General features: G+C 42.4%; 2 protein-coding genes and 1 long non-coding RNA gene across 3 annotated transcripts; all 3 read left to right on the forward strand.

The window, feature by feature from the left end:
- The first annotated feature begins 5,940 nt into the window (after positions 1-5,940).
- On the forward strand, positions 5,941-75,936 carry SNX31 (sorting nexin 31). The gene is made up of 14 exons (XM_047088847.1): positions 5,941-6,006; positions 6,119-6,193; positions 16,370-16,484; positions 19,827-19,891; positions 38,558-38,668; positions 42,770-42,860; positions 43,818-43,905; positions 47,606-47,675; positions 53,010-53,102; positions 57,377-57,580; positions 63,600-63,713; positions 66,578-66,655; positions 73,191-73,247; positions 75,844-75,936. Exons 1-14 carry the CDS (start codon positions 5,941-5,943, stop codon positions 75,934-75,936), a joined length of 1,320 nt encoding a protein of 439 aa, XP_046944803.1.
- Positions 75,937-86,861: 10,925 nt separating this feature from the next.
- ANKRD46 (ankyrin repeat domain 46) lies at positions 86,862-128,394 on the forward strand. The gene is made up of 5 exons (XM_047088864.1): positions 86,862-86,923; positions 117,148-117,249; positions 119,879-120,216; positions 121,048-121,206; positions 126,368-128,394. The coding sequence occupies exons 3-5, from the start codon at positions 119,906-119,908 to the stop codon at positions 126,582-126,584; spliced, it is 687 nt and encodes a 228-aa protein (XP_046944820.1). The 5' UTR covers positions 86,862-86,923; positions 117,148-117,249; positions 119,879-119,905; the 3' UTR covers positions 126,585-128,394.
- Positions 128,395-129,492: 1,098 nt separating this feature from the next.
- On the forward strand, positions 129,493-138,240 carry LOC124518985 (uncharacterized). Its single transcript, XR_006963960.1, has 2 exons — positions 129,493-129,579; positions 136,905-138,240. It is a non-coding gene; the product is annotated as an uncharacterized LOC124518985 (long non-coding RNA).
- Positions 138,241-144,179: the final 5,939 nt, after the last annotated feature.

Raw genomic sequence — 144,179 nt, forward strand, 5'->3', positions numbered from 1 at the left:
CCCTCATGCACTATTTGTGGAAATGCAAATTGGTCTAGTTACTGTGGAAAAAAGTATGGAAGTTCCTTAAAGAATTGAAAACAGAATTACCATATGATCCACTAATTCCACTACCGGGTATTTACCCAAAGAAAACAAAACATTAACTTGAAAAGATACACAGATTCTCAGGTTTATTGCAGCCATTTACAATAGCCAAGATGTGTTAGCAATCCAAGTGTCTGTATCCATAGATGGTTAAAGAAAAATGTGGCAGGTACACACACACACACACACACACACACACACACACAATGGAGTAATATATAGCCATAAACAATGAGATCTTGACATTTCCAGCAACATGGATGGGCCTAGAGGATATAAAACTAAGTAAAATAAATCAGAGAAAGACAAATACCAGGATTTCATTCATATGTGGAACTTAAGAAATTAAACACAGGCACAAAATAAAAAGAGATAAACCAAAACTTTACAGAACAAATCTTTTCAGGGGGAAAGTGGATGGGGGGCGGGGTGCGGATAGGTGAAACACATGAAAGGGAGTCACAGTACACTTATCATGAGGAGCACTGGGTAATGTACGGAAATGCTGAATCGTAATATTATACACCTGAAACTACTATAACACTGCAGGTTGATTATATTTCAATATTAAAAAGGTTAAATGGCCAAAAAAAAGGCAGCCTTCTGAATGGACAAAAAATATTTGCAAATTATGTATCTGATACAGGGTTAATATACAAGATATATAAAGAACTACCACTCAATAGCTAAAAGACAATTCAAAACTGTGCAGAGGATCTGAATAGACATTTTTCTAAAGACAACATAGAGATGGTCAACAAGTACATGAAAAGATTGTCAACATCACTGTCAAAAATGCAAATCAAAACCACAATGAGCTATCACCTTACACATGTCAGAATAACGACTATTATCAAAAAGACAGTAACGAATATTGTCAAGGATGTAGAGAAAAGGGACAGGACCTCTCATGCACTGTTTGTGAGAGTGTAAATTGGCACAGCAACTATAAAAAACAGTGTGAAGTTTCCTCAAAATGTTAAAAATAGAACTCCCTTAGGATCTAACAATTCCACTTCTGTGTATTTATCTGGAGGAAATGAAAATATTCACTCAGAAAGGTATATACTCCCCCCATGGTCGTTACAGCATTATTTACAACAGCCAAGATAATGGAAGCAACCTAAGTGTCCTTCAATGGGGGAATGAATAAAGAAAATGTGGTGTGTGTATATGTATTATAGAATGGAACATTTAGCCATAAAAAAGGAACCTTGTCACGTGAGACGACATGGATGGGCCTTGAGGCCATGAGGTTAAGTGACATAAGTCAGACAGAGAAAGACAAATACCATAGCATCTCACTTACTGTGTGGAATCTAAAAAACACAACACAACAAGAAAAACAAAACCAGAAGAACTCTGAACTCATACACACAGAACAGAACTGTGGTTACCAGAGCCGGGGTGGAGGAAAGTTAGAGGGGGCATGTAATGTGAGAAGGTAGTCAAAAAGTACAAACTTCCAGTTATAAAACAAATTCTGGGTATACAATGCACGGCATGGGGGCTATAGTTAATAATAGTGTATTGCATAATTATTAGGGGTGCCTGGGTGGCTCAGTAGGTTAAGCAGCCGACTTTGGCTCAGGTCATGGTCTCAAGGTTCATGGGTTCGAGCCCCGCATCGGGCTCTGTGCTGACAGCTCAGAGCCTGGAGCCTGCTTCGGATTCTGCGTCTCCCACTCTCTCTGCCCCTCCTCTGTTCATGCACAGTCTCTTTCTCTCCAAGATAAATAAACATTAAAACATTTTTAAAAATTCAAGAATACTGTATTGCGTATTTGAAATTTATTAAGAAGGTCTTAAAATTTCTCATCACAAGGAAAAAAATTTTAAGTGTATGTGGTAATGGATGTTAACTGGCCTTACTGTGATGATCATTTCACAATATTTACTAATATTGAATCATTATATACCTGAAACAAACATGTTTTATTTAGGTCATTTATCTTAATTTTTAAAAAATGGGCAAAGGGCCTGAACAGGTATTTTTCTCAAGGTTTACTAATTTTCTAAAGGCCAACAGGTACATAAAAAGGTGCTCAACATCACTAACCATCAGGGAAGTACAAATCAAAACCACAAGGAGAGATCACCTCACACTGTGAGAATGGCTGTTATCAAAAACAGAAGAGAGAAGTGTTGGCCCAAGTGTGGAGAAAAGGGAGCCCTTATTTACTGTTGGTGGGAATGGAAGTTGGTGCAGTCTCTGTGGAGAACAGTATGGAGGTTCCTGAAAATATGAAAAATAGGACTACCATATGATCCAGCAATCTCACTTCTAGGTATCAGGAAAAGAAATCATACCTCAAAGAGGTATTTGCACCTTCCTGTTCATTGCAGCATTGTTTACAATAGTTAAGACATGGAGACCACGTAAGTGTCCATGAATGCATGAATTGATAAAGAAAATATGACACAGAGACACAGGATTATTATTCACACACACAGCAATATTGTTTGGCCATAAAAAAGAAGGAAATCCAGATATTTGCAATAATATAGGTAGACCCTGAGGGCATTATGCTAAATAAAATCAGATAGAGAAAGACAAATATACTATCTCACTTATATGTGGAATCTAAAATAACTGAATTCATACAAAATAGATTGGTGGTTGCTAGGGGCAGAGGAATAGAGGTCAAAGGATATCAACTTCCAGTTATGAGATGAATAAAGTCCAGGGATCTAATGTACAGCATGGTGACTATAGTTAATACTATAGCATATATTTGAAAGTTGCTAAGAGTTTATTTTAAATGTTCTCACTACAAAAAAAAAAAAAAATCCCAAAACAAATGGTAACTATGTGAGGCGATAAATGTATTACCATAAGTATTTCTCTGTATACACGTGTGTCAAATCATCACACCGTATGTACCTCTCAAACTTAAACAAGGTTATATGTCAATTATATCTCGGGGCACTCGGGTGGCTCAGTCGATTTAAGCATCTGATTTCGGCTCAGGTCATGATCTCACAGTTTGGGGTTTCTAGCCCCAGTCGGGCTCTGTGCTGACAGCTCAGAGACTAGATCCTGCTTCCCCGATTCTGGGTCTCCCTCTCTCTCCACCCCTCCCCTGCTTGAGCGCCCCTCCCCTGCTTGAGCGCCCCTCCCCTGCTTGAGCGCCCCTCCCCTGCTTGAGCGCCCCTCCCCTGCTTGAGCGCCGTCTCTCTCTTGCTCTCAAAAATACACAAACAAGGGGCGCCTGGGTGGCGCAGTCGGTTAAGCGTCCGACTTCAACCAGGTCACGATCTCGCGGTCCGTGAGTTCGAGTCCCGCGTCAGGCTCTGGGCTGTTGGCTCGGAGCCTGGAGCCTGTTTCCGATTCTGTGTCTCCCTCTCTCTCTGGCCCTCCCCCGTTCATGCTCTCTCTCTCCCAAAAGTAAATAAACGTTGGGAAAAAAAATTAAAAAAATAAACAAACAAAAAAATGCAATTATATCTCAATAAAGTTGGAAAAAATATAATATTCTAGCAAAAAAATAATGTTAACTGAATGAGCAAATGAGAGCTGATGGTCAGGAGCAGAGGTTGGAGGTAGAAGACAGGGACTTGCACAGAGGTTAGTCCTGCCCAGTTCAGCTTCAGGAGTAGCCTTGGTGGGAGGAAGGAAATGGCCCTTCGGCCTATGCTGGAGGTGGAGCCAGGCCCCAAACAGGTTGAAGAAAAGTCCCAGGAGGATAGGCTCCACTTTGCTGTCCTGAAGACTGGGCCAGATCCCAGAGCCAACCTCATGAGCCTGTACCCCAGGGGACACTCAGGGACACCTGTAGTCTTGGTATAGTGTGGCCCTCCCGTTCAGAGATGGCCCACCGGCAGGGGAAAAACCCTAAGGCCCATCTACCCTGGACTGAAAGTCCTTGAATACGGTTATTAACACAATTTCCTAAAGGGAAGAAAATGCGATGTAAGGGTCCATTAACTTGTCCAAGGCCCTTAAGTAGAAGCCACGGAGCTGGGATAGGAATTCCATTTGCAGTCTCTTCGTCTCTACATTATATTGCCTCCCTAACTTAATGGCCGCAAGTTTCCTTTTCCATAAGGCCTCCCACCAATGGTTCCTAGCTCACTGTGCCTGGGGAAGTTAAACGGTGCCATGTACGTGAGAGCCTGGCACACGTCAAGCATGCAGGAAAGAACGGGTGTTGGGCAAGTGTGGGGTCTCCCTCCCCGGTTTCAGATTCCCCCTTTGGGCACTCAGCTCTCCCCCAGTGAGGACTTGCCTCTTAAAGGGCTTTCAGTGGTATTCACGGAGTCCTAGAAAAAAACCAATCAGACCTATGGGGAAAACAAGTGGAAAAGTTACTGCACTCTCTGGGCCTTTTCTGTCACTGGAAAGGATGTTGCTCTTGATGTTTTCCCAGAGCTACGAACAGGAGGAACCATGGAGGCAGCCCAGCACCTACCTAGTGACAGGCACACAGGTGCCTGGAGCATCCCTCCGCCCCAGTGACCGTGGCAGGAAGGGGGAGGGGAGAAATTCTATCCTCATTTCATTAAAATAAGGGAATTAGGAGGATTGCTTTACACAGCAACTAAAGATGAAAGATTGTTGAAAGAACTTGGGATGGTTAGTCCAGAGAACACAGCGTTTATAGAAACCCAGCTAACTGGGTGCTGGCACCTATTTAAAGCCGGGGCTTCCCGGGGACCAGGAGAGGTGCAAGCCACGCCCATTTGATAAGGTTTCCTATAGATTAAGGAAAAACAATGGTTGAGGTTTCTGGTACTTTAGTGGGAAAAGTCTTTCTTTCTTTCTAAAGTTCTATGGTTTTTGTTTTTGTTGTTGTTTTTTTTTTGTTTTGTTTTTTTTTTTTGTTTTTTTTGAGGGAGAGAAAGTCAGGAGGGGCAGCGACAGAGGAGACAGAATCTCAAGCAGGCTCCTGTGGTCAGTACAGAGCTGGATGCCTGGCTGGAACCCAAGAAACGTGAGATCAGGACCTGAGCCAAAGCCAAGACTCCCACGGACGCTTAACCCAGAGCCACCGAGGCACCCCGATTTAACAAATTGTTAACAAACGGAGGCTAATGTAACTACGCTAGTCCTAGATCAACTGCTAGATTTAAGGATTTCTTGAGAATCTTAATTCGCAGTGCACTGCATTCGGTCATTGTCGACAGGTAGTGAGACACGAGCTTTTTTTTTTTTTTTTTTTAATCCTGGTGGGGGGGCACCTACTTGGAGAAAATATCAACATTTTGAGTTTGAGGGCGCGTCTGCACGGGATCGGTCGGTCGCTCCATCACTCCCCCTCACAGGACAGGCCCAGGGAAGGGGGATGGGACCTCCGACCAGCCAGGGAAGTCAGAATGGGGTCCTGGAGTGGACACTTGGAGAGAGCGACTCCTCCTCGCTGTACATTCCCCTACCGCCCCCTCCCCCCCAGGCCTCCAGCTCTCCCTCCCCAGGTGTTGGGGGCGGGGCGGGGGAGTCGTTATTTGCTTGGCACTGGACAAGACATCTATGTGGCTGGAGCAACGATTTTAAGCTTTTGTGGGTTCTGATGAAAATCTGAAAACCACCGAGGACCTTCTCCCCAGAAGGCTTCTAGCGATCCACCCGCCCACGCACGATTTTCCCGCCAAGGAGCCGGGAGAGGTCCACACACCCGGGTCGAGCCGCTGGCAGGTCCGGCTTCTGCGAGCGCGGCTCCCCACCTTCCCGGGACCGACCGCTGGGCCGGAGCTGGGCGGGGACCAGGGGGCGGTGCCAGCCCCGCCCCGGCCGCCGCCGCGGGTCCAGACTCGCCCTTGCCGCTGCAGACCTGCCGCCCTCTGCTCCCCGGAGCCCGGACTCGCCGCCGCGGCTCGGCCTGCCGAGGGCCCTTCCCCGCCCCCGCCAGAGCCATGAAGATGCACTTCTGCATCCCGGTGTCCCAGCAGCGGCCGGACGCGCTGGGGGGCCGCTACGTGGTGCGCGGGGGACTAGGGGTCTGATCGGGCGGGGAGACGGTCGGCGACGTGACGGGGCGAGGGCTCACCTGCTCGCTCAGCTAATCCGAACCGCTCTGTCTCCGTGTTGCAGCTGTACTCCGTGTACCTGGACGGGTACCTCTTCTGCAGGGTGCGCTACAGCCAGCTGCACCGTTGGAACGAACAGGTGAGCAGGTTCGAGGCAGGTGAGGAAAAGCGCGCCCCAAGACACCGGACCTTTTGAGCGCTCCAAGCCCCTAACCTGGGAAGCGGGGTCGGAGTAAGGATCGATTTGATAACGCTCGGCCTACAGCTCCGTTTATATAGGTTACCGCTCCTAACCCTCTGCAGCTGGGAGGTGAGGGAATTGGCTCAGGTGATTCTCCCAACCGCTTTCCAGCCCAGTGATCGACCCCCAGCAGCCCCCGCTGGCAGGGTGCATTTCAGCTCTTCCCCAGCATTATGTCCCCGTTCAGAATGAGCACACTAAATCTAGACGGAGCTATAGTCTTAGGAATCTTGTACATAGATCGGTATTTCATTTTCTCTCTCCCAGAGTGTCTTAGGCTTCTTTGAAAAGGTGTGTGTATTTTTTGTTTTCAAATGAGTGTATTTATAGGCTTCGAGTACCGGCAGGTTGGAAACCCAGGAAGCAAATGACTGATCAAGACCGGAGGCCGTTTCCCACTATAGTTTCTCCCTCTGATGTGGGGCATTTTCTTTGCGAGGCAGCCTGATTTATTAGCATGCTCTAAAGGGTTTTATTGTCCTAATAAGGAAGAGTTCCAAGTCTCCAAAATGGGTTAGAGGAGTAAATGAAAGTTTGGAAATAAAATTCACCCTCCCTCTGCCTCCATGCATGTTTTCTTTTTCTTTTTCTTTTTTTTTTAATCTTTATTTATTTTGAGAGAGAGACAGAGTGTGAGCAGGGGAGGAGCAGAGAGAGAGGGAGACACAGAATCCGAAGAAGCCTCCAGGCTCGGAGCTGGGAGCCTGATGCAGGGCTCAAACTCACCCACCGACAGTGAGATGGTGAACTGAGCCAAAGTCGGACGCCCAGCCAACTGAGCCACCCAGGTGCCCCGTGCATGTTTTCTTTTTAATTAAAAACATTTGGGGGCGGGGGTTGTATCCTGATTTTAAAGAGCATATATAGGAAGGAAGGAAGGAAGGAAGGAAGGAAGGAAGGAAGGAAAAGAGGCCCCAGGGGAAGGGAGGAAGGAAGGAAGGAAGGAAGGAAGGAAGGAAGGAAGGAAGGAAGGGAGAAAGGAAGGAAAAGAGGCCCCAGGGGAAGGAAGGGAGGAAGGGAGGAAGGAAGGAAAAGAGGCCCCTGGGGAAGGAAGGAAGGGAGGAAGGGAGGAAGGGAGGAAGGAAGGAAAAGAGGCCCCTGGGGAAGGAAGGGAGGAAGGAAGGAAGGAAGGAAGGAAGGGAGAAAGGAAGGAAAAGAGGCCCCAGGGGAAGGAAGGGAGGAAGGAAGGAAGGAAGGGAGAAAGGAAGGAAAAGAGGCCCCAGGGGAAGGAAGGGAGGAAGGGAGGAAGGAAGGAAAAGAGGCCCCTGGGGAAGGAAGGGAGGAAGGAAGGAAGGGAGGAAGGGAGGAAGGAAGGAAAAGAGGCCCCTGGGGAAGAAAGGGAGGAAGGAAGGAAGGAAGGAAGGAAGGAAGGAAGGAAGGAAGGAAGGAAGGAAGGAAAAGAGGCCCCTGGCTGGCTCAGTCAGAAGAGTATGTGACTCTTGATCTCAGGGTCATGAGTTTGAGCCCCAGGTTCGTTGTAGAGATTACTTAAACAAAACTTACAACAACAACAGCCAAGAAACAAACTTGCCCAAGCAACAGCTATTTGGGGGAGAATCCTTCCAGGCAATCTGGGTTTCTAGCGAGCATAGAACACATTTCCTTTAACTGCCTTCTGTTGAAGGACAGGTCTCAACTCCATGTTTTACTGTTGCAGACAGCACAGGGATGCTTCTTGCTCCCATCAGCGGGCGCTGGAAAAAAGTCCATTTTGCGAGGTAGGATGAAGTTTCTTTGGACTCCACATGAAACAGCTTTAATGTGCTCGTTACCTAATTCGTGTGGTCATCTCTGAGTTGCTACTTCCTGCTGCGGTGCCTGTGCCCCTGCAGGTGCTCAGGAATGACGGTTGGCTGACTCCATGAGGAAGGACATGGATTCAGACTTCTGCAAGATGAGCGGCTACTTGTGACCAAAATGTTTCTGGGGACTTGGGAGGACTGCTGAGGTAGGCAGATGGAGATCTGAAGGGAAGAGAAAGTACAGGTGTGTTTGGCACTTGGCGGAGGAAGTTGATGTGTCCTCTCGCCCAATAATCCGCCTTCTGTAACGAGGGGTGGCCTTGGGCAGGCTGCCGTCACAGTGTGAAAAGCAGGAGATGGCCGTGAGGAGCAGGAGGGTGTGGAATTGACTGACTGCTTCCTGACTGGTCACCTCACCTCTTCTCTGACCTTCCATTTTTTCATCAAATAATAAGCAAATAGGTGGTTACGGGTGTCAACTTCCCAGAGTACTTGTGAAGAGTAGGGGCCATTTTCTCCCGGAGCCTGGCACATAGCATGTGTTCAGTTAAACACTTACTGATGGAGAGGCTTGAGGAATTCCTGAACCTGGCCCTCCTTAACCAACAGACTCGGGAAAATGCTCGTTTTCAGAAAAACTAAGACCTGTCAAGTCTTCGTAGGTTCACAAGTGGAGCCATAAAGTGAGTAGACTTTTATTCTGTTTTGGAAGCCAGGGAAAACAAACTGTTAGTACAGTGGACTCTTAAATATTGAATAGCCACCGCCTGGTGCCCAATTTGGGGTACAGGGTAGATTTAATTAATACTTCATATTTGTCCCAGATTTTTCAAAATCTGAAAGTGGAGATTTCTTTATCCAGTTTCCAACTATCTTATACCTTGCAACTTATCCTTTTCCTTGTTTCTACAGGAACGACTTCATTAAAAAGAAAACTACTTAGAACTTAGGTGAATATTGGTATTATTAATTTAAAACAGCAAGCAGTTACTGTGCGTTAAGGTTGGCGCCAAGAACTTTGTATGTAAAAGCACGTTTCATTTTAATAGGAGCGCTATGAGCCAGGATTATAATTAGCCCCATTTAACAGATGAGAAAACTGAGGCACAGCTTGCCCAAAGCCAAACTGCTAGTAAGTATTGGAGCCAAGATCTGATCTCCAGTACCTGCTCCGACCCATTAAATTTTGTGGTTTTCTTACTACAGTTAACAAAATAACTTGTATCAGTAAAACAATGGAGTCTTAAAGTAACAAGCTTTTACTCTATTTGGGTATGACATAATAAAATCTCCCAATTTTCGGTGTTCAGTGTGGTGAATTTTGGTAAATGTATATGTTACTACCACCACAATCAAGACAAAGAACAGTTTTTTCACTCTGCATGTAAGTTCCCTTGCCCCTTTGCCCTTGATAACCTCTCCCTCCACCCCTGGCCCCAGGCAACCGAGATCTGCTTTCTGCCAGAGTTCCAGGCACGGGATTTTATTCAGGCTGCCTAGCAAGCCTCTGTGGGGTCAGCAGGGCACTCGTCATCATTAATCAATCCTGTTGTGTAGATCGTCGAGTAAGGTTGCCAGATTTAGCAAATAAAAGCACAGGCTCCCCAGCTAAATGTGAATTTCAGGTAAGCAACAAAGAAGTTTTGGGTCGAAGTAGTTCCGTGCGGTATTTGGGACATACTTACGTGGGCGTCCTGTGTTTTGTCTGGCAACCCGAAGTCGGAGATAGAACGTTTGGGGGACGTCTCTCAAGCACCACTCAGCTAGATTTTGTTCTTCTTATTCCGCGGAAGATGTGAAATGGCTCGGAATTCTTAATCTGATTTAATACAAAAATACTATAAGTAGGAAACAAAACAAGGCCCCATCTGTGTGTGGGTTTGGTATTTTTCCCAGGAAGTTCTGCATCCTGGTAGAACAGAAATTTCACCTTATAGAATTAACTGATTCATTCGTTCATTTATTCTAAGTTCCCATTAGATGCCATGTACTCACTGTGGTATATTCAGGGCAGACGGTGCTTCAGCACGTGGGATTTTTGGCTTTAAGTATTGGATTTCTGTTTTGTATATCGGATGACTTTGGGATTGAGGAGAGGCACCCGCCCAGGTGAGGTGGCCCCTGCTCTTTCTCCGCCAAGTTGCGTGCAGGCTAACGCATAGAAGACTGAACTTGGCTGTGCTTTCAAGATGTCGGTTGTGAATGGTGCCCTCTGAAGTCATCGCCTGCAGGCTCGTCTCTCAGTGAGCTTCCTTCAAGGTCGGCAGCTCGCCCCTCCGCTGTTGAGTGCTACTCATCTCTCTGCCATGTGCACTGCTTGACTGACTTCTTTCTGTGCCTTTGAATACATAAAACCGGTTGGATTTATGCCCCGCTCTTGCCTACACCCCCTTCCTTAAAGGGATTTAAAGAGACCTGTGAAGGAAACGTTCAACTGGCTCATTTTGACCTAGTGTTAAGGATGAGGCCATCCTGTGTAAGTGACACTGGACTCTACGAAAAGGATGCTTGCCTCTTTGCAAATGTTCTGTTAGTATCAGATACGGCAATAGGCACGAGCCACAGAATCTTGCAAAGGATCCTTCAGTGGAAGGCTTGGTGAGCCCGTATCTGCTGATTTAGTTTTCCTCCCTGCCAGCTGCTGACCCAGCCCAGCTCCTTTCTTCTCTCCCTACTCACATTCTCTGTCTCAGGTTGGCCCACTCATAACCTCTACCTACCTCACTTCCCCCTCCTGGGCAGACCCCTGCTTTCTGGCCCACTGGTTAGCGACCAGCCCTTTCTCAAGACCCATCTCAAGCCTCACCTCCTCTGGAAAGTCCTCCTCGATTTCACAAGATGCCTTTCTCTGATTCCTGTTTTACTTTGTGTTCAGATCTTGTCATATTCCTCTTTTCGTGCAGATATTTTGTTTCCCCTGATTATTTAGTTACAAAACCCAAATATTTAAATGAAGGAATGAATGAGGACCGTTGGCATAGTATACCCAGCACAGAATCCTTCTTTAGTAGATGCTCAAAAGAGATCTGGTGGAGGAGAAGGCAGGGGAGAAAGGAGGGAGAAGGGAGAAAAATGAGGGGGAGAAGGAAAAAGTAACTAAAATCCACCACTCAGTAGCTTGTAGGACTTTGGTTAAAGTCACTTCGTCTCCCTGAGCTTCAGGTTACTGTGATTGTCACATAACTTTGATATAAAGGTGGCAGGATGGCAATGTTAATGGTGACGATGATCATCTACCTCACAGGGCTATTTTGATGAACAAATGGGATAATATACAAGCTCCAGGCTCATGGTCTTTGGTACCAGATGCCACTGACCAGATTGCTTTGAACTGTGGCCCTAGATCTGGTAAATCTGGGGTTTTGTTTCCAAGGGGCCTTGGAGAGGCGGGATGGATGAGTCAACATTAGAAACTGACAGTAGAAAGGATGCCATTTGTATCTGTAATTCCGCTTGTCCCGGGTGACCACTTCGGAATAAGTATGGGGGGGGGGCTGGAAGTGCATAAGCGGGGAAGGGGGTGATATTTTCCACTGACCGGTAAAGTCCTGTTCATGTTGAAAGACAGAGCTGTGTGATGGAGAAATGGTGCCGGAGTTTGTGCTGGGATTGAAAATGTATATTATCTGAAACATAGTCTTTCGAAAACAAAAACCCCAAGCAAACAAACACATCTCGTGATAAAAGAATAAAAGAGGTGTGTTTTCCTTTCAGTATCTGAACAGTTTTTGGAAAGAGTGTTTGGGCTAAACTCTGATGCCAGGTAATCCTTAATATGCTACTGGTTTTAATAGCTAAACTGTGTGCTCTCTGAGACCAATAGAAAAGGTTATATTTTGACGGAGTTGAACTTGGGGAGTCAATGATTGACTTTTGGCAGACTTTACTCAGTCTGTTATATGTTTATCTTCCCTCTTAGACCAGTATCAGAAAGGGGAGGAGAAAGATTCCTTGAGAAGTCAGCTCAGGTTGTGAAACCTGCTGGGAGAGTTTTTGTGCTGTGATGGGTACTAGAACCTTAAGTCTCGGTGGCTTTTCCCCCAGTTCTTGACCTTGGCATAGGGGCTTCCCCAAGATGCTCTGCTGCTGGTGGAAAACCCAGGCGGCTCTGGTGGCTCAAGGCTGCTGTGATTCAAACCAATTTGGGAGCATCTTCGACATTTATGAACACATGCCTAGGGAGAAAATTGCCTTTTAAAGATCGCTTAATCTGTTAGCTAGGAAATAATTGCATGCAAAGAAGACGATTTTCTGCTCTTATTTAATGGAATTAGCAGAGATAGGGTACATAAATCCCAGGTTGTTTGAACAGCCTTGCTTGGGAAGATGCTCCAACCGGGGTGTCTTTGGACAGTGTTTGGCATAACAGGAAAACTGCCTTGAATTAAAAAAAAAAAAAAAGAATTGTTGCTATGATATTTTATACTAACAGATTTAAAGGAGGAATGGTTGCAAAAGTCGATGGCTACAGGGGTCAGGCAGGTAGTTTAAATGGGAGGTGTGAGTCAGGTGAGAGGCAATGGGAAATGGTGGGAACTGCTTAGGCTTCCTCGGGAGATGATTACCTGAGGAATGTGAACCCAGTGATTCCAGAACCTCTGGTTTTTCAGGAAGCCAGAATATCAGGTGGTTTTTTTTTTTTCTTATTTTTTTTAACGTTTTATTTTATTTTTTTTCAAGAGAGAGAGAGCGAAAGAGAGCATGCGTGCGACCAAGCAGGAGTGGGGCAGAGAGAGAGGGAGACACAGAATCCGAAGCAGGCTCCAGGCTCTGAGCTGTCAGCACAGAGTCCAACGAGGTGCTTGAACACACAAATGTGAGATCATGACCTGAGCCAAAATCGGACGCCGAACTGACTGAGCCACCCAGGCGCCCTTGTTTGTTTGTTTTTTAAATAAACTTTCTTCTTGTGGACCAGTTTTAGATTTACATAATAATTGCAAAGATAGTACAGAACATCCCCATATATCTTTGCACCCAGTTTCCCTTCTTATTTTCCATTAGCATGGAACGTTTATTACAGTTAAGGAACCAATATTGATACATTATTATTAACTATAGCCCACAATTCAGTTATGCTTCTTTATTGTTAACCTAATGCCCCATTTCTGCCCTGGAATCCCATCTAGGACACCATATTACATTTATTGTCATGTCTGCTTACACTCCTCTTGACTGTGTCAGTTTCTCAGACTTTCCTTATTTGTTTTTTTTTTTTTTTAATGTTTTTATTTATTTTTGAAGGAGAGAGAGACAGAGCATGAACGGGGGAGGGTCAGAGAGAGAGAGGGAGACACAGAATTCGAAGCAGGCTTCAGGCTCCGAGCTGCCAGCACAGAGCCCGACACGGGGCTCGAACTCACGAACCGCAAGATCATGACCTGAGCCGAAGTCGGACGCTCAACTGACTCAGCCACCCAGGCGCCCCAGACTTTCCTTGTTTTTAATGACCCTTCCGAGGAGCACTGGTCAGTGATTCTGTGGGATGTTCCTCTGTTAGGCTCTGATGTTTCTCATGCGACCAGGCTGGGGTTATGGGTTTTTGGGAGAAAGATCACAGAGGTCAGTGCTGTTCTCATCACATCACAGGAAGATTACCTGCCATCAACATGACCTATCACTCTTGATGACTACCTTGATCACTGGGGTAATTCCAGTGGGGTTATACTTCAATACTGCCTTAGTTTTTGCTATTTTAGTTGTCCCATCTCTGGCCCATGGAGCTCTCTGAGTTTGCTTCTGTGCCTCTTTGACATGCACCCACTGTTGATTTGTGGTGGTGGTGTTGTTTTGAGCACTTTCTTGTTTTCTGGTGCTACAAGATGCTCCAGATCCCTCTTATATATCCCCCACTTCAGTCCTAAAAATCAACTATTTTCTTCATGGAGTCCTGGTTGCTTTAGTTGGAGCGAGAGAAACCAAGGAAAATGTATGTGTGTGTACATATCTATAAATATTTCTATATGTAACCTTCTGTATCTATGTGAAGCTAAACATGAGTTCCTACCAATAAACCTCCAACTCTAATCCATCGCCACATCGATCGTTCTGGCCTACTTCCCTTATCTGAAAATCTTCACGCCGAGAGTAAAAACCCTGACCCCCACCACCTGCCATCCATTCACTTAATGTATCTTACCTATAGGCAGTTACTAACCTTTCTAGATACTAAACCAATACCCTCTGGTAGGACTTTCTGTGCTGATGGAAATGCTCTTTGTCCATTTCAGTAGCTACTGAAATGCAACTTGCTACTTTCAAATACTATTGCATGTTTGAAAGGTGGCTGGTACAACCGAGGAACTGAATTTTAAATTTTATTTCCTTTTTGGGGTACCTGGGTGATCCAGTGGGTTAAGCGTCCACTGTTGGCTCATGTCATGATCTCGCGTTGTGAGTTTGAGCCCCGCATCCGGCTCTGTGCTAACACCTTGAAGCCTGGAGCCTGCTTCCGATTCTGGGTCTCCCTCTTTCTCTGCCCCTCCCCCACTCGTGCTCTGTCTCTGTCTCTCTCTCTCTCTCAAAAATAAATCAACATTAAAAAAATTTTTTTCTAAGGTTTATTTCATTTTAATGAATTTAAGTTTAAAAGTAAGTAGTCCCAGGTGGCTGGCGGTCATCCTGTTGATTGGCACAGCTCCAAGGCCATTTGAAAGATCCTGGCTTTTCCTTGAGTGAGATAGGAACCCATGGAGGATTTTGAGGGGGGCAACGGAGTGACCTAGCTTGCATTTGCAGAATATCATCTTAGATGCTGTATTAAGAATAAACTGAAGGGGATCAAGGGCAGAAGCAGAGAACTATACTCTTGTATAGTTTCTGCAATAATCAGGCAAAGAGGGGACAGTGGTTGGGACCAGGGTGATGGCAATGGGGGTGGCGACACGTGGTTGTATTGTATTTTGAAGTTAGGGCCTGTGCAAGGTGCGTATTCACCAGATACACACTGTGTTTGTGACAAAGGCCATGGAGTTAAAATTCCTACCCATTTGTTTCTCTTCGATCTGCTTTCATTTTCTTTAAGCTACTGGCTATGGTAAGAGAGCTTTAGCCCGTCTTCTCCAGAGGCACGATGTTAAAACCTGATTTCTGACTAGTTTCCTTTCTCATAAAGAGAATGCTGGCCTCATCTTCAAGCTGCCTCTGTAAGTGCAGGGCTGGAATGAAGGAAAATTCACTTTGGTTATCTTAATTTAAAACATATTTTTGATGCATCTACTATTAGCTTGCATAAAAATAACTGCCACCGTGATCTTGGATCCATAATTGGGTAGGTAGATGGGTAGGAGGATGGGAAGGACCTCACTCACTGGGTTCCTACTGGGGTCATATGTTAACTTTATGGGAATTTTATAAACAGTCTTTTTTTTTTTAATTTTTATTTATTTTTGAGAGAGAGAGAGAGAGATACGGTGAGAGTAGGGGAGGGGCAGAGAGAGAGGGAGATACAAAATCCGAAGCAGACTCCAGGCTCTGAGTTGTCAGCACAGAGCCTGACATGGGGCTTGAACTCACAAACCTGTGAGATCATGACCTGAGCCGAAGTCAGACACTTAACTGACTGAGCCACCCAGGCGCCCCGACTTATAGGAATTTTATAAACCAGTACTGCACAATAGAAATATAATGTGAGCCACATGTGTAATTTAAAATTTTCTGGTAGGCCGATTAAAAGACTTTTAATAATAGTTATTCATAAATTAATTTTATTTAATCTGGTATATCTAAAATATTACCATTTCAACATATAATTTGTATAAAAAGTTATTAGCGAAATATTTCCCTTTTCTTTTTCTTTGTACTAAGTTTTGAAGTCTGGAATGTATTTTATACGGACAGCGAATCTCAGTTCGGACTAGCCACATTCTGGGGGCTCATTAGCACTGGCTAGTGTATACTTCATCAGCTAGCGTGCTGTAAACCTCTGCTGTTACGTTCAGATTTGGTGGACGTGGGGTAGGGGAATTAAATTCCTAACTATCATCATTGGTATCACAGATTCTACTGGGGACTGAATCTGAGAAATACTATATGGTGGAAGGGGTAGGCAGTCTCGCAAAAACAAATGAAAAATTGCAACGTATCCCAATCTACCAAACTCAGACTGGAGATGTCAGTCTGTAGTATGCTTAACAGCATCGTCGGAAACATGTACTGAAATAAACTCCTTGAGAAAATCAAAGCATCCCCTTTTCTTCCTCTTGGCCACCAGGCAGGGGTGATTTTAGACGAAGTACTCGAGTGAGACTTGCCGTAAGAGGAGGCTTTGGTGTCTCACCAACTTTGCATTGGAGGCTGTGGGCCTGAAGTGTGTGTTTTCTGGATCTTTCAGCTGAGGCGGGTCTTTGGAAATTCCCTGCCACCCTTTCCACCAAAGTACTATCTCGCAATGACCGCATCCATGGCTGACGAGAGAAGGGACCAGTTGGAACAGTATTTGCAGAAGGGTATGTATTTGGATTTTATTTTTACAGATTTGTTGAGATAAATTCACCCATTGAAAGTGTACAATTCAGTGGTTTTTAGTGTATTTGCAAAATTGTACAACCAGCCACCATGGTCGAATTTGAGAACATTTTTGTCACCCCAAAAAGAAACCTCACACCTATTATCAGTCACTCTGTATTCCTCTCCCCCACCTGCCTCTATCACCCCCTATACTAATTTCTGTCTTATATATTTGCCTTTTCTGAACATTGTATATAAATGGAGTCATACAAAATACAGCTTTTGTATTTCGTTTTAAAAATAACTTTCAGATTTGCCCTCGGGTGTTATGTGTTGGCTTTGATTGTAAAAGTCACAGACATATTACCTGGATTCGACTGAAATAGAGGAGGAGTGCCTAGGTGGCTCAGTCTGTTAAGCTCAGGTCATGATCCCACAATTTCGTGAGTTCCAGCCTTGTGTCAGGCTCTGTGCTGACAGTGCGGAGCCTGTTTGGGATTCTCCCCCTCTCCCTCTCTGCCCTTGCCCCCCACCCTGAGCTCTCTCTGTCTCTCTCAACATAAATAAACTTAAAAAAAAAAAAAGACTTTTAAAAGGGGAAATAGTATATACGCAAAATATTTTAAAAATAGAATCTGTCCAAAGAGTATACAATGAAAAGTGCGTTCCCTTCCAGCCTAGACCCCAAGGCTTCTAGAAGTAAGCGTCATTACAAGCGCTTTATGTATTCCTCAGAAACAATTTTTGTATCTACTGGTGCGTATGCATGTCTCTGTTAAACACAAATTGAAATTTATTCTATACACTTTTCGGTGATTGATTCTTCAAAACTTTATTCTGAGAGAATTTCTGACTTATAAAAAGGTTGCAGAAATAATGCAAAGAATTTCTGTATATTCTTCACCCAGATTTCCCAAATGTTAACGTTTCATATTTGCTTTATCATCCTCTCAATTTCCTCTGTGTGTGTGTGTGTGTGTGTGTGTGTGTGTGTGTGTGTATATATATATATATTTTTTTTTTTTAATGCTTGTGTTACATACCCAAGCCACTTCACACTTAAATACTTCTGTGTGTATTTCTTAAGGTCAAGGACATTCTCTTCTACAATCACGGTATAGTTACCAAAATCAGGCAATTAATGTTATCTAATCTAGAGACCTTTTTCAAACTACACCAATTATCCCACTGATATCCTTCACAGCACAAGGAAAAATGTTTTTTTCTTCTGTAAGTTGTTTTTTCTCTCTTAAAATCTATATTTTACAGGTCATTCTAAGTCAGAAATGATAGATTTACTTCATTATTTCTCATGGCTGCACACAGCTTTTTAAAGGTAGTAAATAAAAATTCTAGAGGTCATCTATTTCCCATATGTCTTTTGTAATGGAGAATATACCTCTTTTAGACCCAGTAAATAAGCTTTTTCAAACTCAAAATGTAATATCTACTGAATTTTTATTCTCTCTTGGCTTGATTTCTAATGTCTTAGTGAAATATCCTTTTTGAACCACTGGTCTTTTCACAAATGATCACAGTGCCTAAGGGGTTGCTTTTTTAGGCCTGGCCTTTGTCCATTTGTCATCAGGATATCTCCTGCATCCTCTAGCAAGGTAAAGCAAGGAGACAACACAGCTTCATGATGTGACTAAGATTTGGGCTCTGGAGTCAGAACTACAGTCAAATCCTAGGTTTGTACTTCATTAGCTGTATGACCTGAGCTACTGTCTGATAAATGGAGATAATATTTACCCCAGGGTTTGTTGTAAAGATTAAATGAACTAAAATACACAAAGTGCTTAGCATTGTACCTGGTTCTTAATAAATACCAATTAGATGAACACTTTTTTCAACAGCTTTCCCCATCTCCAAGAGTCTATGCTAACAATTGTGTTAATTTGCATTTACACCACATACATTCCAGAAAATAAGACAAGGGCTTTTTTTTTTTTCCCACTCTAAAATTGCCTCCCATAAAAAAGAGGGAATATCTTTTGTAAAAAGTCTCTCATGATTTTTTTTTAGTTTCTTTATTCTGAAAAACAGAACATTGTTTGGGAAAGGTACAACTCGAAATGACTTCAGTCAGTGCCAGTTGTAAATGCCGGTAGAAGTTATGTGATGAAATCATTTGAAACGTCAATAAAAGAAGAAAAGAAAGAAAAGGAAAGAAAAGAGAAAGACATCTGACACAGAGTAAATAGATAAGTGTAGCTAAAGCACAGGGCCCACGAGAAGCATTACAGCAAGGAGGGTTAAGAAATGAGGAAGCAGTCAGGGAACGACCTCATGCAGGAATTTGAACTTCTCAGGGGGAAGTGTCTGCTCTGGCCACAGCACCTGAATATTGGTATCCGAGCTTTAAAACTAAGAGCGTAAATACTCTTATAGGTATAAAAGAATAGAAAACTTTATTACTTGTTTTCACCCTTAATTTATTACTTTTTTTAAATCCAAGTTAGTTGGATTAATGATTGTAATAATGGTTTCAGGACTAGATTGATCACTAGTATGTAGTGATTGATCACTTACATAGAACACCCAGTGCTCATCCCAACTGGTGCCCTCTTTAATGCCCCATCACCCATTTAGCCCATCCCCCCACCCAACACCCCATCAGCAACCCTCAGTCTGTTCTCTGTATTTAAGAGTCTCTTATGGTTTGCCTCGCTTTCTGTTTTTATCTTTTTTCTTCCCTTCCCCTCTGTTCATCTGTTGTGTTTCTTAAATTCCACATATGAGTGAAATCATAGGGTATTTGTCTTTCTCTGACTGACGTATTTTGCTTACCATAATACCCTCTAGTTCCATCCACGTTGTTGCAAGTGGTAAGATTTCATTCTTGAATAGAAAACTTTAAATCTCTCCGACAGCCTTATAATCACTTTTGGGGCGGCGGCGGGGGTAACCTCTTGAGAGCTCCTGTCATTATGAGACGTGCTCTCTCAACCAGGTTGAGATTCTTGGTTGACTTCAGATTTTCAGATTAAGAAATGTCTTGCCAAAGCAGGAGTCCCAGTCCAGGTTTAAAGATCTTTTTGCTTTTTCATATGAACTTCACCATCATCCTGCTAGGGCAGCAAAATGGATATTGAACGATACGGGCATGTGTGAATCAAGTGAGGTGCCTGGGACTGATAGGAGGGTTTATGTTGCTATCAAGGCTGCTGGGAGAAGGCAAGTTTTGTGGATTTTCATGTATTTGAGAGGTCTTAGCTCCACTGCCCAAGGAGGCGGTGGTGTACTGGTAAGGCCTGTAGGACTCCCTAGAGGACAGAGCAATTTAATAGAGAGGTCAACCGAGCCCCAGGCTAACCTGGCTCACCATCCGTATTTTTCAGTAACCATGGACCCAAACATGTTGAGAAGTGACGTCTTCATTGACTTTTTAAAACTCATACAGCTGGTAAGCATGGTCTTCTTTACTAAGGTCATTATTTTGCTACAGAACATGTCTCTTGGTTACCATGTGTGTATTTCCAGCCTGCAAGCTCCACATTGGGTAAAATACACTCATCTGGAGGACATTGGGGAATGGTTCTTGTTTTGTTCTTTTGGCGGTTTAGATTCTAGATGGAAAATGAGTGGGTCGCTTGACTTTTGAACTCATTTTAATTCAGCAGATACCTTTTTATCCTGTAGCCTAAGCATTGTACCTCTCAAAACGGGCCATGGAGAAGAGAACCTTTTATCATGAAGGGCCCCTGTGACAATTCTGGGACCCTGCCTCTGTGGCTGGGATCAGGTGTGCCACAGTGAAGACATCAACGCAGCATATCCTCTGCTCTTAACTTTGTTGTGAATGGATCACAGAGAAAATTCAGTCTGAACAGAATGACATATAGTAACTCCATTTCCTTTGTTGGCCTAAAGAACCACTGGCACTTGCCCTGTAGAGGCTGGAAGTTTGCCAAGTAGGTTTGGTTAGCACACCCCTCGTTCTAGTCGTACATGTGGGAACATTTTTGTGCCTGCAAGTATGTTCTTGACTGAATGGAAATCTTTGAGAAGAATGAAGTCATAACGATAATATGATATTACCGAACTAGATCCCTAGCTAGGGGAGGAGTGATACTTTGATTGGAATTGGGAAAAAAAAAAAACCAAAAGGGAGCAAATTTCATTTACTCGGTAGGTCAACCATGTTGGTATAGTAACTGGTCCGTTCAACCCAAGAAATGATCTGGGCGTCTCCCATTGTGTCACCATGTAGATTTTCACATATTTTTGATGGCTTAAAACACATGCACTTTCTTTTTCTTTGAAAAGTTTGTTGTTGAGGTGGTGATGGTGGTAAAATTCGAACGGCACAAAAGAGTTCATGATCCCACCACAGACCCCCCAGTACCCCTCTTCAGAGACAACTGTTTACAGGTTGTTTTTTTTTTAAATTTTTTTAATGTTTATTTATTTTTGAAGGAAAGAGAGACAGAGCATGAGCAGGGGAGAGGCAGAGAGAGAGAGAGGGAGACCCAGAATCTGAAGCAGGCTCCAGGCTCCGAGCTGTCAGCACAGAGCCCGATGTGGAGCTTGAACTCATGAACTGTGAGATATGACCTGAGCCCAAGTCAGTCTCTTAACCAACTGAGCCACCCAGGCGCCCCTGTTTACAGTTTAATATACGTTCTTTCTACGCATTTTTGTGCACATACAAGCAGTCATATGTATGCGTAACCTTTTTGTTTTATAAATAAGCATGTATTCTACACACTTACTGAATTTTTTTTTTTTATTCTACATCTTGCAAATCATTCCTTGTCAGTACACAGAGGTACATTTGGCCTCACTTCTGCCCTCTTTTTTGTGTACGTTATGGTCTTTGCTTCCAGTGCCTTTTAAAAACTGTCATGGACTGTCAGTGTTGTGGAGCTTTGTTTTGAGTGTCTTTTTTTCTGATGATGTGCAAGATTTTTACCCCATTTTAGTTCTGTTAGTATTTTACCATGCTTTGCTTCTTCTGATGAGATTTGCACTTGTCTAATGGCTTTATTTTTCTCTTCTGTTTCTTCCACCAACTTTGCAGGTTGCTTTTATATCCTTTTGTTGTCTTATCTCTTTTTCTGAGGCTTTCATCCGTTCTCTGAGTTAGAGAAGGTGTATTTTTATTAATGCATCTATCCTTGTCATCTTCTCCGTGGCATTGTTTTGGGGATATATTTTTTACTCTTAGTTGGTTCCGATCCCTCCCTCCTTTGCCGCGGGAGTTTTGCCCAGGTCCCTCGCTATTTCTTCTCAGGCAATCAGTCAGCTTTAGAAGGGGCTGTGCTTTGTGAGTCAGCTGACACAGTGTTCAGGGAGGAGCTCCGGCTGAGTCTTTTGACTCTGTCTGTTGTACTTCTGGATCTTACCTCTTGTTTCTGAGCACTTTCTCTAATGTTCCGCCTGAGGGCTCGAGCAGTGTGTCTAGCCGTGAAGCCATAACCACACTTCCACATATTGTGATCTAGCACTTTAAACCCTCTTGTTGACCAAGTAGCCTCAGGACTGGCTTAGTGGTTAAGAGCACAGGCTCAGGAGTGAGATGGCTCAGGGTTGTTGTTGTTGTTGTTGTTGTTTTTTATGTTTTTATTTATTTTTGAGAGAGAGCAGGGAAGGGGCAGACAGAGAGGGAAACACAGAATCCAAAGCAGGCTCCAGATTCTGAGCTGTCAGCACAGAACCCAACACGGGGTTCAAACTCATGAACTGTGAGATCATGACCTGAGCTGAAGTCGGACGCTCAACTGACTGAGCCACCCAGGCGCCCCTTAAATATCTCTTAAAGCACTTAAATATCATGTGGCAACCTTAACGCTTATGAAGTATTTGCTGCCATTAACAATGTCTTTTTTTCTCTTCCCAACCATGCTGAGAGATTGCTTTCTGCAAAGATGATGTGTCTGCACATTTTTTTTTTTTTTGGTGTCCCTTTCCACTAGGTAGGGTCAAACGGGGCCCGGAGTTGTATTCCCAGATGCGCTAGTCTCTGGTGATTAACTGCTTTAAGATAGCTTCTGTGTGATTCGAGTCCTCTGGCCCCTTCCTACCTCTGCTTGTCTCCTCCCAGACCAGGTCTGACTTTCACTGCACTTGGCGGCCCCTTTGAAAACCCAGTAAGCAGTTCAGGCTCGGGACAATTTTCAACGTCTTCGAGGATGATTTTCCTTCTGGTTGTTTTCTGTTTGTCTCCAAAAGGAGGGTAAAACAGAGGTCACTCTGCTGCTAAAGATGTTTATAAAGGAGGTTAAAGATTTTGACAAAGAAATTAAGGTTTTTTTTAAAAAAAAAATTTGATATTTATGCATTTATTTTTGAGAGGTGGGGAGGGAGGGGCAGAGACAGAGGGAGAGAGAGAGAATCCCAAGCAGGCTCCGTGCTGTCAGTGCAGAGCCCTGTGTGGGGCTCGATCTCACCAACCGTGAGACCATGACCCGAGCTGAAATCAAGGGTCAGACACAGACACTTAGCCGACTGAGCCACCCAGGTGCCCCAAGAAACTAAATTTAAATCAGGCAGGTGGTTCTATGCTCCTTGTGCCCCTGTCCTGCTTTATGCTGTCCCTTTTATTGTTCAGACGTTGAACAAATATGAAGTGCATGCCCGCTACGAGCCAACACCGCTCGAGAGGTGGGGGAGACACCAGCGAATGGCACCCAGTCCAGCTCACGGAGTTTACCGTCTTGTTGGGGAGACAGAAAGGCCACTGGGCATGTCGCTAAATGTAATGAGTACTGTGATATAGGACCACACACTGTGCTACAGGACCCCGCGGCATGATACAGGGCCATGCTCCAGAAGAGAGTGGGGGCTGTGTTGAGATTTCTACCTTCTTAGCCCTGGTGCAGCATCTGCGGGCCCTGCCGGTGGCTTTGTGCCCGCTTACCCCAGTGTGAAGGACAAATAGCATTCTCTATACGTGACCGTGTGAGAAAAGGGCCGGAAGGCCCTGCCATAGGACGCGTGCGTGTCCGGGAGATCTTCCAAAGAAAGTGATATGTAAGCTGGCATTGGAAGATTTCTGGGGTGGGCAGGGAGATGAGATTATACTTTAGCTTTTTCTTCCCATTAGCGACCAAAACAACACATAGTATCTGTCGGCCTGCAAGACTCAGGACGGATATTAGCAAAAGGGAAGCGGTAGCCAGTTAGTATTGGGGGTGAGTCTACTCCAACGTCCAGTAGACCCTTCCCTGACCGCCTTTCAGGGCCAGAGCGATTTATTGGTGGCAAACAGATGCCATCAGAGCGGGAGAGAATCAGCCCACTAAGCTTGCAGCAAGATCGCTACTGGAGGGCGGGTGGGAGCTGGGAGAACTGGAATGAGCAGCGGTGATATGTGGATGTGCCAAACTGAAAGAGCCCAAGGAGCAGGGATTAGGCAGTTTGCCCGCCTCAATATTACACAGACCCCACCTGCATATTTTCACTGCTCCTGAAAGTGCTTGGCCTGCAGTTGCCAAGTGGTTATTTCTGGGCAATCGCATGCGCCTGGGCCTGGCTCTCCGGGATGCGGCAGGTACAAGAGCATCTTCCTGTCTCTGGGCAAGGACACACGACATTCGAACCATGAATGCATGCAACCCTTCCTGGCGCCCTTCTCAGGAGAGCCTTTATCAAGGATGATCAGATGCAGGCTGGAAAAACAAGAGGGATTTCCCTCTACAGGATGATTTAATCTGGGCAAGACCTGGTGCTTAATGCACACTGTCTCATTTATCCTCTACAACTTGCTGAAGGAGGTGCTGTTAGTATCTCTTTTTCAGGTTAGCTAACTTGGCCAAGGACACATATCTCAGAAGTGAAGGAGCTGGGATCTGAACCCAGGGAAGCTGGATCCAGAGCCCCTGCTCTATTGGTGTTATGAGAAATTTCTAGAGTGGTGGTAGCCTACCCAGCCCTGCCCCTAACCATGTCCCTCTTGTTTTGTGTGTCTGGACTCCCCTGACTTACTCCGTTTTCTGTTTTTGCCCTGTGGTCGCCTTGGAGATCAAGGCAATTTTGAAAAGGCAAAATTGAAGTCTTTAGACTAAAGACACTTTTATGTTCCTGATTCTTAAACTGCAGTGTTCTATGGCCTTGTGTGAACAACATGTGTGAGAAAAAGAAGACAGAGAAGGTATCTGGAGTAGCGTTGTGTGCCTTGGAAGTTAGGGGCAACTTAGCAAGTTTAGATCACTCTGGCTTTGTTCGGGGGGACCGGGGAAGTGACTCTTCCCCCATTTCCTCTTAAGAATGTTTCCCTTACAGTGCAACGATTATAGCCCATTATTAAGTGTGATGGAAAGTAAGAGCTTGGCAATCCCAATGTGGATTTTCTTGGGTAAGAAACCTCAGGAATAAGGACCATGGCTACCATTCTTCTGCCTCAGAGCAGAATACCAATAAACACACGGATGGATCTTCTTGGAAAAATTCAAAACATTCGCAAGTTGTTAAATTCAATTTGAAAAGAATTAGAAAGGGTTTTGAAGGGTGTTGAGGGAGCCCATGGTATTAGAGGATTGCGATGTTTCTTTTTTTTTTAATTAAAAAAAATTTTTTTTTCAACGTTTTTTATTTATTTTGGGGACAGAGAGAGACAGAGCATGAACGGGGGAGGGGCAGAGAGAGAGGGAGACACAGAATCGGAAACAGGCTCCAGGCTCTGAGCCATCAGCCCAGAGCCTGACGCGGGGCTCGAACTCCCGGATCGCGAGATCGTGACCTGGCTGAAGTCGGACGCTTAACCGACTGCGCCACCCAGGCGCCCCATCGACGTTTCTTAAAGACAAGTGCATTTGATTTTGCAGCATGAACTGTGTATTTTGATTCCTGATCCACCCTAGATCAAGATGACAGCCTAGGTAAGGTTTTATTTTTTACATCCCAAATCCACGAAGTTGGCCTTTCCCCCTCTGATTGTGTTTTTGTATTGCTCTTACATTTTATTAATGATATATGTTCTGGCAAAATTCAAATACCACAAAGAGAGCCAAATTCCTCTTGGTCACCACTCCGGATCTAAAACGTGTCACCTGTTGTGCACTTGCTTGTATCTCATAATATGAAGGTTTCTTACTGCCATTATTTCTCCTCTTTGCCATATTGTCATAACATGTCCATTTTTCTTTAATCAAAGCAAAATGTGCTTGTGGTTTCCAAAGTAAAATGGCACTAAAACAGAATAGAAGAACATAAGCTTCTCCTGCTCTTCAGAAGCGATGACTTTCAAATCTTTTAGTTTTTTCTTCAAGTATTTAAAAACCTGGGGGTTAATGAGATACATCTCTAATTTTCTCTTGTTCTTCAACTTGTAGACATAATCTGCTGACTGTGATGGAGGGTGAGGATTGCCGCTTTCTTATATCACCTTCTTCCATTTCCTTCACCCCAATTTTGTTATTATTTTATTTTATTCTTGACTTTACTCTTATTTTTCCTGGAGTTAAAATGGCATCATGTCGGGGCGCCTGGGTGGCGCAGTCGGTTAAGCGTCCGACTTCAGCCAGGTCACGATCTCGCGGTCCGGGAGTTCGAACCCCGCGTCAAGCTCTGGGCTGATGGCTCGGAGCCTGGAGCCTGTTTCCGATTCTGTGTCTCCCTCTCTCTCTGCCCCTCCCCCGTTCATGCTCTGTCTCTCTCTGTCCCAAAAATAAATTAAAAACGTTGAAAAAAAAATTTTAAAATGGCATCATGTAAAAGAAAAAAAAATACTTAGTTTTCTTTAAACATATGACTCTTTCAAAGCCCATGGAAGTGCTGAAAAGAGATATTTCTCCCATGGGAAACCCTCCCCCCCCCCCTTTTTTTTCTTGATGGTGATCCACCCAGAGTCTCTGTGTTTCTGTTTAAGATGACAGGGACATGGGGTGCCTGGGCGGTGGCCCAGTCAGTTGAATGTCCAACTCTTGATTTCGGTTCAGGTCATGATCCCACAGTTGTGGGGTAGAGGCCAAGTTGGGCTCTGTGCTGAGTGTGGAGCCTGCTTAAGATTCTTTCTCTCTTTCCCTCTGCTCCTCTCCCCCACTCACATGCTCTCTCTGTCTAAAATAAATAGATGAGAAAAAAAAAAAAGATCAAAGAGACTTGAGTAGGTTTGCCTGCTAGTGGGGAGTGACCACTAGAGAAGGAGTTTGAAAATGGGAGTGGGTGGGGTTGGCCTCAATAATGAATGGCACCAAGTACTAAAGGGAGGAGAACCCGACACAGACTGGGCTTGAGCGGAGGAAGGACACCTCTCACACTGAATGTGAGGCAAGGAGAGACACTGGGCATGACTACAGGCACAGTCCAAGGTGTGTGATTAGAAGTAGAGTGAGTCCCCTCTTGATGTTTCTTCTATGACTTGTAGAAGGTGAGGTCAACCGGTGGGAATGAGGAAGGAGGTAAATGTGGTTAGAGTCTTGGGGAAAGTGGCGAAGTTGAAGGAGAGTGTGAATCAGAACCCTGTTGGCTGAGGCAACTGGTAGAACATATTGGAGAAAAGGAGGGAGATTGTGGGCCAGTGGCCACCAGTGTGTCTGATTCTAACCAATGGCAAAGTGTTGGGTGGTTCTTGAACCAAAACGTAATAAAATACCTAGGAATAAACTTAACTAAGGAGGTGAAAGACCTGTGCTCTGAAAACTATAAAACACTGGTTGGTGAAAGATACTAAAGACGTCATAAACAAATACAAGGATATTCCGTGCTCATGTACTGGAAGAAAATAAATTGTTAAAATATCCATACTATCTGAAGCAATCTATAGATTTAATGTAATCCCTATCAAAATACCAATGACATTTTTGTGTATTTTGTGTATATGTATATTTTTATGGTTTCAGGTCTCGTATTTAGGTCCTTAATCCATTTTGAGTTTATTTTTGTGTGTGGTCCAACTTCATTCTTTTACATGTAGCTTTCCAGTTTTCCCAAAACCATTTGTTAAAGAGACTTTTTTCCATTGCATATTCTTGCCTCTTTTGTTAAAGATTATTGACCGTATAATTGTGGTTTTATTTTCTGGGCTCTTTAGTGCATTCCTTTGATCTATGTGTCTGTTTTGGGGCCAATATTGTACTGTTTTGATTACTACAACTTTATAGTATATCTTGAAATCTGGAATAGTGATATCTCCAGCTTTGTTCTTCTTTCTCCGGATAGCTTTGGCTATTTGGGGTCTTTTGTGGTTCCCTAGAAATTTTAGGATTTTGGAGGCACCTTGGTGGCTCAGTCTGTTAAGCGTCCAACTTCGGCTCAGGTCATGATCTCACAGCTCATGAGTTTGAGCCCCGTGTTGGACTCAGTGCTGACAGCTCAGAGCCTGGATGGAGCCCTGCTTTGGATTCTGGGTCTCCCTCTCCCTCTGCCCCTCCCCTGCTCGTGCTCTGTCTCTCAAAAATAAATAAACATTTAAAAATTTTTGAAAAAAAAAGAAATTTTAGGATTTTTGTTCTAGTTCTGTGAAAAATGCTGTCGGTATTTTGATAGGGGTTACATTAAATCAGTATATTGCTTTAGGTAGTATGGACATTTTAACAGTATTTGTTCTTTCAATACATGAGCATGTAATATCTTTCCATTTGTGTCATCTTCAACTTCTTTCATCAGTGTTTTATAGTTTTCAGAATATAGGTCTTTCACCTCCTTGGTTAAATTTATTCCTTGGTATTTTGTTATTTTTTTGGTGCAATTGTAAATGGAACTGCTTTCTTCATTTCTCTTTCAGCTACTTCATTATTAGCGTATAGAAATAGAGTGGATTTCTGTATATTGATCTCGTATCCTGTGACCTTGATGAAAATTTGTCAGTTTTGGTAGTTTTTTCATGGAGTCTTTTAGGTTTCCTCTGTTTAGCAATGTGCCATCTACAAATAGTCAAAGTTTTACTTCTTCCTTACCAATTTGGATGCCTTTTATTCCTTCCGCTTGTGTGATTGCTGTAACTAGGACTTCCAGTACTATGTTAAACAATAGTGTACATCCTTGTTTTGTTTCTGATCTTAGAGGAAAAGCTCTCAGTTTTTCACCATTGAGTATGATGTTTGCTATGGGTTTTTCTTATGTGGTCTTTATTATGTTGAGGTGTGTTTCCTCTAAACCTACTTTGTTGAGAGTTTTTATCATGCATGGGTGTTGTACTTTGTCAAATGCCTTTTATGCACCTGTTGAAACGATCATTTTTTTTATCCTCTTATTGATGTAATGTGTCACATTGGATGATTTGCTAATATTGAACCACCCTTGCGTCCCAGGAATAAATTCCACTTGACTGTGATGAATGATTTTTTTTTAATGTATTGTTGAATTTGGTTTGCTAATATTTTGTTGAGGATTTTTTGCCTATGTGTTCGTCAGGGATATTGTTTTCTTTTTTAGTGGAGTCTTTATCTGGTTTTAGTATCAGGGTAATGCTGGCCTCATTGAATGAAGTTGGAAGCTTTCCTTCCTCTTCTATTTTTTGGATTAGTTTGAGAAGAATAGGTATTAACTCTTCTTTACCTATTTGGCAAAATTTGTCTATGAAGTCATCTGGCCCTGGATTTTTGGTTTGGGGGAGGCCCTTTTTTTGTTTGTTGGTTTGTTTACTGATTCAGTTTCATTAATGGTAATCAGTCTGTTCAAATTTTCTTTCTTCCTGATTCAGTTTTGGGAAGTTATATGTTTCTAGCAATTTATCTATTTCTTCTAGGTTGTCAAATTTGTTGGCATATGATTTTTCCTACTATTCTCTTATAATTCTTTGTATTTCTGTGATGTTGGTTATTTTTCCTATTTCATTTCTGATTTTGAGTCTGTCTTCTCTCTCTGAGTCTGGCTAAAGATTTATCAATTTTATTGATCTTTGAAAGAACCAGCTTCTGGTTTCATTGATCTTTTCTATCTTTTTTTTTTTTTTTAAGTTTCCATTTCATTTATTTCTGCTGTAAACTTTATTACTTCCTTTCTTCCACTGCTTTTGGGTTTTGGGTTTTGTTCTTCTTTTTCTAGATCCTTTAGGTGTAATGGTTAGGTTGTTTATTGAGATTTTTCTTGTTTCTTGAGGGAGACCTGTATGGCTATAAACTTTCCTCTTAGAACAGCTTTTTCTGTATCCCAAAGATTTTGGACTATTGAATTTTCATTTTCATTTGTCTCCATGTATTTTTTTGTTTTCATCTTTGATTTCCTGGTTGAACCACTCATTGTTTAGTAGCATGTTATTTAGTCTCCATGTATTTGTATTCTTTTCAGATTTTTTCTTGTGGTTGGTTTCTAGTTTGACAGGATTATGGTTGGAAAAGATGCATGGTATGACTTTGATCATCTTGAATTTGTTGGGACCTCTTTTGTGGCCTAACATGTCACCTATTCTAGAGAATGTTCCATGTGCACTTGAAAACAATGTGTATTCTGCTGTTTTAGGATGGAATATTCTGAATATATCTACTAGATCCATTGGATCCAATGTGTCATTCAAAGGCACTGTTTCCTTATTGATTTTCTGTTTACGTAATCCTATCGATTCATGTAAATAGGGTATGAAAGTCCTCTACTATTATTGTATTACTATCAATTACTTCCTTTATGTTTGTTATTAGCTACTTTATGTATTTGGGTGTTTTCATGTTGGGGGCATAAGTATTTACACTTGTTATATCTTCTTGTTGTTCTCTTTATGATTACGTAGTGTCCTTCTTTGTCTCTTGTTACAGTCTTTGTTCTAATTTTTTTTGTCTCGTATAAGTATTGTTACCCCAGCTTTCTTTTCACTTCCATTTGCATGATAATGTATCTCTGTCCCTTCATTTTCTTTTTTTTTTTTAATTTTTTTTTAACGTTTATTTATTTTTGAGACAGAGAGAGACAGAGCATGAACGGGGGAGGGTCAGAGGGAGGGAGACACAGAATCCGAAACAGGCTCCAGGCTCTGAGCCGTCAGCACAGAGCCCGACGTGGGGCTTGAACTCACGGACCGCGAGATCATGACCCGAGCCGAAGTCGGCTGCCCAACCGACTGAGCCACCCAGGCACCCCTGTCCCTTCATTTTCAATCTGTATGTGTCTTTAGGTCTGAAATGAGTCTCTTATAGGTAGCATAGATGGGTCTTGTTTTTTTTATCCATTCTATCATTCTGAGTCTTTTGATTGGAGCATTTAATCCATTTACATTCAAAGTCATTATTGATAGCTATATACTGACTGCTATTTTGTTACTTGTGTTATGGTTGTTTTTGTAGTTCTTCTCTGTTCTTTCTTTTCTTAGTTTCTCCTAGTTTACTGACCTTCTTTATTGATATACGTGGCCTCCTTTTCCTTTATTTTTTGCCTATTACTAGCTTTTAAATTGTGGTTACCATTATGTTCCTATATAACATCTTACACATGTAGCAGTCTATGTTAAATTAATGGTTGTTTAAGTTTGAACCCATTCTAAAAGCACTAAATTGTTACTCCTCTGTCTCCCACATTTTAGGTATATGGTGTCATATTTCACATGCTTTTAGTTTGTGAATCCATTGACTTATTTTTATAAATATAGTTAATTTTACTGCTTTTGTGCTTCCTAGTTTTATCATTGCTGCTTGTGGTCTTCTGTTTCCACTCAAAGAGTCCCCTTTAACATTTCTTTTCAGGCTGGTTTAATGGTCATGAATTCCTTTAACTTTTGCTTGTCTGAAAAACTCTCTCTTCTTCTATTCTAAATGATAGCCTTGCTAGATAGAGTATTCTTGGTTGCAGATTTTTCCATTTCAGCACTAATAATACATTATGCCACTCCCTTCTGGCCTGTAAAGTTTCTGCTGAAAAATCAGCTGATAGCCTTATGGGGTTTCCCTTTTATGTAACTATCTTCTCTTCTCTGGCTGCCTTTAAAATTCTCTCTTTATCACTACTTTTTAATTTTAATTACTACGTGTCTTGGTGTGGACCTCCTTGGGTTGATTTTTGTTGGGGGCTCTCTGTGCCTCCGCATCTGGATGTCTGTTTCCTTCCCCATATTCGGGAAGTTTTCAGCTATTATTTCTTCAAATAATTTTTGTGCCCCTTTTTACTCTCTCCTCCTTCTGGGATCCCTATAATGCGAATGTTATTATGCTTGATGATATGCTGAGTTCCCTTAATCTATTTTCATTTTTTATTATATTTTCTCTCTTTCCTGTTCAGCTTGATTGCTTTCCATTACTCTGTCCTCCAGGTCACTGATCCATTCTTTTGCTTCCTCTAGTCTACTGTTTATTTCCTCTAGAGTATTTTTAATTTCAGTTATTGAGTTGGTTCTTTTGTACATTTTCTCGCTCTTTGTCAAGGGTCTTACTGTGGTCCTCCATGCTTTTCTCAAGTCCATTGAGTATTGTTAGGACCATTACTTTAAATGGTCCTACCATTTTACTTGTAATACATTTTACTTGTAATGCTTGTAATACTTTACCTGTCCTACCAGGCATTTTACTTACCTCTATTTCTTTTAGCTCTCTGGATGTGATTTTGTCCTTGTCTGTTTCATTCGGGACATTTCCCTCTGTCTCTTCATTGTGTGAACTCTCGGGGCCTGTTTCCGTGTGTTCAGAAAGTCAACTATGTCTGCTCTCGAAAGTAGTGGCATTACGAAGAAGAGGGCCTGTAGTGCTCTGCAGTGCAATGTTCCCTGTTCAGCTGAACCTCGTGCGTCAGGGATATCTCTTGTGTGTTATGTGCACCCTACTGTTGTGGCTGAGCCACGTTAGCCTTCAGTACGGTTGTCTGTAATGGCTCTCTTTGCCTGTTGTGGGCAGGGTTTGATCTCTGTGTTGTTACAGGGCCAGTCTGGGGTCGCCTTGGGCTTCAGTTGGCGCAGGCCAAGCACTTGCCAGAGCTGTGGTGGCACGAGACTGCAGAGCATTCTCCCTGCGATTGTCCCCTGAGAGCTTTCATTGGTGGGCAGGATCTGCAGTCAGGGCCCGTTGTCTGCCACCATAGTGCTGCTGGGACTGCAGTGCAACTTGGTGGGGGGGGCTCAAATTGAGATGGTGCTGACCCTTGTCAGGGGTGGTTGCACACTGCCATGCTTGGTGTGCCGCTTGGAATGGACTACTGAGAGTGTGCTGGAAAGTGTGAGTCTACAGGAGAACACGGGGACGGGGTGCACAGTGCTAGAAAGGTTTGTGCTGGCCTGTTTCAGGAGGAGGTCAGGGTGGAGGGGGCAGGTCTGCAGGAGCATGTGGAGAGGCACGCTGCTAGTAAGCTAGGTGGAGAGTATTTGTGCTGCGCTTATTCCTGCAGGTGTCCGTGTATCTTGGCTGGGGGAGAGGGAAGGGAAATGGTTCCTGCCAGCCTCTTTGTTTCTTGGACAAGTCTCCCAAAGACCCCTGCCCCTCCAGCACAAGCATGAAGATTAACAAACACATCTCTGTCCCGTACACCCAGGTGTTTTTCAAACGCTGCTTCTGTGCTGTATCTCAGCAGGGCAGTATATTATGCTGTTTCTTTAAGGGCCAGGATTTAGTTTCCATCATCCTCTGGCTCCCCCAGAGCCAAGCCCGCTGATTTGTAAAGTTTCAAGTGTTAAAAGCCCCACGAGTGATAAGAACTCATGAAGTTAGGCCCCTATGGTTTTCAAAGTCAAATATTATGGGGATTCATCTTCCCAGTGTGCTGACAGCACAGAGCCCGACGTGGGGCTTGATCTCACAAACCGTGAGATCATGACCTGAGCCAAAATCAAGAGTCAGACGCTTAATCGACTGAGCCACCTAGGCATCCCAAAACCTTTGTAATTTCTTGAGTGTTGGGGGTAATCGGAGTGCCTTACACAAAGCTTCCGATATTATAAGCCTCTCGAATCTCTGGAAAGATCACTGTGTCTTGTTGCGTGCTAATGAGAAGACTGGTGGCTAGGGGCTCCTAGGTCGCTTCAAGATGGGGATTGGTGGAAAGCATAGTTACAGGGTTGGGATTTCCAGCCCCACCCCCTGGTCTACAGGGGAGAAGCGCAGGGAAATTGAGTTAATAATCACACGTGATAAAGCCTGTGTGATAAAGTCTCCATAAAAGTCCCTAAACTGTGGGGTTTAGAGAGCTTTGGAGCTGGTGAACATGCTCGGTGCGCCTGGAAAGGGCATGGAAGCTCTGTGCTCCTTTCCACATACCTTGCCCTAGGCACCTCCTCCATTTGGCTGGTTGTGGGTCGTTTCCTTTCTAATAAGTGGGCAACAGTAGGTAAAAGGAGCTTTCCTGTGTTCTGTGAGCCGTTCTAGAAAACTACAAATCCTGAGGAGGGTGTTGTGGGCACTCCTGATTTCTAGCCAGTTGGCCAGAAGTGTGGGAGGCCTGGATTTGCGACTGCCACCTGAAACTGGGGAGAGGAAGTCTTGCGGCACAGAGCCCTTAACCTGTGGGGTCTGTCCTAACTCCAGATAGTGTCAGAAGCGGTGTGAGTAGAGAGAAATTGTGTTTTTCCCTGGAGTGTCCTGCGGGCAGTGTAAGGCCAGCATGGGTCGTATAGTGGTGAGCATAGCCGCCCTCTGTGAACAACGTAAGGACGTTGGAGCGTTTTACGCGAGGGAAGGACATTTTTAGATTTGCATTTTAAAATATCTCTCTGGCTCCATTTGGCAAGTGCTTTGTAGTAGGGTAAGAATGGAAGCAAGGAGGCCATCACAGGAGCCGAGGGAGAAGAGGTGTGAGTTGGGTCTAAGGGGCTGGCAGCGGAGAAGAAAAGTAGATAGAGTCAAGAGATTGTGTAAGATGTAAAATTGACACAACTCAGACGTTCCTTGCTTCGATGTGAATGTTAAAATATCTTCCTGAGTATTTTCTTGAATCCTTTATATCTTATCTATTGGCACTGCTTTTAATCAAAGGTACGTAACTTCCTCCTCATTTCTTCTGACAATAACAGAACAACACAGCTGCCATTTGAGTGTTTGCAGCGAGTGCCATTCCAACTTCCACATGTTGCTTCCTTGAATCTTGACTGCAGCCCTGCGAGGTGGGCACTATTACCGTCCTTATTTTAGAGCAGAAGGAGTGAGGAATACCGGGGGCAAATAGCCTCTCCAGGTTTACATAAGGTCACATGGGGCAGGTGTAGCAGCTGGGCTTGGAACCCATTTCTTCACATGCTCCAGCCAAGTCCCTTGGTACCTGTGAGCAGATTACTGCGGCCAACTCTGAGTGTCCCCTACCCTCCAGTCTCTCTTCCTGCCCATTTTCACCACACTACCAGACAAAATCTTTCCATCACTCCGTTTCCATCCTTCTGCTTTCTTCTGCCTTTTTTTTTTTTTAAAGGTTTATTTATTTTTGAGAGAGAGAGAACACAAGCAGGGGATGGGTGGGGGGGGGTGGGGGTGGGGGTACAGAGGATCTGAAGTAGGCTCTGTGCTGACAGCAGCGAGCCCGATGTGGGGCTCAAACTCATGAACTGCGGGATCACGACCTGAGCCGAAGTTGGACGCTCAACCGACTTAGCCACCCAGGTGCCCCCTTCCTTTTGCCTTTAAAAAAAAATTTTTTTTAACGTTTATTTATTTTTGAGACAGAGAGAGACAGAGCATGAACGGGGGAGGGGCAGAGAGAGAGGGAGACACAGAATCGGAAACAGGCTCCAGGCTCCGAGCCATCAGCCAAGAGCCTGACGCGGGGCTCGAACTCACAGACCGCGAGATCGTGACCTGGCTGAAGTCGGACGCTTAACCGACTGCGCCACCCAGGCGCCCCGCCCCTGCCTTTTTAATAAAATCCTCAAGTGTCTGACTTCAGGGCCATCTATAATCTGACCTGCTCTCCCAATCCAATCTTTCTCACTTTTGTGGAGGAATTTAATAAAGGTATGCATTTATTTCATTTTAGCTGTCTATGTAATTTAGCTGTCTTACCAGTCTGCAGTTTGGTCTGAGTTGGGAGTTGCACTGTGGTAATAAAAATTAATGCTAGGCTTTCCTTTAGAATCTTACCAAAAAGCAATAAAATTCTTTTCATTCATTTTGTGAGTGTTTTTCCCTTGAGGTAAGGGATGTTTGTGATTATAGGCCCCAGAACACAAGAACCAACATCTAAGCAAAGGTATTCCTAGAAAGGGACTATTTGCAGCAATTATTCTGGGGGAGCCCATTACCCCTGACTACCTGTATCTCAGCTAAATATGGAGTCTTGGGGACCCTGCTGTGTTTCATCATCAATCAGTTATCATGACTACAGGGGAACTAGGGAAATCTTCCAAAGGTCCCCTGGAAAGCAGAGGTGACAGAAGTGTGGCCTGAGGTTGTGTGGGAGCTCAAGGCCTGTGCTATGGTGCAGGGAAACCAGGGGTTCTGACATTTTGTAGAAGAACTTGGAGTGATTCTCAAAGGATGCCGGGAAGCGGACGGTCCTGGCACCAGACTCTTGGAGGAAAAACCTGGTAAGAGGATCCGCGTTTGCTGATTCAGAGCCCAGTTCTGACAGGGAGGAGCCACAGGACTGTTTGAAAAGTGACAAATTCCTGTCACACAGACAGAAACCTATTGCATGCGGAGGGAGGCAGCATACCATGGTACCTCATGCTGGTGTAGAGGGTGGCGACATGGTAGTCATGTAACTTATCCAAATGTGGACACTTTGAGAGTCAAAAAAGTGCTAGAGTTATTCCATTTATATCGGACATTATAAAATGCAGGGCGGCTTCATAGAAATTCCTGGAACTATGAGAAATCTGCGTCCTCTTTGTGTACACATGGAAAGAGAACAGGCCCTCTGCTGTCCCTTCTCAAAAGGGCAGTAGTTCCATCACGAGGGACACAACCTCGTCCAGCTCTAATCAGTGCCCCTTCTGCGCATCCCATCACACTGGAGGTGAGGGTCTCAGCACAGGCATTCAGGGGACGCCATAGCAGTGCTGGATGGGAGGCCTATTGTTGGGAATTCTTGGGTCCCTTATTTAGATCCCAGGCCTAGAGTCACGTGGAGCTGGTCTGGAATCCTGCCTCTGCCATTCCCTAGTAATGTGTCCTCCGGCAAGTTATTTAACCTTTGTGAACTTTTACTCATCTGACGAAGGGGGATTAATACACGTATCTGTTTCAAGGCATTGCTACGAGAGTTAGATGAGTTACCCTATGTGAAGCCGTTGGCACAGAGCACAATTATGAGTATCACGCATTATCAATATATTTGTACATAATAAATATATGCATATTCATTCATAAATGATATACTATATATACATGCTGCCTAAATGTGTAGATATTCATAAACATGGGGGGGGCAACCCTTTGAATTTGGAAAATAGCAGATTTCCTCTTCTAAAGTGTTTAGATTCAGAATCATAGAAACTTAGTAATTATAACACATGGCGGGCGGCGGCGGGCGGGGGAGGCAGGTGGGTCGTTAAAATTTAAAGACAAAGCTTGCCCTTTGATAACACAATTAAGAAAAATAAGCCTGTCGCTAATGTAACTGGCCGGCTGAGGTACCTGGGCAATGCAGTTGTGCTGAGTCTCCCAGGAGCTTGTAAAACCTGAAATGTTACCTGTGGATGTAGGGAGGGTGAGGAAAAGGGAGGTGTTGCCTGTTGAGGGGAAAGGTCCCACTTGGTCAGCTTGCCTGAGCCCAATTCTGTGATCTGCAAACAATCTTTTTTTTTTTTTTAAACAATTTTTTTAACATTTATTTATTTTTGAGACAGAGACAGAGCATGAACAGGGGAGGGTCAGAGAAAGAGGGAGACACAGAATCTGAAACAGGCTCCAGGCTCTGAGCTGTCAGCACAGAGCCCGACGCGGGGCTCGAACCCACGGACCGTGAGATCGTGACCTGAGCCAAAGTCAGACGCTTAACCGACTGAGCCACCCAGGCGCCCTGATCTGCAAACAATCTTACAATTGGTCATTTGGTTCTTCTCTCCCCGCCTGGTACCAGGGAGGCGGTAACCTAGGCTGGGTGCACATTGTCTTGGCACTAAGAAGAGATTACCCTCCACCCCTCTGTATTACTAATATTCTGACTTGTATAGTAGGCTTAGGACACATAAAATGATTTGAGTGACTCTCGTCTCCGTTCTCCCCAGGAGAATACGTAACCACTGCCATTCTCAATGCCTAGGAGAGAAGTGAGCTCCTTGCCTACAGTGAATGTGTTGGTGCATTCGGGTTTAATCCTGTTGAGAGTTGGGATGAGAGAGGCTCTGACCTGAATCAGCCTCCCAGAGACGAGGCAGTCCTGCGGACCCACAGCATCCATTTGGGAGGTGCTGAAAACAGCCTTCTGCCAGATGCAACTGCCCCGCGAGGCTCAGCTGAGCGGCCACTGGCCGTGCCTCCCCCTGGGGTCCCCCGCTCTGTGGTCACTGAACATCAACTCCAGCTTCACACTTTCCTCCACTCTGAAGGCTTTCCAGTGTCTCTGGCCTGTCCTTGACATTCCAGAACATTTCATCCAAGAACTTCACAGGTCCCCAGATTTGCAGTAGTCTCTAGCACATAGGTATCCCCTTGCAGAATGCATAAATGTTAGCAAAGTAGGGCTGAGCTGGGAGTGCTGGCCCTCGGGTGGATGTTTACTCACCTGATAGTGACATCCTTCTTCATTCAGAAGACTTTTTTTTTTAATTTTTTTTTAAAGTTTATTTGTTTATTTTGAGACGGAGTGAGTGAGCAAGGGAGGGGCAGAGAGAGAGGGAGAGAGAGAGAATTCCAAGCAGGTTCCACACTGTCAGTGAAGAGCCCAATGCGAGGCTCGAACCCACAAACCATGAGATCGTGACCTGAGCCGAAATCAAGAGTCAGATGCTTAACCAACTGAGCCCCCCAGGCGCCTCCATTCAGAAGATTTTTATGGGACTTTTAGGGATACCTGGAAATATTCAAAGTGAAAATTAAAATCTGAGATTCCCCAGGGTCAGGTGGATGATTTTATCAAAAGCTTTTTTTTTTCCCTAAAATGGATGCCTTATTGTTTATTTGAAAATTATTCAAGCGGCATGTCATTTTGCTTTGTCTCGGCCCCTCCACACCCCTCCTCACCCCAACACATCCATCAAAACACCATCCCCCAAATCTCTGCAGTCAACTCTGTGTGTTTCTGGGTAATGTATGCCCTGAGGGTCCAAGTAGAGGAAGCTACTGACTTTTCCTGCTCCGTGTACCCCATTGAAGGGACTGGGGGGCTCACTGTGCTTTCCCTTTGCTTGCAGGACACATTTAGCATCACGACCAAGACAGCGGCTCTGGATATATTTCTGCCTGATGGAAGGAATATTCAAATCGAAATTCTAACATCAGATACTGCTGAAAGAGTTCTAGAGGTAAACTTTGTCTCAACTCCAGCTCCAGAACTGAATTCAGGAATCATTCTGTTTGAGGGCAGGGACTAGGATAAGGTTACCTTCCAGAAGCTTCCTGCCTATCATTTTACTCTGGATGATGTATCTGTAGAGAGGCTGGATTTTCTGGGAGACTGACCAAGGAATCTGAGCTACAACTTACCCTCCCGGGCATCTTTGGTTTTACTCTCCCCGTGGGCATCAACTTCCCAGACATCTTTTAGGCCCTTCCTAATACGGCTGTCAGTTTCCTGGGACTCAGCCAAAGATGTGCCCTGGAGATATGCCAAGTGCTTTATTACGGGATGCCCTCATGGTTGGGAGCAGGAAGGGGAGTGGAGTCCAGATGAGTCTGAAACAGGCTGTATCCAGGTAGGCTGGTGACAGGTTCTGGCAGAGTGACAGCAGATTTCTCGAAGGCTGGAGTAATTGTCCCTCCTGTCCCACAGGAAACCAAAACTCAAGCAGGTCTAATTCTGCATCCAGAGGGCCAGACCTGAGTTGAAGTTGGTTCTGTGAGGACTCTGAAGACAAGACACAGAGACTGTCCGCCCCGTCTTTAGATGTGGCTAATACCAGCTCTGTCCCTGGGGCCTTTCCTCCCTACCCTGGGTTTCAAGGGAACACCAGCTTCTCACACCCGCATACTGCTCCCAGGTCCTTTTTCTTTGGAGGGTGTTAGTTCTAATCCTCTAGAGAAGTATGTGCGGGAAAATATAAACTTATAAACAGGTGGAAGTGAGAAAGTTTCTAGGGGCCTTCCAAAGGACAGAATGTTCTTGCACTGGGGACATGGTACCTGACACCTTCTAGGTAGGAAACGAGCCATCCCTGTTGGGCTCCCAGCCCTCAAGCCCACCTTTACCTGAGACCATGGGGTGGGGGAGCCTCCTCCCTGAAACACGGCTCCTCCTGTAGAGAGGCTGGATTTTGCTTTGTCTCGGCCCCTCCACACCCCTGGAGGTTCAAGAAGGCCCATGCCCTCCTGGCCTCCAAAGAGCAGTTTTGTCCCCAGGCTAGGAAACATCCCTTCTCTGGGGTCTTTGCTCTGCCCAAAAGTGATCATTTTTGACCTTCCTTCCTAGGAAAGTCACTGCACACAACCTTTTTTGGCTCCTGTATTGCTGGCCTCATTGAATGAGATCTGCAGCCACCTCATTGCTGAGGCCATCCATTGAGAAGTTACCCTAGGGTCCCCCTCCGTCACCCCTTGACCCCCAAATCCTACTAATCTTGTGCCCCAAGTCTTTCTCCTGATAATTCCTGTCTCCCCATTGCCTCCTCTCCATCCTTATCCTCGTTCGAGCCCTCATTTCTCAGCTAGATTTCGATAGCAGCCTCCAAACTAGTCCCTGCTTCCAGTCTTGCCAACCTTCTATCCTGGCTTCCAGAGTGATATCTCTAAAAAAGCATCAAAGGCCCTTGCTGCTTAATGCCTCAGGGGATTTATCCCCCAAAGCCCCCCAAACACAAACACATGGTTCCGTAAATTGCCTTCCCAGGACCTGCACAGTGGGAGGCTGACATAGCGAAGGAGGAGGGCAGTAAGTCTATGGTTCCACAATACCAACTCTTTTCCCCAGTTTCTCTCGTAACAAGGAGCAGAAGTTTAACAATGTACGTTCGTGATCTCAGACAATTACACCTTCCCTGTTCTAATCACACTGACTTGTGAGACATTCAAACCCCAGACACTGACATCATTAGCATCAAATAAGTTTACCTGGAGGTGAGCAGGTACCAAAGTGAGCAGTTGGCCAGGCAGACATGTGACTTCTCTTCCAGGGGCTGGGAGATTCTCCAGCTTGCATAAAAATATAATTTAAATTTTGTAATTGAGAATCATTTTTGCTGGGGGGGGGGGCCTGGGTGACTCGGTGAAGTGTCCGACTTCGGCCCTGGTCATGATCTCATGGTTCGTGGGTTCAAGCCCTGCGTCAGGCCCTCTGCTGTCAGCCCAGAGACTGCTTTGGATCCTCTGCCCAACCACCCCCACTCCTCCACTTGTTCTCTCTTTCCCCGCCCCCCAAAAAAACCTTAAAAAAACCATTGTTTACATCTCCTCAAGCATACTTTCCTCCACCCTCCACCTCCCTGCCATCCTGCTGGGTTTCTTAAGGACCAGCAACAAGATAAAATCTCTTTTGGGGGTTTTACACATTTGTGCTAACGTGGTTTTACTGATGGTGCTTCTGTTTTGAAATCTCCTTAACGTTTGCTAAGAAGACAATATCATTGTGTCTCTTTTTTGTCCATGCTTACTCCTCTCGAAAGAAGGTATGTGTGTTTATGTCCTTATAAATGAAAAAGCCTTCTCCATTCTTTTCCCTACTCCTTTATCTGCCCTAGCATGTAAGCTTCCTGTTTTCCCTGAACGGATCCGAGAAGAGAGTAATCAGTCTGAAGGGACGTGGCTCATCCTCTAGGAAAAGATGTCTTTGCAATCTGTTACTTACCAACACACACTCACCCTTGCACACACAGGGGCGCTGTGTTCGGTGTGGGGTGTCTGCAAGGGCATGGGGAAGGGTGAGATAGGAAGCAGGCGAACGGGGATGCGCCTTGAGTGAATGTAAAACGTTCCCAGGCCCTTCCTTATTTTCAGAGCCATGCCGAGCACACCCACTCATATCATGCACCTAGTAAGACTGCCTCATGAGGCAATTTACAGATCTCTGACAAGAAAAGTGCCCCTTGGAGCCTGGTGTTTGTACGACTGCCACCTTGAGAACCCGGAGCCATGGTTAAAGCATCAGCTCACACCCCTGGCTGTGGAGGTGAAATCCTCGAGTGTTGCAGAGGTGATCTAGTGAATTCAGAGTGTGCAAGCAAAGAATTCACGCTGCAGCCCAGGCTTAAGTGGGGGGCGGGGGTGGGTGAGGAAGGGGAGAATCTGTGGTAGCATGGACATTCCTGCTAAGGAAAGGTGAGTGAATATAAAACATTATGACGTTACAGCCTCATGACCCACTGGTAGAAATGAAACCGTGGGTGTTGAAATGAAAGCCGTTTGATGTAAAGGTCAGGAAGGAATAGGAAAGGAGAGCAGCCTGTGCCTGGGATCCGAGGTTGCGCTGAGCAAATGGCGTGTAAATTAGACTTGACCGTCACAGGAGGCGCCAGACAGAAGGGGGCCGGGGCGGGGGGCGGGCAAAGGTGGCCAGTAGCATGTACACTTTTCTATGGCAGCCAGTTGGCGGGAAACGTCCCTTCTCTGAGAATCCAGCCCGCAGGAAGGTAAATTGGGGTGAGGGCTCCAGGGGCAGGTATCACAGAAGGACAGATGTTCGTGGAGAATGGCTGCTGCCCTCCGGTGGATTATAACGACCAAACTATCTGGGAGATACATCCCTGTCCCAGGTGGGACAACCAGCCTCAGCGGAGGCCAGGTTCATGTCCATAGTGTTGGAGCTGATTTTTATTTTCTTCACTCTAATTTTTTTGATTTCTAAATTTTCTAAAATCAATGTGATCATTTTTAGATTCAGAAAAGATTCCCTTTTTTTAAAAGTTTTTATTTATTTATTTTTGAGAGCGAGCATACGTGGGGGAGGGGCAGAGAGAGAGAGGGAGACAGAATCCTAAGCAGGTTCTGAGCTGCCAGCACAGAGCCCGATGCGGGTCTTGAACCTGCAAAACCATGAGATCTTGATCTGAGCCGAAACCAAGAGTCAGCCGCTTAACCGACTGAGCCGCCCAGGCGCCCCTGGAGAAGATTCCTTTTAATGTCTGCAGCCCATTGAAGCACTTTCTATTGATGTTTACAGGCAATTTCTTTCTTTTTTTTTTTTTTTTTTAACATTTATTTATTTTTGAGACAGAGGGAGACAGAGCATGAGCAGGGGAGGGTCAGAGAGGGAGACACAGAATCTGAAACAGGCTCCAGGCTCTGAGCTGTCAGCACAGAGCCCAATGCGGGGCTCGAACTCACGGACCACGAGATCATAACCTGAGCCGAAGTCGGACACCCAACCGACTGAGCCACTCAGGCAATTTCAAATTCTGCATATCATGGTAAGCATGGCGGACACTCTCCCAACTCCCCCCCCCCCACCCTTTTCTTGTCTTTGTTTATTTCTCAAGGTGGTGTCACACAAAATTGGACTGTGTCAGGAGCTCTTGGGCTACTTTGGCCTCTTTCTCATTCGGTTTCGCAAAGAGGGCAAGCTCTCTGGTAAGGAAAGAAGGAATGCAGGGCAGCCGGGAGATGGGGTTGGGCAGGTGTGGGCACGTGCTCAGCCCAGGGGATGCAGGAGATACCGCTGAGTAGGGGCGATGCGTGGTCCCTACTACTATTCTCAGTAGTCCCTGGATCAAAAGTTGGGGGATGGGCGGTTGTGTCTGTGTTCAGGGTGAGCTGGGGTTGAGCCACTCCAGAAAGCTAGCATGGACCATAGCAAGATGTCAGGCCCTTACCAGTAACTGCACTTGCTCTTGTGGCTGCCCTGGTCCCAGTCCTAATGTCTGTCTCACCTTTACCCTTATGGCCTGGCTGCTGGCCACCAGCCATGCCCCGGCCTCCCTCTGGAGTGCTGGACTTCGGATGTCAGGACATCCCATCACGCTTCGCTTCTCCTCGTTAAGGAATGTTTGCTATAAAATGTGATGCCATAAATAAGTTCTCAGATTCTTAAAAAACGTAAGGAGTTAGTGAAAGACGGCAGTGTGGTCCACATGGCTTTTGCTTTCCTCTACAGTGCATTTCTAGGTATTACAAGCTATTTAGTTGTGAAATGGTATCAATTATCTGAATGCCACTTACACATGTTCTCAAGAAGCTGCAGGGGAGTGGTTTTGAGTGGGAAGTTAAGGGGTTTGTGTGTTGGCTTCACCACTAAGATCTGTGGTGTGCTGGCGAAGGCACTAGACCTCTCTGGACCTCGGTTTCTTCATCTGTATTGCAGTGGAAAGTACCCCCTACGAACGGTGCTGCTGTTTTATGAGGGTGAAATGCTATTTATCATTTGGATGAATTTCGGGAAGTTAAAAATTACATACAAATGCGAGAGAATGTGATCAGGGTGATTTTATTCTTTCCAATGGCAACGCTTTATTTTCTCATTTCGAAGCCTCTGTATGTAAACTGTTTGTGCCGTTTCAACCAGGAAGACTCCCTTTCCCCTTTCTCTAGTCATGAAAAAACTGGCGGACTTTGAACTCCCTTATGTGAGTCTCAGAAGTGCTGGAATGGAAAACTGCAAGGTTGGACTCCGGAAGTGGTAAGCGTTGGCGGTGATGGTAGGTATTTGAGGATGTTTTCGGTTCCCGTTGAGATTTTGTCGGTCTTACCGGATCAGCTCACAACCTAACAGCTAGAGAGGGACCAGGAGCTTGCAGAAGGTTGAGAGGAAAGCAATAAAGAAGGGAGAGTGGGGAATGAACCAGAATATTTGTCCTAAAGAATGGGATGTTGAAGATAACTCCCACTGGTCTTCAGTAAGTACTTGAGGGATGTTGTCACGAGGATGGTGGCCCTGAAGGCAAGTCTTGAAAACCAAGTGCTATTGGGGTGGGAATCAAAGCAGGAATGATGAGAAATGGCAGGTCATGGGCTTGCTTTGGAATGGATTATCAACTGTACTAATTGAAGGAATTTATTGATGATTACAAATAGGTGCAATTCATCTGTTGCACTGTGGTGTTCCCCAAAGGCAAAGGGTGGACCCAGACAACTTGCAGTGAATTTGAACTCTTAAGTATTTGGCTTACATTCTTAAAGGATTCCAATAACAAATGCGTATAAACCAGGGCCAGCCATGTTCGTAGACTGACTGAACACCTTGCAGAAAATACTATCCTTTCCCCCAGAAACAAGAAGCCCTATGGAAAGCGAACGAACAGAAAATAACAAGAAGCGGGACACTTCTCCCTCCCCACCCAGCCCCACATATATCCTACAATCTGTAGTCTCCAGTGTTTATTACCATGGCTGTATTGGGTTGCTTCTTTGGTTTGCTCTCTCCCAGCCCAGCTATTCTGTAATCTGAGCACAGAGAGTATTAAAGAAAGGCATTTTGTAATCTAGGAATAGTAGTTATCTTGACCTCATGATGCCTTGTTTACAGCGCCAGTCTGTGGTTTTGAATTTTGGAAGGACATTCCTGGCAGGGCTAGAAGTTCATCTACTGCTATTCAAAAGTATTCTGAGAAACTGTCAAAATCTGTGGGGTGGAACCCTAAAAAGGCGAAAAGGAAAAACCCTTAGCAGTTCCATCTAGGTGTTTCTAGAGTAGCTGTTCTTCTAGAAGCTGATTAGTGTAACAAGTGGCTGAGCATGGTCGTTCCTAGGGTCAGAGTATGTGAGTCTAAATCCCAACCAACTCACTGGGTAGCTGAATAACCTTAGCCAAGTTACTCAAGCTCACTAAGCCTCAGTAAAACGGGAATAATAACAGGAGTCTAGCTCATATTAGCGTGAGGGTTAAATAAAGTAATCCCACATGCTCAACAAATTTTGGTCTTGTTTCTTACTGTTATATTGAAGATAATAATAATTATAATAACAATAACAGCAGGAATCCCTGAGGCTTAGACTGCTTTGCTCATGGACTCTCCAGAGAACTTGAGATCAAAGGAGACCTGAGGACTCTGTCCCTTACCTTGAAGTCTTAATTGGTAATTGGGTTTTGCCCAGGTCTTCGTTAAATAGGTATATTCTATGGGCACCTGGGTGGCTCAGTCAGTTAAACTTCTGACTCTTGGTTTCAGCTCAGGTCATGATCTGGTGGTTCTTGAGATCGAACCCGATGTTGGGCTCTGCACGGACAGTACAGAGCCTGCTTGGGATTCTCTCCCTCCCTCTCTCTCTGCCTCTCCTGTGCTCACGCTTTCTCCTGCTCTCTCAAAATAAATAAATACAACTTAAAAAAAAATAGGTATATAGTAGATCATCAGCGTAAGATAAAGTGTCACTCACACACCAGCATCTCGGATCCAGGCAGATGCCCTTTGCTAATGGGAACTGGGAAGGAAGGAGGCCCCCACTCCAGCTGTTAGAGCTGAGGGTCAGGTCACCCGAGGGGAAGAGCCTGGAGTAGGATCCTAAAGGGACCTGGTCATCTGTCCGGAAAAGTCTGAGTGGGAGCAGGGAGGCCAGCTTGGCTGCCGGGAGCTGTGGGATTCCCGGCAGGTAAGGCATTCCAGCAAACATTAGCCAGAGTTTTAGGGATTTTTCTGTCTGTGAATTCTCTGGTGCACCTCTCCAATTATGGTACAGTTCCTTCCAGATCAGAGGGAGGCTGCCCTGGCCTCTCAGAGCCCCAAGTGTGGGCTGGGTCCAGGGGCTCTCTAGCTTGGATTCAACAGTTGCCTACGCCCCGTGGGCAAATGAGCTAAATCAGACATAACTGCGCATGCTTCTCCCCGCCCCCCAGGAGGAAGGTGACCTTCAAGTACCATTTTCATCCTTTCCTAGTCCATGCCAATCCCATTGGTCTCTTAACCACACTCTCGTAAGTGCAGTGATTCGGCTTACCTCTGCCCTCAGATTGGTTTAGACCAGCTGTGGTGCACCCTTTCCGGACCGTTTCTATCAATTCTTAGCAGCTCCTGTGCTCATACAGGAAGTATGATTTCAGTTTAGCCTGGCGATTCTGGGCCCATTAGACAGACACGGAGCCCTGCTCTTTGCAAGTCACTTTGCAGAGTGGCAACTCCGAATAGGACACAGCCCCTATGTACCTGGTGCTAAGATCAACTTGATGAGAGCAGTGGTCAGGATGACTTTGGAGTGCTAAGGAAGCATAGAGGATGAAGTGGAAACCGTGGGGAGTGGGGACTGGAGGGGGGACACGAGGAGCCCAGGAGAGGCAGATGAGGCAGGGACGGAAGCTGGTAAGGGCACTGGTCTTCCAGGCAGAGGAGAGGAGAGAAAACACCGTTGGATGTCGAGTGCGACAGAGGAAGGTGGGTAAGAGACGGAGCTGGAAATGAAAGCTAGGTGTCCCCTGACGGGCCGGGCTGTGGAAGGGAGCAAGATGAATGATCTAACTCCTGGGACCACGACAGTCCACAGGCTACTCAGGAAAGAGCCCTCAGGTTAGAACGCAGAGACTGGGATTGAGGGGGCGGGGCTGACGCAGAGGGCCTGACAAAGGGAGCAGTTCGGGCCACAGATGAGAGCAGCCTGGGTACAGGGTGGTGATGCAGGTGTGGGTTTGGGGCAACGGCGACACCAGGTACTATGGGGTGGGGAAAGGGCATGCGCACTTGGGGCCCGACAGTGGGGCGAGTGTGAACAGGGCCGTGGGCCATTCTCCCACAGCTTTATTGTTTGGCACCTTACTCTCAGAGCCCGCCAGACAAGAGCTTACAGTGTAAAGAAAGTAGGAGACAGAAAAAGCTAGGTGAGTAGAGGGCTGTTAGAAAGGGGGGCTCGTTTAAATATTTTTTTAATGTTTATTATTTTTTTCCAAACTTTTTTTTAATGTTTATTTATTTTTGAGACAGAGAGAGACAGAGCATGAACAGGGGAGGGGCAGAGAGAGAGGGAGACACAGAATCTGAAGCAGGATCCAGGCTCTGAGCCGTCAGCACAGAGCCTGATGCGGGGCTCGAACTCACGGACCGTGAGATCGTGACCTGAGCCGAAGTCGGCCGCTTAACCGACTGAGCCACCCAGGCGCCCCAATGTTTATTTATTTTTGAGAGAGGAGGGGGGAGGGGCAGAGAGAGAGGGGGACAGAGGATCCCAAGGCAGGCTCAGTGCTGACAGCAGAGAGCCCAACGCGGGGCTCAAACTCATGAACCGTGAGATCATGACCTGAGCTGAAGTCAGATGCTCACCCAACCGAGCCACCCAGGTGCCCCAGTGGGGGCTCGTTTAAAGCATAGGGGGCCACCACCTCAGAGAGCATGTGCTCCCAGGTGTGCCCGTCGGCTGTGTCATATGAATGAACTTAATGCTCCTGAATTACGCAGGTACATGGACCCATCCCTCGACTCCATGCTGATGGACTGCACAGCAGCCGTAGATTTGATCCATATGCAGGTAAGGGTGACCAAGGACTCTCAAAACACCATGTGTTATTGACCATTTGGGATGGAAACCATTAAAAAAAATTGTGATAGTTAAGAATTCTACCTCCATAACTAGAATAGGCAAATTCACAGAGACAGAAAGTACAATAGAAGTTTTTAGGGGCTCGGTGGCAGGGAGTTACTGTTTAATGGGTACAGAATTTTTGCGAGGGATGCCAGGGATGCTGAAAAGGTAAGTATAAGAGTGTTCATGGTTACACAACTTTATGAATGTTTTTAGTGCCACTGAATTGTACACTTAAAAATGGTTAAAATGAGGGGCGCCTGGGTGGTTCAGTTAAGCGTCTGACTTTGGCTCAGGTCATGATCTCACAGCTTGTGAGTTCGAGCCCCGCCTCGGGCTCTGTGCTGACAGCTCGGAGCCTGGAGCCTGCTTTGGATTCTGTGTCTCCCTCTCGTTCTCTGCCCCTCCCCCACTCACACTGTCTGTCTGTCTGTCTGTCTGTCTCTCTCTCTCTCTCAAAAAATAAATAAACATTTAAAAATTTTTTTAAATAAAAAAGTGGTGAAAACGACAAATGTTATATACAGTTTACTACAGTAAAAAAAATTTTTTTAAGAAATAGAATTTAGAAAAAAAATTCTACCTCCATTTTAACCACCTCTCTGAGTTTTCTAGGTTGTCCCTGCTAATCTAGAAAGGTTGAGTCTAAAAAGGTTGAGTCTAGAAAGGTTGTCCCTGCTAATCTAAAGCCACATGTGTTCCCATCGCATTTTAGCATAATCTTCTTTTTACCTGAGCCTCCAGGGCCTGCTTCATGGGCACATAGCCTGCTCAGAAGAACCCCACAATTGTTTAATATTTTTCTGTTGCCATCCTGATCCTTAATTTTGGAACAAGAGACCTCACATTTTCATTTTGCATTAGGCCCTGCAGATTGCGTTGGTGGTCCTGCCTACCCCTATCCCCTAACCCTCTAACCCCCAGAAAGTACATTGAGAGTTTGGCCTCCTTTTTTTAATTTTTTTTTAAGGTTTATTTATTTTTGAGAGAGAAACAGAGTATGAGCCGGGGAGGGGCAGACAGAGGGAGACACAGAATCCGAAGCAGGCTCCAGGCTCTGAGCTGTCAGCACAGAGTCCGACCTGGGGCTCGAACCCACGAACCTCAAGATCATGGTCTGAGCCAAAGTCGGACACTTAACTGACTGAGCTACCCAGGCACCCCTGGCCTCCTTTCCCTTCCCTGATTCAGTGGTGAAGGTTCTGCTACGTGGTGGGGCGGTCACAGATGCTGCCTCTGTGATACCTCTTCATTTACCCCCCACCTCAGTTCTCCTGCCTCACCAGCCCCCTGCCACTACATACACTATGATTCTTCATGGAATGGGAGTTATCACTTACACAGAGAGGCAAAGACAGAGTGGCAGTTTTCCCCTTTATATTCATAAAGCCAGAAATGACCACACTTCTAAATTTTCTTATAAAGCAACAACCAGGTGCTTTACGTGCCCAGGGAGAGGAAACTGCTCAGTTTTTCACTAAGCTCTATGCAAAAGGACTGCCTGGCACAGGCCAAGAAGAACAGCTAAAGGCCAGAGGAATCACCAAATGCCTCAGAAGAAATAAAAGCAATGACCAGCCGGGGAAGGTCGGCATGGCCGGTTCACCCACCGTGCACAACTATCACAAGGCCCTGTGTCATAACTTAACTGGCAGTGTTTTTCCTTAGTGTCTCACAAAATCATGATATCAGAATCAAGGAGGTCTTCAATTGGACAAGCTAGAGCATCACTTGTGTCTATATCTCCTCCACTAGACCACCAGCCCCATGCAGGGACCTTGGCTTTTTCAGCACAGGGCAAAGCACCTGGGTGGGTGACCGAGCAGTCACAGGGAGCCCAGCAGCCAGCATGTCAGATAAGGAGTCACAGCCTAACTGCCCATTTCTCCTTATGTGACTTTTTAACAGGCCAAGGCAATCCAATAAATCATCTTCTCAAAGCTCTCCGAAATTCTAAGGAGTCAAATCAAAACATCACATATTGGATGTGCAATGGTCACCATTGTAGTTTCATGGCTAGTTTTGAGTCCATTTCTCGTCATACTTGGACCCATGTATAATCATGCTGAGTGTAATTAAAATCATGTTGTGTGAATGGGACCATACTTTACCATTTTACACGTTTACCGAGGCTCATCGCCGTCGCACCCTTGCTATTATAGTGCATTATTGGTTGCATCTGGTCTGTTTGATATCCCGTCCTTGGTGGAGGATGCATCACCTAATTCTGATATTGTTCTGGTGGGAAATAGTCTTTCTGGCCTGGTGATGAGAAGTAGGAACCTCCAGCATCACCGTAGGCATCGTATCTGTCTTCAACGAGGAGTTGTAAACCAGAGAGAAATGGACGGTGTTTCCTCTGCTGATAGCTGGGAAAAAGGATGGCTTCATGAAAAGCTCACGAATAGCAGTTTTGAAAATGCATTCTGTCCCTTGCTCTGTCACTGGCTGTCTCTCTGTGTGACCTCGGGCTTGCCGCTTCACCCTTCCAAAATTTGAACTACAATGTCCCCCTGTTAAGTGATTAGATGGAAGGAATGGTTTCTAAGTTTTCTCTCAGCTTTACTAGACTGTTCTTCAAACCACAGTTCTTCGCTTACAGAGTCTTCAAAAAATTATAGTTGATGTTATGACTATCTGTTCCATTATCATCACCATTGTTATTACTGAATCCAAGTGGGGGTACCGAGAAGTCAGCTCCGGGGAGTCAGGACCGTAACTGCTGCCTCTTTGGGGGAAACTTTTCTCAGGTCCCCTCGAAAGAAAATGCCTTCCTCCCTCTCTGCTCCTGAGTACTTGTTTGTACCCTCCATTAAGGGTGCTACTCACCCAGCCATGTAAATATCATTTACATATGTATTTGCCTAACTAGACTCTGAATGGCCCAGGGCAGACACTGTCCTGGGAGCTTAGGATATGTGAATATGTGAGAAGCAATCATCCTTTAAAAAAATTAATGCAGAAAGTTCTTATGAATTCTTCTGATAAACAACAGTGCCATCATAATTATTAAGGGAAACGCTTTTGATTGTTCTAAAGCAGCTGTGCCCCATGGATGGATGTCCCAGGAGCCAATTGGACTCCCACACTGTTTCCCTTCTTTTATTTTAAATTTGAGTAGTATTAACAAAATGGAAGGTGGTATATAAAAGTATAAATGTCTGGGTTTTCTAAAAAATACCGAGGCTTGGTCAGTTCTGGGCCTGCATGTCAGCACCACTGGCCTATGTGGTAACTTTGTGCAAATTAGAACAAGGTGTCCCTTGCTCTAGGCAGGCTAACCCCGTAATGGGGCTCATGGCTTGGTGAAGGGAACATGGGCTGACCGTTAGCTTCCCCAGACCGTCACAGCCTGGTGCCCTTGCACATGGCCCAGTCTACTCACACAGCCTCGGCCTAGCTGTGCCATGCCTCAGCCAGCTAGAGCCCGGTACATGCCTTGCTCCCCACTTCTCACTGCTATACCCTCTGCAGGGGGTGCTGGGGCATGTGTGATTGAAGCTCATGAAACCCATGGCTTAGGTGATTTCACTCGATTTTTAAAAATAGGTTCTACATAAGTTTCCAGCAGCCAGTCTTTGGGGAGCCACAGAACTGAGTAGAGCCATTCGTCTGAATTGGACTCTCTCATGGTTAGAGTGAGGTACTGTATGTGATGTATTCGATGACTCGCGAGCCCATAATCAGGGTCAAATCTTTTCAAAGGTAGTGAAACAAAAGCAGTTCTGTTCCTGCTGATGCAGGACATTTAAATCTCTGTATCTGAGAGTCCCAGGTCCCCTAATGGCAAATGACATATCTTCAGCTAGTACTTACTGTCGTGATTGCTGTTTACCTTCTTTATTTAGCTATACTTTCTCTTTGATATCACTGCCGAGTGATAACACTGCCAAGTCCTTACAGGACTCTAACATCAAGCAGAATTCAGGAAAGGAAAGGTTCTAGATGTCTAGGTCCAGTTTTGAGACTAGTTGGTGACCAGGGGTAAGTCTTGGTGTGTGTAGCCACCTACATACTCAGAATTCAGTAGCTTGGGCATAGAGACGAGGGTACAGTCGCCAAATCAGGGTTTTAACCCAACTCGTGCCACTTATTGCTGGGTTGTCTCGAAAGCCATAACCTCTCTGGACCTCAATTTACCCATCTATAGGATGAGGGGAATGTTCCTATCCCACAGATAATTTGGAAAGCTGAGAGAACCTATCTAAAACAGGTTCTCAACGAATATTTGTTATTTTTCTTCTCTTCTCTAAACCCATTTCCTTGTCCCCCAACCTAAACAGCAAAATCAAAACTTTACTCATCTTTTCATTCTCCTGATGGAGATCAGGCATAACCAGTGGAGCACAGAGACTTACATTCAGACCAAGGTATAAATGAGTGCCTGACTATTGGCAAAGAATTATTAAATGTTTGCTGTATGTAAGACCTTGGACAAGATACACTGAGGGGAAGGACTCAAGGTTTTCTCTTGAGGGCTTAACAGGCTAACTGAAGACCAATGGAAAACTTTCTGAAAGCCTGATAAATAAAAGCAACACAGGCTAATCGTACCAATTTAAATCCCATCGGCTCTACGTGGAATTTCCGGTTTCCCCAAATCTTTGCCAGCCCTGAATATTACATATATATATATATTTAGTCCTTGCCAAGTTGAGAGGCAAAAAAAAAAAAATTACCGATTACCAGTGAGGTTGAATATAGATTTGGAATTTGGAATTCCTTTTTGTCAATTGCCGATTCATATTCTTTGTCCATTTTCTTGTTGGGGATATTTACATTTTCCCTATTGCTTTATATAAATATCAACTCTTTTCCACATATGATGTGGTCATATTCTCTGGTTTGCCATTTGCTTCTTAGTTTTGTTCTTGATGGTTTCTATGCATAGAAGTTTTATATTTTCATGTAATTATATTTTCCTTTGTTATGACACTTTGATTCTGTATCTTAAAAATATAATCCTTACCTCAGCATCAGATTTCTTTTCCTGAATCTTTTTTTTTTAAACATTTAAATCTTTATCTGGATTTGTTTGATTGGGTGGTGTGGGGAAAGAGGCTAACTTCATTTTCTCTCCCAAGTGTGGCCAGCTGTCCCCAAACCATTGAACAATCTCTTCCTCCACCCACTAATTTAACAGTCAGCTCTATAACATGCTAAATCCTTATATATGTCCACTTGGCTCTGTTTTTATAGCCTTTCATACATGAGTGTGTTTTTGTCAGATTAGCTCACTTCTGCTAAGGTTGCTAATCTTACAACTTCTGTCGCTTTAAGGCACTACAGGACATTGAACAAGAATGGGCCAAACCCACACAGGCGCAGAGGCAGAAATTAGAGGCTCTCCAGAAAGAAGACAACCAAACAAAGGTGATCAAATATTGCACCCAGAGAAATCCCTTGCAGGGGAGTTAAAGAAACATATTGGAATTGAGCTGTTTCTTAATTTGTAAACCCATCAACCGCTAAACATGGGGGTCTTTTAAAAAAACGAGAACACCATCATTAATTTTTCTGATTCTATTCTTTAAAGATTCTGAAAAGCACAGATGATATATTATGGTGAACCCTCTGCCAAGTTAATATAGACCCTCAGCATTCTTTTTAATGACCACAGCGTATTGAGTTTTATAGTTGTCATTTAGCTAACCAATTTCTTATTATTGGAAATCAGGTTATTTCCAGTGTTTGCTGCTATAAATCACTTTGGCAGTGAGCGCCATGAGGCCCAGGACTGTGTCTAATTTAAACAGACCCTGTGTGTTACCAACACCTGGTACAGTTCCTGGCTGAAGGTCCCTGAGCACTGCGGCCGGCATCCTCTTTTTTTTTTTTTTTTTTTAATTTTTTTTTTTTAACGTTTATTTATTTTTGAGACAGAGAGAGACAGAGCATGAACGGGGGAGGGTCAGAGAGAGAGGGAGACACAGAATCTGAAACAGGCTCCAGGCTCTGAGCGGTCAGCACAGAGCCCGACGCGGGGCTCGAACTCACAGAGTGTGAGATCGTGACCTGAGCCGAAGTCGGCCGCCCAACTGACTGAGCCACCCAGGCGCCCCATCCTCTGTCTTTGAGTACATGCTCCATTATTTCTTAGAATATATTTCTAACAGTCTGTTTTTAAAGCTTCCATAAAGATGGTACCAACTCACACTCCCCCCTGTCCCCAAGCAGTGAGACGAGTCTGACAAATGGCATATTTTAACAGAAGAAATGGACCCTGCTTCATTGTGTTGTCTTCTTTATTCTCTAGGCTTTGCCAACATTCACTCACTGAGTGCAAACAAAGTGCAACTAAAATTTAGAGGACCCATTTATACCCACATTGCTATAGAAAGTAATTCTTCAAAAGCTCAGATATTTTGAGAATTTTACTGACAGGCAGGAAAAGAAGAAAAAAAAAAGGAAAAAGCATATACTTCCACGATATAATATTTTCCTTCCTTGGTATTCCACCTCAGCTTTATTACAAAAAGTTTGGAGTTCAATTTCTCTGTGTATTTGTAAATTTTGACAATTACAGTGTTTCTTTTGAAGGATAGATTATTTGGATATAATTGGATATATCAGCTACTTTGGATACAGTTAGAGATTCTAACTGAGATTCATTCCTGTTCCGTCAACTTTTTGATTTAATGATTTAGTAGGAATATCGTGCTTGCCGTGTGCTATACTCTACCAAAATCTGTATTCATATTTTTGACACAAAACACATTTCACGTCCATGATGAGTGTTTTACCTGATTTTACTCTATTATCTGTCATAGTCATCTTGAAAAAACTTTACTTTGAGCAGGGCACCTGGGTGGCTCAGTAGGTTGAGCATCTGACTTTGGCTCAGGCCATGATCTCACAATTCATGGGTTTGAGCCCTACATCAGGCTCTGTGCTGACAGCTCAGAGCCTGGAGCCTGCTTCGGGTTCTGTGTCTCCCTCTCTCTCTGCCCCTCCCCTGCTTGTGCTCTGTCTCTCTCTCTCAAAAATAAATAAAAACATTAACAAGTTTTTTAATAAAAAAATAAAAAGTTTACTTTGAGTGTATGAATTAGATGAAAAAATCTGAACCATGATTCAAATGAATTTAACTGATACTCTCTTGAAGCATCTAAGGATACTGACGTCAAACTGGCATTATTTAAGTGTTTGTGATGTTCTTCTCCTGCTAATAGAGCCATCATGGTGACAACTATTGCTTTATTTTATGTACATGTGCAAGAAAACCTGGAGTTGCAAATGAGTGGAATTAATTTAAAGGAGGAATTCGTTGATCTAAATCATAGGCTAACTACAGCTCATGGACCACTGTTTTTGTAAATGAAGTTCTATTGGCACACGGCCATGCTCATTCATTTTTGTACTGTCGAAACCTGTTGTTTGTGCTAGAATTGTAGAGGCAAGTAGTTACAATGGACACTATATACCCACAAAACTGAAAATGTTTACTACATGGCTGTTTACAGAAAAGTTTGCCAACCCTCGATCTAAATGAAAATATGTGGACATACCTTCTGCAGTTACGTATGTTAAATTATGTTTTTCAGGTGTAAGTTTCTTAAAGAAACTAATTTTCTTTAAAAAAACTAATCCTTGGGGCGCCTGGGTGGCGCAGTCGGTTGAGCGTCCGACTTCAGCCAGGTCACGATCTCGCGGTCCGTGAGTTCGAGCCCCGCGTTGGGCTCTGGGCTGATGGCTCAGAGCCTGGAGCCTGTTTCAGATTCTGTGTCTCCCTCTCTCTCTGCCCCTCCCCCACTCGCGCTCTGTCTCACTCTCTCTCAAAAATGAATAAACATTAAAACATTTTAAAAAAACCAAAAACTAATCCTTGCAGATTTCTCTTCGTTTTCGTAAAGTCAGTAACATTACCTGCTTCTCGAATGACAAATCCCAACAAGCATTTGAATGGCTTACGAATTCATCACTGACTTTCTACAGAAATGGAGCTTAACTGTTATTATTTTTTTGAATGTTTATTTATTTTGAAAGAGGGAGGGAGGGAGAGAAGGAGAGAGAGGGAGAGAGAGAGAATCCTAAGCAGGCTCCACGCTGTCAGCGTAGAGCCTGACACGAGGCTCAGACTCAGTAGCCAGGAGATCATGACCTGAGCCGAAATCGGATGCTTGACCAACTGAGCCACCCAGGCGCCCTGTGGAGCTTAACTTTTAAATAACTTTCGCTCTTTTAGAAGATCGCAACCAAGAGCTGATTATAAAAAAAAGTTTTTAAAGGTGTTACCAAGCAATAAGGGCTTGTATCATATAATAAAGAAGAAACTATTGTAGCAAGAGCTTGAAACTACTCTTTCTGCTCTGTGGCAAGATAACTCCGCCCCCACCCCCACTCCCGCATGCAGTGCATCTACTCAGGACCTGTCATTTCTGATGTTTCCCACTGACCCAAGGGGAGGAGGCCCGGCAACTTCATGCAGCTTCTAAGTCAAATAAATGCAGCACAATGAGCTGGTATGAGGACGTGTGGCTGGAAGGGACAGGAGCCTCAAGTATGTCTCCTACCTCGTATGAACAGTCAGCTATCCCTCACTGCTCATGTCTCAGCACATTTCACCTTATCAGAGAGTGCTTCATGTGGTCCTTGAAGGGACTTGGCCCCCCTTCAAAAAAGGATCTGGAAAGTGCCAGGTTGTCACTGGGTGATCTTCTTTCTTCTTTGACCACGTGTTAAAGTGAGAACTGCTTTTTCTGAGCGCGCCTCTCGCACAACATCAGGCAGGACCCTGGCGAAAGCTGGAAGAACAAGATCGAGAGAGGTCCCCAAGCTAATATCAGCTTACTTAAAAGCAGTGGTTAATAATAACACTTTGTTACAAAAATGAAAAGTCCTAGGAATAGATGTTGTCAGGACAGGGTGCCTGGACCACACTTGTGAACTGCAACTATCCTCTGTCCTTAAGCCAAGTCAGAAGCAGAGGGAAAGCTAAACCTTAAAAGTCACATAAAGGTGTTCCCTTGACACTTTCGGGCTGTCTGTAACCCTACTTAGAAAGCAGACTCACTCTCTCATTGCCACTCGCAAAATCTCTTCCTCTGACAATTCATATATTCATCATATAGAGCAGACTGTAAAAACTAACTACGTTCTTCCTACATAGACCTCAGCTTAGTTAAAAACAAAAAAAAATTTTTTAAGGAGGCTCCACACCCAACATGGGGCTTGAACTCAAGACCCTGAGATCAGGAATCACATGCTGTATGCACTGAGCCAGCCAGGTGCCCCAACAGCATATTAAATATACGCTTTTTGCGTATTTTGCTGTTGTAACCTGCTGAGATAGAATCATATCTACTCCTTCATTTGGTTCACTCTATTCGTCTCCATTCATCGTTCACTCCCTGAATATTTTCACTCCCACTATGTACCGAGCACTGCAACAGAAGAGACACAATGGTGAATGAGGCAGAAATGGTCCCAGCCCTGGCGGGACACACCGTGAACTTCCCCAGGCCTTATTATGACAGGGAGCACAAGGGACACCGTCTTCATTTGTATCATCCAGAAAAAAAAGGCGCTTTCACGGCGACTCCGTCCCATGTGTGCTCCTAGAATGGCAGTAGCTTCCGGCATGAGGCTGTTCCCTTTTTCAAGTCCTCTTTTGCTTCTTCCGACCTGCCCCCGCCCACCCCATGCAGTTTTTGGAGCTGTCCCAAGAGGTACGGCACTATGGATACCTGCAGCTGGATCCCTGTACCTGTGACTACCCGGAACCAGGCTGTGGGGCCGTCCTTTCTGTCGGCAATGATGAGATCAGCTGCTGCATAACCCTGCCTGATAACCAGACCCAGGAAATCATCTTCCAGATGAGCAGAGTGAAGTGCTGGAAGGTCACTTTCCTCGTAAGTATCTTGGCACTTTGCCTTCCCCAGGATTTAAAGTCTCAACCCGTGGTTTCAAGATCCTAGTGTTCTGGGGTGACACAGTTGGGACTAGGGACATAGGCCTGCCATTTGTATCACTCTCTTGAGTGGGCTGGCATCTAAGCCATATTAAGCATCACCTAAGGTAAAACCTGTCAACGGGCTGGTACGAGGGTCCCAACCATAGCGGTAGAGACGCCCGTCTCTCCACTTTGCAGCAGCAGGCTTCTCTACTGCCGGAAGGGTGGCTCTTGTGATACAGCCCATAGAAACAACGGCTACTGCTTATTGAGTACTCACTACATCCTCAGTACGGACGAGATCTTTACCCTCGGAAACTGGACGCCGACCAGTAGAGCTCTTCTCAAGGATCCCTGGCATCATCCTGCCATTGCCGTCTCCTCCCAGAAGAAACCCTGCGATCAGATTTATTGAGTGCCTGCTTTGTCCCGGGTGCTCTCCCGGATGCTGCCACATCTGGTATTCAATTCAATTCTCGCAATAACTCAGTGAGCTGAGTGGGATTATCCCCTTTACGCGGGAAGCCAGATTAACTGGTAGAGGTGAAACACTATTAGAGCAACCGTGACCCCCAGTTGCTAAATCCATGGAATCCACGGGGAGTTTTTAGCTGGCACGATACTAGACCTCTCTGTGGCATTTGACTCTGTCAACCATTTCTTCCTTCTCAAAATTCCCTCTCCTCCCCACCCCCCCGCCCCCCCCCACCAGTTTTGGGTCTGCTTCTTCCTCTGAGCACTTCTGAAGTGCTGGCTTCTCCTGGGGTTCCATTTCCATCTTTCCTCTATGTCTTCCCTGAAAGCAGTTATCCACGTCCCTGTCGAAACGTCCATTATTTCCTAACGCCTTCTGGACATCTTCACCAGATGTCTCACAGGCATCTCAAACTCGGCCTTTCCCCAAACCAGACTCGCCCTTCCCCTCTCATGCCCATCCTAGAGACCTTCCTCCTATGTTCCCCATCTTGGTAAACAGGACTTCAACCACCACCTGCTAAATGTCAAACCAGCAATCTTGACATTATCAGCATATGATTTCAGTCTTTTACATTGATGGGAACTTGTGTTGTGGCTCCGAATCGGGTCTGTCTTGGTAAATGTTCCATGTGCTGTTGAAAAGTGTGCGTATGTGTATTCTGCCACTATTGGGTGGAATATTCTAGAAGTGTCAATTAGATCAACCAGTTGATAGTGTTTAAGTCGCCTGCATCTTTATGTATTTTCTACTTGTTCGGTCAGTTATTGAGAGAAGAAGAAGGTTAACACCTTCAAACGCAATTGTGGATTTATCTATTGCTTTGAGTTTTATCCGTTTTTTCCCTGTTTTCCTACCTTTTGATGAAACTAAGTATTTTATGATTCCATTTATATATACCATTTTTAAGCTATGTCCTTTCATTTATTTATGGTTACTTTAGAGTTTATAAAGTACTTTTTTAACTTATTACATTCTACTTTTAATCATTATACCACTTTGCAAAGTATAAAAAACCTTACAATAGTCTACTTCTATTACCCCTTTTGTAATATTGTCATACTTTATTTTGACATGTATACATAACCTCATGCTACATTATAATTATCTTTGCTTTTATTTTTCAAAAATTTTTAATGTTTATTTTTGAGAGAGAAGGAGAGAGAGAGACAGAGCTTGAGCAGGGGAGGGGCAGACAGAGAGGGAGACACAGAATCTGAAGCAGGCTCCAGGCTCTGAGCTGTCAGCACAGAGCCCTACACGGGGCTCGAACCCACGAACCGTGAGATCATGACCTGAGCTGAAGTCGGACGCTTAACCGATTGAGCCACTCAGGCTCCCCATAATTATTTTTGCTTTTAAACAGTTGAATCTTTTCAGTTAAACTTTTAATTTTGACGTAATTGTAGGTTTGCATGCAGTTGTGAGAAATGGTACAGAGATCCTGTGTAGTTTCCCCCCACTTTTCTCCAGTTGTTACGTCTTGCAAAACTACAGTACAAACAATATCAACACCACAATATTGGCATTGATACAGTCAAGAGTTGGAACATTTTCATCATCACAAGAACCCCTCACGTCAGCCTTTTATAGCTCTACCTACTTTCTCTCACCACACCTCTCCTTAGCCCCAACAAACCGCTGATCTGTTTGCCATTTCTATAATTGTGTGATTTCGGGAGTGTTAGGTAAAACTTTGGAGGTGACGGATATATTCATTACCTTGATTGTGGTGATGGTTTCATGACTGTACCCATATGTCCAAACTCATTAAATTGTGTATATTAAACATGTTCAGTGTTTTTTTTTTTTTTACATCAGGTATACCTCAATCAAGCTCTTTATTAAAAAACAGAAACACTCATAAAACAGTTATGTATTGATCAGTAGATGAAAATGTTGTAGCCACACGTTTGCAGGAACCTGGCCCCGTATTTCCCCTGGAACAATGATTCAGTGTTCAGTATTTCACTATGTACAGTGGCTTCATAGAACACGACTACTGTGAATAATAAGAATTGACTATATTTAGGATGTAAAAATATAAACAAAAACAAAGAATTGATTCCCTTAAAAATGTTCTGTAATGGAATCATATGGCATGTAGCCTTTAGGACTGGCTTTTCTTTACTTGGCGTAATTCTTTGGTAATCCATTCAGATTGTTGTTTATATCAGTAGTTTGTTTCTTTTTATTGCTGAGCAGTATTCCATGGTATGGAATGGATGAGATTTATTTAACCATTCACCCAATAAAACGTATCTGGTTGTTTCCAGTTTTTAGCTGTTATGAATAAAGCTCGTGTAAATGTTCATATATATGTTTTGGAGCACAAATCTCCATTCCTCTGGCGTAAACTCAGGAGTGCAACTGCTAGGTTATATGGGAGTTGCATGTTTAGTTTTTTTTAAGACTGAACAGTTTTCAAGGTGTCTGTGCTAATTTACATTCCCGCCAGTGATATACGAGCCATCTTGTTTCTCTGCGTCCTCATCAGCATTTGATGTCACTGGTTTTATTTTAGTGTGTAATGATATTTCATTGTGATTTTCATTTGTATTTCCCTCGTGGCTGATAATGTTGACCGCCTTTTCATGTGCTTATTTGCCATCTGTATATCTTCTTTGGTGAAATTTGTTTTTCATATCTTTTGCCTATTTTCTAATTGAGTTGTGGTTTTTTTTACTGCTATTTTAAGAGTATTTCATACATTGTAGATACTAGTCTTTTGTTGGATATGTGGCCTGCAAATACTTTCTCTCACTCTGTAGTTTTTCATCCTCTTAACAGGGACTTTTGCAGAGCAAAAGTTTTTAATTTGATGAAGTCTAATTCATCAGTTTTTCCTTTTATGGACCGTGCTTTTCAGTGTCAAGTCTAGGAACTCTTTGCCAAACTCTAGATCCTGAAGATTTTTTCTTAGAGTTTTTTTCCTAAAGGTTTTATAGTTATAGGTCATACATTTAAGCCCATGACTCACTCTGAGTTAGTTTTCATAGAGGGTGTGAAACTCAGAACCACGTTCCCTTTCCTGCCTGCGGAAGAGCACTTGCTCTGACGCCTTTTGCTGCAAAGGCTGTCCTTTAACTGAATTGCTTTTGCACCTTTGTCGGATATCAGTTGGGCACATGTGTGTGGACTTATTTCAGGGTTCTCTATTGTATTCTATGATGTATGTGTCTGTCCCTCCACCGGTACCACACAGTCATTGTGTTCCTTTGTAACCGCTTTATCAAGATATAACCTACATACCATGCAATTCACTTGTGTGAAGTGTACAATTCGGGGGAATTTCATACGTTCACAGAGTTTCACATCCATCACCATAATAAATTTTAGAGTATTTTCATCACCTCAAAAAGAAGCCCCCATGCCCCTTAGCTCACATCTGTGTCCCCATTCTACCAGCCCTAAGAAGGTACTAATCTGCTTGTCTTGATAGATGGACCCATTCTGAATATTTCATTATTAAGTTTATTTATTTATTTTGAGAGAAAGAACGTACGCACGCATGCACCTGAGTAGGGCAGGGGCAGAGAGAGAGGGAGAGAGAGAATCCCAAGCAGGCTCCACGCTGTCAGCACAGAGCCTGACGCGAGGCTTGATCTCACAAACCACAAGATCGTAACCTGAGTCAAAATGAAGAGTTGGCCACTTACCCGACTGAGGTGCCTAGGCGCCCCTGAATATTTCATTATTCATGGAATCATATATGATCTTTATGACTGGCTTCCTTTACTTAGCATAATATTTCCACAGTTTACCCTATCATAGCATGTATCAACACTTTATCCTTTTCGTGGTCAAATAATATCTTGCTGTATGGCTATACCGAATTTTGTTTATTCATTCATTCATTAACGGACATTTGGGTTGTTTCTATCTTTTGGTTGTTATGAGTTATGTTGCTATGAACATTTGTGTACAAGTTTTTATGTGGACATAGGCTCTCATTTCTCTTGGGTATATGATTAGGAGTGGAATTGCCAGTACCATAGTGGTATTTTTATGTTTAACTTTGTGAGGAACTTCTAGGCTGTTTTCCAAATAGTCTGCTCCATTTTAAATATCCACCTGCTGTGTACGAGGGTCCTGTCCACACAGGCACAGATCATTGTTCAACCAAAGATCTGAAAAGAGCTCTCGGAAGCTCTTTGTCTGTATCAGTCCTTGTCTTTGGTCCTTTTCTCCACAAATTCTAAACTCAGCTTCAAACTCTTATCTCCTTCTCCTCAACTCAGCAAGACCTCTGGGCTCGGTTTGAGTCTCTTTCCCTGCACTGCATTCTGGAAACTCCTCCAGGCAGTGAGCTCGGTAACGATAGGGCTCACCTCATGTGTTTTCCTTCTCCTTGGGTTGACAGAACTGGATTATCTGTTGTTCGGTGTCTGAAAACGGCTATTTTTCAGTTCATATTTTACCCTGCTGCTCTCAGATCAATATTTCTAAAATATAAATCTGTGTGATTATCCAGCTTTTCAAATCTGTTCATGCATGTCTGCTGCCTTCAAGATGAAGTTTAGACTCCTTAACTTAGCTTATAAAACCTGTAACAGCTAGGGCTTTTTTTAGTGGCCAGCAATAGAAACCAACACTTCTGGCCCCAGTGGAAAAAAAAAAAAAGAGAGAGAGAGAATTTATTGGAGGGATATGTGAAAACCCACTGATTTAAAGGAAAGGCTGAAGCAGAGGCTTAGGAAAGTCAAGAACCAAAGGAGCTCAAGGTTTCTAGGAAACCAGAATTCTTTATCAGGACCTGCTCTTTGGATCTCTCCACTCTGGAATCAAATAAGGGGCATAGAGAGTATTTGTCCAATTGCCCTGAACTTGGGTAATGTGTGTCCCCCCTCCAGGAGGGCAATATTCCCTGACAGTCCTACCTAGATGGCCACAGCAGAGGAGAGGTTCTCCCATGGGCATGAGACTCCATTACGAGGAGAAAGGAGGATAGAAGCTGTATAGCAAAACTCCAAGCTGCTTCCTACAGAGCTTTCAGGATCTGGCCCCAGGCTGCCTCTTTTCTCACGGCCCTACACGTCTTGCATTCTGGGCTTTGGCACCACACTTGATCTCTTGCCACATTTCCAGTGTGCCAGGTCCCCCCCTGCCTCGGTGCATTTGCACTTGTTATTTCTTCTTCTAGGAACCACTTGTGCCCCCAGAACCCCGCCCCCACCCCCACCCCCACCCCACCACCCCAAAAAACCCACAACAAACTTGGGAATTTTCTACTGCTGCTGCTCAGATACCAGCCCCCTTCAGGAAGCCTGCCTTTACACTCCTAGTCTGGATTACATGCCCATCCTACTTCCTTCCATAGACCTGTGTTTGCTTCCCTTGTAATACTTAACATAGCAAACTGTGGTGACTTACTTTCATAGCCCCTTCTAGACTGTTGGCTTCTTGGGAATAGCCACAGTATCACTTGTTTTGATATTTTGCCCGGCACATAATAGCCACCTAGTTTTCTATTGAATATTAAATAATCTCTCTTCCTCTGTAGGGAACTCTGCTGGATGTGGATGGACCTCAGCGAACTCTCAACCAGAACTTAGAGCTCAGATTTCAGTATAGTGAAGACAGTCATTGGCAATGGTTTGTTATTTACACCAAACAGGTGAGTTCTCAGGACAGAGCATGAGCCCCTGTGCTGAAATGCTCTCTTGCCTGCTGGGGTGAACAAAGCACATTATCCTAACCCATCCAGAGCAGAGTTCTAGAATACACTGTACACTCCATTTTTGGCCTATAAGACTGCTTAATTTGTTTATTTTTTGTTTTATTCTACTAGTCACTGCAGCCTTCATGTCAATTTGGGAAATGCATTAAGTTACTAAATAACAGAAGACTCAACTAATCGTGGCTCAGACCAAGGGCTGGTGAACTTTTTCTCAAAGGGCCAGATGATAAATATTTTAGTTTTGGGATCCATATGGCCTCTGTTGCAACTACTCAACTCTGTTGTTGGAGTGCAAAAGTAGCCCCAGACAATATGTGAACAAATGGGTACAGCTGTTTTCCAACAAAAATGTGTTTGTAAAAACAAGTGAGGGGCTGGATTTATTGATCTCTGACTCAGACAATATAGATTTTTATCATCTACACTTAATAAGAATACTAGAGGTAGATGATTGACATCCCTATCATAAAAGCTATCCCTTTTATCTAGAAGGCAAAAACTTTGCCTCAGAAGCCCCCACAGACTTTCCATTAGGTCTCATTGGTCAGAGCTGGGTCACATGACCACTCCTAGCTGCAAGGGAGTCTGGGAATCAAGTATTTACCAAAAAGAACAGAATTTGTGATCAGCTTAGAGTAAGCATGAGCTGGGCACTTTGTCATCAGACAAAATCAAGGTTCTGCTGGGAGGGGAGAGAGCTGTTGGGGAGCAAACTCTCCAGGTCTTCCATTAAAGTTGGAGCAAACATTTTAAGATTTCATTTTCTAAACAACAAATTCAATTGAAAAATTCTATGAACTAACTTAAGCTATTTCAAATTGGAATCAAAATTACAGATATTCTAAAACGAAACCAAAATATCAAAGCAATCTTTGTGGCAGCATTACATTCAACTTAAGTCACTGGTGATCTCACTAAGTTCCAGGGAGCATTCTGGTTTCAGGTAACCAAAGGTCCCTGAGAATCTCTACCTCCCGTATAGTTGCAAATCATGATATACCACACACCAAGGTCCTCTGAAAAACATGAAGTGCTAACCAAAGTCTAGATTAAAGAGATGGGCCCTCAGTTTCACCTTGAATATGAAACATCCTTAGGGAAATGGTAGCATGGTTTGCAGTCACTTGGAGAGATGCAAGGTAGATCTTGGCAGTGAAATCATTTCCCCTTGCCTAGAATGCTAACCACAGTAGTTAAATTTTATTATCATCTTTTAATCTAGTCTGTACCAAATGAGTTGAAGCCACTATACAGAGTGTAATAAACATTCTTTTAAAGGATTCCTAGTAGGGTCTTATTTCCTTTGGAGTGTGGATTTATTGATATGTACCCAAGAGCTATGTATGCAAAAGGCAGAAATACAGCTCGTTTGCCTTGCAAACACAAATGAGGGCTTGGACCCCAATATCTTCTAGATTCTTTAAACAAAAGCTCAGTGCCTTCATATTTAATAAATCCTACCTGATTTATAGCTAAGTCTTAACGTACATATCTGTGCACATTTTATAGGAATATGGAATCGGTTCACACCTTACGGGGCATTATTAAACACCTCTCCTACCTGTATCAACTCAGATTATATTGTTTAACTATTTCATACCCTGGTTTTGTGTAGGTTATATATGTACACAGATAAACAGGGTTAGTTCTTAACTGAATCAGGAAATCAAAATTTGTTTTTGTGTATAAATCCCACATCTGTTACTCTTTTCCTTATTGGTAGCAGTACCTTTCTTTTCTACTTCCTTTCTCTCCCCTTAAATAAAATAAATTCCTGTCATGCTCTACAGTCCTGCAAGACTTTGAGATGCTGTCTGTATGTAGCCATTCTCCCTCTAATTCTACTTTCTATGTCCTATCCTCCAAGGGTCTCTGCTTTGGCTACCATCCCGACTTGGGTTTTCTCTCTTCCCTTTCTTCTCCTCTCCATCATCCCCCCCACCCTCCCCAGTGCAGTGACCATCCTTGAGCACAAACTTATGCTAAGGTCCTATGACCACAAGCTTTGAGCTTTGTTGTCTCAAACTTTCGTAGGGCCAAAGGAGAAAGGTACAAGCCAAGAATTGAGAGCAGAACAAAAGAGAAAGAGGATTCGTGGGAAAGAAGCAAGTGGGGAAATCGTAGGGAACCTTAAGTTGGCACATGGGGTGAAGATCTTGGAAAGAGGAAACCCTAGCGTTTGTATGACAAGATGTCTAACGTCTGTGTCTTGGCACTAACAACGACGAGCCAACAAAAAGCCACAAGTGATATTGGGGGCAACCATCAGTCTTAAAAGTGAGTGATTAAAGATACCAGAAAAATAGGAAAGTGATAAAAAAACAAAATTTTTTTTAGTTCATAAAAGCCATAAGGTGTTAATATACCCTTTCAAATATACAGGTTACTATTTATACCTGGTAATAGGTCTCTCAATAATCATGCATACGATTAAATATAAGATTGACCATCATCGGTTGATTTGATTACAACAATAAGCAGTTTTTATTATTTGTTGCTTGTAAGACATGAGCAGCTTACAAAGTAAAAAATAGGGGGGAGTTTTAAGAGGGAAAAAGATTAGTAAATGTAATGAGTTTTCTGTCTTTTTAAAAATTTACTGTAAGTATATCTATGTAATTGAGAAAATGTATGGCTACTAGCTAATTGCATCGTATGCAAATTTATGGAAATTAAAAAAGAAATTTAAATTCTTAAAAGTGTACTCTTGGAGAGCAGAGCTCAAAATCTGCCTTGTGGTGTGAGGAGAGAAGAAAGACGATCTCTTCAGCTGAGACACTTCTTTATTTCTGGATTTTCAGGCTTTTTTGCTGAGTAGCTGCTTGAAAAAGATGATCTCAGAAAAGACGGTAAAGCTAGCTGCAGAGAATCCAGAAATGGTAAGTGCTCTTATCCGTGTATATTTTTCAGTTAAGTTCCCACCATCAGCCTATACTAACTTACACTGATGAATGCTGGTCCTCAAGGGAGGAACGTGACCTCCCAGAAGTGAGCTCCTCTGCCTTCTGGGAGCTCAGTCTTTAGAATTCAAGCCATTTTTCCAAGACAGGTGTCCTTACGTTGCTGAGAACTCTCCAACCCTCTACTCTGTATTCTTGTATTTCTGCTTTCCCCCAAATGAAAGATTCCAGATTTACCATAAAAACTACCTCATAAGGTCAGGATCCTGAGAGGTCTGCAACATAGCAGCGATGAACTTCAATAAGCTCTCCAGTTTTGTCTCTAGAAAGAACTCACAGCTTCTTGAAATTTCCACCGTGCCAAATTAAGATGCCGTTAGCAGTTGGAAGAAGCCATAGAGTGAAAGAAGCTCTCAAGGCTATAAATTTTTCTCAGTGTAAGATTAAACTTTGCTTTTCTAGTCTGCATCTCTTCAATAAAGGCCTAGTAACTCCTTGCAAAGGTTGGTGTCAAGCTCTAAAAAGAGACACTGAGATATTAAACTTGTCTATTTGCCTTGTCGCCATCATGATATGAGCATATCCCAATAAGACAGTACAGTTTATGTTTTAAAAATGATTACAGGGGCTCCTGGGTGGCTCAGTCGGTTGAGCGTCTGACTTCGGCTCAGGTCATGATCTCACGGTCTGTGAGTTCGAGCCCGCGTCGTGCTCTGTGTCGACAGCTCGGAGCCTGGAGCCTGTTTCGGATTCTGTGTCTCCCTCTTTCTCTGACCCTCCCCTGTTCATGCTTTGTCTCTCTCTGTCTCAAAAAAATAAATAAACGTTAAAAAAATTTTTTTTAAATGATTACAGGGGTGCGTGCGTGGCTCAGTCGGTTAAGTTTCCGGCTTTGGGTCAGGTCACGCACGCACTGTTTGTGAGTTTGAGCCCTGCATCAGGCTGTCTGCTGTCAGCGCAGAGCCTGCTTTGAATCCTCTGCCTCCCTCTCGCTGGTTCTCTCCTGCTCATGCTCACTTGCGCTCTCTCTCTCTCTCTCTCAAAAAATAATAATAATAATAATTAATTAAAAATATTTTTAAAAAATGATTACAAATACTAAAGCCTGGTTGACGTTTATAAACGTATTTTTTTTTTCAAAATGTTATATGATCTTTAAAAATGCAACAGAAAACATTTGGAAATGTTCCCTAATATTTTCATTTAAATTGAGTCCTCTCTAAGAAGATGGGTGATGTCTTCAGTTTAACATTGCTCTTTCCTAGATTTTGCAGCTTTTTTCTAAGAAAATAGTTGCACTTTACCCTTACTTCTCATTCTTCTAGAACTGAAAATATTTTCCCAGGGAAAATAAAATTCACTCCCCCCTTGGTATTTGAAGAATTCAAAATGTATTATAGCATAGCAAATCAAAGCAATAAAAGAATTGTGGATGCTCTTTTTAATTTTTTTTTTTTTACATTTACTTATTTTTGATAGAGACAGAGCACAAGTGGGGAAGGGGCAGAGAGAGAAGGAGACACAGAATCTGAAGCAGGCTCCAGTCTCTGAGCTGTCAGCACAGAGCCCAACGCCGCGGGGCTCGAACTCCCAAACTGCGAGATCATGACCTGAGCTGAAGTCGGATGCTTAATGGACTGAGCCACCCAGGTGCCCCTGGATGCTCTTTTTAAAAGAGTAATAAAATCTAACCTCTTAGGATGGACCCCCTTAGGCTCCACTTATTATATATATATATATATATATATATATATATATATATATATATATATATAAAGAAGAAGAAAGAGAAAAGTAATTAACTGAAGTAGCCCCGTTAAAAGGGAGAAGTGCTCTCAAATGTGGCTGAATAAAATGCAAGCCACTTGATGCAGGAAATACTTGTACAATGAATAGCTAAAGAGTTTGCTAAATAATAAGAGAAGGTAGTGACCTATTTAAAGTTTTCAAGAAAAACAACCACACTAACTACATTCTTCAGATTTGCACACAAATTGAAATCTACACTTTCTCTGTGGCTGATGGTGAAATCAGCATGTCAGTCAGTACTTGCTTTATCCTAATACTTCACAAGTTTTATTTCCACAAACGCTTTCTCTTCCCTTTCTTTCTTATTCTGGTTCTTGAAAAGTTAAACCCTTCTTCTGGAAAACTGGGCTTTCAAGGGGATGTTGTTGGGATAGTCCACCCTTAAACTTGAAATCTCATCTACAAATGCCTGGGTAGAATGAGACCCCGGAAGGTGAAAAGAGCAGACAGATTGGCTCTCGGAACGTATGCTGGGTTCTGGGCTTCCTCACAAAGTATAGAACAAGTCATTTTGTGGAACTTAAAGTAGCCATATAAATTCATGACTGTGACATCCACTCATTTTCTAGGTAAACACGTAAAGTCTGAATTGACCCATATCACTTATAAAAGGCTTGTATGGACTATGCAAGGCAGAATAGATTCCAAGATTTTGATCATCATGAAGAATCAGGAGGGGGGAGAGAAATTAAGGAAGCTGTAACTTAATGAGCCCCACAAAAAAAGCAGATCGTCCCTAGAAGCAGATTAAATAGTACTACTTTATCCTAGTAAGAAGGAAGATGTGGAAAGAAGAAATTTGTGCTAACTTAACTAACTTAGTTAGCTCTAGGCGATGCTTTCAAAGGTAAGACCTGAACCATTTCCGAAGAGATTGTTAAAATTTGAAGTCAAACAGGGGCACCTGGGTAGCTCAGTCAGTTAAGCGTACGACTTTGGCTCAGGTCATGATCTCACGGTTTGTTGGTTCAGAGCCTGGAGCCTGCTTTGGATTCTGTGTCTCCCTCTCTCTCTCTCTGCCCCTCCCCCTCTCACATTCTGTCTCCCTCTCTCTCTCTCTCTCAAAAATAAACATTAAAAAAATTAAAAAATTTTTGAAGTCAAACAAATGTACTAAAAAAAATGTAAACACAACAACAAAATCATGTTACATTCTTAAAGGCAGTATTAACTACAAATCAGAAAGGGAAAAAATAGGGGCGCCTGGGTGGCGCAGTCGGTTAAGCGTCCGACTTCAGCCAGGTCACGATCTCGCGGTCCGTGAGTTTGAGCCCCGCGTCGGGCTCTGGGCTGATGCTCAGAGCCTGGAGCCTGTTTCTGATTCTGTGTCTCCTTCTCTCTCTGCCCCTGCCCTGTTCATGCTCTGTCTCTCTCTGTCCCAAAAATAAATAAACGTTGAAAAAAAAAAATTTTAAAAAAAGAAAGGGAAAAAATGTAACATTCTTTTTAGAGCTACACTCCTACACAAAAACCTTTAATAAATGAATTTTGTTAGTATTTGCTACTCGTAACTAGAACAGAATTTTAAGAATTATTTTATTGGAAAATAAAATGTATTTGTCAGGAGTAGGTTAGGCTACATATAACAAAGAACAAAACAAGACAGAAGAAGGGTCCCACGCAAAATAAAAGTTTGTGTCTCTCTCAACTAAAAGAAGTCCAGAGGTAGGCGGTCTCCGGCTGGGATAGCTGCTCCATAATGTCACCAGAGACCTTTCTGCTCTTCCATTTTTAGTGTGTGGCTTTTACTTCATGTTGAAAATGGCTGCTGGAGCTCCAGTCATTACATCCACATTCTAGGTGACAAGTATAAATGGAAAGTATGAATGGTTCATATCTTTTCTTTAAGGAGGAGTCTCTGAAGTCCCACCGAGTTTCTGCTTGGCTCATTGGCTAAGAGTTAGTCACACCACAGGCCAACACCTAGCTGCAGGGAATCTGGTAAATGTAGTCTTTTGACAGAGTATGCTGTCTCTCCAAATAAGTTTGGGTGGTATCACTAAGAAGGAAAGGCAGAATGGATAATACAGTAGGCTACAGCAATCTCTGCCATTGAAAGAAATCTAAAAGACATTAAGAAAAGAAGGCAGATGTATTTTATGCAATCCATGTGTTCCTAATGAATTTCTGAAAATGTATCATTATTATTATCTTGTATATTGAACCATAATCTGAATATATGAGAGGTATCAGGCATAAGATGGTGAATAATTTTCTGAGTTGAAAAACAATTTATATTTTTAATAATCCATACCTAATTTGTCTTATTAGCTTGTATATTTTCTTCCTTAGATTTACTAAAAAGTGGGTCTGAATCTCTAAGTTGGTTTTCTGGAAAATGGCAAAGCACCAAACGGCTTTATGATTCTGGCTTGCCTCATACCTCACACCCCCAGCGCCAACTACCATCACCATATGTATTTTTCTCTCCACTTCTCTTTCATTTGGAGCAAGATCAGACTATGTAAAAGGTCACTGGGCTCAGAGATCATGATGTAAAGTGTGTTTCTGTTACGTGGCAAAGAGGGGAAACACCAAGGGCAGTGTTATCTGAGGTCCCAAGAATGTCAGCCTTTGAATAGTTGGTGTTGTCTAGAAAACAGAAGAAGTACAGACATACTACGGCTCTCTTGAGAATGGCCTGAGCATGGCAGGTGGACAAAATTTTGGAGAGCCAGGGGGAAATTACCGTGTGGGAATAAGTAGTTAGATTATCAACAGAAACTACCTGGGCATGTAGGAATACCACATTATGACAAAAGGATTTGCTCTCTTTTCCCCTCCCCCAACTTTATTCCCCCTCGTAGATAAAATGTTTAAAGCCTTTCTTGAAGTAAGTAGGAAATAGATTGTATCAGAAATTGCTCGATAGTTTGTAGTGGGTTCTATTTTATTTATTTCGACATAAGGCAGGGGGGAAGGTGAAAGAGAACAGGGGAGAGAAACATTCTGAGCTGTTTTCGCCCATATTCTGTGTATTTCATTGCACGAGACTACTTCCAAGCTATAATGTAATATTGTAACCAATAACAATACCATAGCAAAACATGTAAGACAACAGGGCATTAATTTCTCATTTACCTTAATAACTGATTTCTTAAAGTTATTAAGGTAGGCTTCAAATATATGAACTTGTCTATTAAGAATACCAACCTAGAGGAAGTCCTCCGCATCCCACAAGGCAATCTATTTTATAACGGTACTAAGTTAACTGTAGTTAAAAGACAGTGACCCTCGGGGCGCCTGGGTGGCGCGGGGGCAGTCGGTTAAGCGTCCGACTTCAGCCAGGTCACGATCTCGCGGTCCGTGAGTTCGAGCCCCGCGTCAGGCTCTGGGCTGATGGCTCAGAGCCTGGAGCCTGTTTCCGATTCTGTGTCTCCCTCTCTCTCTGCTCCTCCCCCGTTCATGCTCTGTCTCTCTCTGTCCCCAAAAAAATAAACGTTGAAAAAAAAAAATTAAAAAAAAAAAAGACAGTGACCCTCTTTTGCAGGGTCACGTTCTTTATCTCACCTACTTTGAAATGTTCCACCCTGTACTCTCATGAATAGTAATCAATAATAAGCAATTAATTCACACCTCAATCGTTCACTTACAAATGCCTATATTTATGATTATGCTTATATTCATAACATAGGTTGGGAACTGAGGATCCAGAGTCAAGGAGTTTGTGGGAGGAGAAAGGCAATTAGTAAGGAGGCCTTATGGCTAGAGAGTGATACATTGAGACGGGCACATAATGCTAGTTGCTTAGAATCGTGTTCTTTTCCTCTAAGAAGAGTCAAAGAACTCTTTCTCCCCCACCCTGCTCTGTGCCCTGGAGACTGATCTCTGTGTGCTACAACCTTGCTCCCTGGCCTCCCACTGGGCTCACCCGCTGGGAAAACCCAGCGAGACTGGAGTGTGGAAGAAAAGTGAGATGGGCGGAGGGGGGTGGGTATTTCTCCAGTTCTGTCCCTGCTGGGTCTCTGTGGCTGGCACAGCCTTCTGCTGAGGGCCACGCTCCTGCAGGTGGCCTCTCCTCTCTGCAGTGATAGCTGCTCTCCGTCCAGTAGCAGCTGCTACCCTTGCCCCTTCAGGCCTAGACGTGGTAAAAATGACCCTCCAGCCCCTCACTGCTAGCCCCTGGGGGCTCCCACATCCCTTCATTGATTCACTTTAATCCTGCCCACACCTCCATTAAATAGTTCCTTTTTAAAACGCCCCTCAGGAGTGCACCATCTGTTTTCCGCCGGGACCCTGACTGTTATATTAAGTTTACCTTATGTACACGAGGTATATTCAAGTGTCTTGAACTTCAGTTTGATCTTCACTTGATTAATGGTGCCTTTTGATTAATCAAAGCCCCATTTGGCTTTGATTCAGCGTATGGATTGGAGCTCTGTGGATTATTTCAGGATTTAGGAGTTCATTTCGTGTGAAGTCCTTTTAGAAGCTGTGTTAAATCACAAAATCTATAGGCAGCCACCAGTGTTAAACATTAATCTGTGCTTCATGTTTGGGGGGCTCAATTTCTGCAACATTTGTACATTTGCAAATAAAGAGGGAATGTGCCGATGGGAAGCAGGTGTGCCTGCTGACTGGCGGCCTTCGAGACCATTAAGAGGATTATTGTGGAAGGGGAAATGTGCTAGTTAAATAGATTATTTGTGTGCTTGCTTCTTGCTTCTCCAGGCTGTGCTGACTGACATTTTACTAATCTATTTAGCAGATTGAAGTTCCAGAACAAGGCAAAAGTAAAAAATGCCACATTCAACAAAGCCAGGTCTGTGAGTAAAATTATGTAACTGATACATTATAATTTTTGATAAATCTGCCCTTTTCCCCCTTTAAGTAACCAAAGTCATTCTACTTTTAAGAAGCAGCCAGAATTTTCTTTCTCAGAAGCTCCTCCATGTAGGATTGGGCCAATTGGAGGACCATCACAGAAGTATGGTATTTTTACTGTGGTGCCCGGTAGAGCCAGGAGAAATGCTTTCCTGGATTTTTACATAGAAAATTTCCAAGAAGAACACAAAATTCTCTAGCAATTTTCTTCTATACTCAATACATTTTTTTTTTTTTTAAATCCTCTTTCTGGCTTACATTTTAGTTTCGTGAGTTCTCTGCAGTGGACTCTTCATACAACAACCTTTAAGTTTATTAAATATTGTTTGGAGCATTTAGGTCTGTTGGGCAGTTAACAATAACAGTAAATATCATAAAGAAAGCATTAGTAGGCACTTATAGCCAGGCACTGTTCTAAGCACTTTTATGTGGATTAACAATTCTCACCAAAGTCTTATAAATAAATCACTGGAGGTGATGTTCAAGTAGCATTTGAATGAACTCATTTGACTGGGAAGGTCCACTCTTTGTACATGCTCTGCTGTGTATATAAAGGTACTAAGTATATAAGTACAGTACTTATAAATATATAAGGCCCTTTCGTGAGTGAATAAGCTCAGGAAAAACATTGAAAAACAGACTAAATGTGGGGCGCCTGGGTGGCTCAGTCGGTTGAGCGTCCAAATTCGGCTCAGGTCATGATTTCACAGCTCCTGAGTTCGAGCCCCGCGGCAGGCTCTGTGCTGACAGCTCAGAGCCTGGAGCCTGTTTCCGATTCTGTCCGTCCCTCTCTCTCTGACCCTCCCCCGTTCATGCTCTGTCTCTGTCTCAAAAATAAATAAACGTTAAAAAAAAAACTTTTTTTAAAACCAGACTACATGCAAATCTTACTCTCTTTCGTAACAACAGCATTTCTGCCTGCTTAGGTCAGAAACAAGAGATAAGAACTCCACCATGCACTGGTGATGTGTCCTCAGGCAAATCAAAAAACTAAATGTTTAAGGGGCTCCTGAGGTGCTTATTAAAATGCAAATTCCTGGGCGCCACTCCAAAAGATTGATTTAGTAGATCGGCATGGGTAGTAAGCACACCAAGGGGGAACACTGCACCAAGCTTCAGTTTCTTTACCCGTAAAGTGTAGGTGGTAGGTGTTCACTCCATCGCTCAAATTCATCAGCAGCAGAGTGATAGCGCAGAGTTGTGGTTCTCGGTGAGCTGCACATTGGAGTTACCTGGGGAGCTCTAAAAACAAATGATGGCTGGGCCCCACCCTCAAAGACTCTGGTTTAGTAGGTCTACGGGCCTGGCAACACAATTTTTAAAAGCTCCTCATCTGGTCTAATGTACAGCCAGGACTGAAGCTATTATCCTAGAGCAGCGGTTCTCAAAGTGTGGTCTCTAGAGCAACAGCATCAGCATACCTTGGAAACTTAGACCTTTAAATTCTCAGGTCCCAAACCTACCTACTTCATCAGAAACCCTAGGGATGGGGGCCAGGAATCTGTGGTTTTAGCCCGCCCTCCAGATGCATCTGATGCATGTTCAGTTTTGAGAGCCACTCTTCCAAAACAACAGGCAGCACAATACACAGCACAACTATGATCGACATTGAAACTAATTCACGTGTCCTCTCTAATGAGCAGCAATGGTAAACGAAGCCAACCTCCCTCATGCTCCGAGCAGGGCCAGCATATCAGAAGGTGTCCAAGTATATTGAATCCCAACTTATTTAGCATACATGCATTCCATGTATGACTTATTCAGTCCCCATAACAACCCAGCTATTATTATTATCCTCGGTTTATAGCCAAGAGAACGGAACACAGAAAGGTTGAGGAGCTTGCTCAAGGTAACACAGGCAGTGAATGACAGAACCAGTAACAGAACTGAAGCACTCTTTGTTGTTTAACCCATCAGGTTTGTTTGTTCCTTTAGCCACTTTGCCATGGGTTCTATCAAGACAAATCCCTCATAGAAAAAAAATTAGCTTAGCTGCCCATTGAGGCACACGTATTTTACCAGGGACAAAACCATAGGCTTTGAGATTTCATAACTACTGAAAGCCAACTATTCACTCACTGAAGGTTTATAGCAACCATAACCTCTTAAAAAGTTTTAGAGTAACTATAAACCTTGTTAAAAATTTGTGTTTGTGTGGCGTATGCCCTAAAGATTTGGAGTGAAGTTAAAAATTGAAAGTTGCTTAGCTTTAAGAGAGGGGGGAGAAGGACAAGAGGCAGAGTTGAAATGTTACCTGGAGACATTCTGGTGCCTGGCAAGGCCTTCTGGACACGTCTACCTTGGCATACCAGCAGGAGGCACTCTCAGCCCGAAAACATATACACCTACCCCAAAGTAAAGCTTCTGCTGGAAAAAACCACTTGGAATAACCATTGTTTAAATAAGTGTAACCTTTCCTGTTGCCTTTTTAACAGTATTTTAACATTCTTGACTTTTTTATTGTTGTCATTATTGTTGTTATGGAAATTATTTCCTTTCTCATACATTCCTGACCTCTTTTTATTTCCTAACAGAAAGACTCTTCTCGTTTTCCACCAAGGAAAAGCAAGATTGAGATAGCCAAAGCTGACTGTGTTTTTGGGACCATAAAGGAAGAAGATCTTTGATGAGAAACTCTCACTTTTAAAAATGTCCTTTAGGGGCTGTCTCGACAGTGAAAGAGCTCAGGAATTGAAAGTGGGCTTCCTAGCATGAGTGGAAGAAGTTAAACTCCTTCCCATTTTCTTCTGACGTTAAGATGGCAGTGTTGACCAAGAGTACTTCAGAACTCTGTTAATCTCAAGATTAAAGAGAACTATGAACCACAGTTATATAGTTTGATTTAAGGACTCATAAACGACAAACAACAAATCCAAAGCAATTAGTATGTCGTTTGCTCTTTTCTCCCCGCCCCAGAAGAGATGTGTGCCTGGCTTGACGAAGTCTTCAATCTGTTCTGATATTACATGAATGAAAGGCTCGGCATAAAACACTCTAAATGTATTGGGGGTTAGGTTCTGAAGGCATGACTCAACACCTAAGGAAAACGTGGCTCTAAGAAATGGAATCATTGAAAAAGAAATCTGGATGGACTTCACTGATCTGTCCACAGCACCAGGGCAAGGAAGTGATGAAATACTTACTTGTTTCCTTACATAAGTCTGAGTCCACCAATAGCGATGTACTCAAAGGGATAGGCTGCCCAGTTCTCTGTTTCTCCACTGATGTAACTGTATTCTGTCTTTAGAATATGGAATTCAGTTCAATAAGCATCACACTACTTTGAATCTTTTTTATTTTGGAAAGCAATGGGGCCCTGCACTCACTATCGGATACTGTGTATGTCTCTTAGCTTTAAGACTATGGATACTTTTTAGTTTTTTCCTTATCTGGTTTCAGTTTATCATGATAATAAATGTGATTACATATGGAATTAAGACTGCAATCAGGGAGAGAGACAGAAGAATTTATGTAATGTAATTAGATAAAGTGCAATATTCTAAGGTTCTTTTCTAACTGGATTGTGTAACTAATTATGTAATAAATATGAAATATATTCTAGTGAATATAAAATTTACTGATGAAAATTCCGAGACTGATCTTTTTGAAGTGTAGAGTCGATTAAAGCCCTGTACTGTTTATACAGCAATGCCTCCAGCCATCGCTTCTCGTACCATAAAGTTTTATATTTTAGGCGATAGTAGGATGTTTTTGCAGGGGGGAACCGTTAGCATCCCAAGTCACCCACACTGACTGTATTAATTAATTAGAATACATTGTCAGATTAAAATAGAAGCTTATCTACTGTTTTGCCAATTTCAGAATAGTCCATCTATTTCTTTTTAGTAGCAGACACCTACACTGTGTCAGGGCCTATTGGAGACACCGAGAATGCAAAGAGAACTTGTACTTGGGGTGAGAAGATGCAGACACTAGATTGAACCGTACCCAGTTGGTGTTCTGCAGGTCAAACATCGTTGAATGTTGTCAGTTTCACGTTTCCACTTGATACTTAAGAGTGAATAATCCCAGACAGCATGTGGTAGGTGTCCAATGTGTAGTGTGGACCTGTGCGTCGGAGGAAGGTGGGGTGGTCAGGAAGAGGGACTTAGAAGAAGGTATAGAGCCAAGTGGAGGAGAGATGGGGCACACATATGCAAGGGAAGGGCAGCTGATGGGAGAATGAGTACAGTGTTCGTGAAACCAGGAGCAAACCCCCCCTGTGCTGGCAAAGTTTTAGGTTGGAGAGTAGTCAGGAGATAAAGCTAAGAGAGAACAGGGATCAGAATCTATGCATACACAAATGCAGCACTCCTAAAAAATAAGCAGAGCAGTTTATCCCTTATTTGAATATGGCAAAACCAGAAAGATTACAATTAAGTTTTTTTTTTCAAGACACTGAGATCATCATCAATGTCAGGAGATGAGAAGAAACAAGGGATGGCGTGCATCCCAAGCATATACTGGGATAGTAGAAGGCAAAATTCAAAACTTTGTGAAATGGTACATCCCCAAGCAGTTATGTGGGAGAAGAAAGATTAGCCCCTTTGGGGATTATTGGGCCTGTCTTCATCTAGAAAGAGTTGGGGGCTTTGTTTACTTCTGGATCAAAACACTTCATCATTGGGTGAAAAGCCTAAACTCCCACTGCCAGAGTGGTCTTTCCTGCTTGAAGCTCTGAGAGAAGCCAGAAATGGGGCCCCATCACTCCTGGGGGTGACAACGTCACTCTTCTGTGGTGCTGCTGGGCCGGACCTTCCCAGCAGCACGGTCCCGCCACACGGGAGGAGACATCAGCCAGCACATGAACTTTGTAAAGGTAGGTAGCTACTGAAATCCTTCCAGTAACTCCTAAGTGGTATAACATGGCTTGGGAAATTACCAGCATATGCTTTAGTCTACAGATTCACTCCGTTTATACCCGCAAAACTGGATCCCAGTCAACCAAATTTTCTTCTGATTCATCTGCTTTCACCAATATCCCTTCTCTCCACTTCTAGACATAGGTGTTTGTTCCTACTGCTGTTCATTCTTCTAAAGCTATTGGCGTAAGCACTCTGCTCACATGCAAACACTAGTTTGAAAAGTTCACAAAATGTAAGATAAAAGGGCAGAGCTGACTCCATTGTGATTGGAGCCCCTGTACCCCTGTGGGGTCCTCTGGAGGGAAGCACGCCTGGGCTTTGTCAGAAGGGCTGACGTGCTCCCCAAAGTCAGGTCTCAGTCTACATCAGTATGTGGTGAGCTCATGGCTTGCACACATCTCCTCGTGGACACTTGGGAAGCGAACCTTATGCTAAATGTATGCGTTAGAAATCACTTTAAGTTCGACCTCAAAGTGAATTTGGGAAGGGCTAAGTGATCTTAATTTGTGGAAAACCAAACAGGTTCTAAGCCTCAGTGGGAAAATAGTGGCCAAAGTGATCCTACAATACAAAACAAAATAAAACTCAGCAACGGAGCCATCTACCTCTCTGGATGCTTTCTAGTCTTCCGTCTGCAGTGTATTGACCGAGGCCCATGAGGCAAACCGAGGCAGGAGCCCATGTGGACTCTGGACTGCCACAGATGGAGCACAAGGTACTTCTCTCCTTCACTACGGTGGCCTCAATCCTGTCCTCAGGGACCCGAGAAAAATAGTCAAGAAAAACTTTGATATGTTTTTCTGGCTCTTACCACCCCAAAATAAGGCATGCTGGGTCAACTTAGAAAATGTATGGCTGGGGCACTTGGGTGGCTCAGTCAGTTAAGCGTCTGACTTTTGGTTTTGGCTCAGGTCATGATCTCGTGGCTTCATGGGTTCGAGCCCCGCATCAGGCTCTGTGCTGGCAGTGTGGAGCCCGCTTGGGATTCTCTCTCTCTCTCCCCCTCCCTCTCTGCCCCTCCCCTACTCACGCAGTCTCTGTCTCTCTCAAAATAAACTTTTAAAAAAAAAGGTATGGCTAACACAAATAATCCTTTAGAAGATGGCTTTTCAGCCTTGTAATTGTTCTTTCCCCCCACTTTATTGATGTACAATTGTTCTTTGCTTAAAAGTTACTTTATAATAGCTATTTGTTGCATTCTTAAGTAATCAGTTGTTTGTAGAACAGGTTTCCAGATAAGAAAACTTAGAGCTATGGAAAAAGTACATGGTGGGCGTGGCTCCTTGGTCTAGCCCTCTAGCCCACGTACTTTTCTGGAGGGCAAAGTCTTTTTAGCTAACCAAATGGGCTTTGGTTGTGTAACATCTTGGAAGAGGTTAGACATTCATTTGATTTAAAGGCACTGACCCTGGCGATTTTGCACTCCTCCTGCACTGAATGTGGTTTCTGTCCCGGAATTGTGGGAACACAAAGTTGGCTGTACTTCCTAATGGCTTTTCCATCTGTCCACATGAACGCTTATGTGATGGGTTCTGCGGTGCAACAGTTGTCTGGGGTGGAGACGCCTGGAGCAGCAGGCTGAGACTGCAAGTGTGAGTTGGCTTTTCTGTGCACACGCGTGCTCTTATTCTTACTGAAAACTAGTCCCCACAGAATTTCCGGGGAGATCCCCCTCTTTGTAACTGGGTCTAGTGTGCAGAGGAAGAGGTGATGGAAATCTACTGCATCTGGGTCCCGATCAAGGGAAGTTGGAATAATGCTATTTTCTGCAGGACAAAAATGATGAGTGAAACAAATGAAATGGCAGTTATGAATCATATATGTTGTGAAGTCAGCCACTTGGAGACAGGTTCTGTCCAACAATCAGCTGTAGAGATCTTGCTTCACAATAGCTGGTGGAGCATCGGGCTTTCCAGAGGCACTACACCAACAAGTATACCCACTTAGGCGCAAAGGGAAGGCGGTTCCACTCCCCATAACTTGTACAGCACGAGATTGAGGAAGAAAATAGGAAGGCTGCACATCAGAGTTTATCTTCATCTATCAACTGAATTCATATTATAGTGGTTAAATCTATGGTTTCTTACAGGTAACTGGGTTTCTATCAATTATATATGTCAGCATTACTTTCTCTTTTGCAACTAATGATGGGTTGTTTGTGTCAAGATGTCCTTTTTCCCTTTTTTCTTCTCATAGCCTCTTTTCCCTTTTCCTTCGTCAAGATTAAAACAAGTGACATGTGATCTCGGGGTGATGATGAAGATAGGCTGAGATCTTAGTGAGTTCGCTGTAGAAAAAAAATCCTAAAGCCTTACTGCTCCAGTGCAAGCGCTCTTACCTGGGATTTTCTTTTTAATCCTGCTGGATGATAAAACAAAAACACAAAAGGCAACTGCATTTATTTTTTAATGTACCTCGTGAGCTTGGAAGATAGACACATAAAATGCATTTTTCAGGGCACCTGGGTGGCTCAATTGGTTGAGCATCTGACTTTGGCTCAGGTCATGATCTCGTGGTCTATGGGTTCGAGCCTTGCATCGGGTTCTCTGCTGTGCTCAGAGAGCCCTTTTCAGATCCCCTGTCCTCCTCACTCTCTTCCCCTCCCCGGCTTGCGCTCTCTTCTCAAAAACAAACATTAAAAAAAATACATTTTTCAGGTTTATAAGAAGTAAAAATCATTTGTAAGTCTTTCCCATTCTCTTTGCCTTAAAATAAATATATAGGATAAGAGTAATTCGTATTACTTATCTACCCTTTTCTTTCCCCTATAAAAATGTCACAAGTTTCCTTTCTTGTTGGTTAGGAGTTTAAGTTAAAAAGATGTATTAGTCCAGTTGTATTGGCAGAAAATAGTTGTCAGAGGAGAAGAGCCTCAGGCTTTATCCTGACTTGGGCGCCAGAGTTTTGTAAAGGTGGAAATGAAACCACAGGATCAGTGTTTTTTGAGAGCTGAACCGCGGCAAGTTCTGAGAATGCTCATTCCCTGGAGTATGTTTCAGGACTGAGAACGAGATGAGCTTTGCTTCTGTTTGAATGCTCGCCCGGAGTTTGTTTTGAGACTAATATGAGAGTTACGATTCCCTCGAAGCCTAAAATGTGGGTTCAGCGTGAGCCCCTGGAGTGAGCTAAGCACCGTGCTGGGGCTAAAGCGAACCCTCTAACAGCACAGATTGCTGGAACCGGCGGCTCATTATCTGGACCAGCAGGAACCCTTCCTCAGCTTCTCCTTTGCCCACACTTAACAAACCCTGAACCAGCATGTCTCTCAGGAGTGGGAATATTAAAAGGTTAGGAAGGAAATTTGGGACCAGAAAAGGAAGGAGAAAAAGCCAGGCTAGCCTGGGTTGTGAGCTTTTCGATATCTTCCATTGCCTTTCTTTGCCCGCTTCTGAAAAAAAATGCATAAACCTATTGACTTCTGAGTTTCTAGTGCTTGGTTTGAAGTGTAAAATAAGTGATCATAGATGTGGCTGGACGTCGTCATTTCTTGTGCACTCTGCAGAGTTTTTATTGACTTTTCCAATGACACCCAGCGGTGCTCTCTGGGAGATCATTTCTTAGGTTTGCACATAATCCCTACATCCCAAGTAAGATACGACTTCCCCATGCCTAAGAGCTCATAACTCATTACTCAATGACTGAGATCTGGCGGTCACAGGCCTGACTCCTCACCATAAGGCCCTTGTAACCCAGGTGCCCAGAGATTAATGGAATCGAGACAGTCTGATTTATGTGTAGTGATGACGTGCAGGCTACTTACTCACAGACTCTTGACCTAGGAAGGGAACTCAGAAGTGATGCTTGAAATTTTTCTAAGATTTTCTTGAAATACTTAAGAGCATTTAAGCACCACAAAGGAAGAGAGGCATGACAGTGGAGTGGAAGACGACTCCTGACTTGAATTCTGAGCTTGCTTCTGCTTTTAGTTGGCAATGTGAGCGTAGCCAAATTATCTAACTCAACAGCCCTTGGTTTTCTTATCTGCAAAATTAGTTATAAGAGCCTATGTGTGTACTGATTTTTTTTTTATCAACTTGGTTAAATTGGAACTATGTTTCCCAGAGTTCCCTCTCCTGTATGGTTACAGTTTAGAATTAACCCAAAGGGGGCTTTTTATGAGGACTGGGAGACAAAGCAAGGGAGCAGCCATTACCTTCTGAGGGTCTCTTCACCATCAGGTACAATGACATGCAGATGGGAAGTTACCCACAGTTTCTAATTCGTCCTTGCCCCCCTCCACTCCGTATCTAGCTCCTCTTCTCGCCTACTGGCCCTGCCTAGCCCTGGGCCCACCACCAGATGCTTGGTAGGGGACTCACAGAAGCAGTAGTTATTTAGGCATCAACCTGCATAGACCTCTCCATGAGCTTTCCCTTGGGGAGCCCACCTCAGAGAGACCCAAGCCATGCTTGGCATCCAGAATCCTCAGGCAGACAAGTTTGTGACATTTTATCTGATGCTTCAATACCCTCTTCTACACCTTCACTTCCTGGACTCCTCCCCCAGGGAGGGAGGGAGAGAGAGAATCTCAAGCCGACTTCACGCCCGGTGTGGAGCCTGATGCAGGGCTCAATCCGACAACCCTGGGATCGGGACCTGAGCCCAAATCAAGAGTCGGATGCTCAACTGAGTCACCCAGGTGCTCCACATCATTTTTAAAGGCTTTGCAAAGCAATTCACTTGCTTAAACCCTTGCAAAAGGTATTCCCTTACTAATGATCAGCTCCTTAACTTTTGGAAGGGAAGCTTAATCAGGACTAAGCACTATATACGTTCCCATCACATACATTATTTCGTCTAATATATGTGTGAAAATCCGTGTGGTTCCGGCATGTGTGGATAAGTGCAAAGAAAAACAGCAAATGGCTGTTGTAGCAAGAAGCCAAGTTCTTTTCTTCTTTCCAGGGGTGCAACTCTTAGTAACTCCAGAAATTCAAGATCTAAGATGTTTCCTTTGCAAATGAATAAAGGGAGAGAGATCCCTTTCAGAAAGTTTTGCTTACATACTTAATTTCTAGTTGTGCTGGTTGCTGGAGGAACAGATTATTCTACTAGGCTTCAAATTTTTTCCTCAGTGTTGCAAACACAATGCCTGGCATACGTGCACGCTTCATTTTTTTTTTTTTTTTCTGGTGGTTTCAATGTTTAAACTGTTGGGAAACCGAAATGAATCTTACTCTGGTGTAGACAAATATATGCTACATGCCTCATACCCTGTGTGTGACTTAGTCATTCAATGGTTAATCCTTGAGAATCAGCAGTGTTGTTAAAAATACCCGATTCTCTCCCCAGCCTGGTGTCTGGGATGGGCGACCCGGAGAAGCAACACTTACAGGAGCACGTCTCCCTCTGATGGCCATTCATTAGTACTACAAAAAACCAACCTGGAACGTTAAAGTTCAACAAGTAGAAGTTCCTCTTCCTTTGTAGGTAGGGTGTGTTTTTGAAACACCTTCCCATTCCAACACATCTCTTTTCTACGGAGACAATTGGTTACATGCGGATGGTTGCCAGATCACTTTGAGTCTCTTCTGATAGGTGTTCAATTATGTTTTTGAAAGCCCTTTCTGCATTTTCTAAGACTGGATCGTAATATACCACCAATATAGCCCAAACTCCTTTTTTCCCTAACCAGAAGCAAACCACCTAAAAGAAAATCCTATGCCAAGCAAATGTTCTCTGTCATTCATTCATTCATTCATTCACTCAGTTGTACGTGACAGAGTGGTTCTCAACTCTGCACGCTGGCTGCACAGAATTCCCTGAGCAGCTTTTAAAAATACAGATGCCAGGTCTATGCTTCAAAACGCTTCTTATTTGGTCTCGGCTAGGACCTGGGTGTAGGTGTTTTTAAGCTCCTGCAATGACCGTAATGTGCTGCCAGGGCTGGGGACTACTAAGCTAATGTTATTGAGCCCCTACTATGTGCCACTGTGTTAGTGCTAAGGATTCAATGGTAGGTATACAATTTGGCCACACTGAACTTTTTTTTTTTTTTAAAGTAGGTTCCATGTCCAACGTGGGGCTTGAACTCACAACCCTGAGATCAAGAGTTGCATGCTCTACTGACTGAGCCAGCCAGGCACCCCCATGCTGACCTTCTGACATCACCACTCCTGGGCCACACGTACTACTCCCTTGTCTGGAACACTCTCTTTGTTAATTGCATAATTAACTCCTCCTCATTCTTTGTGTCTCAGATGAAACATTACTTCTTCAGAGGTATCACTGCCCTTCCACCTAAATTAGGTCCCATGTTATTTGTCTTTTTTACAGCATTTCTTCTCTCTGCCCCCGTAACGCTTATCCCAGTTGTAATTACAGGTATTTCTCCCCAACGAAGTCTCACAATCAGAACTCAGGACCAAACAGATTTTGGTAATGAGGAAGAAGAGGCAGATTCACCTGAAGGGAATGGAGTTTGAGCTTCAGAGCCCTTGTAGTAGGATGAATAACATCCCCTCAAAGATGGCCATGTCCTAATCCCCAGAACCTGTGATGTTGTTACCTAGTGTGGTACAAAGGAGTTTGCAGATGCGATTAAGTTAAAGACCTTGAGATGGAGAGATTCTGGATTATCAAGGTGGGCCCAATGTAAGCCAAGGGCCCTTATAATAAGGCAAGAGGGTCAAAGTTAGAGAAGACGCAAGAATGGAAGCAGAGGACAGAAGGAGAAACAATGCTACATTGCTAGTTTTGACGATGGAGGTAGGGGCCACGAGCCACCGAATGTGGGCAGCCTCTAGAAGCTGGAGAGGATAAGGAAACAGATTCTCCCTAGAGCCTCCAGAAGGAATGCAGCCCTGCCTACACTTTGATTGTAGCCCAATAAAACTGATTTTGGATTTCTGGCCTCCTGAACTGTAACATGAGGAATTAGTGTTGTTTTAGGTCATTGAGTTTGTGATGATTTGTTACAGTGACAATATGGAATACAGCCTCCCCTCTCCCTTATACAGGTCCCTTCCAAGACCCTGGTAGGAACTCTGGAAGTATGTACACATGGTCAAACATTTCCATAAAGCTTGCAAAATTAAAACATTTTAACTACAGGGGCACCTGGGTGGCGCAGTCGGTTGAGCGTCCGACTTCAGCCAGGTCACGATCTCGCGGTCCGTGAGTTCGAGCTCCGCATCGGGCTCTGGGCTGATGGCTCAGAGCCTGGAGCCTGTTTCCGATTCTGTGTCTCCCTCTCTCTCTGCCCCTCCCCCATTCATGCTCTGTCTCTCTCTGTCCCAAAAATAAATAAACGTTGAAAAAAAATTAAAAAAAAAAAAACATTTTAACTACAATAAAGACTGCTGTCTTTTTCCACTCAGACTTCCCAAGGCTCTCTTCTCTGGGTGAGTAACATTGGAGTGAATACAGACATTTTTGGGCTCTTGCTAAGCAGAAATGCAGTTGGGGATACTTTGGTTTGCATTTAATAGGGCACGTTCATGGGTTCATGGTCATGTGAAGCATTAACTTATTGGAAGTGCAGGAATGGATTCTCTGAGCACTCCTAATGACCAATCTGCTGATGTCCCCTGGTGTAGTGACAGGGAAGATTCACAGAATATGTGTAGCATACATTTCATTCCCTTAATCTCATCAGAGAAAAAAGGCTGTCTGCACAGTCCCTGCATTTTTTCAGGTCAAACAAAGGCAGTAATTCATAAAGGGGGGGGAATATGTTTGAAAAGAAGTAATAAATGGGCTTTCCGATTGTTTGGTAAACCAATTAATGAAGAGAAGTGCATTCTGTGAACACACTGGGAAAAGATTTAAATTCTTTCCTGATTTGGCACAATTTACAGGCATCGATGAAGATATTTTAAACTCAACCCAAACCACAAGGAAGACATCCATGATGAATTGGTTAATAAATGTCATCAATTCAAAGAGTAGTTAATGCATTGGTAGTTAATGCACAAGAAAATGTGGAATGCCTTGAAATCATAATTCTTTTTTAAATTTTTATTATTTTTGTTTTTTAAGTAGGCTCCAAGTCCCAGATGCGTGACCCACCCTGGGCTTGAACTCACCATCCTGATCAAGACCTGAGCTGAGATCTAGAGTCAGTCGTTTAACCAGCTGAGTGTGTGAGTGTGTGTGTGTGTGTGTGTGTGTGTGTGTGTGTATTTTTTTTTAAGTTCCCAGTAAATTAATTTCTAACCATCCCACCACCCACCACATTTTCAATGAGTTTTGGCTGTATACAAGTTGCATTTAGTCCAGGAATCTTAGAAAAGTGGGATGTAAATATTCAAACCGTTTTTGAGAAAAAAACAAACAAACAAACAACAACTTCGCATCATATTTTAGAATTAGAGCAGTCACGACTATGTCCATTTGGGTTATTACATTAGACTTACCCAGAAGCCAGTGAGTATTAGTTGATGCCTACAGCTTTTAATAAAACTGTCCTTGCTTTGAAGCCTTCATTTATCTGGAGGTGGGATGTATATTTAGAAAAAGACGTGAAAAGTGCGAAATCCTCCTGGACTCGGGTCTGAAAAGCCTCTTCTGAGGTTGTCATTCTCCTCTCCAGGCGCAGTTAATGGAGAGAGGGTTCTTTCCGAGTTTCTAGCTCAGGGCAGGCCGAGCCGCTGAGGGGGCCTCCCGCCTCCAGAGGGCGCGCCGACCGACGCGGCGTGAGGCCGCTCTGGCACAACTGGGGCTCCGCCTGTCTCGGTGGCCCGCCCCTCTCCTTCCCTCAGCCTGGAGCTGCCGCCGCCGCCGCCGCCGGTGCTCGGCCTGTTCGAAGGTACTTGGACCGGGGCCCGTAGGCGGCCCCAGGACGGAACCGCTGACACCTCCCCTGCCGGCCCCGACGTACCGGAGAGCCCCGGCCGGGGGCCTGGGAGACGGGCTTTGGGGGAGTGAGTGGGGGAGGCGGCCCGGGGCCCCCGCCCCTATTCGGCGACCGGAGGGAGCCAGACCGGGGCGTCGCGGGTCCGTGTTGGCTTCCCTCTGGGCCGTGCCGCCCGTGGGGGCTGGGAAAAGGCCTGCGAGGCGAGGGTTCTTGTTTGCTCTTGCGGGTAAAGGCCGTGACAGTCCGCTGGAGGAGGCAGCCGGGGTGTGCGGCCCGCGGCGGGCGGGCCTGGGGCGGGGCCCGCTCGCGATGAATCGGGCTGCCTGAGCCGCAGCCCTCCGCCGGCGCTTCGTCTTTGCGCCCGGACCCAGCGCGTGCTGTCGCGGCTTGCGCACCGCGCGACGTGGCTGGTCGGAAGGACCCTGCAGTCTAGGCGTAAGCAGCTGTTGGGGTGTGAGTGAGCGGTCCAGAATGGCACATGGCCCCGTGTTTAAAGACAGCATTTGCCTCTTAATGTGCAATGCTAGGAAGCAGGTGCTTTACCCGCCAGGCTATCCAATACAGTGCTCTGCCTCGAGGAGAAGATACATTTATTCTTTAAAACTGGCTACTGAACATCACTAGGTAAAAAAACAAAAAAAAAAAAACAAAAAAAAAAAACCACCATTGAATAGTAACACTTCTCACTAAAGAATAACAATGGTACCAAGGAGCTCCTAGCTATAGTATCAGTGGTATAGGAATTCTAGTAATAACTGTTTTCCGAGCTTACTATGTGTCAGACGTTGTGCTGAGTGTTCGAAATACCTAATACCTCTTGCAGCAACCCTGTGAAGTTCCATTTCCAGCTTACAGACAAGGAACCGAGCACGGAGAGTCTGAGTTAACTTGTCGCCGGTCAGACAGCTAGACAAGACAGCTAGACAAGAGTGAGCTGGGATTTGAGCCTCATCTGCCTTACTCCAGTGGTCTGCTTCTGTACCTGTCACCTGTCCAGGCATGTTCTAGACGTGTTTGATTTGATTTGTAGCCTGAACTGGTTTCTCTCGCGCTTAATTTTCATGGCTATGAGCAAGGGCCCCATACCAGCTTCTTTTTAGTTTTAAAGGAGTTTCATGAGAAAACTGTTTGCTCATTAAAGGTTACAGTGGATAATAAATTAAGCTCATCGCTCCCAGTGCAGTTTGATTTGGAATAGACTTGGGTTTATTTGGTTGTTTATGCAGTTAATTACTTCTCTTCGTTATTTGTATTTCGATACCATTTTGAATGCGTTTGCTTTGCCTTTGCAATATTATGACAGTAGTGCTGAAGGGAAATGAGAGATTTTTCAATGACAGTAAGTTCATCTCTTACTGGATGTAGGAAAGGCATTAGAGAGAGACTGAAGTAAAGAGAATGAAGAGATTTTTGCCATGTTTAGAACACATTGAGTTACTCTAAAGGATAAAGACTGCACAGTTCCTATGAACGTCAGAAGGGATGTCCTATTTCCCATGTGGAAAGAGGTTGGATATTATCGTCTCCCAAATCCCTTCGCCTTATCAGCATCCAAGAGTTTGCGTATTCAGCATTCTTGTAGCAACTGTATATTGAGTGCCTTCCATGGCCAGGCACTGTTCTACACACTGGGGATGGAAGAGTGAACAAAGGAAAATCTTTGTCCTCATGGAGCTAACTTTCCACTGGAGGAATGTGCGGGTGGGTACAATAAACAAAATAATTAAAAAAAAATTTTTTTTAATGTTTATTTATTTTTGAGAGAGAGACAGAGTGTGAGTGGGGAGGAGCAGAGAGACAGGGAGACCCAGAATCGGAAGCAGGCTCCGGGCTCTGAGCTGTCAGCACAGAGCCCGACACGGGGCTCGAACTCACGAACCGCGAGATCATGACCTGAGCCGAAGTCGGACGCTTAACTGACTGAGCCACCCAGGTGCCCCTAAACAAAATAATTTTTAAGAATTAAAATAAAATATATCCAGTCAGATGGTAACAGTTGCTAAGAAGAAAAATAAAGCAGGGAAGGGGGATAGGAAGAACCAGAGAAGAAGCAGATGTAGTTTTAAAATAAGGAACGGCGTCATGGAGATTTTTGAACAAAACCTGAGGGAGTGAGGGACAGCTTTGGAGCTATCTAGGGAAGAGTATACCAGGCAGGTGCTGAAGCCCAGAAACTGTCAGTCTTACTGGAGGACCAGCAAAAGGAGGCCAGCAGGTTTGAGCAGAGTGAGGGAGGGTGGGGTGGGATCTGAGAGCTAAACTGGCCTTGGTAAAGACCTTGGCTTTTTCTCTGAGTGAGGAGGGGAGTGGATGGAAGGTTTTGAGCAGAGGAGTTGGGGGATCTGACTCAACATTGTTTTGTTGTTTTTTGTTTTAATTTAACATTTATTTATATTAGAGAGCAAGATAGAGCGCAAGCAGGGGAGAGGCAGAGAGGGAGACGGAGACAGAATCCAAAGCAGGCTCCAGGCTCTGAGCGGTCAGCACCGAGCCTGATGTGGGGCTTGAGCCCACGAGCCTGAGATCATGCCCTGAGCCAAAGTCAGATGCTCAACCAACTGAGCCACCCAGGTGCCTCTCTGACCCAGTGTTTTTAAAGGATCGCTCTGGCTGCTGTGTTTAGAATCAATTGTTGGGGCAAGGATGGAGCAGGGAGACTGGTTAGGAGGTTGGTTCAGAAATCCAAGTGAAAAGGTGATGGGCGCTCAGACCAGGTGGTATCTGCCAGAATTTACGGATGGACTGGATGTGGAGTGCGGGACTAAAAGAGGAAGCATGACTCGAAGGCCTTTGGCCTGCTGTTGGAAGGATGGAGTTGCTGTTTACTGAGATGGGGAAGATTTGAGGGTGGAGAGATAAGGGGAGGTGAGTGGGATGGCAATCAAGAGTTTCGTTTTAGATGTGTCAGATTTAAGATGCCTGTTCAAATGAGGCTATAGGAGGCTGGAGTTCAAGGGAAAGATCCTGACTCGAAATAGAAATTTGGGAGTCATTAGCAAATAGATAGTGTTTAGAACCATGAGATTGTATGAGATCTGGTCTAAAGAAAAGAGGATTGAGCTCTGGGCTTTGTGGAAAGATGATTGGTGAGATTAAGATCTTCCTGAGGAGGAGAAGCCTTTGGAGATAGGAGTGTGGAGTGTTAGAAGCCAAGTGAAGAGAGTGTTTCAGGAAGGAGAAAGTGATCATCTGTGTCCTGCTCGTTGGAGAAGTCATGTAGATGAGGATGGTGAAATGGCCAGTGGATTTAGCAACGCGAAGGTCATCGGTGATCGTGCAGAAGCACTTTCAGGAGAACAGTGAGGGAGAAAAACTAGTCTAAAACCCGGTTTACAGAGAAAATAGGAGAGGGATTGGAGTCTACAAGTATAGACAACTCTGCAGAGGAGGTTAGCTGTACATTTTCCATATATAATTTGAAAGCACTGTAGTCATTTCCATAGTAAATAATTTTATTTCCACCTTCGCTTACTTAGCAACTAGACTTGGATTATTTTATCAATGACTGGTGGAAAGAAATACTACTACTACTGGTAATAATTTTCAGTGGTATGCCTTTCTTCATGTGGAGCTGATGAACCTCTTTTGGTGCAGAATTTTTCATTAACTCCATGTTGACTTTTCTTTTGTTATTCACCCTTTAAAAATGAAAGAACTTTGGAGATTGTCACTATGCTATGGAAATTGTCATACCAAATTTGCTTAGTACCATTCTACTAAAGACTTTTCCTAGATGTCTTACAAGGAAAATAGAGAATTAGATCGTGTGTAGGCATTCCATAAAGAACTCTTTTGTGTTGTGTGTAAAAGATTTACCTATTTAATATAATTTTTGATATTAAAACTTAACTTTATGGTTATATCTTTGTAATAAAATCCTTTTTTTTTCTAAACCAATACATAAACATTAGAATGATCAACTTAACTTAAACTTTATATATGAAAACTAAAATCATTGACAAAGGAGCTTCTAATTTACAGATTAAAAAGATGTTGTTCCTTTTTCTTCCAGCTTTATTGAGGTATTGGTGACAAATAAAAATTGTATATATTTAGCTAGCACAGCATGATTCTTTAAGGGGTACAATGTGATGATTTAGTATTCTTTATCTGTGTTTTTTAAATTTTTTTAATGTTTATTTTTGAGAGAGAAAGAGAGAGAGAGAGTGCAAGCAAGTGAGGGAGAGGCAGAGAGAGAGGGAGACACAGAATCCAAAGCAGGCTCCAGGGTCTGAGTTGTCATCACAGAGCCTGATGTGGGGCTCAAACTCAGGAGCCTTGAGATCATGACCTGAGCTGAAGTCGGACACTTAACCAACTGAGCCATCCAGGCACCCCTTGGTATTCTTATATACTTATGTGAAATGATTACCACAGTCAAGTTAATTAATACATCTATCACCTCACGCAGTTACGTGTGTGTATTAAGGCACTTAATATCTACTCAGCAAATTTCAAGTACACAATACAGTATTACCAACTATAATCAGCATACTGTACATTAGAATCTCAGAACTTAGGGTGCCTGGGTGGCTCAGTTGGTTAAGCATCCAACTTCAGCTTCAGGGCATGGTCTCTCAATTCATGGGATCAGGCCCCATGTCGGGTTCTTTGCTGACAGCAACGGAACATTCTTGGGATTCTCTGCCTTCTCAAATAAAGTCTTAAAAATAAGTAAAATAAATAAATAAAAAGAACCTCGGAATTTAGTCATCTTGAAACTGAACATTTGTACGCTTTAACCGGTATCTTTTCCTCTACCCTTCAGTCCCAGACAACCACCATTCTATTTTCTGGTTCTTTGAGTTAGGCTTTTTAAAATTCCACATATGGGGCGTCTGGGTGGCTCAGTCAGTTAAGCATCCAGCTTTGGCTCAGGTCATGATCTCATGGTTCATGGGTTCGAGCCCCACATCAGGCTCTGTGCTGACAGCTCAGAGCCTGGAGCCTGCTTTGGATTCTGTCTCCGTCTGTCTCTGCCTCTCCCCTGCTTGCACTCTCTCTCTCTCTCTCAAAAATAAATAATTGAACATTTTAATTCCACATATAAATAGGATCATACAGTATTTGTCTGTGTCTGGCTTATTTCACTTAGTATAATGTCCTCCATGTTTAATCATGGTATTGTAAATGATAGATTTTCCATATTTTTTTTTTATGTCTGAATAGTATTCCATTGTGTGTGTGTGTGTGTGTGTATTATTTGTCAACTAATACTTGGGTTATTTACACATTTTGGTTATTATGAATAATGGAGAGAGAATCCCCAGCAGGCTCCATGCTGTCAGTGCAGAGCCCAAGGTGGGGCTTGATCTCATGCCCCATGAGGTCATGACCTGGGCCAAAATCAAGAGTCCAGCACTTAACTGACTGAGCTGTCCAGGTGCCCCAGTGCTGTTTAGTTTTTCTGAAGCTTGTCTTTGTTCACTAGGATTGTTGCACTTCCTCCAAGGAAGAGTTTAGAAACCTTAAATACTTATTTATTATTATTGTTATTGCCAGTAATTATTAGAGAAACAAAACAATTCTAAGACCAAACCATGTTTGACAAACAGACATATACCCATCTGATTAAAAAAGGGACAGTTTGTTGTTGTTGTTTTTTTTATTTTTATTAAAAAAAAATTTTTTTTTAACGTTTATTTATTTTTGAGACAGAGAGAGACAGAGCATGAATGGGGGAGGGTCAGAGAGAGGGAGACACAGAATCTGAAACAGGCTCCAGGCTCTGAGCTGTCAGCACAGAGCCTGATGAGGGACTTGAACTCATGGACCACGAGATCATGACCTGAGCTGAAGTCGGCCGCTTAACCGACTGAGCCACCCAGGCGCCCCCAGTTTGTTGTTTTCTAGTTCTCTGTCCTTTAACCATAAACACATATATACCAAAGAAATACTGATATTTGTATGTATTCAACAAGCTAGCCAATAAGTGGCACTTGTTTTTTTCCTGGAAGTTTGTGCCTCTTAATCCCCTTCACCTCTTGCCCATTTCCCCCACTCCCCTCACCTCTGGCAACCACCAGTTCTCTCTATTTATGAGTCTGTTTCTGTTTGTTTGTTTTAAATTCCACATATAAGTGATCATATGGTTTTTGTCCGTCTGATTTATTTCACTTAGCATAATACCCTGTAGGTCTTCCCATGTTGTTACAAATGGCAAGATCTCATTCTTTTTTACATAGCTGAGTAATATTCCATTGTATGTGTATGTAAACACACACACACACACACACACACACACACACAACCCGTATCTTCTTTATCCAAACACACACAACCCATATCTTCTTTATCCATTCATCTATAGATGGACACGTGGGTTGCTTCCTTATCTTGGCTATTGTAAATAATGCTTCAATAAACATAGGGGTGCATATATCTTTTCAACTTAGTGTTTTTATTTTCTTTGGGTAAATAGCCAGCATTGGAGTTACTAGATCATATGGTATTTTTATTTTTAATTTTTGGAGGACTCTCCATACTGTTTTCTATAGTGGCTGCACGAATTTGCATTCCCACCAACAGTGCAGGCAGGGTCCCTTTTCTCTATATCCTTGCCAACATTTGTTATTTCTTGTCTTTCTGTTCCTAGCCATTCTGACTGGTGTGAGGTGATACCTCGTTGTTTTGATTTACATTTCCCTGATGATTAGTGATGTTGAGCAGCTTTACATTATTTGTCTCTGGCCATCTGTATGTCTTTGGAAAAATGTCTATTCAGGTTCTTTGCCCATTTTTAAGTTGGATTATTTGTCTTTTTTGGTGTTGAGTTCTATAAGTTCTATATATATTAGATATTAGTCTCTTATTAGGTAATATCATTTGCAAATATCTTCTCCCATTCAGTAGATTGCCTTTTGTTTTGTTGATGGTTTCTTGTGCAAAAGCTTTTTACTATGGTGTAATCCCAATAGTTTATTTTTGCTTTTGTTTCCCTTCCCTGAGGAGACACATCTATGAAAATGTTGCTAAGTACTAATAGGTAGTACGTTTCATAAATTTCTGAATACGGTCAATTAAAAGATACGTGCACAATGCTATTTAGGGATGGTAGCAAGTGAGTCAGAAAGAAATGCAAGAACGCAAATTCGTAGTTTATTTAGCTAATTTTTCCACGTTGGGTCTTTATGAGACTAGATACTCTTCTATATTTTACTTTTTAAATTCAGTATATCAGGGGCGCCTGGGTGGCTCAGCCGGGTGAGCATCCAACTTCGGCTCAGGTCACAATCTCACGGTTCATGAGTTCGGGCCCCACATCAGGCTCTGTGCTCACAGCTCGGAGCCTGGAGCCTGCTTTGGAGTCTGTGACTCCCTGTGTCTCTCTACCCCTCCCTCACTCATGCTCTCTCTGTCTCTGTCTCTCTCAAAAATAAATAAACATTAAAAAAAATTAAACTCAATATATTAAAGCTAGCCAAATATCCTATATATTTTATCTTATTAATTACGATGTCTTTTTCTCCCCCTTTAACCAAAGTTTAATTTTAAAGTAATGTCCTGGGGGGTGCCTAGGTGGCTCAGGTGATAAGCATCTGACTTTGGCTTAGGTCATGATCTCATGGTTTGTGAGTTCGAGCCCCACTTCGGTTAAAAAATACGGGCCCAGCTTTGAGTGAGCCCTGCTTCTCTCTCTCCATCTCTCCCTCTCTCCCCCTCTCTCTCTCCTTCTCTCCCTCTCTCCCCCTCTCTCTCTCCCTCTCTCCCCCTCTCCATCTCTCCCCCTCTCCCTTTCCCTCCCTCCTTTGTCTCCCTCCCTCACTCGCTTTATCTCTCTCTCTCTCTCTCTATGTGCCCCTCTTGGGATTCTCTCTCTCCCTCTGCCCTCACTTACTTGCACCCTCTCTCACTCAAAATAATAATAATAACAATAATAATAATAAATATCCTGAGTGTAACATTGTTGGAAGAATTTAGGCATTTGTAACTTTGGTGGCACTTTCAGTCCTAACATCAGTCATTTTTTTTCCAGTTGCCAACTGACACTGCTTCTTCAAGTCTCTCTGCCGTTCCCCATCTTTTGGCTGTGTTTTGCCTGTTAACTGTTACATTGATTTTTTTCTTAAAAACAAAAACTGGTATTCCCTATAAAGAGTTTTCCCACAGTGAGTGTATTTTTATCTCACTTGTTTATTCAGAGTATCTTTTTAGCTTGTTCTGCTGGTTATCTCCATGGTCAGTTCCTAGAATTTACCTAGTGCTCTGTCAGCATCCGATCCCTTGTGCTATTTGTTCCATTTAGATGTGGGTTTTCTTAGACCATAATTCAGTTCATCTCATTCTTGAAGAGAGTTTGGTATCATTACACCCCACCCTTCCTTTGACCTTCGTCTTTTGCTGAAACATGGAACACAAACAATATGTTTTCCTTCTTGGAAAGCAGTGACAGGCGCATGTAGCAGTAGGTTAGGTATCAAGTAGTAATGACCACTTTAGATTCTGTGTCATTTAAATATTTGACTCTAAGTAACAGAAAACCCAATTTAAATTGTCTTAATATAAAAGGTACTTTATTAATGCCTGTATTTAAAAAGTCCAGAGTTAATAATGTGCTTTAAGTGAGGTTTAATCAAGGCTTGATTCCATTTCTCTATCTACTCTTTGTGCAGGCTGTATGTGTGTGTGTGTGTGTGTACATGTGTGTGTATGTGTGCACATGTATATAAAATATATGTCAAAATGACTAAAGCAGTTTTAGGTGTTTACATACCATATTTTCAGGAAAAAAAGATAATGTATCACTCTAACATTCCAAGCAGAGTCTTACTGGACTTGTCACATGTCCACCTCTAAAGAAACACTACAGCTAGGGGAATGTAATTATTACATGGCTTAAAATAATCAGGGATGACCCTTTCAAGGCATATGGGCAGTGAAAAGTTATACCGTTGGGTACTATAGGCAGCAGAAGGTAAGAATGGATACTAGATAGGCAGCCGACGTGTCCACTACAATGACACTGAGCATCTGAGGATAGAGAAACACATATAGGGACGCCTGGATGGCTCAGTTGGTTAAACGTCTGACTTCAGCTAAGGTCATGATCTCATGCTTGGTGAGTTTGAGTCTCACGTCAGGCTCTGCGCTGACAGCTGGGAGCCCACTTCAGATTCTCTTGCTCCCCCCACCTCTCTGTGCCTCCCCAGCTTGCGTGCATGTGCGTGCTCTCTCTCTAGAAAATAAACATAAAAGAAAAACACATAATTAGTTTTAGATCGAAATGGTATGTTAAGTTCATATTTCAGCACATGGCCATAATTGATCAAACATAAAAAGAGGAAGCCAGAAAGATGTAGTCAGAGCAGTAAATAAATTAAACACGGATCCTAAAACCTAAAATTTAAGTGGGGTTACAGCTTCAAGTCAAGGCCTTGGGTAGAGATTCCCGGAGCACAGGAGGAGTCCCAGTAAAACTGTTGGCTGCTGCCAGAACCAGATGGCTTCAGGAAGCTGGACCTGGCAAGGCACAACATGGCAGTCTCCCGGCCAGGAACTGAACTGGACTTTGGCTCTGGAACTAAGTCTGTAATAGCCCCACTATCACTGAGAGACAAGAGCTCAAACTTACCTTTTATAAGACCTGGTTCTGAACTACATTCCCAGGTGGCAAGGCAGAGGCAGCTCTCAGAGGGAGTAAGCACAGGGGGAGAAGGAATGGGGAACAGAAACAACTAAACCTTTGTCTCAAAATAAGCTTGCAGCACCAATTCCAAAAGGAATGAAGATCTAATGCTAAGAAAAACTCACCCAGTGATATTAGCATTGGAACACAAATTCAATTCTGATGCAAAGAATTTTAGGAAACCATCCAACAGACTTGTAAGTGTCTATATACTGAAAGAGAAAAAGGATTCATTGATTAAAAATGAACAGTAAATTATGAAACAAAAAGTAACAAGAACAGGTAGATATGAAGAATTAATTACAACTCTTAGAAAGGAAAAGTTACAGTAGTTGAAATCCTTTTTTATCTTTTTACTTATTTTTTTATTTTATTTATTCTCAAGTTGGCTAACATAAAGTATAGTCTGGCTTCAGGAATAGCTTCCGGTGATTTGTCACTTAAATCCACCCAGTGCTCATCCCAACAAGTGCCCTCCTTAATGCCTATCCCATTTTCCCCACTCCCATCAACCCTCAATATATTCTCTGTATTTAAGTGGCTCTTATGGTTTGCCTCCCTCTGTTTTTATCTTATTTTTCCTACCCTTCCTCTATGTTCATCTGTTAAGTTTCTCAAATGCCACATGAGTGAAATCATATGATCTTTCTCTGACTTATTTTGCTTATTTCTATCCACATTGTTGCAGATGACAAGATTTCATTCTTTTTCATTGCCAAATAGTATTCCATTGTATGTATATACCACATCTTTATCCATTCGTCAGTTGATGGACATTTGGGCTCTTTCCATAATTTGGCTATTGTTGATAGTGCTGCTGTAAACATTGGGGTGCATGTGCCCCTTTGAATCCACACTCCTGTATCCTTTGGATAAATTCCTAGTAGTGCAGTTGTTGGGTTGTAGGGTAATTCTATTTTTAATTTTTTGAGGAACCTCCACATTGTTTTCTAGAGTGGCTGTACCAGCTTGCATTCCCACCAACAGCACAGGAGGGATCCCCTTTCTCCACATGCTGACAAACATCTGTTGTATCCTGAGTTGTTAATTTTAGCCACTCTGACCAATATGAGGTGTTGTCTCAGTGTGGTTTTGATTTGTATTTCCCTGATGATGAGCGATGTTGAACATCTTGTCACGTGTCTGTTTGCCATTTGGGTGTCTTCTTTGGAAAAGTGTCTATTTCATGTCTTCTGCCCATTTCGTCACTGGATTATTTGTTTTTCAGGTGCTGAGTTTGTTAAATTCTTTATAGATTTTGGATACTAATCCTTTTAATCTGTCATTTGCAAATATCTACTCCCATTTCATCAGTTGCCTTTTTTGCTGATTGTTTCCTTCGCTTTGCAGAGGTTTTTTATCTTGATGAGGTCCCAGTTGTTCATTTTTGCTTTTATTTCCCTTGCCTTCAGAGACATGTCAAGTAAGAAGTTGCTGTGGCCAAGGCCAGAGAGGTTGCTGTCTGTTTTCTCCTGTAGGATTTTGATAGTTTCCTGTCTCACATTTAGGTCATTCATCCATTTTGAATTTAATTTTTGTGTATGGTGTAAAAAAGTGGTCCAGTTTCATTCTTCTGCATGTCACTGTCCAGTTCTCCCAGCACCATTTGCTAAAGAGACTGTCTTTTTTCCATTGGGTACTCCCTCCTGCTTTGTCAAAGATTAGTTGGCCATATATTTGTGGGTCCATTTTTGGGTTCTCTATTCTATTCCATTGTGTCTGTTTTTGTGCCAGTACCATACTGTCTTGATGATTACAGCTTTGTAATACAGGCTAAAGCCTGGGATTGTGATACCTCCAGCTTTGGTTTTCTTTTCTAACATTACTTTGGCTATTTGGGGTCTTTTGTAGTTTTTTACAAGTTTTAGGATTGTTTTTTCAAGCTCTGTGAAGAATGCTGGTGCAATTTTGATTGGGATTGCATTGAATGTGTAGATTGCTTTGGGTAGTATCAACATTTTAACAATATTTGTTCTTCTAATCCATGAGCATGGAATGTTTTTTCATTTCTTTGTGTCTTCTTCAGTTTCTTTCATAAGCTTTCTGTAGTTTTCAGTGTACAGATCTTTTACCTCTTTAGTTAGGTTTCTCCCTAGTTATTTTATGTTTTTTTATGCAATTGTAAATGGGATTGATTCCCTGATATCTCTTTCTGTTGCTTCATTATTGGTGTGTAGAAATGCAGCTGATTTCTGTACATTGATTTTATATTCTGTGACTTGGCTAAATTCTTGTGTCAGCTCTAGCAGTTTTTTTGGTGGAGTCTTTTGGGTTTTCCATGTCGAGTATCATGTCATCTGCAAAGGGTGAAAGTTTGGCTTCTGTTTTGCCAGTTTGGATGCCTTTTATTTCATGTGGTTGTCTGATTACTGAAGCTAGCACTTTCAACACTATGTTAAACAACAGTGTTGAGAGTGAACATCCCTGTCATGTTCCTGATCTTAGTGGGAAAGCTCTCAGTTTTTCCCCATTGAGAATGATATTAGCTGTGGACCTCTCATATATGGCTTTTATGATGTTAAGGTATGTTCCTTCTATCCTGACTTTCTTGAGGGTTTTTATTAAGAATGGATGGTGTATTTTGTCAAATGCTTTTTCTGCATCTGTTGACAGGATCATATGGTTCTTATCCTTTCTCCTTTTAATGTGAAGTATCGTGTTGATTGATTTGCAAGTGTTGAACCAGCCCTTCAGCCCAGGAATGAGTCCCACTTGATCATGGTGAATAATTCTTTTAATCTACTGTTGAATTCGATTTGCTAGTATCTTATTGAGAACTTTTGCATCCAGGTTCATCAGGGATATCGCCTATAATTCTCCTTATTAGTGGGCTCTTTGTCTGGTTTTGGAATCATCGTAATGCTGGCTTCATAGAATCATTCTGGAAGCTTTCCTTATGTTTCTGTTTTTTGGAACAGTTTGAAAAGAATAATTATTAACTCTTCTTTAAATGTCTGGTAGAATTCCCCTGGGAAACCATCTGGCCCAGGACTCTTATTTGTTGGGAGATTTTTGATACCCAGTTCAATTTCTTCACTGTTCAAATTTTTCTTCACTGGGACTGTTCAAATTTTCTGTTTCTTCCTGTTTGAGTGTTGGTAGTGTGTGGGTGTCTAGAAATTTGTCCATTTCTTCCAGATTGTCCAATTTGTTGACATATAATTTTTCAGAGTGTTCTCTAATAATTGCTTATATTCTGTGGTGTTGGTTGTCATCTCTCCTGTTTCATTCCTGATTTTATCTATTTGGGTTTTCTCTCTTTTGAGAAGTCTAGCCATGGGTTCATCAATTTTGTTCATTCTTTCAAAAAACCAGTTCTTAGATTCATTGATGTGTTCTGGTTTTTTGTTTGTTTGTTTTTTGGTTGTTGTTGTGTTTTTGTTTTTGTTTTTGTTTGCTTCTATATTATTTCTGCTCTCATATTTATTATTTCTGTTCTTCTGCCGGCTTTGGACTTTCTTTGCTGCTGCCTTTGTAGCTCCTTTAGGTGGAAAGTTAGGTTGTGTATTTGGGACCTTTCTTGCTTCTTGAGATAGGCCTGAATTGCAATGTATTTTCCTCTTACAACTGCCTTTGCTGCATCCCAAAGGGTTTGGACTGTCATGTTTTCATTTTCACTTGCTTCCATATATTTTTTAATTTCTTCTTTAATTGCCTGGTTGACCATTCATTCCTTAGTAGGATGTTCTTTAACCTCCCTGTATTTGGAGGCTTTCCACATTTTTTTCTTGTAGTTAATTTCAAGTTTCATGGCAGTGTGAGCTGAAAATATGCATGATATGATCTCAGTCTTTTTATACTTGTTGAGGGCTACCTTGTAACCCAGTGTGTGATCTGTTTTGGAGAATGTTCATGTGCACTCGAGAAGAATGTGTATTCTACTTTAGGATGAAAAGTTCTGAATATATCTGTTAAATCCATCTGGTCCAATGTGTCATTCAGATCTGTTGTTTCTGTATTGATTTTCTGCCTGTATGATCTGTTCGTTGTTGTAAGTGGAGTATTAAAGTCCCGTACAATCATGGTATTATTATGTATACATTTGTTTATGGTTGTGATTGATTTATGTATTTGGGTGCTTTCACATTGGGGGCATGAACATTTACAATTGTTAGCTCTTGATGGATAGACTCCTAAATAATGATATAATGCCCTTTTTCATCTCTTGTTACAGTCTTTGTTTTAAAATCTAGTTTGTCTGACATAAGTATGGCTACTCTGGCTTTCTTTTGCCATCCAGTAGCATGATAGATGGTTCTCCATCCCCTCACTTTCAATCTGCAGATGTCCTTAGGACTAAAATGAGTCTCTTGTAGGCAGCATATAGATGGATCTTGTTTGTTTTGGGTTTTGTTTTTGTTTTTCTTTTTGTTTTTATCCATTCTGATACCCTGTGTCTTTTGATTGGGATATTTAGTCCATTTACATTCAGAGTGATAATTGAAAGATATGTATTTAGTGTCGTTGTGTTAACTATAGGTTTCATGCTTGTGGTGATGTCTCTTGTCCTCTGTAGTCTTTGCTGCTTTTCACTCACAGAGTCCCCATTAGGATCTCCTGCAGGGCAGGTTTAGTGGTCATGAACTCCCTTAGTTTTTGTTTGTCTAGGAAAGCCTTTATCTCTCCTTCTATTCTGAACGACAGCCTTACTGGATAAAGGATTCTTGGCTGCATATTTTTCCTATTCACCACATTGAATATTTCCTTTCACTCCCTTCTGGCCTACCAAGTTTCAGTGGGCAGGTGTGCTACTACCCTTATGTGTCTACCCTTGTAGGTTAAGGCTCTTTTGTCCCTAGCTGCTTTCAGAATTCTCTCTTTATCTTTGTATTTTGCCAGTTTCACTATGATGTGTTGTGGTATTGACCTGTTTTGTTGATTTTGAAAGTTCTCTGTGTCTCTTGGACTTGGATGCCTGTTTCCTTCCCTAGATTAGAGAAGTTCTCAGCTATAATTTGTTCAAATAAACCTTCTGCCCCTTTCTCTCTCTCTTCTTCTGGAACTCCTATGATACCGATATTGTTTTGTTTCATTGAATCACTTAGGTCTCTAATTCTTCCCTCGTGGTCTAGTAATTTCCATTCCCTCTTTTTTTCAGCTTCATAATTTTCCATAATATCATCATCTATTTCACCTGTTCTCTCCTCTGTTTCTTTTATCTTTGCCGTTACTGTCTCTAGTTTATTTTGTGTCTCATTTATAGCATTTCTTATTCATCATGACTATTTCTTAGCTCTTTAGTCTCTGTAGCAATAGATTCTCTGCTGTTTTCTATGCTTTTTTCAAGCCCAGCTATTAGTCTTATGACTATTATTCTAAATTCTTGTTCAGATATATTGTTTATACCTGTTTTGAGAAATTCTCTGGCTATCATTTCTTGATGGATTTTCTTATGAGAATTCTTCTGTTTCATCATTTTGGCTAGGTTTTTGTCTTTTGTGTGTTTTAATAGCTTGTTGTGTGTCCTGCACATACTACTGCAAGTACTCCTGCAAGTACTACTATATTAAAAATGGGTCAGGGGCGCCTGGGTGGCGCAGTCGGTTAAGCGTCCGACTTCAGCCAGGTCACGATCTCGCGGTCCGTGAGTTCGAGCCCCGCGTCGGGCTCTGGGCTGATGGCTCAGAGCCTGGAGCCTGTTTCCGGTTCTGTGTCTCCCTCTCTCTCTGCCCCTCCCCCGTTCGTGCTCTGTCTCTCTCTGTCCCAAAAATAAATAAACGTTGAAAAAAAAATTAAAAAATAAAAAAAATAAAAAAATAAATAAATAAATAAAAATGGGTCATACACTGTCCAAGGCCTGGCACTTCAGGAAGTGTTTTTCACAGTGCGTTGTGTTTCGACTGCTCTATCCACTTGGTCAGTCCTCTGCAAAATTCCTCCTTGCTTGTAGTGGTGGAGCGTTTGGACCTTCAACCAGGTGTGCTTTGATTTGTTGGTTGAAGTAAGCCTGGAAAAAAGGAAAGGGGGGTGGGAAGCCTGATCCCATACAAAGAGAAAGACAAAAGGGACAGAAAAAAGACCAAGCAGAGAATAAACAACAACAACAAAACCCAAAAACCTATAAGGCTTAATGCAGAGAGAGAGAGAGAGAGAGAGAGAAAGGAAAATAAAGGAGACATAGAAAAGGTGTAAAAAGAATAGAGTAAAAATGCCTAAACAAACAAAATAGAAAAAAATTATATATATAATAAGATTTGACCAAAAACCAAATCAGAAACTATGAGCCTGATTTCAAAAGAAAAAAAGTATAGGGTAGAAAGAAAAAGAAGAAAAGCAAAAGACAGACTAACACACAAAAACGCAAGACAGTGGTCTGTTGGTGCCTGGGACCAGTGACTGTGCTCCTGTGGAGAAGAGGCCATCTGGTTGGCTCAGTGTCAGTCCTACTCCAGTAGGTGAGCAGTTACCAGGCACAGAGGGGCAGGGTTTGATGTAAGTGTCCCACCTCCACTGGGGGAGCTCTGCTACTCCCTGAAACCCCACCATGTTGGCGATGGGGATCGAAATGGCAACACCCCAATCTCTCCTCCCCAGACTGGGTGTTTCAAACCACACTGTTCAGGCAACCCTCACAAGCAGCGTGGGCGGTCAGCTTGTCCTGCTCCACAGTCCCCTGTGCCTCCTAGGTGCTCGGCTGGGATTCAAAACCCGATGTCTTAAAGGGCCCTACACCAACTGGATCCTGTTTTGGTACATAGCGCCACTCAACCCTGCCGATAAAAGGCCTTTGGCTGGTGCCTGTGGGGTCTTTTGTCCTTGGGGAGGCAATACACCCTCTTCCCACCATACTCAAGGGAGGGGTCTGTTCTCTCCCAGTGCACCTGGGAGCCCCTGAGATCACTGCTGCACCCTGGGGGTGGCTCCCCTCCCCCACAGGAGCACACACATGGCAGTGTCAAAGAAAAGTCATGCAGTCTGCTGTCCACAGAAGTGTTTCTCATGTCCTAACACAGTACCGCAATTCCAGTCTCCCGGTCCCTTTTGTCTCTCCACAGAAGGGGTTTGCTCTCCTCTGTGCCTACTCTGATAAAACAGAGATCTCCCCCAATTCACATACACACACCTCAGTCTGGCCAAGCTGTCTCCCTCCACCTATGGAGATCCTTCTGCCACTCTGCAGATTGATTCCCTGGATGTTCCACGTGATTTGACCTCAGTACAGCTGTGTTGGAGGGAGGAGGAAAATCCCAGTCCCCCTACTTCTCCACCACCTTAACGCCTCCCTCGAGATCCTTTTCTAAAGTGTAATAACCATTTAGACTCCAACCAGCCTGAGCATAAGTGAATTAGAAGAAGGTGCTAGAAACTGCACCTAGAATGTAGCATAGAAGAACTTTTTTTTTTTTTAAATAAAGGATAAATTGAACATTGAGTTTCCAGCACATATCTAATAGGAAAATAGGGTTGAAAAGCTCTATTTGAAGAGAATTCGCCAGAATTCTAGAAAGGCATGAGTGCTTTACATTACAAATACATTATGAATCCCTAACATGATAAATAAATCCTCCCATGTAGACCTTAGTGAAACTGTAGAACATTAAGCAGAAAGTGAAAATTTTTAAACCAAACAAAGAAAAAAAGTCATTCCTACGCAAGAACAACAATTAGACTGAGGCAGACATCTCCTGGCCATAATAGATGCCTGGAAGCATTAGAGCGAGAGCTTCAAAGTGCTAATGCAAAGTAACTAGCAACTACAGCCTCATGATCACCTCAAAAGAATAAAGTCAAAATCGAGCCATTTGCAAATTTGCAAAGACTGGGACAGGTTACTGCTCACGGATCCTCACTGAAAGAGGTGGAGAAGTGAACTTCAGCTAGAAAGAAGAATGAATCCAGAGGGGAGGCATGGGATTTTTTTGAAAAAGAATATGATTGATAGGGGCGCCTGGGTGGCTCAGTCAGTTAAGCTTCCGACTTCGGCTCAGGTCATGATCTCACAGTTCCTGAGTTCGAGCCCCGCATCGGGCTCTGTGCTGACAGCTCAGAGCTGGAGCCTGCTTCAGATTCTGGGTCTCCCTGTCTCTCTGCCCCTCCCCCACTCATGCTCACTCTCTGTCTCTCTCAAAAATAAATAAACTTAAAAAAAAAAAAAGGAAACAAAGGTAATAATGAAAGAGATGGTAGGAAAAAAAGCCAAAAAAAAAAAAAAAGAGAGAGAGAGAGAAAGAAAAAGGTAATAAATACACAACACAAAATAAATGGTGGACATAAGTCCAAATACGTTAGAAATCATATAAAATGTAACTTGATTAAGTTCACCTATGGGAAAAAATTCTTCAAAACAGTTAAAAAGCAATCTAGTTTCCTGCTGTTTACCAGACATGCATGTAAGACAAAAGCTATACATAAAGGTTGATATAGAAAAATATTCCCCCAAAGTTATAAACATAGAAAGCTAAATAATGTCAAATGTTGAGGCAAGAAACATTAATAGGAAGAAGCACATTAATAAAAGTCTTCCAGGAAGATAGAGCCGTAGTGCATGTACCTAAATATAGTCTCAAAATGTAATCCAAAATTAGATGGGATTACAGAAATAACTGATAAAGCCACAATTCCTGGGGGAAAATTGTAACATTGCTTTCAGAAACTAGTATATCAGATGGCAAAATATTGGAAGAATGTAGAACATTTGCACAACAAAAGTAACAAGATTGATCAAATTTATATCGAGAGTAGAATCCTGTCTTCAACTAATATTCATACATTCTTTTCAGATATATATGGCACATTAACCAAAAGGAAGTCAATAAATTTTAATAAATTCTTGCCCAAAGGCCCATTTTCTTTTACCACAATGCAAATGAATTAGAAATTAACAAAAAGTTTTTCAAATCCCATGTTTGGGTATTTCAAATGCATTTCTATGTAATTAATAGGTTAAAGAAGACATCGCAGAAAATATATATTTAAACAACAATGTGAAATACTACATGTGAAAGTCAGTAGGGTCCAGTTGACACTTCAGTGTAAATTTATAGATTTAAATAAATTTGTTGGAAGAGTAAAAGTGAGTTAAGGGTACAAATCAAGGTAGAAAAAGAAACCACAAAACTTAAAGTAGAAAAAATAAATACATAACAAATTAACAAAAGAGAAACCAGAACCAGAAGCAATAAAACAGCAGACCTGGTTCTTTAAAAATTAAATATACAAGGGTGCCTGCATGGCTCAGTTAAGCGGCTGACTTCGGCTCAGGTTATGATCTCACGGTTTGTGGGTTCAAGCCCCGCATCAGGCTCTGTGCTGACAGCTCAGAGCCTGGAGCCTGCTTCAGATTCTGTTTCTCCCTCTCTCTCTGCTCCTCCCCCACTCATGCTCTGTGTCTCTCTCTCAAAAATAAACATTAAAAACTTTTTTAAAAAAACTAAATATACAAACTTCTATCAATAACAATCTAGGAAAGAAAAAACAAGGAAAAGCACACACACACACACACACACACACACACACACACACACACACACACCAAGAAAACCACCGGAAACAAGAAAGGAAACAATACAGATATATTAGGGATTTTTTAGTCATGAGAGTATATAATGAATAACTTTATGCCAATAAATTTGAAAACTACAAAGGTTAGCAGTGGCTGTGGGTCATGAATTTGAAAGTGACTTAGCTGAATGGTTTAAACTCAGAGTGTTTCAGTCAAGATTTCAACCTGGGCTAGTCATCTGAAGGCTTGGCTGGGTCTGGAGGATCTTTTCCAAGGTAGCTCACTCACGTGACTGTTGGCAAAGAGCTTCAGTTCCTTGCTGTCTAGTGACAATGCTTCATCACACAAACCTCTGTAGGACTGCTTGGGTGTCCTTATGACATGGCAGCTGGCTTTTTTCAGAATGATCCATGAGAGAGTAAAGAGGAGGCTTCATTGTCTAATTTATGACCTATCTTGGAAGCCACTTCTACTATATCCTATTTGCTAATAGTGAATTAATAAGCCCATACTCAGGGGGAGGGGATTTTGACTCCTCCTCTTGAAGAAAGGTGTAGTAAAGAATTTGCGGGCATGTTTTTAAACTAACACACTGTACTTATGTAAGTGATATGGTAATTCAACAAAGAAAATTCAAGAGAACCTATAAATGTATTAATAGAGTTAGTAAGAATTCAGCAAGATTGCTGATGTGAGTCAACACACATGTATCAGTTTCATTCTTAGTACTAGTAATAACAAAACTGTAATAAAGACCTCAATCATAAGCAGAAATAAAGGCAATAAGTTATTTAAAAATAAAATTTGTAAAAGATGTCTAAGACCTTAATGGAGAAAATTATAAAAATGTATTAAAAGGTACCAAAGAATACCAAAGATACCAAAGAATATCCAGATATTCCATGTTATCTGGGTATGACTTGCAGTAAATATAATTTCCAGTAAGGTTTCTGTCATGTTATCTGGGTATGACTTGCAGTAAATATAATTTCCAGTAAGGTTTCTGTCATACATGACAAAATAATCCTGACATTCAGATGGGATAGAAAATGGCAAATAATTGTTATAATGTTTTTGAAGAACAAGGTTGGGAGACTTGCCACATAAGATACCAAGAACTATGATGAAGCCAAAGTGATTAAAACAGTGTGATATTGGCACATATATATCCCGTAGACTATTAGAACAGAATAGAGACCTGGCAACAGACATACACAGACAGAAATTTGTTGTATATTAAACTACATTGTCCACTATTGTGTCTATTTAAATTTTAAATGTAAAGTGCCTAGCATTAATAACTACAGTACTGGTTCTCAGCATCCTGGTGTGCTAGTATTTAGTGCTGTTTTTAAGTATTTTTCATGATACATTTTTGTCGAGCTTAGCGTTATTTTTTAAAACCTTTAAGTATTTATGTCTTGGGACATACCAAGGGAATTATATGAAGAGTCATGTTGCTATTAAAACTTGAGATCCTTAGTCACTAACCACCCTTTCTCACGTTGGTCACAGCGACCTGGTAGGTCTCTGGGCAGTCTGTAAAAATAGTTTCTTAGGAAACTGATACAGGGATTTGCCAGCCCTATTCCCATTTCTGAAAGATTCTCTAGAACTCTGAATACATAGACTTAAACTGAGCCAACTCATGGATCTGCCATTTTAACAGGAGATGCTTTCTGGGAGCAAGGTCTCAGTTGGAAAGAAGATTGCTATAATTCATTGTCCCTTTCACTTGGGATTACTATGCTGTTGAACGAGCTATCAGGACTGCTGATTCAGCTGTGCCTTAGAATATTGGCATTTCCCACATCTTAGGTTCCTAAGTGGCATCACGAGAAAAGCCCCAGCCAAAACAACTTCTTCCTGTAATCCTTATTTTTATCCTCACAAACTGGCCTAGAAAATTTAGGGGAAAAAAGTCCCTATTTCTCTTTCTTGAACCTAGAGTCATTTCTAAGTATGTCACTCTCTACTTTCTTTTCTCTGGGTATCAGAAGATGCCTTCCCAAAATAGGTTGCCTCCAGTCCAAAGAAGGGGTGGCAGGAAAGGAAACAAAGGTTTCCTTTAAAGTCTCAGACACTTCTCAACCCTTTACTCGCTTCCTACCAAAGTTCTTAACTTCAATTCTTATTTCCAGTAGGGAGAAATAGGAAATGCTTCACACCCCAAATGGTGGTCCTTTTTTGCCTATAAATAAACATGCCATTTTTAGAGGCTATTTGGTAAGTTGGTTCCTTAGTCTCTCTTCAGTTGGTTTTTCATTGTGTCTCCTTATTTACCAGGGCCCCTGGAAGTTGAAATGAGTCGGGTAGGATGTGGGTCTAATAATGTGTAAGGAGCTCTTGCATTTTAAGGGTTGTCTTAGGCCGTAAATGTAAGCAGTATGGAGCTCTAGACTACGGTGATTCATATAGCTTCACACGCAACCAGAGGACACCTCAGAGATGTCTACTGGATCCTCTGTGGGGTTGCAGGGCGTAGGGAGGGCCTTGTCCGCCCTGTGTCACTAGAATGGGTATTTTGCACGAAGGGTGCAGGACATGCTAGCACCCATCTGGTGCACAATTTAAAGCATTAGGTGCAGACAGATGACAATAGAATTGTGATAAACATTATGTTGTGTAGATGATGTATGTTTTATTTTCACTGTGGATCCTGAATGGAGCTAGAACCTTGAGAATAAGGGCTGGTTTGTAAAGTAGCCTATGAAGTTACAGCCTCTCTGGTTCTCAGTATCCTTATCTGTAAAATAAAGAGATTGCGTTGAATAATCCTGAATGGGCCTCCTGGCTGTAGAAACTTCATGGAAGAATTTAAGTTTCTCCTGAGAACACTTGTGCCTTCAAACTATTTGATGTGAATCTGATTTAAATTTTGTGAACTATTTAGAAAATAAGGAATAACTTACAAAAAGTTGTAGTTCCCGTATTTTTGAAGTAACACCAAATGAATAAGTAGGAACATCACTTTTTTAGCACTTCAGTTTTGTGTAAACGAAATCTGCTATGGTGGGTTTGAGATTTAGATTTCTGAATAATCCTAGAGTCGTCATTTATACTATTAATTTACTTTAATTTTACTTTAAACATTAATTTTTTAAATTGAGGTATAATTGATGTACAGCATTATGTTAGGTAAACTTTTTTTTAAGAGAGAGAGGGCACGAGCGGGGAAGGGGCAGAGAGAGAGGGAGACACAGAATCCGAAGTAGGCTCCAGGCCCTGAGCTGTCAGCACAGAGCTCTAGGTGAGGCTCGAACTTGTGAACCACAAGGTCATGATCTGAGCTGAAGTCAGACACTTAGCTGACTGAGCCACCCAGGCGCCCCTGAACTTTTTTTTAAAAGGAACATTGAGCTTCATCCCAACTCTGAATTTTCACTAATTAAGGATTATTGAGAATTATAATGGTAAGTAACGGTGAAATGAAACAAAGAGAGGGGTGCACCTGGCTGGCTCAGTCAGCAGAGCATGGGATTCTTGATCTCAGGGTTGTGAATTTGAGCCCCACGTCGGGTGTAGAGATTACTAAAAATAAATAAAGAAACTTAATTTAAAAAACAACTTTAAAAAAAATGAAATGAAACAAAGAGAAACTTACAAGCACTCCCTCTTGCTTTATTCCCGTCCTAGATGCTAAAGTTGCAGTTGAAGCCCAGGTGGGCCACAAGGTGGCACCATTAGGTCATATAAATAAAGTGCTGCTGTTGTAGATAAAACTGGTATTTTTAGAAATCACTTTATTACAAAAATAATACATGTGCATGAAAGACTTCAGATTGACTTCCCAGTGCTTATTTAATATACTTATTATATAATTACAAAATATAAGCTGAAGACTTCCTATGGGGGAAGGTCCCTTGCTAAGAATTTTAAACGGCGTAAAATTGGCACAGTAAAGATTTTGGAAAATACTGAAAAGTATTAGAATAGAATAAAATATCCAGGATACCAGTACACCCTTTGGAAACAATTAATTTTATTTATTTTAAGCCAATATCTTTTCAAAAGTTGAATTGTAACTAAATTTTAATAATGCAAAACTATAAGTAATACAAACATCAGAGGAAATATATATCGGAAATCCTTATTTGGTGTTTTTTTATTTTCTGATGGAGAAAGGGAAGTTTAGACAAGCATTTTCTCATTATCCCAATGAGTAAGAGATATTTGAGAATAATGAGTCCAGGAATTTAGTCACTTCCTATAAAGTAGAAAATATTTCCAAATATTTTGTGGTTGTTTTCTCACACTTAGAAAGGATTATTTTGAGATGATTGCAAAGAGTTAATTCATAACGTATGGCTGAATGTTTCCTGTAAGCATGTGATCAATACTTCCTGTAAAGAAACATTTCCAGGTATTTATTGGGCTTTTTCGCAGTTTGAAAACTTTACTTTGCATGAGATGTTTGAAAGGAGTTAATTCAGAGTGTGTGGGCTAGACTAATGTTTCCCTTCATGTAATCTTTGAGGAAAAAGTTTCCAAACTATTTCATTATATGGAAAAGAATTTTATGAAACCAAACTTAATGCCATAGGTTTTTTTGCCCATAAAATGAGGATAATGATAATACTTACCTTAAGGGTTTATATGAGGATTAAATCAGGTATTCCAGGAAAAACACTTAAATAGTGCCTGGAATGTAATAACTTAGTAAATGTTAAATATTTTCTATCTCATTTTGCTAAGCAGTTGCTGCATAGTAATAGCAGACATATAAATAAATCCTGGTTTTTTTTATCAGTAAGTTTTCTTTCCTAAGAACCTCTACTAAGTAATACCTGATTAGCCTACTTCCAATTATTATATGGACTTAAAAATAAAGAACTGGCCTCTAGTAGCATTCTGTAGTTCACACATTTCAAATCAACCTCACCTTTATTGCATTAATAAGGCTTTAATTATGAAGTAATTGAAGAAATCACAGAATTAAGAATTTTATTTTAGAGAGAGAGTGTGTGCATAAGTGGAGAGCGACAGAGGGAGAAGGAGAGAGAGAATCTCACTCAGTCTCACGACCATGAGATCTTGACCTGAGCTGAAATCAAGAGTTGGAAACTTAAGTGACTGAGCTACCCAGGCGGCCCAAGGATTTTAAATAAATCAAATTAGTCTTGGAAATACCACAAAATTACATATAAAGTAAAAATGTATCTGTAGCAGATCCAGATCTATCTTAAAATTACTCTTTGAACTTCTGTCAATTATTTTTGAGACTCAGAAGTAAAATTCAGAAGGTTCTACTTATAAACTTCCTCCTTCCCATGTTCTTCATGGTGCTGCAGTATCCTGAAAGGGTAATATTCTCAGTTCTTTTTAAAAAATTTATTTCCATGCTTTCAGAAGAGGGCTACCCTTTTCCTTTTTTGAAGCTCAAAATAAATAGCCATATATTTTGCCTTTATTTTGGACAGATACCTCAAAGGTTAAGAATTGAGATCCTCATCATATGATCTATGAGAATTTATTTCCCAGGGTCTTCTAAGACAGCTTCCAAAAAAATGGATATACAAGGATTCTATAAAAGGGATCCTAACTAAAGTGAACTGTAGTTTAAGATTAACGGAACAGCAGAATCTTTGAAGTTTTATAGTGAGTAAAGCAAGTGTTGCATCAGGATTGCTGTCAAAGTAAAACTGTTTGTTCATAAATTAGACTAGTTCCACAGCCAGGTGTTACAGCCAGATCCATCTGTGTCACATCTTTTAAGTACATTGCCTGTGAACCCATTACGATAGTCAAATTTTGACCAGAAATGTTATTTTAAATTTTTTTTTTCAACGTTTATTTATTTTGGGGACAGAGAGAGACAGAGCATGAACGGGGGAGGGGCAGAGAGAGAGGGAGACACAGAACCGGAAACAGGCTCCAGGCTCTGAGCCATCAGCCCAGAGCCCGACGCGGGGCTCGAACCCACGGACCATGAGATCGTGACCTGGCTGAAGTCGGACGCTTAACTGACTGCGCCACCCAGGCGCCCCAGAAATGTTATTTTAAAACTCTCTTAGACTGTTTTGATTGGCTTAAAATGTCAGCTTAAATGTGTGTGATGGAAAAATATGGAACAAAAATTTTTTTAATGTGCTAAGGAATTTAATAAAATTATGGAAAATTATAGAATGTAACCATTAAAAATTAAAAATTAAGAATTGTTTTGGAAGACTGGTAACATGGACGTATGTTCACAATACAGTAAGTAAAAAAGTTTAACATTTGTATTTAGAGTATGAATTAAATATATATTCATACAGAGAAAAAAGGCTGGAGGATCATAGCACCCAAAATAGTAATAATAGTTATTTTTAGTTGGTAGGTAGCATTATGGGTAACTTTTATTTTCTTCTCTTTGCTCATATTCATATTTTGTAAAAATTTATAACAAAATGTAGAATTAGTCATAAGAAAAAATGTTACCTTAAAATCTTGTTAAGATGAACTTAATTGAGTGTATAACCCACAAAGAATTCTTGGATTCTCCCAAGTCTAGATTTCAAAAAAAAATGTGCCAGGCACTATGTCATCTACAAGGATACACAGATCAGATCCATTTTTTGCATTCTAGAGACGAGTTCTGGCAGGAAGTTTTGCAAACAGTTGGGAACAAACAACTAAGCTTTGTTTGAACCATTTTCTACTGATTTTCTTAATTGTGTAGAGGTGGCACGGCCTATTCGAGATATTGCAGACTCAATTTGAAGCCACTTCCAGCAGTGCGGCCGTAGACTCATTAACCTCTCTGAGCCTTGGAAATTATTAAGAGCACTCTATTAGAGAAACATAGCTATTGAAGATAAGCAGACAAGAAACACATTATTAATGTTTTGGGAAGGAATTAAATTTTTGTTACAATTTTTACTTGGACAGAGCTAGATTTCTTTTAGATACGGCTTTTTTCCCTTGCCCACTGTCTGTGGATCTGTGCAGCGCTTGGGTTTTAAGAACAGTCATTCTAAAGTGCTAGCAGTTCGGATTTAATGACTCCATTGGAAGTTCTTATTTTATGGTTCTTTGAGGTTATTTTTATATTTTAAAACAACTGTATCCTTTTAAAAGGTTAAGAATAACCACATGAGGTATAGAGAATCCAGATTTGGGTTTCCATTTGCTGTATACCGCTCAGTTTTAGTACTTCCCTCTGACATTAGAAAATGTAGGCAGTCAGATCTGAAAATGCGTCTCTCTCCAGGTATGCCATTTTTCCCGTGCATTTTGCTGAAGTGTCTGCTGCTTTGATCTCTGATCAAAGTTGCTATGTAAGCATAATGTCAGTCCACTTGAACCAGGAATGTAGCACTTAGTCTTGCCTTTTCCCAGTGGCCTTTCAAAATGAAAAATAAATCAATACATTATGTATGTATGTATTGGATATAGAAAAACAATTTAAAGTTAGGTTTAATAACTAACTAAAATTAAAATACAACAGATTTTCTCCATTAGTTCTTAACCATCAAGAATACTATCTTAAATTTCTATAGATCTGATCCAATATTAACAAAAGAAAAATAGAGAAAGATTATTAACTAGAACTTTCCATCAAGTCAGTGACTCACATGCTTCCACTAAAACCTCCTTATTGTTTTGTTACTTGGATTGAGACAAGCACTGTGTGGTGCTGGGAGCCCTTGTTACTGACACCTAGGTGACTACCTCATCCCAAAGGATGAGTGGCTCCAGCCTCATGAAGTCTCTTAGGTGGTGCCACAGAGCATGGAGTTAGGAGTTTTAAATGTTAGGCCGTGCCAGCCCTTCAAGACTTACCCCCAGAGTCCTGCTTTTCACAGTCCCAGGGAATTAGTCTCTGAACCAGTCACTGTCTCTCATGGACACTAGGAGCTAGGAACTAGGCTATGGTGAACAACTAGAGGATTTGGGGGGGCTTGAGTGTTCCCACTGTTGACCATTCCTGTGGATTTTTCCTCTGCCAGGAATCCGTTCTCTTTTCCTTTCTTGGAGGCCTTTACTCCCCACTAGAGGTCACTCCATTGCTGGACGGTGCTCTGTTACCAGGGGATCAATGTTCAAGGCTCCATGCAGGCTCTCTTCAGTACAGTAGAGAACTGTCTCCCCAGAGCTGTGCCTGTCCTTGGGAAGGGAGTAACTATTATCTTTTGAGTGCTTAAGTCATACAACTGACCCAGAGTCCAAACCTAGGCAGTCTGGGTCCAGATAGCATTCTGGGTGAAGTAGCCAAGTTCTTTTAACAGCCTCTGACAGTAAAAAACTGCCTCTAGAATATTATACACTCCTAACAGTAGTCCTTCAGGAAAGTCAGACTGTATCTTGTCTTTCTCCCTCCTGCTTTTCCTACCTTGAAAAGAAATCTTCACTATGCTCAGCTTTTACGTTCATTCACAGGGGAATAGACTCAGCCCTCTGTGAATCTCAAAAGATACTAGTTCCCTGTTCATACTCACACATTAGTGTTTCTAACTCTACTTGTGGAATGGTTCTTACTACACACTATCTTTGGTAAATACCAGGACCCCTGTGAATGCTTGGTCCAACAAACTCTTCGATAAATAACCTCTTAACTGTCCTGGTTGCCTGAGTCACCCAGACAGATGATCCCAAAGAAGACCTTACCTTCTTTTTGTTTGTTTTGATTTTGGTTTTGTTTTGTTTTTTGTTTTTTTGCATGGGGACAATAGGTACCTTCAGACTCAACTGTCTTTTGTCCAAAATCTTTAAGCCTCCATACCAGCAATTTGCACTGCTGGCCATTTATCCTAGAGAAACGAAGACTTAGGTTCACATAAAAATATGTACCCGAATGTTTTAGAAGCTTTAACACCCCAAACTGGAGACAACCAGATGTCCTTTGAAAGGTGAATGGCTAAACAAGCATACCCTGGAATGCTCCTCAGATACAGAAAAGAATCACACTATTGCTATACATAACAACCTGAATGAATCCTCAGAGAATTATGTTGAGTGAAAAAAACCAACCCCAAAAGGTTACATACTGTATGGTTCCATTTATATAACATTCTTGAAATGACAGAATTGTAGAAGTAGAAGACAGGATAGTGGTTTCCAGGGGATGAAGAGGGTGGGGGTGGGAGGGAAGTAGGTGTGGCTGTAAAAGGGCAATATGAGAGAGCTTTGTGGTGATGGAAATGTTCTGTATCTTGACTATCAGCGTCTGTATCCCAGTTGTGATATTATACTATAGTTTTGTGAGATACTAACACCAGGGGAAACTGGGTAGAAGTACACAGGATCTCCTTGTATTATTTCCTACAACTTCATCTACAATTATCTCAAAAAGTTTAATTAAAAAAATCTTTAGTCCTCCTCACCCCTTGAATAATAGTTAATAGATGTTCGCAATTTTATTCACTTTTATAACTTCTGGAGAAGCAATTAATAGATTCCTAGTGATTAAGGTCTAATTGGGGTCCAGACATTTTCTTTCAGGTTTCAAGTGTAATTAGGTCTAATGCATTTGTATGATATTAACTTTGAAATCACATAAATAAATCTGTAATTTGATCAAATGTACTGTCTTATGGGGCTTGTCTTCAAAAGAAAATGGCAGAAGCATTGTCTTTCCTGTGAATTTAAAGGAACTTTCTTGTGAATTTATTTTTAAGTTTTTATTTAAAGTCCAGTTAGTGAATATACAGTGTAATATTAGTTTCAGGTGTACAATATAGTGATTCAACACTTCCATTCAACACTTTGTGCTCCTCACAAGTGCATTCCTTAATCCCTATCACCTATTTCACCCATCCTCCCCACCCACTTCCCTTCTACTGACCAAGAAAGTTCAGGAACTTTCTTGTGAATTTAATGGGTCATTTGAGGGGGTAACTATATAATCTATAATTCTATCTCCAAATGAGAAGCAAACTTTGTCCTTTTCATAGTGTGAACCCTACTATCTTCAGACTAACACCTGCACCATTTTAACTTTAAAAATCATATATTAGAGATAAGCTCTAGTCATGAAGACTCAACCCCCAGTTGTTACAATAAGAAAGTAAAGATACACACTGTGGGTGAACTCAGAATTTTGTTAAAGCAAATTGATTAAGTGGCTCGGTAATACGAAGTTTGTCTAAAATGGTACATATAATTTGTCAGTCCTCATCTTCCAGCCTAGCGCTGATAACCCTTATGATGCAAACTGACTTATGTATTTAAATGGAGCTTCAAAAAATACCATTAATTATTCCCATATAAGTTTACTTAAAGGAATTTGATAACAGCATGAATGACCTCTAAAAGCTTAACCTGAATTTCAGCCTGAGCTACAAATTTGAGATTTTGTACTTATATCCTACCACTTAGTGTAGTATCTGCCATATTTGGGGCATATAGTAAATGTTTAATGAATTAACACTGATATGCTGTGGACATACTGTCTGTGCATGACCCTACTTCCATCATCCCTCAAGAATAGAGTCCAGTGGGGCAGACCAGGCACTCGAGATGTCCCTGAGTGCAGAGGGGAAACCTGAGTGGGTCCCAGCAAGAGCATAAAGGACAGGCAGCAGCATGTTTCAGGAGGAGCAGAATCTGGTGTATGGCAAAGATCGCAGGCAGATTTGAGCCAATTTTTCTTTCACGTTGAACAGCAAAAGGGGCAGGGGACAATCTCGTGGGCAGATTTAAGTACCAGCATTCAGGATGGATTAGAAATATTTTTCCTTAAATATATCCTGTTTGGTTTAAATATAAGTATTGATTATTTTTACTCCCTCCCCCCCCTTGCAAATAGCATTTTATTTCTAAAAATGCTTTTGTGTGCTACTCTGAGATCTAACCGCCATTTATAATGTGAAAAAATGCATTCTGAATTCCAGTTACTTGGGGTGAATTTTCTGAGCCCAGTTTGTCCTCTACTGATGGCACATAATTTGATTCTTTTTCTTTTATCTTTCTGACCATGCTTTCTTGTTTGTGGGCGACAGAGCCTCTCCTTAATAAGTCCTTCAGTTCTCCCTTTTCATTACTTTATTACTTGTTATTTTACCAGCCTCACAAATTGATGCCTTACCCATAGATCTTCATAGCCCCACTAGTTTCTCCGTTTGATAAAACAGCTAGACTTTCTTCATGTCACACCCTTGTTATAACTAAATTTTCTATTTACTGTAGATCCTCGCCAGCACATTTCTGGATATTCTGTTGAACCTTCTTAAGAATTCAGAGAAACTGCTGGGTGACCACTGAAAAAAAAGATCTAATCTTAAGTTTTACGTGAGTATTTTTCTACTGTCGACTTCCTCATAATATGTGAAAGCTTTGATGCCTTGCTTTATGGCAGATTCAGTTATGTGATCAAGATGAAAAATGTTATCTCTCATTGGCCTTATTAAATCTGGGGGCAAAGTTAGTTTCTCAAGGACACAGAAACACTCACAAAATGCACCACACTTCTTCTCACTTAAAAAATAAACAAGAAAGGCTTTTTTTTTTTTTTTAACTGAGCCAACATTCGAAAGAATCCCAAGTCTTTAAACCACAAGAATTCGTACTGTGTTTGAACCAAAAATACCAAGTAGCTTGTTTTTCATTGTCTATTCTTACAGAATTTAACCAAAACACGTTATCTCTTGAAAAGCTCTTGATACGTGATATTTTACTTTTTAAAAAGTTTCAGATAGCTTTTCCTTTTTTATGATAATAATCCAGTGAATACTATAGGGGAAAATAAGGAGGTTACTGTTCAAAGAGAATTCTTTTTTTTTTTTTATGTTTTTATTTATTTTTGAGACAGAGAGAGACAGAACATGAGCAGGGGAGGGGCAGAGAAAGGGGGAGACACAGAATCTGAAGCGGGCTCCAGGCTCTGAGCTGTCAGCACAGAGCCCGACGTGGGACTCGAATTCACAGAGTGTGAGACCATGACCTGAGCTGAAGTCGGACACCCAGCTGACTGAGCCACCCAGGCGCCCCCAAAGAGAATTCCTGACTATTTTAATAAGTAATTTCTTCTCGACAGGATACTTTCTTTAAAAAGTGTTATATAGTGGCATAATCTTAAGTTTATTTTATCTTGATCTCTGTAATTCTTAATCAGAAGCAGATTTCCCACTTATTTAGAGTTATCCTTAACAACTGCTTCTTACCCTTTATATGTAGTGGGTCATTAAGTTGAGCTAATGCTATTTTTCTGTCCCTCTCCAGTGTGCTCCCTTCTCTCTGCCACTGCCTTAGATCGGGCTGTCATCATTTATTCCCTAGATTTCAACAGTGACCAGCTGATTGATCTCCCTGTCTCCAGCCTCGAATCTAGCCTCCAATCTAGCCTCTCCCTGTTGCCAACAGAGTAATCTTCCGAAAGACTGATATCATGAGACCATGCCATTTCCTTGGGTTGAAATCCTTCAGTGACTCCTTATTAAAATTCAATGTAATAACCCTTACTATAGAGTTGTGAGGAAGATTAAACAAAATTTACTGGGAACCCTGGGTGCGATGCCTGGCTTGGAGCAAGCCCTTAGCGTGTATTAATGTTTCCCCTTGTTACAGGGAACCCATGGAGGCAGCGGAGCTCTAGTGGAAAGTAACCTGTGTCTAGAGGGACAGAGGCTCTGCTGGGAAACCAGGCTAAAAGGAGAAGGGGCCAAGAATCTCACCAAACTCCGTAGCCATGCTTTCTTGAATCCCCTTGAGGTTAGACAGAAGCATAGATTGGTCTAACGTCCAATTCCATCAGTGTTCCAGAAAGAAAGACTTTGTCTGATAAATTACAAGGCAACCCTGTCTGTGACTCAGCTTTTGTAACTGTAGAGGGAGGAAGTCATCTCTATAAAGACATTGGTCTCTGCCTTCGTGTTTTCTTCTTTGGGTTTGTTTTCTCTTCAATTTCTTAGTAAGGTTTCTTTTGTCAGGCTTTAACTTTTTCTTAAAGCAACCAAGAGGGGGCCAGTTAGACACACACACACACACACACACACACACACACACACACACACACACACAGACCAAGAGATTGCTGGGGCAGGGAAGTATCAGTGAAAGAGGTGTGGACACACTGGTGAAGCTGGGAAAGCTGAGTTACTCAGATGGATGAAATTTAAAGTGGAGACAGTGGGGATTGCTGCCTTTGCCCTGCCTCTCTATTCCCAGACAGACCTGTTTTTTTTCATCTCTCAGTTTTCAGGCAATGGGAGTTTGGCAAAATCAGATATTTAGATAACCACAGAACAGAGCCGAATAGGATCGATACTGTAAGAAAGACACTCTGAGTTGATTCCATGATATTTCCAATTTTTAAATTCAGTTTATTGCTCTTCCTAGCTTTTTTCTTTCTATGAAAATAGAGGTTTGTGCTATAGACACAACATTTAGCAGGTCCTTATTGAATGTGAATTAAGTTATTTCATTTTTTTTTTCATGCTGATTTAGTTAACTTTTGAGCAGATAGTTTTGTTTACCATATGGAATATCTCAATTATGATAAGAGGCAAATATGTGAAAGAGGATTTTTTTGTTTTAGATAAGAAATCTCTATCAGCAGTAGCATGTGTTTAAAGTTTAAGGATAATGTTATATATGTCTTCTGACAATGCAATGAATCTAAATCTAAGCCATTATATCTTTTTTAACTTTGAAAATCTTTCTTAATCTTTTTATATAATGAACAACGAAATAGAGCTTTAGAATAATTCAGTTGCGGTTTTGATTGAATGGATATGAATAAAAGGCATTTTAATGGAAAATAAAATATAATTGATAACTTTGTTGTTGTTTCTGTTTGGTGAGGTAAGTTATTAGAGGCAGGAGGCCAAGAAGGATAAGAAATAGTGCTTTTCTAAATGACTTCATTGTCTTGATTTAGTTTGGCTTTACTGAATCTCACTTACCTCATATTTCATTACAGGCATATTCCATCCACCACATCAGAATAATGTCCTACGTTTTTGTAAACGATTCATCTCAAACTAATGTGCCCTTGCTACAAGCCTGTATTGATGGAGACTTTAACTATTCCAAGCGGCTTTTGGAAAGTGGCTTTGACCCAAATATTCGTGACAGCAGGGGCAGAACAGGCCTTCACCTCGCAGCAGCCAGAGGGAACGTAGACATCTGCCAGCTGTTGCATAAATTTGGTGCTGATCTTCTGGCCACAGATTATCAAGGAAACACAGCTCTTCATCTCTGTGGCCATGTGGACACTATTCAATTCTTAGTTTCCAATGGGCTCAAAATTGATATTTGGTAAGTTCTCTGTGGGTTTTGAAGTCTAGTCATTTCTTTCCATTAGGTTGTCAACCAGTGGTCCAATCTCAGAGTCTGTTGATTCTGCTTTCTCATTGATCAGCTGCAGTGACAAGTTCAAAAAGGCATTGAGGACAAGGTAATCTTGTTAGGGGAGTGAGGAAACAAGAGGCTGACTTCTGGATTTATGCGGAAGCAGTGCAAGCTTGTTTATGAAAATAGTGGTGAGGTTCTGCTAACAATTAATTGTGGTGTGAGACAAGGGAAAAAGAAGAAAAGAACTGACATTTGTTGAAAATCTGTTATGGACCGGGCACTGTGTTTACGTAACGTTAGCTCATTTAATCCTTAGAATGAATAGCTCTTGAGGTAGGTATTATCCTCATTTTACAGATGAATTAGTTGAGACAAGAAGAGTTTAAACAAAGGCAGAGGTCACACAGCTGGAATTTGAACCTTATTTGGTTGCTTTAGACTTTTGTTTTTAATTCTTAGACTTTTTGTAATGTATTTTTTTGCTATAAAATATAAATGTCAGATAAGAGTGAATCTAGAATCTGGAACTTTCCAATTAATTTCTAAGAAGCAGCTCTCTTTTTCATTTATTTATTCTCATTTATTCACTTTTACCTGTATATTCTTCCTTTTTCCCTATAAGAAAAAAAGTAGGTTAATTCAAAATTCAAGTTCTAGTTCAACTATTGGTTCTGCACTGCGCTTTAATTTTGAGTTAATTTGGCCTGTGCCTTATCACTGAGATATACACAAATGGGTACTAACAATACAGTCCAGCTGTTACGATGACCTCTTTATATGTATGAACTTTTTTAGCAATCATCAAGGTGCTACACCCTTAGTTCTGGCAAAGCGCAGAGGAGTGAATAAAGATGTCATCCGATTGCTGGAATCTTTGGAAGAACAAGAGGTAAAAGGATTTAACAGAGGAACTCACTCAAAACTGGAGACCATGCAGACAGCTGAGAGTGAAAGGTACTTACGATATAATTTTTTAAGGGGCAAGCCACTTTAAGTCCTTAGATCTTTTATGACAACTTTGTGAGCTTTCTATTTATTTGCTTTCAAGTACAGAGCTTTGATACTTTCTTTGAACTTTATATAGGTCCGTATGGCTCCAGATTACAATTGAGAAGCTATTAACAGAAAGGACTACGTGCCCACATGCATGTAATGTTCTGTTAGACCCGTGCAAGGAATCCTGCAATATTGTCAGCATAAGAGAGAAGAGGTAGTTAAGAGCTGCGTATTAGGGAGGGAAGCAAAGAGTTTGAGAATTTTAAGTGCAGGTCACAAACAGAATGGAATTCAGAAAATGGGGAGAAAGATAAGGCTGAAAACTTGGACAGTATTAGAACTAAGACCAAAAAGGCCCTTTCAAAGGCAGGAAAGTGGAGTGCTGAGGACAAGCAAAAACAGGAGGAGGGAAATTAAGATTTAACACACAATTCTGTAATGGGAAAATGAAAGTGATTCTCCCATGAGTTGGAACAAATGAAATTTGGGCTTTTGTAAGAAACTGAGGCTAAGATGTGGTGACTGACAGGGTCTTTAGTGTCTCATCATTTCTCATCTAGAAGCAGTTTACAGTACAGTTCAGGGAGCTCTGAAACTCCTGGCCCCACTGGCTCACCAGGTAAAGTTAGTAGGCCAGACTGAGTTGTACTAGCATGGGTTTTGGTTGACTGCCATGGAGTTTCAGCCATCCAGATACTACAGGGTAGGAAGGATGATGCACCTACTATCGTCCCCTCCCAAAATTTTCAAAAGAATATATTTCAAGGGCCCTCATCAGCTGTTGACCCAGTAGCTTGACTGATCTGGACTGGGAAATAGGATAATATGGTCCACGTAGACTGCTGAGGTCATGGTTTCTGTGAGTGCTAATGGAATCCTCTCTATTTTTTATAGTTGACCCTTAATTTGATTCCTTTGTACCCATGATTGCTTTCCCTCCTCTTCATGTGCTGGCTGGTGTACTCTGTGGGAACCATTAATTCCACTCTCAAGCTTAGGACTATTTGTTTAGATACTTTCAAGAACTTACTGCTGTCCAGAGTAAGTTTTACTTCTAGAACAGCACATGCTGCTCATGAGTTATCACTAGAAGCTGACAAGTAGATAAAATAAGCAGGAAGTCCAAGATACATTGAGATACCTTGGCAAGCCCTTTTCTCACACCTTTGTACCCCGGATTGACAGAATGCTATAAGCAACATAATAACATTGAGTTATCTATTATTTGTTAAATATGCTCTTCCAAGATAACTTGAAGTTTATTTTCACAAATACTTTAAGCTTCTTTGCCGTGAAAAATGTCCAAGAATGTGTTTCTGCTTGGTATATTTTGGGGACCTTCCTTGCTATATTTTGTTAATAGCCAGTTTCTTGGCATCTTCTTGTCAGAAGTATACTTTTGGCTTTATTTTGCCTCAGTTGTGATTACTTATTAGCTAAGTAGTACGTATAATTAGTCATTTGAGTGGCTCAGTATGAAATATTTACTCCTGCTTTTTTCGCATACCTGTCATTTCCTTTAGTATAAGGATTTGTATTATTTATAGCATTGTGTAAAGCCAGTTCTTAAAAAATTGAATTTTTTTTTTGATGTTTATTTTTGAGAGAGAGCGAGCATGCACATGCAAGCAGGGTAGGGGTAGAGAGAGAGGGAGAGAGAAAGTCCCAAGCAGGCTCCATGCTGTCAGTGCAGAGCCCTTCTTGGGGCTCAATTTCACGAACTGTGAGATCATGACCAGCCGAAATCAAGAGTCGGACACTTAACTCAGTGAGCCACCCAGTGCCCCCAAAGATTGAATTGTTTTTATTTTTTATTTTTTTAATGTTTATTTGAGAGAGAGAGAGAGAGAGAGAGACGGAGCAGGAGCGGGCGAGGGGCTGAGAGAGAGGGAGACACAGAATCTGAAACAGGCTCCAGGCTCTGAGCTGTCAGCACAGAGCTTGACATGGGGCTTGAACCCATGAACTGTGAGATCATGACCTGAGCCGAAGTCAGACGCCAGGTGCCCCCAGAGATTGGATTATTAATACTTGTACTACCTCGTTGCCCTATCTTATTCCTGCCCCTCAGTATCATGGTAGACATGTGGTGGTTGACGCTTAAAAAGCTTAAAGGCAACATCGTTGGTCATTAGAAAAATGCAGAGCAAAGCCACAGTGAGTTACTACTTCATACCCAGTAGGATGGCTGTAATCAAAAAGATGGAATGACAGCAAGTATTGGCAAGATGTGGGGAAACTGGAACCCTCATACATTGCTGGTGGGAATGTAAAGTAGAGTAGCTGCTTTGGAGAGCAGTCTGGCAGTTCTGAGAAAGTCACACTAAGTTACCATATGAACCAACAGTTCCACTTTAGGTGTATACCCAAGAAAATTGAAAACATACACAAAAACTTGTACATGAATGTTTATAACTGTATTAGTTATAAAAGCCCAAAGGTGGAAACCACCTAAAAGTCCATCAGCTGATAAGTGGATAAACAAAATGTCATTCATGCATCTAGTGGAATATTCCACCATAAAAAGGCATGACATACCATATATCAATATGCTACAACATGGATGAGCTTTAAAACCATGCTACATGAAAGAAGCCGGTTAAATAAGACATAGATAATTCCATTTATATGAAATGTCCAGAATCAGCACGTAGAAAGTAGATTGGTGGTTGCCAGGATCTGGTGGAAGAGGCAATGGGCGGTGACTGCTAAGCGGTACAGAGCTTATTATAGAGGCGATGAATATGTTCTGAAATCAGTGGAGATGGTTGTACAACTTTGTGAATATACTAAAAACCACTCAATTGTGCAACTTAAAAAGACGAATTTTATGATATGTGAATTTTATCAATAGAAAAGGTTAAGGAATAAAGCTTAATGGGATTGGCTAGCACATGGCATTGTGGCAAAGCTGTGTGATGATTAGCAGAACATGAAGCAAGTTTTGAATGTACCTAGCATTTTCCATTACCCTTAGGGTTCTCTGAGACAAAGCATAACTAAAGGGCCCATAAATCAAGATGGTGAAAAATATTTTCCCCACTCCCCCATATGTCCTAAGCTTAATGTAGTCATTTTTTAATTTGTGAGCATAGGATGACAAAGACAGTGTTGATGACACACGTACAAAAAAAATATTATGTGCACACATACAGTAGAAAGCATTTCACTGGATAAGGTCACCCTAGGAAATTCTGATTGGCAGAGCTTCATGAGCTCCTAGAGAATGCCCAACTAAATTCTCATTTTATACCCAACATCTTTGAGTATGAGATTATGTCAACTTGGACATAGTCAATAAATTTTGAATAAGTCAAAATTAACCTGTCCTGAACTTCTTTATCTATTTATGGTATTATGTATTTAAACCTCCTCAAAGTTCCAATTTTATTTTTGAACTTGGTTTTTTTAAGTTTTTGTGTTCTGGTAGACTCCCACTGAAAATGTCCTTTCTTATTTAGAAAATAAACATCTTTTCATATATAAAGAAGAAAAGCTTGGATGTCAGGCAGACTGGTCAATTAGGAAGTCAGCTTCCTATGATTCTAGAGAAGACCTCTAATACTAGTAAATGCTGAAGGACTTCTGATTAAGTATCAAGAAGTAAAGTAAAATTGTAGGTTAGATAAGAATGCCGGTTTTTGCATGATGAACCAGACCGTTTCCATTGTTCTATACCCAGATAGTTGGAAGAATATGAAGAGAAGGGGTTGAGGACGGGTAGTAAATGACCTTTTATAAGCAAGAGATAGTTGGCACATATGATTATGGTCATTGTGGTTTTAATCTAAATGCTACCCTGTTATTGGGCCTGTATGTTGTGACATAGTTGTGGGTGCTAATCCCTTTGAGCTTTGAATTCATCACAGTGTGGCCTTCCAAATACCAAAGTCAGATATCCTGTTTTCTACTTATAGGGGTCATATTTCTCACTGATAGAGTTCTGAAAACCAGAATCAAGAATCCGTGTTTCTTTGTTTAGTATTTTCAGAGTTTATTTATTTTGAGAGAGAGAGAGCACGTGTGCACACCCGGGGGGAGGGGCAGAGAGAGAGGGAGAGAATCCCAAGCAGGCTCCACACGGTCAGCGCAGAGCCACACATGGGGCTTTATTTGCCAAATCGTGAGATCACGACCTGAGCTGAAAGCTGGAGTCAGATGCTCAACCAACTGAGCCACCCAGGCGTCATAAGAATCCGTTTTTATGGCACTTGTGCTACTGTATTTTCAATTAGATTCAGCCTTTATGCAGAAGTGGAATAAACTTATTTTGTATTACTGTACCAGATAGAGCTACAACCAGTAGGAGGAAGCTGTTAAGAATTCCATAATGACTAGGCCTGTTCAGATGTACAACAGACTGAGCTAAATGTCCGTTTTTAGAGGATTACAGTTAAAAGAAGAAATTCCTTCATTGGTCAGATAATTGAACTAAATAAATGATAATTTCCTTTTAACTCTAAGATTCACACACTGTATATAAAATGCTTTTTTAGATTTACCCATCTTGACTTATTTTCATTAACATGAATTCTCAAGGTATGAATCTTTGTTTTGAATTCTAAATTTAAAGTAACCAAAATTTGGTTACTTAGATACTGTGAGTTTGAAACAACTCATTTTACAAACTTCACAACTTCTGCTTGGGGGAGCGGTCGGGTAAGCATCCCTTGATTTTGGCTCAGGTCATGATCTCAGGGTTTCATGAGTTCAAGCCCCACGTCAGGCTTCCTGCTGACAGTGTGGAGCCTGCTTGAGATTCTCTGTCTCCCTCTCTCTCTTTGCCCCTCCCCCTTTCTCTCTCAAAAATAAACTTTAAAAAAATAGACTTCTGCTTAGGACCTTTTCATTAGAAAAGGATTTTTAACTCTGGCTCTGCTGGATACTAAACCAAGAAACATAGTCATTGTGGCTTAATTTACAGTCAAAGGTAGACTGTGCAGATATATGCAGATACGTACATGAGTATGTGAATGTGTGCGAGTAGGAATAGGTCAGTTTTCTTCTTATAAGTGTTGTGTCCTGTCTTTTCTAGGTTACGTGGCTACTGTTGTATGTCTCCAAAATGGGTGGAATGCGTTGTTCATGTCTCTTTCCTTTTTCTTTGCTCCTTTCACAGTGCCATGGAAAGCCATTCTCTCCTCAACCCCAACCTGCAGCAAGGGGAAGGAGTCCTGTCCAGCTTCCGAACCACATGGCAGGAGTTTGTCGAGGATCTGGGCTTCTGGAGGGTGTTGCTCTTGATCTTTGTCATTGCTTTGCTGTCTCTTGGCATTGCCTACTATGTGAGCGGGGTGCTCCCCTTCGTGGAGAACCAACCTGAACTGGTGCATTAAAGGGGCTAATGGGGATGAGGCCAGTGCCTCACGTTCTGAGTTTCTCAAAAGTTTTCTCTTAGGCAAGGCAGTGAGGGCTGTACATTTTTTTCGTTGTGCATTTTTAGGTGTTGTAATCCTTTTTGAACAACGTAACGTTTTCATTTGAACTAACCACATACCGTAGTCAAGTATACTTCATCCTAAAGCTACCTCTGACTCAGCCTGACTTGTTAGGAAAGCCTTCACATAGCCTTGTTTGATAAAAACGTGGAGGTGATTGAAGAATGAAAGACAAAGGAAGAGACTAGGGAGTCCTTGCTACGGAAACCTTACCCTGATATGGGACCAACTAAAGTGAGGTGTTCAAAAAAAAGGGTTTTCTTATATGATTTACTTTTTGTTAGCTGGTTGGTTTTGGTTTTATTTTTGCAAGAGTCCCCCGCTTTTTTTTCTTTTCATTTTCTGGGAATAGGGGAGAGAATGAAAGATTCAGCTTAAAACTTGTGCTTTTTTCACATAGCAAATCAGTATTGCAGGAATCTGTTTGGTTTATTTTAATATTTTCGAGTCTAGTTACAAACCAAACAGAACTTTTGAAAATGAGCTATATTTTCTTCAAAAATGATTGATTTGATCATATATTTATTTGTTTATAGGGCAACTTTGGTTTTCTTTTTTGTAAACTGCTTTGCTTGTTGTAAATGTCTGTGAAAAAGAGAACTTGAGTTTGTTTTGTCCACTTTCCAATTTCCCCTAATGTTTACTTCAAAGATCTCCTGTTCATCAAAAACATAGTCAGAAAACTCTTTTTCTACTTAATAGTCAGCAGGTAAAGAGGACTCTGACACATGTCGCTGTCACTGTAATTCTGTAGTGTTATTATTGTGAAAAATTCAGCTCTACAAGCTAGCTGTGTTGTCACAGCAGTCTCATAGTTTACAATCATTTCACTTTACACGCAGTCCTGTTTAGAGGCCCTGTGAGAATTGTTGTAACAGTCCCATCCATGTCAGTAATTCTCTGATGCAGGAATGGATGGAGCGTTTCTAAGTTGACAGTGCTGAGCACTATGTGCTGGGTGCCATAAACTCTTTATGCATGGCAATACTGGAGAAATTGAAATCTGGTCCCCAAACTATGTTGCAGCTTTCAGCAGTATGTCTGAAGGTCTCTTGTGTTTGTTAACGATCCTGTTCCATATAAATCATATACTTGAGTTTTTAAAAAGTATATGAAGAGTTCCTAATTATTCATTGAGTATAGTCAGAAAACTGTAGTGAAAGAACTAATGGTTTTATTTTTTAGAACAAAGGCATCTAAGCTACTGCTAATTGAATTGTCGCTAGAAGTAGAAATTATAGTTTAGAGTAGGATTGGTATTTCTGTGATTCTTGTTGCTTCTTGATATTTTCTCTTGTATTTATATATGTAGGATTAGGCATTTTCTTTCATGTGGCTTTATCCTCTCTTAAAGAGCTGTTTAAAAATTCCTGATTTAACGGACTGCTTCAGGATCAGCTCACAGAGTCTTGTTTTTAGGGTAGAAACAAAATAAATCATACTTGGTAAAAACAGCAAAAAAACAAAAAAAACAACTGACTTTAGAATGGAGAACACTAGAACTCAAAATCAAAGTGTACTCAGAGTGAAAGCTTTGGAATTTGCTCTATGTTTGTAAATCTAAATAGATATGCAGAATTGGTTAATGTGTATGTAAAGATACTGCATTTTTAAAAGATTTTAAGTGCTGATTTCTTTGTATTTTAATCTCTGCATTCAGCATTCAGTAATACTACCAATAAATGCATTTGTAGTCTCTTAATCACAACCCATTTTCTTAGTGTCATTGTCTTTTAATTTAGGGCACTTTGGAATAGGTTGCAATTGCAACCTTTGAAAAGTTTTTTTCAAACCTGATGTAATAGGTATATTCAGTTTCACATAAGTTTGTCTTGTAAAGGCTCTGAAACTAATTTGGGTGAATTGCTTGTGGATTTAAAAGTGGTAATAACTGGGGTGCCTGGGTGGCTCAGTAGGTTGAGCGTCCGACTCATCGTTTTGGCTCAGGTCATGATCTCAGTTTGAGTCCCACATTGGGTTCTGTGCTGGCAGCGCGAAGCCTGCTTGGGATTCCCTCTCTCTCCCTCTCTCCGCCTCTCCCCTGCTTGCACTCTCTCTCTATGGAAATGAATGAATGAACATTTAAAAAAAATTTTTAAGTGATAACTACCATGATCAAGTACCTTTCTATCACATGTGACTTAACACGCCTCGTCTCGTGTCATCTCTAAGCCCCCGACCCAAGCTACATTTTCCCATTTTGTAAAGTGAGGAGACTGACACGGGGAGGGTTGTTACTTGTCCAGAGTCAGACAGATGGACATAGTGGAACAGGCATTCCAAGTTGAAGCTCTGTCTCCGATTATAAGTTTTTTTTCCTTCTGCCCTACTGTGTCATGAACCTGACAGTGGAGTCGTCTAGAACCTTACCTGCTGCCATCACAGCAGTATGTTACTGAATTTCCACCCACGTTCCTAAATACTTAACTTTTCCTCATCCTGTAATGCACCATTTCCCACACCCTCTCAGTATTACCAACCTTTAAAATTGAAGTTCATACTCTGGCAGTTCAGAAAACCTTTCCTCATTAACCTTCTTTGCTGTTATTTCTCATCAGTTACCAATAAACATGGTTTTTTGTTTTTTTCATTTGTCTGTAATTACAAGCTTCATGAGACCAGGGCCTTAGTCCATTGTACTACCCTGTCTGCCCACAGCGCATCTTGTGCTGTGGAGAACTCTGTACACAAATATACTATTACTCTTTCACCTGCAGCTATATATTTTTTCAGATTAAATAGCTGTTTACATTTCACATGTTTTCTTTAACAGGCTGCATGTGTGACCTGTGTTGGTCATTCTTCTACAGTATGCTTGCCACTTGATGGAAGAATTGCAGTCTCGATCAGTGTAGCTCCTTTACGTGTGAGCGTGCAGGCTCGTTTACTACAGGTAAAAAACAAACGAACAAAAAAGCATAATTGGTATATACATGGTATAGAAGTCCAGGAACAATATTCACCTGCTATTGTTTGTTATTTTGGGTTGTTTTTTTTTTTTCAATTAGGCTTCTGTGGTATGAAATTGTTCATGTATGTATCAAAGTGCTTTCAGCTGCAGGAAACCAAAATCCAAATTGAAAGTGGTTTAGGGGCACCTGGGTAGCTCAGTCAGTTGAGTGTCCCAACTCTTGATTTCAGCTTGCGTCATGATCTCCCGGTTCATGAGTTTGAGCCCCGAGTTGGGCTCTGTGCTGGCAGGGTGGAGACTGCTTGGGATTCATTTTCTCTCTCTCTCTCTCTCTCTCTCTCTCTTTCTCTTTCTCTCTCTCCCTCTCCCCCCCCCTCCCCACTTTCTGTCCCTCCCCCCTCTCAAAATAAGTAAATAAACTTTAAAAAAAGAAAGTGGTTTAAACCATAGGAAATTACAGAACTGGAAGTCTAGAGGTAGAGTAGACCCCAAGGGTGACAATTCACATTTACCTCAAGTTCTCCTATGCCTCTGGCTCTGCCCTCCTGCTTGTTGACTTCATCCTCCAGCTAGTTTTGAGAAGAGTTTAGAATTTTCAGGCCTCAGCATCCATCTGTAACCATGTAGAAAAGAAGAAAGAGACTGTCTTCCTGTGGTGTTCTCCTGGGAAACTTTTCCTGCCAGGCCCCCAGCAAACTTTCTCTGGGTTTCATTGACTGACATTACATCATGTTCCCTATTCTCAAACCATCCAAGGCCACGCATTGGACGATTAACCCCGGATTGATGAACCAGTGATTGGTGAGGGTGGAAGTGATAGAGTTTATATGATTGGCTTGGAGCAGAGGTTTTAGAAATGATTGGAGGTATGGCTGGCAATTAGAGGGCGGGGGCCGTAGGTGTTTTATGTCCCACAGCACATGGGATGGTTTAGCTCAACAAAGAATGATTCCTTATGTTACATGATTCTTGAATGTTCTGTTGAACTTTCAAAAAATAAACAAAAAAACAACTTAGGTATTTGAGCCCTAAACCCAACTCTATTTTTTATACAGTTTTAATATACACTGTAATATAATTCTCCAAGAATACACCTATGAGATCATACTTTTATTTTGTTAAAACTTGACCAAGAATTCTAGTACCTGTTTTAAAAAATCTTATTACTGACAGCAGTGCCACTGATGATAATTAAGTCACCGACATACGTAGCGTGTAGGTACTAATGATTTTATTGCTTCTTCTTGTGTGTCTTTGCCTGAGCACTTATGTATTGAAATACACATTTTATTATCAATTTTTTCCACTTATTTTGCCTTTATATTACATGACTTACATGAAATCGTTCTACTGATTTTAGCAAATATTACTTTTATCCGGGACTCACATTCATACTACAGCTTCTCTTATTTAGTCATTTTGGCACGCCTTTCCCACATAGTTTATCTTAGAGGGTACACCGAGAAGTAGCATTTCTCAAAGTTAATAGAACACTGTGTGGGGGATGCAGGGAAGAGACCAGCATCCGGTGAAACTACTCTTTAAAATTGCTCAGGTCCAAACCATTCCAACTGTGCTAGACGAAGTAGAACTTTGGGATCAAGACATTTCTTTGTGCTCTGAAGTAGCTTCAACGCGGTGTTCTAGGGACGATTTTAGCCTTGCCATGGATACCTCCTTGACTTTCCTCACAGCACAGATAGTCTCGTGTTCTGTTCAGCCACCTTGGACTTTGCACATCAAAAACGGACAGTTCCAAAGCCCAAGGCATAGCGTCTACGTTAACCAGCAGTAGAGGTGGCCACACTCCAGTTAGATATCAAGGAAAGCAATATGGAGTCCTTGTTGCCTAATATTCGCCAAAAACTTATAATGATATTTATAGGTTATTGCTTGGAAGATGTTTACAGATTAGTACTGTTCAAACTTTCTGAAATTTCTGTATCCCTGCTGTCCAGTGTAATAGCCACTTGTTACTAGTGAGTTATTTAAATTAGAAATTCAGTACTTCATTAGCACAGTTATCTGAGCCTAAAACCCAATTCCACTGTACATTTTAAAATAAAACTAGCCACATTTCTAGTGCTCAGTAGCCACCAGAGGCTATTATATTGATCACGAGAAAGTTGTTTTGGACAGCACTGTTCTAAAATCTATGAGGTCAAATCAGATCAGTGTAAAGCTAGATATTGAATTGTATTATGGCAGTGCCCACCCCAGTTACTTTCCCTAGCTCTTCATTAAGAGGTGGTAATATTATGCAATGCTTTTTGACTTGCAAAATCTTTGCAAATTGCTGTTATTATTCCTACCTCACAGTTAGAGAACTGAGGCACCTGAGGCAGGTTGGAATAGCATGCCCAGAGTCACACAGCAGAGCTGGGATTTGTGTTCAGGCAGTGTAAGATTGAAATCTCTCCTAACCCTCGTGCTCTGATGCTTCCAGAATTGTCCTGAGGAATAGTCCTGTGTACCCAACCACTGCATTTATTTAAGGAAAGTTACTGAGGATGCTGTTGGCACAATTCTTTGTGAAGACACCTGAAGAGGAACTTTTGCTTCTTCCAACTGCAAACAACTACATTTCTTCTGAGCTTTTGCTTTCATCTTATTTTCTCTATGACTTATGTAATCGATTAGGTAGAATTCTTCATTCACGCTAGAGGCTGGAAAGCTTAATGCCAAATTTGGGTTCCCCTAGAAGGAATTGCAATGTAGGTCAGTATGGTGTTTTACTAGAACCTCATTCCTGGTTTAGTTTATATGCTCATCTTTAGTTTTATTTTCCTATTCTAAATGTTCACTTTTTATTTATGTAATTCTGTATTATTTAAGTCCCTTTATTTATTTTTGAATCGTGATAGGGGATGGATAGTTAATTAGACAGTTATTTTTATTAGTGTGGATTGGTAGGACTACAACAAAACTCAATTTCTGGAAACTAACGGCAGAAAATGCACTGACCTTTTGCAATTGGAAACAATAGTTTGTTGCCTCCTATTCAAAATACACTTATGGTTTCTGGTGTAGCTGCAATTGTCCGTTTCCCTTATTCATATGTCTCTCTGTTCCAAAAAGGATTTAAGTTCTGCTGAATAAGCAGGTATTATTCTAAACTATGGAAATCGAATGTCCTGGTTCTGTTCTAGCATTCTGATGAATCATTTGAGTGAAGCCTGAAAATTGAACATTAACAAGTTACTATAGTCACAGAATTTTAAAGATGAAGGGACATTAGGAGTCATCTAGGGAGGGGAAGAGAACCAAGAGGGACTGAATGACTGGTCCCACAAGTAAGAAAGGGGCAGAACTGTTCATGTGAATCCAGATATAATGTGTTACTCTTATCACACTTTCCCTTATCCACATCTTCCAGCCTCCCCATAGGCTATTGTAAATATGATTTAAAAATACAAGTATCTAGTGTTAAACACATAAATATAAACTTTCTTGCCATTGTGTTCTGTGTACTTTAAATAGATAACCAAAATACTGATCTGATCAGTATACCGATAATGTCACAAGCCAAGAATGTATTTTCCTGTAACCCCACTCTATTTGTTTATGGGAGAATCACCATAAACCTATCATCTTCTCTTGATAAACACTTTGAGAAATCTTTCACTTCTCAAAAAGAAAAAAAAAAAATCCACTTTGAATAATGCATTTTCTCTGTAAAGCACCTCATACCGTGGAGACGCTGCAAGCAAGCTAGGCAGAAGGCCCCCGAGTTTCTGCAGCACTTTTTCACTGGTCAGTCGCAGTACTTTTTCTTAGGAGACCAATGATTTCTTCAGTCCTGTTGTCTGCTGTATACTTTTAATTAAAGTGAGGGGGTTGATGGTGGCAGGACTGTTTGTAAATGTCAGCCCTGGAGTTCTAAAATGCCCTGCTTGCCGGTGCTTCATAGGGCACACAAGTGCTTAGTTCTCTAGTGTGGCAGAGCTGTCTGTGGGTGTTAAGTGCGCGCCTCAGTAGGTGTTCCCAGGTGTCCTTTCCCACGTCTTTGAAGTAGTTCTAAAAAGGCAGTGAGAAATGAGTGAAGATAGAATAACCCACACTCAGAATAAAACTGTCATTGTATCTGCTTAGGAATCAATCCCTCATTTAGGGGTGCTCAGTAGATCCTTCTTGCTCCCTTTTTCCCCTAAAGGTTCTGTCTTCGTTTTAATCTGGGTTATTGTTTCATGTCCAAATTCGTCTAAGGGTCAATTTCATAATAAGCTCTGATTTAGGGTAGTTCCAACTTGAGATGTACAATAGTTAGTCTACTCTTGAGATAAAAAAAAATAATAGATGGCTAAATTTTTGTTGGTGTTGTAGGAATCATTACAAGTTAACGTGTGCATATGTTATTTTATGAGTAAACATAGTTAAGCAAGTTTCTGTTGTTTCTCTTTTTTACAGTATTCTTTAATGTGCCTTTAAAATTGTATGGTGTGTAGTGTTAGCTCCACAGAGTCCTTGTGCATTTTTGTATGCGTCCATACGCCAGAAAACCTTTTTGGAGGTTACAGAATAATTGCCAGCCTAATTCTCTTGCAACTTCATGCTATAAATTGCAGGTATTTAGAAGTGTGGCCTTACAGAGTTAGTTATTTCTTCATATAATTGGGCTACGAGAAGGTTATTCTCTGTCACAATAAAAATTAATATTCCCTTTCTTTGGGAGATTAATTTCTAAATTTGAAGACTCTGGGTCAGAGTTGGCTGGGCTATTTCACTGAAATTTCAGCCCCTAAGAAACAAAAATAGGTTTTGGAATAGTTTCTAGGTCACTGGCACAGAAAGCTGGCAAAAAGCTATAACTTACTTTGGATAGTCCTAGTTAGCACCATTCCATCAGTACAGGCTGTTCTTTTAAGCCTGTGACTCAAGTTTAGGAGAAAATAAAATGTAGGGATCCCCAAATTCTTACTCTTATAAAGTTCAGGCTTTGATTCTCCTATAGTTTAGTAGGGCCCCTGACTTGGGGGAAGGGAGACATATTTAATCAAGTGTCAGTTCTGTATTTCACCTTATTAAACTGTCCACATTCATCTTTTATTTTAGCTTTTATTCCAGTTCTGGATCAGACCGTGGAGGCTGTGGTTATACTGAAAAACATGCAAACTTGGGAGGTGATAGATCCCAGCTATCGTTAGTGTAGACTGACCTTGGTCAAATAACGTAAGCTTTCTAAACCTCTACCTTCATCTGTAAAACAATACCTACCTCACAGACTTAACAATGAACAAAACTTATTTATTTGTGTGCTGTGTGCCTGCGTGTGTGTGTGCCTGACCCTATAAATTTTGATAGTGTTGTTATTCCCATAAAGAATACAAGGCTTAAAAAATGTGGTCCGTTTCCTAAGGTCATGGAGTAGACCATATCAAGAGTCTGATTCTTCCAGTTTAGTGCGTAGCCATTAGAACATGGTGCTTCTCATAGTCCCCACATCTGAAAGTACTCAGTACTCTATAGGGATTCAGTGTAAGTTCTCCTCTTCTCTTGACAGAGTAAATTACGTGGTTTATTAACTGAACTCTAGCTTTTTATGTGCAAATGATCTACGCATTATCACACAATTTCTGATTTACTGAGGAAGCTTTAATAACTGCTTTATTAATTAAGACCCCTGTCCATGATTTTTCATAGCTGCAGCTCTAGAAGAACCCATAGAACCTTCCAGGCATCATCTCATTAGCTCTTGCTGCCCCTTCTTAATAATGGAGCTTCTTGGCCATGAATAGAGAGCCCAGAGACCTCTCTAGTGACAGGGAGAAGGAAAATGTTCAAGCTCATGACAGCTGGACTGCCCAATCTCAGGTTTACATTGAGAAGGGAAGTGTACCTTTTAAACCAATTGTGAAGTTTTAAAGTGTGAAACGCATATGAAGAGGGTGATTTCCATTGAGTTCCATGAAAAAAGATCTGGATGTGGGTAGCCACATTGACTATATTCTTTCAAAAGGGTTCTTCTAATGGAGCTACTCTTGAATATCACGGAGTAAATGAAAGTTATGGAAGCCTGTATTTTCTTTCTGGTTGAGTTTTTTTTTTCTGTTGGAGAAGCATGATATTTTTCTCATGATTTTTGTATCTTAGATTATGTTGACAGTGTCAGATCCCCAGAGATGTGGTGACATCATCTTGCCTGATTACAAAAATATTTGAATGGCTGGGCTTAGCAACCCACCATTACTTCTTATGATCTTCAGTAAGTACGTGTTGGTCACATGAAATGGGAATGCACTAGATCCTTAATTAAACCTTCAGCCATACTGGAATTCCCATTCTGGAAAGTGGCAGCCCCAGGCCCCAACACAGAGGAGCTCTGCACTATCTCATTTCCCCTTTGGCAAACCCTTCACCTTTGCAAGGCCTGCCCTGCCCTTGTCTTGAGCTACAATTGGAAGAGAGAGAGAGACTTGAAAAGCAAGGAGTTCTTGTTCTTTTGGTCCTGACTCAAAGAATGCTATAAATAGAAGGGGCCTGGAGCTCCCATCCTACACTATGATTCTCTTTGGACAGACTAAACATTTGACCCTACTCAGAATACAACTTCTATTTAATCAAAAGGCAGTACGGCTGCTATTAAATCAAAAGGCTTATTCTTATTAGAAATTATTTCAATTCCAGAGATAAATGGCTAAGGCCCTTTTCTCCTGCTGATTGAGATTCTTTGTCGTCGTTAATAGAGCCCTAATTACTAAGACCGTGGCCTAACTTTGGTTCGCTGGCTTACAACTGCTCAAATAACATTTCCAGTTGTGGAATAAATATAGATGACCACCTTATGTCAAATGTCAGCCTTTTAAAATGTGTTTGGATGTATAATGTTTCTTACTAATTTAATTTTGATAAAGTAAGATGTAACAGTCTTGCTTCTGGTGCTTCTGAGTTGCAAGAATGGGTATGAAGGGATGAGACAAGATGCCCTACATTCAGCGCTCCACAGGAAACACACACAAACCCACAACTTGGTCTCTCTACCTCGCTATTTACCAGGTTTACATGAAAACAAGCAAGGCACGCCTTTTCGCAGACACCCTCTATTTGTGATTGGGAGGCAGAGTGGCTTAGTGGTTAAGCACATGGGCCTTGGAGTCGGACCTGGCTTTGGATCCCCAGCCTCCAGTTACAGTGGAGGGGCCTTGGGCAGGTTAACCTACCCTTCTTCCTTAGCCTCAGCTTCGCCGTCTGTTACATGAAAATAGTAACACGAACCAGAGGCTCAAATGAGATAAAGTATGTAAAATACTGGATGCAGGCTCTGATAGCTCTCAATTATTACCATATTTACATGATTTCTTTCCCTTTAGGCCAACCACTACCTAGAACTGTGCCAGCCCCCCACCCTGCACTTTAGGAAGCATTTATTTGCAGAAAGGTAAACTTCTGGTTTCTTGTAATTGGTCAGACCCTCAGGCGCTGGCTGATTGGGTTCCCAGATGACTGGATGGCTTGCAGTCTTTTTTGAGCTTTCTTTAAATAATACCTTAATTGTTAGCTCAAGAGGATGTTGACCAGTCTCTACCAGTCTCCCCTAAATCTTCCCTGCCGGCAGCCCAGGACATTTGAGGAGCTACAGAGCACTTTCCTCTGGGTGTTGAGAGATGTAAAGGCAAGAACTGGAGAAGCAGGGCCTGTGCTTGCCAGGTCCAGACATTTGGTCTCTTATTTGCTCCCAGTGCATCTCTGTAGGGTAGCAGAATTGGGATTTTTTACCCTCCCCACTTCTACAGCGGAGGAAACAGGCCTGGGAGCTTTGCAAGGCGAGACAGAAGTTGAGCCCAAACCATCTAACCTCCCCCGGTCAGTGCTCTCTGCACCTGGCTGCTGTCGCCTCAGCATCAGAGGCCAAGAAAGGAGAGACACAGACGTCAGTGTCACTGACACCTGGGGCTGTCCCCATCATGACTGGTGTCATGGAGCGGCATCTCTGAAGCTCTGCAGTTGGAGAAGAAGCAGAAAGACCTCACCACTGGGCCCCTCCTGTCCAGTCCCACCCTGCAGTCTGCCCAGCGTACCCGCTGCCCTCGCAGTTCCTCAAGCTGAAACCAGAGGACCATCCCCTCTGCCGGAGCAGGATGTGACCTCCACTAGGCAAAGCACATCTATTTGATCTTGAACAAAAGGCTGCGATGGTGTCTAAAATGACAGCTCCCCGGCGGTGATGTCATGGTGTTTTGTTTGTCTCCATGGAATGCGGGGATCTGATTTCAGTTGTGAAGAAAAATGGTCTGGGGAAAAAAAATTACTTCATTCGGAAAATTCCGAGAAGCCATAAATACGGTTTGCAGCTGATGAAAGCACATTCACAGGCAGACAATGGCTTTGGGATGGAAGCAGAGCCCTCTGGAGAGGCCAAGCCCTTCACCCCCACCCACTGCCACCAGCAGTCCTGCTTCTCCGGGGCTTCTGGCAAGACTGAGAGCAATTCCTCTGTCCGCTGAGGAGATGCTCCGTTCCCCAGTGGCAAGTTGGCTGGGGACAGATTTTCCCTGGTTCTCATCTGAAATTACCTCCTGCCCAGTTCATCCCTGGAGCATCTGGCACAGTTGCGTCCACCTCCCCTGTCCTAAATGATTGACCTGCATTTCTGAGTTCTGAAAGCAAATTAAAAATAACGTTTTGTTTTGTTGTTTTCATTTCTTATTCACTTTCTAGCATTGCAATCTCTTGTGAATCCTTTTCACTTTGCATATTCTTTTCTTTTTTTTTCCTACAGTTGGCACAGTGAGAAAGGGGAGAAAACAGAAGATGAAATTCTATTTTGCTTTTCATGAGAAATTTAAGAGTATAATTCCTAGTCCAGATCCTCCGCCCTGAGTCAGGAAGGAGTCACCACTGCCAGGAAAGACCAGAGGCAGAGAGCTTAGAACCAGGGGCAAGTTTTCAAGTGCTCTGCCTCCCTCTCCCCCTCCCTGCCTCAAGAATATAAAAACAATATGGCGAGATTATAGAATTTCGGGAGATCAGAGAAAGTTTCCCTAACCTAGCCCTTCCTTCCATCATTGTGTCTTCCTGGTGCCAGGTCCCTAGGTCACTGAGCCTCTCATTCTATATTGTCTGTTCCCCTGCCCCCAGCTTTGCAGCGCCCTTCTCTTGGGGCCTGGCCTCCGAGAAGTCCATGGTGTTTCCAGGCCATGGGAGTTGGTTTTTCTTGCAACTCACTACAGCCTTTGATTTCCATCCACAGATTGGTTGCTAGAGACAAGCCCCTTGCATTTAGTCCTGAGAAGAGGAAGCCCTTCCCTTTGGCCTATGGCTTGGTTGCCAGCCCACACAGGTCTGCCCCAAGTATCTCAGCCCACCAGCTGCCCCATCTGCAGGTCTGAGCTGGGCCATCGTGGCATGGACACTGTCCCATGCCTAGCAGGCACCTCCTGGCTCCCACCTCCACCCTGTTAGCCTCAGTGACCCACCAGGCTGCAGCTTCATGCTCTTGAAAGGAGAGCTTGAAAGGAGAACCTTAGTTCGTGCTCTTGAAAGGAGAGCAGGTGCAAGTTCAATGTCAGAGGAATCTCAGGAGGAGACTGCATATGTCCTTTGTGGGGGCTTTCAGCCCCCCGGCCACAGCATCACCAAATGATAGAGGAATAAAAACAAAGCCAAAGCTTCTTCAAATGTCCCCATTAACCCAATTAGTCAAATCCTGAAGGGGAATTTGTCTTAATGGAATTTGACTATATCTCAGTAGAACTTGAAATTAAAAAACCATCAGTTCACATTTAGGAAATGTGGATTTTCAAGCTCCTGGGATTTGATTTCTAGATACGTGTAGTTTTTCCTCATAGATCAGTGTTGCCCCATAAAATAGAATACAAACCAACTGAGTAATTTTAAATTATCTAGTTGCCACATTTTTAAAAAGCAGAAGTAGTTGAACTTAATTTTAATAGTATATTTTATTTAACCCAGTATATCCAAAATAGTAACATGGAGTCAATATTAAAAATTACTAATGAGATATTGTATATTCTTTTTGGTACTACCTTATTTTGGACTGGCCACATTTCAAGCCACAGTAGCAGCTTCTGTGCTGGATGATGCAGTTATAGACAAGTGTCATCTGTCCTGGGAAGTGGGCAGTGGCTCCGAGAACACAGCTGTAGCCCAGCAAACCAGAGGCCCGCATCTGTTTGAGATCATAGGGTATGACCAAATCAGTGCAGGAGCCCATTAGAAAGTAAGTGCTATGGAAACAAAGGAAAAATAGAGCAAGGTAAGGGAATAAGTGCTGATGGTGGGTCAAGCTGCAGTATTAAAGAGAGTAGGTCAGTAGCACATCTGTATGCTAAGAGTTGAAGGAGGTGAGAAAGTTGGCCAGGAGAGCATCATGATAGGACAGCTAGAGCAAAGACCCTCAGGTGTGCAGGCATACGCCTGGTGTGTTTGAGAAATAGCAAAGATACCAGTGTGTCTGGAGAGGAACGAGCAAGGGGGAGAATATTAAGAGATGAAATCACAGAGGTAAGGTGATGGGGGGCTAGATCATGTAGGGCCTTCAAGGCCATTGCAAGGACATTGCTTTTATTCTGAGGGAATCACTGCAGAACTTTGATGTGATCTGACTTGAATTTTAACAAGGTCACTCTAGTTGCTGTGTTGAGAACAGAGTGTAGGGAGGCAAGAGTGGAAGTAGGAGGACCAGTTAGTTTATTTCCAACAAGATGATGATGGTTGGACCAAGGCTGTAGTAGTGAAAATGACAAAGAATACACGCCTTATGGATGTATTTTCAAGGTAAAGCCAATGGAGTAGGAGAAAAAGAATAGTCCAGTATGACTCCTAGGTTTTTGGTTTGCATAAACGGTGAGATGTCAGGACCATCTGCGGAGATAGAAGAGGCTGCAGGTGGGCAGGTTTATGGGAGAAGATCAAGGGTTCAGTTTTTTTTTTTTTTATGTTTATTCATTTTTGAGAGAGACAGAGTGCCAACAGGAGTGGGGCAGGGAAAGAGAGGGAGACACAGAATCCAAAGCAGGCTCTAGGCTCTGAGCCATCAGCACAGAGCCCAACGTGGGGCTCGAACTCACAAACCATGAGATCATGACCTGAGCCGAAGTCGGACACTTAACCGACTGAGCCGCTCAGGCACCCCAGGGGGTTCAATTTTAAACATGTTTACTGTAAGAGGTCTGTTTGACATCCAAATAGAAAGGTGAAGTAGGCAGTTGGAATTATGAGGCTAGAATTTGGGAGTGAGGCCTGGGCTTGAGGTACAGATTTGGGAATTCTCAGCATATAGATAGAATTTAAAGCCCTAAGATACAATGAAATCAAATCATCTGAGTGCATACAGGAAGAGCATCCCAAGGCCCTCCAACAGTAGATGGTTGGGAAGATGGGGAGAACCAAAGAAAGACACTGAGGAAGAGTAATCAGAGATGGAAGGAAAACCAGGAGACTACTGTGCCCCAGAAACTAGAGGAAGAGAGAGATTCAAGGAAAAAAATGTGAACTGTATGGGATGTTCTGGTAGGTCAGGTCAGATGTGAGAGATGAGAACTGACCGTTGGGTCTAACAACAGCATGGAGGTCACTTTAGTCCTGAGGAGAGCAGTTCTATGCGCCAGGGGAACGAAAGCCTGACTGGTGTGGATGTAAGAGAATCTGGGGCAGAACTGCAGACAGTATAGATAACTCCTTCAGGAGCCTTGCAAAACAGTAGCTGGCAGGGTAAGTGGGAGCAAGAGGAAGCTTTTTTAAAAAATCAACTTTATTGAGGAATAATTTAAATTTGAAGCATGCAGTTAAATGAGTTTTGACAAATGTATACACCCATGTAATCACAACAATCAAGATATATAACACTTCCGTCACCCCAGAAATTCCCTTGTGCCCCTTTATGGTCAGTCTCTCCCACCCCCTCCTCCCAAACCCAACCCCAGGCAACCACTGTTCTGCTTTTTATCACTGAGCTTTGTTTCGCCTTTTCTAGAATTTTGTACAAATTGAATCATACAGGATGTACTCCTATGCCTTGCTTCTTTTGCTCTGCATGTATCATAGTTCCTTCCTTTATATCACTGAGTAGTATCCTGTCATACAGCTATACCACAATTTGACTACTCATCCACTTGTTGTCAGACATTTAAGTTGTTTTTAGTTTGGGGCTATTATGATTAAAGATGCCATGAACATTTGTATACAAGTCTTTGTGTGGACATAAATTTCACTTCTCGAGTAAATTTCTAGGAGTAGAATTACTGGGTCATATAGTAATGTATGTTCAATTTTATAAGAAACTACCAAAATGTTTTCTAAAATGTAATTTTACACCCTCACCAGCGATGTATGAGTTCCAGTTGCTTCACAGATTTACCAACACTTGATATTGTCAGTCTTTAAATTGTAGATGAAGATTTTTTTACGGGGGTTGAGTGGATAGACTTGATTTCAGAATAGCTTTAGATTCCCAGACAAGTCTCAAAGACAGAACAGAGAACTCTGGTGCATCCTTTGCCCAGCTTTACCCAATGTTACCTTCTTATAGCACCATAGTATATTTGTCACAACTAAGAGACTGACGTTGACGTTATACAAGTAGCCCCTCTACAGTCTCTAACCGTATTTTACCAGTTTTCTCACTCATGGCCTTTCTCTGGCCCAGGAGGCCACGTTGGGTCAGGCCTCAGTCTCTCCAGTCTGTGGCCCTCTCTCCATCTTTCCTTGTTTTTAATGCCTTTTCAGTTTTGAAGAGTACTGGTCAGATATTTCATGGAATGTCCATCAATTTGAGTTTATCTGAGCTTTTCTTATGATTCAGCTGGGGTGATAGGATTTGGAGGAAGAACACCCCAGAGGTGAAGTGCCCTTCACATTAGATCACATCAGGGGCACATGACAGCAACATGGCTTATCACTGGTAATGTTACCCTCATCACTTGGTTAACATGGTGTCTGTCAGGTGTCTTCCCTATAAAGTTACTCTTTTTCCCTTTCCATGCTCTACTTTCTGGAAGCCAGTCACTGAGTCCAGCCCACCCTCAGGGAAAGGGGATTTAAGTTCCAGCTCCTGGAGGGGGTGGCATCACATGTATTACTTGGAACTCTTCTCTAGGGCAGATTTCCCCTTCTTTATTTACTTGGTTGAATCATTTTTACAGAGAAAGCTTTCTTTATATTTTAATTTTTTGTTTATTTTAGAAAGAGAGAGCACAAGAGGGGGAGAGAGGCAGAGGGAGGAGAGAATCTCAATCAGGCTCCATGTTCAGCCCAGAGCCCAACACGGGGCTTGATCCCACGGTCCTGGGATCATGACCTGAGCCGAAATCATGAGTCAGATGCTCAACCAACTGAGCCACCCAGGGGCTCCAAAAACCTTCTTTTTAAACGACGGGGGAATAACAGCACATTTGTATGTTGGTGGAGCCAAATATTGTGAGAGTGTCTTTCATTTTTTTCAGCAAGTGTTAACAAATTTTTCATCATTAGAGTCCCCACCAGGCCTTTTCTCGTGCCATTTTAAACGTCACTTTTACCCATTATTCAGTTTCTTTAGGCCCCATTGGAAGTCAGAGGACCTGTAGAGGTCTGGGCAGAGTTTTCATAGATGGCCCAGGCATTAGGTCCGGTCATCCAGCAAACCCCTCAGTGCTTACAGAAGTATGGCCCCTCTCCCCAGCCCTCACCTTCCCGCCTTCTCCTTCCTCAGCCCACAGGATCCCAGACAGGACGGGGATTCCAGAGCTGGGGAAGAGCCCGTGTTTTCCTTGGGTAGGAAGGAGCCAGACATCTGTCATGAGGAACTGTGTAGCCGGGGCCGTCTGGTGGGGACTGTGGGAGCTGACAGTGGCTGAGGGGAGGGTTCTAGGGGAAGGAAGAAGCAGATGGAGCTGCTTGGCTCCAACTCAGAATCCAGAACAGTGGGCTCTGTTTCTTCTGTCCCCTCATTGGGAGGACAGAGCTCTGAGGACAACAACCAAGGCTCTGAGCCCTGGCAAGGAGCTCCAAGGAGAGCCAAGTCTGAGCACCCCAGGGCAGCGGGGATGAGATATGAAGGACTTTGGAGGTTCAGGTCAGAAACTCAGTGGTGGAAGAGACAGCCCAGGACAGAGAGGCCCGCGACAGGCCCTGGAAGGGACTTGGGCCACTGCCAGCCAGCTTATCAGCCCCACTTCCCCACCCCCACCCCCAATCCCTACACAGGGAGACTCTCATCTGGCCTCCAACTGGGGAACCCCAGGCCCACATGCCTGGGCCCGCAGGGTGTGGGGGTGGTGGACAGAGGAGTGGTGACAGAGGTGACCTATTCTGGGCGGCAGAAATGATCTCCAGGCATGTATTTTGCAGAGGCTAGCAGTATGGTGTCTATATAGATGTATATATTTGTAGATGAATCAATCCATACCCTGCTGTGACACCAGAAGAACGGCCACCATAAAAGAAGGTGGTAAATTCCCTCTCATTCAGAGAATACCGCTGTCTTCTCAACCAGCTGCCCACGGGTTTCTCATCAAGATAGTAATTCATTGTACAAGGAAGGGAACTTACCGTGTGGAAATTCCCGCTTCCTCCGGATAACAGTATGCGCAGTGTTCACCTTGGTGAGTAACAATCTCCCTGTCCCCCACCACCCCAAAGGCAGC

Source organism: Lynx rufus, unplaced genomic scaffold, assembly GCF_022079265.1.
Source record: "Lynx rufus isolate CCGP_SWC_20201006 ecotype Redwood Valley unplaced genomic scaffold, mLynRuf1.p SCAF_26, whole genome shotgun sequence".
Taxonomy (NCBI): Eukaryota; Metazoa; Chordata; class Mammalia; order Carnivora; family Felidae; genus Lynx; species Lynx rufus.

Excerpts from the sequence above, each read along its gene's own strand:
- ANKRD46 (XM_047088864.1), top strand. The coding sequence starts at position 119,906 with ATGTCCTACGTTTTTGTAAACGATTCATCTCAAACTAATGTGCCCTTG. Across the intron at positions 120,217-121,047 it reads GGGCTCAAAATTGATATTTG|CAATCATCAAGGTGCTACAC; the intron begins GTAAGTTCTCTG and ends GAACTTTTTTAG. Across the intron at positions 121,207-126,367 it reads CAGACAGCTGAGAGTGAAAG|TGCCATGGAAAGCCATTCTC; the intron begins GTACTTACGATA and ends CTCCTTTCACAG.
- SNX31 (XM_047088847.1), top strand. The coding sequence starts at position 5,941 with ATGAAGATGCACTTCTGCATCCCGGTGTCCCAGCAGCGGCCGGACGCG. Across the intron at positions 42,861-43,817 it reads CAAAGAGGGCAAGCTCTCTG|TCATGAAAAAACTGGCGGAC; the intron begins GTAAGGAAAGAA and ends CCCTTTCTCTAG. Across the intron at positions 47,676-53,009 it reads TAGATTTGATCCATATGCAG|GCACTACAGGACATTGAACA; the intron begins GTAAGGGTGACC and ends TGTCGCTTTAAG.